This window comes from Coturnix japonica, chromosome 4 (genome assembly GCF_054131305.1).
Source record: "Coturnix japonica strain WE chromosome 4, WE-NBRP24, whole genome shotgun sequence".
In the NCBI taxonomy this organism is placed as follows: Eukaryota; Metazoa; Chordata; class Aves; order Galliformes; family Phasianidae; genus Coturnix; species Coturnix japonica.
This window is the reverse complement of record NC_140666.1, coordinates 25,026,642-25,170,820: the sequence shown is the minus strand read 5'-3', so window position 1 is coordinate 25,170,820 and position 144,179 is coordinate 25,026,642. Positions and strand designations below refer to the sequence as shown.

At 43.9% G+C, this 144,179-nt stretch overlaps 1 protein-coding gene across 2 annotated transcripts; it reads left to right on the top strand.

The window, feature by feature from the left end:
* The first annotated feature begins 61,407 nt into the window (after positions 1-61,407).
* Positions 61,408-133,983, top strand: MAMLD1 (mastermind like domain containing 1). 2 transcript variants are annotated; one of them, XM_085546388.1, is made up of 6 exons: positions 61,408-61,618; positions 65,033-65,240; positions 104,627-106,327; positions 130,168-130,314; positions 131,391-131,472; positions 131,753-133,983. In XM_085546388.1, exons 3-6 carry the CDS (start codon positions 104,747-104,749, stop codon positions 132,769-132,771), a joined length of 2,829 nt encoding a protein of 942 aa, XP_085402514.1. In that variant the 5' UTR covers positions 61,408-61,618; positions 65,033-65,240; positions 104,627-104,746; the 3' UTR covers positions 132,772-133,983. The 2 variants fall into 2 exon arrangements, with proteins under 2 accessions (XP_085402514.1, XP_015716289.2); XM_015860803.3 differs by lacking the exon at positions 65,033-65,240.
* The last annotated feature ends 10,196 nt before the right edge of the window (positions 133,984-144,179 follow it).

The window sequence follows — 144,179 nt, the reverse complement described above, 5'->3', positions numbered from 1 at the left end:
GACAAACACAAAAGGTGAATATCTATGGGACGGAATTGTTCCTCCCTTGGATATCCGAACAAAAGATTACGTACCTCCTGTATATGGGGGAGAGAAAAAAAGAGGCATCTGGAATTTAAGTCAAAGGGCTGTACCAAGTCAAGTGGTTGGAGAGAACAGGGGCACATTATTAAATCAATTCACTGCAAAATGGACAGGACCATTCTCACAAGTCTTGTCTCGTTTATTGTCTTCACGGCATAGTGAAGGCATGGAGTTACTAAAATTCACCCTTTGGTTAAATGCACTTTTTATTTAACGTGTGTTATTTTTTTATAAAATGTGAAGGTATTGTTTTGAATAATTCAGTGTAGTCTGCATGCTTTGTGCTCCTTCATAGCACTCTGACAGAGAGTGAGAGAGAGATTAGTAAACATGACCCCAGAAGACCTCTGTAAGTGCCTGTCTAGCATAACTTATTGGCTTCACTTTCTCTGCTCTGAGGATCGTTAGATGTGCTGGATATATTACATATGAGTTTTGCTATTGCTTATCTTCACAAAGTCTGCATCTCTCTGGTTTTTATTCATAGATATGAAACTCAGCCTCTGTCAGTTAAAGCATACTCCCAGAAACTTGTTCTATCCCCCGAAGAGGAAAAAAAACAATGACTTCAGAGATTATATAATTTGAACTTGAATTGAAAAACCCCATTATCATAAATGTTGTTTTTGTAGTTCCTCATAAGAATAAAAAACAATTCCAGTAAGAAGCCGAATGATATGCTGGTGTTTTAATCAGCGATAAAGTTCTGCTGCTACAGAAGTAAGAAAACACATACAGAATGTTTTGTTCGCTTGGAGGATTTCTTGTTGATCTCCACTGTATATTTGTACAAAAGATCTCGGGGGATTTCTCATGTTACTACCCTGAATACACAGCAACACGATTGCACAGGGGAAGTGCTGGTAATAACAGTGTGCTCTTAAACAGCATATTCATCTACTCTGACTAGTGCAAAAATTGAAGCCAGCTTTGAAAGACAGGGTGGGTTGTTGCTTTTTTTTTTTCCCTCTTTGCAATAGTTTTACAAATGAAATCACAATACTCCCTGAAATTACCGGTGCACTTGACTCCACAATCAATTTACTCCATTTTCAATAGAGACTTTGACAAGAATGATTTGTTTATGCTGTCACATGAATCAGACTCAGTAAATTAGACCTGTCGGAGTTACTTTTTCTGCACAATACAGTTTGCTTTATTTTTGACACCTGTGCAGTTGGAAGATCTATTGTAAACAGTGTGAAAACTTCAGCATCATAAGGTAAGCTATCTTCCTCTAGATCTTATTCCTCATGTCAAAAACACATCTCAGAGGCCCAAAGGAGTATTTTGTTTTTGTCTCATTTGGAATTTGAGAAATAATAATAATAACAGTCATTATTATTATTATGTTATTTCACATTTGGATTTTGATCATACTGCCTGTGTGTACCAACAGGCATATGGAAGAAAAGTAATTGTAATGATGATTTCTTGTGGTAACAGAACACTATTTCAGCTGGTTTTGGAAATCAGGGATAACTTGTGGTATTCAAGTCACTATTAAGTAAAAGGAAAAAGATGTTAAAAAGTGGGCTGACTGTTCTATGCTAGAGGGACTACAAAAGTTTTATGTGCATGTCAAGTTGCGTCAGCTTAACTTGCATTTTTTGTACAAGATTCTGTTTGTGTTCCTTCTGAATTGCTAGGGAAACTTTCAGTTTCGTTAAACTGACGAATGAGTTAAACCACTTTAAACCATAACAGAAGTATTGCCACTTTCAGTGAGGTAGCTCAATTGTTTTATGTAACAGGCTTTGCTTAATCTGGAGCAGTACTCTTATGTAGACAGGCCCTTCGCATTCATTAAAGCAATGGAGTCACATCTGCTTATACAAAGCCTGAATTTTCCCCTTAAAAAGTATTCCGAATAACGGAAGCGGAAATAAAGAAAAAAAGAAAAAGAAAAAAAAAAGAGAGAAGAAATTATTGAGATGCACTGAAGTTAATAGTGGCTAAAGAAAAAGAAGACATATCGCAGATGATCAGAGTGATCTGCTACTAATTGTTAAATTCAGCTCAGTGTTCCCTAGCTCTGATTCAACCCACCTAATGGCTTTTCAATTTGGATGTTCTGCTAGAAAGTAAAACACTCAGTGCTTAACAGACCTTCATGATGGAGTTCATTTGATCAAGGCAGGCCCAATTTATAGCCTCTTCTCCCTAGAGTCTATTTACTTTTCTAGGATTATGATTTGCTGTTGTAATATTGGGATGTCAACAAAAGAAGCCAAAGACAAATGTTATTGATTGATGGTATCCTCCTTTTCTCCAAGAGGAGTGCTTTATCAACATCATAAAGAGCCTTATCCTATCCAAAAGCAGGGAGATTTCTGTGGCCATGAAAAAAAGGGAGGGTTTTCTTTCATTAACATTGTAAGCAGTTTTGTAATCAGACATATTTCTTCTGTATCTGAGCAAATCCTGCTGCTTAATTTAAGAGTCTATTTATTTCAACTCGTGCTCTAAATCCAGAAAGTGAAGAGTGAATATAGGATTTTATTAAAGAAAGTAGGTTTTACATCAACAGCAATTCAAGAATGGGGATTGCTCTTGCAGTTTTCCCTTTCCCCCTCCAATCTACAGTTCTGAATATTCTGGGATTTTATTATTATTATTATTATTGTTGTTGTTGTTGTTGTTTTGAAAATAAATATTTTAATTGAATAGTCCTTAGTATTTTATAGGCTTTAGAGGCAGAAATCTGTCTATGTAACTGGTAAAGTGTCTTGCAAAGCATAGCTTGTGTAAGTTGTTTTTATTTCAGTGAATAAACTCACTTACCTCCTTGAGGCAGGAATACTTACGCAGGCTCCAAGAATATTTAAAAGACTTAGCTTTTACTGGTGGTGTTTTTTAACTCACACCACTCTGCTTCCTTTTCTGTCATTTAATTAAAATCTGCATGGATCTGACCTCAGCACCGAGAGAGGCCAGACCTGGCCGGCTCCTGCCAGTGTGACCTGCATGTGCCGGAGCAGTTCCAGCCGCTAGGAATGAGGGTCACTTGCGTCAGTTAAGCTTTGCAAGATTAAGCCCTTCTCTCAGGACACAGAGTGCTGTCAGTTTTGCTGCCTCAGAAAATGCTCAATGTCTTTTGGAAGACCAGACAGGCAGGGCCCCTGCAGCTCCCACCCAGCACAGCTCGAGCCACAGGCACTGGACATGTTCCCGAATTGTTCTCCTCAGTGGCCCTTGGACCCCACACAGAACTTTCCTGTGCCTGGTGGCCTGTCACAGGAGTGCTGCTGCACTGCCCAGCTCAGCCAGTGCCGCTCAGAAAATACTGTTAACACAGGTTGTGCTGGGGGTCTGAGCTTGAGATCATTGCTCAGACACACATCCTGCAGTGTCTGAGGTTTCCCAGCTTACCTGGCCTCAAACTGTGGACACACTGCTGGAGATTCCAGGTTATCGATACCAGGATCAGTCTTTCTCCCTTCACTCCACTCAGGTAATTTTCTCCCCACTTGCTGATCCCATCCCAAAGCATTTCCTTTAACTCCAGGACACATCCCTTCCCCATCTCTGACTGTCAGTTCTTGCCTGCCTCAGCATTGCTAGCCACACCAGGAATCCTACTTCTCTACTACCAGACAGTTCCTTGAGTTTCTTTCTGGAACTCCAGCAGATATACAGCAGCAAGGACCAAGGGGAAGTGTTTCCCTCTGACACAAGCCCTGCTATCTTCATCACACGTGCTCTTTCCCAGCTCTCCACCCACAGGCAACCCAAATAAATTGAACTGCTGTCTGCGTGCTTTCTGCGTCCAATCAAAGGCAGCACGATGATTGTGTCTAGGCTAATATACGTGCATTATGGGTCTGATACTTCTGTTCATTTATGACTACCTGCTTTCCTACAGTTGCATTTAATTTATAAGGTGCAAGAACCTGGTGCAGAAGTATTTTTCCTGCAGATGATACAGCCTCAAACACTACTAGGAAGGCATTGTATAGAACAGGCTTTAAGATACTGTAGCTGTGAACACTTGGTGAGAAAGTGATCCGTGCTTGTGTGGCTTTCCGTGGTTTCAGGTAGGAAAGACTGCCAGTACTCAGTGTTCTTACATGTGGGTACTGAGGCTGGCACGGCCACCAGGGTACCAGATACCTGCCACAGGAACAAACCCTCTTGTTGGTTATTGTTGTTGGGGATATGTTGTGTGCTAACGGATGGTAGAGAGCACTTTTGGGGCAGTCTAGCTCCAAATGTCTTGTTGAGTCTACTCAGCTGGTACCAGTCAGTTTACTCCCCACAAAGACTGAAGAATCAAAAGTTGAGAGGGTTTTCACGTGACGATCTAGTGTGGAAGCACTGCTCAGTCAAAGTTTGTGCAGCAACTGCATCTTACAGACTTCTGACTCCTTTATATTCTTTGCTGATTCATACTGTCATTTGCTGAGGGAGTTCACCAGTAGATTCAAGTCATATCCTAATGCAGCTAGAAGATACACCTGTTTTAGGAAAGATAAAGACAGCTAAGTGGTCTTGTTGGTCCTTCTTCCAGCATTTCAGTGCAAAGAGAGAGAAATGTTCCTTCCTTGCCAGCTGAGAGAGGTGCTGAGCCCTTCTTGTGAGGCTGTTAGCATCTTCCCTGAAGGCTGTGACAGCTGGGTATCTGGCAGAATTCAATCCAGAGTTAAACTTGGAGCACAAGGTTTGGAAGCTGCAGGTTTGTGCATGGCTGCAGCTGCTGTTGGGTGGCCCATGGAGAGAAGGGGCATGGTTTGGTTGGATTGGGGTAGTACAGAGAGCAATGAACACACACGCTGGGATGGGATTTAAGGCTTCAAACCAATTAGATTTTTAATTGTTTCTTTTTTTTCTTCTGTTTGTTAGCAGTTGTGATTAACTACCCTAGGCCAGTTGATAGTTAAGACACATATCCATGTAGGGACACCATATTCCTGCTGGGTTTGGAAATCCGTTATGAAAATGAGACCTGAATTCTTTCTGACATACCTTCAGTGTACAAAGACTGCAGCAACCAGAAAAAAAGAGAATCGAGTTTGTTTACTGCCACAAATTTTAGGGCAAATTGAGAATGTTTATTTTCTAAACACATTCCACTGTAATCTTGGAACGATGGCGTTTTTCCTTTACAAATAGCAGTCTCAATATCCTCTGCCTCACAAGTGTTTGATCTCACCACAGTTGATGTTTAGCCATGGTAACACTGCAGATCTTTTTTTCACGCCTGTTGCTTTTCTGCCCCCCACCCTCCGAGACTGATTGATTTGGAAACTCTCCAAGCTCTCTCAGCAGTGGTGTCAAATTCACTCTGTTCTCTCCACACCTGACCTATTCTGGATTTCTTTAAGTGCTAAAACTAGCAAAGGCCCAGCTGTGGGGAAGAAAAGTCAGGAATCTCATTGCAGGTTATCCCTGTGCTGTAAAGGTACCTAATGGGGAGCAGTGTTTAAACAGACCTGTAACAGATTCTGTTAAAAAGGAAATTGCCAGTCAGGTTTCTTTTAGTATCAGATTGTGTGTAAGAAAGAGAAGAAAATACATGTAGGCATTTCTAGAGCAGCGGTACCTACTTAGAAACTACACGTACACACTACAAACACTCTGATTGCGTCCATCTATTTATATACCCCTTTACCCACGCAGCAATAAAAGCGACTCTACCTCATATTCTTTAAAACTTTCATGTATGCAGTGCAGTTCAATCTGATATCTCATGTAATAATCAAACCAATCCCCACGCTAATAGCTACACACATCTGTGCGTCTGCTCTGCGCATACCTGACCTCTGGGAAATGGGCTCTGGGCTGGAGCTGGATGTACTCAGGCTGAGAATACAATGAGTTTAAATGGAATAAAATAATTTGTCACTGTTTTGTTATGATTGAATATATGTGTTTAGAATGAAATTTAATTTAAATCCAATTTGTAACATCTCTGTGGGTGGGACAAAGGAAAAAAACCCAGAGGATGTATTAACTGGATACTGTACTGTGAATGTAATGGGACTTCTGAGTTTAATGTTCAATTAAAAAGCCCTGCATGTTCTTATTACCGTTTACTGGAGTGGGTTTGGAAGAGATTTATGTTACAAAAAAAAACCTACTCAACCCTTTTTTGTCACTGACTTGTGCACAGTCTTTACCTGGAGCAGTTAAGCCATCTGTTACTCTTGAAAGTAAGTTTCAGTCTCTGAGGTTTCTAGAGATAAAAAGAGCATTTTTATCTAGACAGTTGCCTGAGTGTCATGTGTGGTTTTTCCTTCAGAATGTCATGTTTTTTTTTTCCTTCAGAAAATGAAGATGAATTTGTACAAGTGGCTGCTGTGGTCTGATGTGAACCAGTGGAACAAACCTCCAGGAGCTAGCAAGGCTGGCATGCCCAGCCCCAGTCCCTCCAGGAAATGGTGAATAGCAGTAGGAAAAGCAGCTTGCTCCCACTATATGCCGTGATTTGTTGCTGGACACCTGGCTGCTGGGGTCCAGCCTTCTAGGTAGGGCCCCCCCCTTGTAGGAGTCACGATTGCTCTGTGGGTTCTTTTCTGTAATTACAGTTCTTGGAGAGGTATATAAGTATGTACCTATAATAGGCCCTGCAAAGACAGATGTATTTATTATAGACCCTTCAACTATGTGCAAATAATTACTTTGTTGCTTATGCAATATGTTCTTTCATTTACATGTTATTTAACTACTATTAAGTAAGGACATATTACAAGCTCTCAAAACAGATACGTCCCTTATTGGGTAATTAATACTAATCTCGCAAACAAATTAACAACACAGAGACAGTAACAGCTACCTTAGGAGCTGTTACAGTCCATCTTGTAAATCCTTTCTTAGTGCATAGATTAGTTCACACTTCTTTGGAGACACAAGAAGCAATGGTGTTGATTCCAAGCCGAGGGCCAAGTCTGCAGGGATCCCTTCCCCTCCAGGATTGGGAAGTTTCTGAATACAGCTCTGACAGTACATTGGAAGGGTGAGAGACACAAAAACCTGCAACTTGGATCCACTTCAGTGCTCTCCATAGCATTTAGTTGGCATCCAGAATAAGGAAACCAAGCCTTTAAAGTTCACTTGAAAAAGTCGATAAAAATCAGAAGCCCTTTAAAAACCTCATTTACTAAAGAAAACAACTGTTATTCAAGATGATTTGTTTTTTGGAAATAAATAATAGTAAAATTCTCAAAGATCTTCAAGCATGGTGCTTTCATGGAGATATAAACATGCTTACAGATAGTAACTTCCAGAAATGGTTTCCATATCATCTGTGCTAACCAAAACAACTGTAAACATGATTTTACTGTAATAACTTCTGCAGTTGAGGTAATCTCATATATATTTATTTAAATGGCTTTTAAAATTACTTTTATTCCTAGATACCAGGACCTAACTTCTTTATCTTCCTTCTGAATATTTATCCAGGGCTGTCCCCAAGAACTACAATAACCTTCCTACTAGCATTGCCTGTGCTTGTGCCAACACACCTCACTGAGCATGTGGTGTTACCTGCTGTATATACCTGCATTACATTTCCAAGGAAATCAGGAACAATTCTGGGTGCAAAGAGGACTGTTTTGAGTACAGACCATACTGGTAGTTTTAAGTCTCAATTAATTAAAAAACAAACAAACAAACAAACAAAAAACCCAGACTTTAATCACAAAAATCAAAGGTAGAGTAGAAGGGCATTTTAATGAATTGATATTAAATGGATTTCAAAGGTAACCCTGGTCCACATTTAAAGATGTGTAAAAGCCCAAGCCACAGTGAACCCAGAACCACTTCCTGAGATCTGGTAATGCAAGGTTAGTTTAAGTACTATGATAAACATATTTTTGGTCCTGTTTGGTTGGAAACTTAGCTTTCCACGTACTTGCCAGAACAAGAAACAGAATCATACATTGATTGACTATATACAGCATCTTCTAACATAGTCTGTCTAGAAAACCAGCATTCCTTCAGTTTTCATACTATATCCTTTTTATTTGCACTGTCAAATTAGTGTCTGTAGTGGAACAAAAGGAGATGTGCTGTAGATTGTCCAACTTTCATTATATTGGTACCCAATGGTGCAGGGGTGGATTTCAGTTCATCATGGGAGGGTTACTGTAATTGTCTTAGAGTTTCATTAGCTGTCAGTCCTCCCCTCTGTCTGACATGCCAACACCCAGAGACAGGCTGCTAATTTCTTGTTTAAAGCAGTTGCAGTCTCTAGAGGTTGAAAAGGTACACAAGTGCCTTCCTCTTATGCTAACACACCTGACAAGAGCTGAGTGCTCTCACCTCCCATAGAAATCTGACATCAATAGGTGCTGTGGGTGCTCAGGGCTATCAAGTGGCCCCATTAAGGACAGAGACCTCAGTGCTTCAGGTGGGTTGGGCTTGGGGGGTCTTGGTGCCCTTCTCTAGCTCTGCCTTTGGCATTGTTAATGACCTCAACTCTTTGAGGTCATTGTTAATGACCCTTACTCTGCCCATTCCTCTTTTTTGATCTCAAAATGGAGCCTGAAGGTTACTGTACCTAAAAGGTCTGTGGTGAAGATTAGTCTACGAATATTGGTAATGTGTTAGGGTATTACAGCAAAGGTTATTCTTTTGGATAATAAATAGTTATATTTGGATCTTTATGCTGTTCATATTGAATTTTCACATTGCATCTATCCTAACTTCGCATAAGGATGAAGTGTAGGTCCAACATGGCCCATATTCTGACTTCCTTAAGGCATAGTCCCAATGTGCAGTGTGGGGACACATCTGCCCTGCAGCTGCAAGATCAGGTTGCATGCTAGATCTCCAGGACATGCAACATAGTCTGTCCTCTCCTGAAATCTGTTTTTCTCAAGTAGGTTGGAGGCACCTTTGAAGCTTTGTTATTTCAGGCCTTGAAGGGTCCAGAGCAGACCTTGGAGTGACTCTGTGAAGGCTGTGTGATTTTGCCTACACAGCTGCTTTTGGCAGCAACACGATAAGTAACAGCCTGTGGCATCATCGCACCCTCCCACACTGGGGATGACTAGAATGCACAGTTGTCTTCCTTGTTTCCTAAACTAGCCCTCGGATCCTGCACAGATAGCAGACAAGCATATGGATCTCTCACAGTGCTAAAGGGAGGAAATCCTGAGAAATGCTACAAACTTGACCAGATTTGCAAGTGAACCTCAGCTCTCAGGATCTGGTCAGCTCTTTCATTAAAATATGATGTATGCAGCCATTTTGCATTTAAAGTAGAATTCTGATTTTTTATTTATTTATTTTTTTAATATGGATGGCACCAGTCAAAAATATTTTCTGAGCACACAGATATTTATCTAGTCTTAACTGTGATTGCCTTTTGCAGTTTTGGATCTGTTATTTTTAGCTCTCCCTTTCTACAGCAGGACCTTTTGGCATCTATGTGGAACAGGAGCAGGGTCCTGATTTAGCACAGCTCCATGACACTGACATTGTATAACTGAAGGAAGGAAATAGCTCCCTTGGTATGTACTTTCCCTGTAAGCAGCATAGGGATGTTTGTTGCTATTAATTGAGGAGTAGATGCTGTAAGAAGTTGCAGAGTACTGTAGCTCTCCAACAGAGGACAAAGGCACAGAGGCTCCAAGGGAAACAGGCAACCTTTCTAATTCTCGTAATGCTTACTCTTTGCTTCCAAGATGAGCAAAGCAGTAAATATCAAGCAAAGGATGTTGATTTGTATGCACAGCTATTGTCAGAATGAAATTCAGTTCAGACCCCAGTGACTCTTGCCAGCCCTTGTTATGGCTGTAGAGACCTGAATGCCGAGAAAGTAAATAATACTTGCAATGCAACTTCAAATCCAGGCTACCCATCAGATTGTAAATCCAGGCAGACATTCTCCTTTCCAGAAGGCACTCTGGAGGATGGGAATTTTCCACACGAGGGGTGAGGCAGCAGGGAGCAGGACCTGCTCATGGGGGGAGCCATACCAGCAGCCCCGAGATGCTGCTGGCATCCTGTTTGTTTCAAAGTAACAAAAACCCACAGCAGAGCACAACAAAATGAGAACTGTGTGTCAGGGCATAGATACCAGTCTGTCCATTAATAAAACAATAAATGAAATTAATAATTTATCAGTGGATGTTTTTGCTTATTGGGGGTTTGGGGTTTTTTTGTTGTTTTTTTGTTTTTGTTTTTGTTTTTGAGGTTGTGGGTTTTTTTGCAGCACTGGATGTTTCCACTCAGACTGAACTGGAGTGAAATTACTTCTATTGCTGATAAAACATATTCAGACGAGTGGCATACTTTCCCCACAAAGCTAACTGCAATCCCAATTAACACTTCTCAAAACTGAATTTATTTTTTTCCCCTTACTTCCTAATGAGGTTTTTCCCTCCCTGCTGTCTTGATACAAAGCTTTATGCCGTATGAGTGTGTTCATATGGTGCTTGAGTGCGTTATCTGACCTTGATTGGTGTTTTGGGAGCCAGTTAAATAGATTACATAGAGGTTACCTTGACAACTGTCTTTGCTGATTTAGCAATGCAGTTCATTCTTGGGCACAAGACTCTCAGCAACTGTGGAATTCCACTGACTTCATATTAATCATTAACACAATGTTCTGGGGAGGCTCTGTCGAGCCAGCAATAAGGACTGTATTGAAATTATTTTTTTTACTGGGTAAATGTTATAGACCAGAAGATGTTTACAGTATGAAATGTTGTTCACAGTCATAAAATGAAAATATATGTTCCTGTTTATTTTTTCTCTCTCTTCCAGTTTCAACAATAATATTGGAATAATAAATCTCCTATCATGTCTGATGGGAAAAGATGGTCTTTTAAATGAAACTCTTTCCTTAATGCTGATCTTATACCGTACCTTCTTTCAGGTCTGTGCTGTAACCTCGCAGGCATGACAGATAGTTAAATTCAGTGTGCAAAAGCTTTGGAGCTCGGAATGTGATCTCTATTAACTTCGTGGAATTGCTTCTGATCTACATTAGCGCTACATATCGATCAGAATCTGGCCCTTCTTAGAATGTGTTTGAAGCAAAAGATACCCATTTGCTTTTTCAAATGTGTTGTTTAAAAATTTAAACTTGTTTACAATGTACTTGAACATTAAAGCCATTATGTAGACAGAGCTTTGGGCTTTGGGCTTTGTCTTCTAGGCTTTTTACTTCTAAGTGCCACGCTCAGCCAGAATTTTGCAGGAGACCGTCAGGATTCTGGAGCTGCTTTCTGCAAGAGTCTGGAAAACCTTGTGGAAATCAGAAGTTTTTTATGAATTAAATATGAAAATGAATAATGTAGTCAGACGAAGGCCACCAAGTTATTTCTTCTGATAGGAAACTGTGCATCACCTAGCTCCACGTGCATGCTCCCCGTTTTCCATTTGCTGTGTTGTACTGCAAATCCAAGTAGTTTGAGGGTTGAAAATGCCTATGTGTCACACAAAATATCATGCAATAGGTCAATGAAGAATGTGCCTGGTGTTTATTTCACATGAGGGTGATAACTGGATGGAGTTTATGAGAACACATACTATTTAAATATTTTTGGTAACACTATTGCGTAATGAAATGCTAAACTTTTTGTTTAAATGCAGTCATTAAGATTAAGAGTCAGTTCATTACAAGCAGGATAATCTGAAAGCAGGTGTTTGATGTTTCCAAACTCAGAAAAAGGGAATTAATTATGATGTCTTCAGCTCCTGTTCTTGAACTTAGCATTTGCCCAATATGAGAAATATTTTCTTTTGACTGAAATTATACTGAAGATTAATTTTCCCCAGATTCATTCTTTTTGCAGCTCTTTCAGACTCTCACAGCTGGATGCTGGGCCAGCACTGAGGGCAGGAGCTCTGTCTGCTGCTCACACCACTGTGCTGGGCAAGACTCCGAGTGACCATGCAGCTTGTAGTCACCGCAGCAACTGAGGACTGTTTTTAGGTGCTTTCTGATTTATAAATAACTACTGCTTCTCTTTCTAGCAGCATCTGCAATTGGGCACAGCCAGGGTATTATCACAGGCTGTCTGATCAGGAGGGATCTTTCACTCACTTCAAAACAGAGGAGTCAAGGAGGCATCACTATCTAACCCAGCAGAGTCTTTCTCAGAGGCAGGTAGGCACTGTATTCTGTAAATGGTTCAGTGAGACATAACAGTTACTGTTGTATTCCTGATGTAGTGTCCCTACTGCCTTGGCATGCTGACAACATTCAAAACCACATCAGTGGATGTGGATACATCAGTGGAAGAAACACTTGAAACTGTTGTGTGGCTGAGTTACTGTATCTTGGTACCAGTCTTACTTGTTCCCTCCAGAGGAGCTCTTCTGCACGCCAAACGTAGGATTTTGGAGCATAAAAATATCCAGGTCTGTGGCTGGAGCCTAATTTTGGATAAGCACCAAAGTATCCCCAAGGCAATATAGTTGCTTATTTATTTATTTATCTATTTATTTATTTATTTATTTATGGTACAAGGAGGATCAGCCTGAGTCTGAAGTATGTTGATGGGGTTTGCAGGAGGATTTTCAGGATACTCAAATTCTTCACAGCAATTGCGAGTTGAATTGCTTAAGGACTGCTTACGGAAAGCGACAAAACTTTGTTACTAGAGATTTTAATCTGCCACTTTAAAATGTTTCCAGAATATTTTCTGGGGCGTTTCACAATTGGCAGAACTGATTTGTTTTGGAGACCTGTTACCTTGCAAGAATTCTGAAGTAACACACTTGGGACCTCTGATCTTAAGTTGTGGGGTACATTTGAGACTTTCTTGATGCCATTTCTCTTTTTCACTTCTAATATCTGAATTTGAATATTGAGCACACAGGTGCCCTGCTGCCAGCCACCTGATTGTGCAGCGTTGCAGTATTGTTTCTCCTAAGAAGAACTGAGCAGTACAGTAGGTTCTCATGTTCTCACAAGTTGTCAAAATACCAGTGCTGAAGTTATGCAAAGAGTTGCATAAGGCATTCTCCAGACTGATGAAGCAAGTGCGTCTAGAACCCATTAATTCTTTTCCCAGCCAATCTTTCTGTGATATAACGGCATGGTTCCTAATGGTCTTTGGATGGGAACAGAAGGCATGTTTAGATGCAGCTACCGAAGGCTGTGCTAACTTATGTTTGCAGACTGTCAAGCAATAGCTTTGGATCAGGGGATTTCAAAAGTTACCTTTGCACCCTCTGTTTTGAGCTGTGGTGTTCATTTTTGCACCATATCCCAGACCATACTGGGGCAGATGACTGCAGCAGTAATTCACTGCACTACTTTTCTCTGCACACCAATGAATAGAAACCATCTTGTATCTTTTAGCGTTTTGCTCTTTTGAAATAAGTCCAGAATTTGGGATTTGTACAGTATTTTTCTGGGAGGAGACCCACTGCAAACTTCTGCTGTTATAAATGTTTTTCTAGAGATCTTTGATGTAAAAAGATAATTCCACCTATATCTTATCATTCAGTATAAGGGTAAAGTTGTCTACAGACTGTGTAGGGAGATGAGTGCTCCAGCTCCTTCATACTGAAGTGAGATATACATGCCTAATTCCCTACATGTTGCCTGAAGGGTCTCCCCTGAATGTTACCAAGTCATGTAATTAGCACTGCTGCATCCCCCCAAAGAGTCTGCAGTTCTATTTTCTGACCATTTGGAGGCCACCATTTCAAACCCAGACTGGCCTCAGTGTTAGAAGCCAAGAACAGGACGCAAGAACACTTGGCTATGAGTCTGAATGGCAAAGGTTTTGCTGAAGAAAGACAAAGTACCAACTTGGAATAAAGAATGATTTTTCTGTCTTCTCTGTTTTTTTAATAATTTTTTTTTTTCTTTTTTTACTTGGGGGCTGTAGATAAAGTAGGAAGAATTGTCCTCTTAGGTCAAGGTTGAAGACTTTGTAATGCAGAACAACAAAGCTTGACTGCGATCATCTACAGAGCACCTGCCCTGAGGACAAACAAACAGTTCACTTTTTAGTGCTTTTAAGTGTGCTGTGTTGACTTTTATGAACAAAATACTCTTTTGAACCTTATAGAAAAGAAAAAATGGAAACCTTAAGAACAAAAAAATTATATTTTGTATCCTGTGATGGATTTTCTGTTTAACAGAAGCTGCAGCAGGCAGATCAAACTGATCACAATCAAGCATGTTATTAAGCACATGGCTAGATCCAAGGCAAAACTGATTTCCCAGTTTCTTCCCACCTCACTCTTGCACTTTATTTTACCATCCATGCAATCCTGGAGCTGCCCTGAACTATGGTCAGTGCAGGAAACACACCATTAAGAGATTAAGCCCTTGCAGTCCTTGTTTCCCCCTTTAAGGACTCCAAGTTTTAACCTACCCATTAGCTCTCAGCTTGTCTTTTTGCTCAGGGTATACCTGTTATTGCTGAAAACTCATCCACTGATCCTTTAGGCATGGATAACATCTACAAACTGTGTTTGTAGTTTGGCTTTATTTTTTCTGAATTGACTAAAAAAGACCAGTGTTAGCAATCTAATTCTCTCGTGCTTGGTTTCCCTGTAGCAAGGTGATATTCTGAGAAGAAGGATCACTACTCTGCAATATATTTTCAGTGTACTCCAGAACTTCCCAGCAGCTCCTGTTCTTGCAGCTTAAACAATCCCATTTTTATACTCTGCTCTTCCATTGCCTTCTCTGAGCTATCCAGACCTGCCTAACAAACACAATGCACATCTCACAAGCTGCCTGCTGATCATCCCACTGATACACATGCAAGTCTTTGTCCCAGCTTTCTGGATTCAGTCTGTTGTTGAAATGTTGAGATGGTGAGACACCTGGACAAGTCCCACATGATTTGTGTTTTGTGTATGATATGCTCTCCAGCCTCTGCCAAAACATTTTTGGGAACAGTTCTTCAAGGAAAGATGGGATGATTGTGCAGGGGACAATCAACCTAATTCATATAATATTAAGCATAGGTACTAAGCCATGCATTGTTGAAATACAAACAAAAAGAGAGGGAATGTAAATCTCGCAGGTTTCCATCAGGATGCTGACAGCTGAATCCAGCAAGCATGTCCTATGGGTTCTTACCAGCTATAGCCAGGTTCTGTCTTCATACCCCTGGAAGTCCCTTACAAAATGATCGTTTATTTACGCAGTCTCACAGATTGGATCTTGTGATTATTTCAAGACTTATTTTAGAATTCTCTTTGATACATTTATATGCAAAGAAAATGTGTGGTTTTGATTCTCCTCTTGGTTCTGTTTTCTCTAGATTCAAAGCCCCAGTTCCCACTTCGTGATGAATCCAAGTTCAGCTTCACTTCTGTTAGCACCACAGAGAAATCTCAGACAAGACAGATGCCTGCAGCCAAAAGAAGCCTTAAATTGAACACCTAAAAATAGAATCCTACTGAATTTATAAATATTTTTGCAAATCAACCTTTTATAACTACCCTCCTTTTGTAACTGTGGTAGTTAGCATTGAAATCCAAGTATATTTCAGCAAAAGAGAAAGCTGACCAAGCAGCCCAAGAAATTCTGCAGAGTTCTGCAAATTGCAGGAGGCCCAGGGAAGGAAATCACTGCATGCCAATTTCTTCCTACTGATTTCTATTGTCTCATATGTTGTATTAGCAATTCGTTGTGGAGCACTGTATCTTTCACACAATTCTTACCTAGCTAATAGCCTGATTATATTTTATGACTTTGTATTCTCATTCAACATAACTTACTCTCAAGTTAGAAAACATGATTGTCCCCAGAGAAACATCCAGCCCTTTGTTCTCTTTGTTCACAAATTAATTTAAAGAAGAATCAACTAGAAGTGTAGAAAGCTTCTATTAGATCTGCTAAGATCTCTTCCTATTCAGATTTGATTTCTGTTACTGGAGGCTACTCTTGATATTTATGTGGGATGAAATATTGTTCATCCCCTTAACAAAGAAATAGTTGCTTCCATTCACTACTTCCATGAACCTCAGACAGTGTTTACATAGCATGTATTCAAAACATGCCAGCTCTTTCTTACCATCCTGTACTCTCTCTGGCCGTGGGCTGGGTTCCTATTTCATTCAAATTGTTCTGTATATCTGAAGTTTCTTTTATATCTGTCTCTGTGCAACTGTTTCCCAAATTGCCTAATTAAATATGATTACAAAGAGGAAGAAGTGGAGAAAGAGGAAGAGCTGCAGATTTCCCTTGCAGAATTTCTTCCCTTGAAGAATTTCCTTCAGCTCGTCTTCCAAAGACATGCTCCACTCTCCCTTTCCCCTGTTCTACTTTCGTGGGAGGTCACTGCTGTCTACTTTGTCTTCTAGGGTTGGTCTGCACTTCCACGGCTCTGCTGTGGAGCTCAGACCAACAGTCTTCTTGACAAGGATGATTTTTTTCTATCACTATCATGGTCTGATAGAGATAGGACATGGGGGAACTGTTTTAAACTGAAGGAGTGGAGAATTAAGTTAGATGTTAGCCTCTGGCACAGGCTCCCTAGAGAGTTGTGGATGTCCTATCGCTGGAGGCATTCAAGCCTGAGCTGGATGGGTTCCTGGGCATCCAGATCTAGGCACAGCTCATGGCACACGGCTGGAAGTAGATGATCTTTGAGGTCCCCTCCAACCTAAGCCATTCTATGATTCTGGGACTCTATGAAGTTCTGCATCTAAAAACTATGCTATTGTTTGTATTGATGATAGTGCTTCTCTAATTACATAAGCCATCCAGAAAAGGATTTATTTTGCTGCTAGAATTTGTGGCAGCACAGGAAATCTCCTTTCTAAGCTATTCTGGCAAAATGCTGCCTATGTAATTCTTTGTAGGGTAAAAAGATAACTACTGGTATATCTGTTTTGAGCCAGCTGAATTCTTTCTATTGGACCACTGTGAATTTCGATGGAATCCTAACTTGGGTCATAGCAAAGATGCAAAGAGGAAGGAAAGAGGCATCACTGTGGTACTTAAATCCCAGTCAGGGCAGACAAAAGGCCCTAGTAGATCTCAACGGGGATCTAAGTAACTCAGATATACATATCAGACATTGCCAGGGAGAGTGAACTCCATAGTGTAACTTTGTAGAACCACACATTAAAATCATCATGGACAAGACATACATATTAGCTATATCTCTTGTGTTTTTGCATTCCCTTGAATATATAGAACCAGATGCACAGCTGGTTTAGATTAATGCCAATGCACCAATCTATACCAGCTGACAACCTGATTCACCAAGTGCTATTTATTAATATTTTATTTTATCATTGCCATAGAAATTATGTTGATATACAGGTCAATTCAATCCTGCTGACGTAGCCTCAACGTTTTTTTGTTTGTTTTTTGTGGTGGGAGGTTTTTTTTCCATCTCCCAGGAGCATCTCATTTACAGCTCTATTTTTTGTTAATGTTTATTTAATAAGATCAGCACACTGACAGTCTCATAAGCTTGTTACTTTATGTATCTCTCAATTTCTTCAGCTTTATTAATCATCCTGGTACTTGAAGTTGCTAGCATGAAAAATGCATTGTAAGAATAAATAATCATTATTATCAAAGTGCTTTCATAAAAATGATCTGCAGGATTAGATCCTTATTAGAGCAGCATTATTAGTCATGATTATTATTATTATTACATATTTATTAGCAGTACCAAGATAGTGCGGCTTAACATCCACTTTCAGAATTATCTTTACCAACGTCAGTTAAACATAGAGGTTTCATATTTCAGTAGATTTAGTAGTTCAAGACAAGGGAGTGGGATTACAGTTAACATTATTTGTTCTGCTCAGTATCTGCAAAGAGCTGACAATGTACTTGGTGCTGTACACAGCAAAACTTGCTATCTGAAACTCGTGCTTTAAGAAAAGGAAAGGAGATAGTTGCATTAGAACAGGTCTTTATTCCTTAATTCTGGAATCTGTGAGTTCCATGATGTTTATGGCTCTGCTACTTCCTGTGTTGATTGAATTTTGTGCTTTGTAATTTGTTTAATCTTTCCCCGACTATACTGATGTACATGAACTATGCTACGTTAATTAACCTTCACAAAACATTTTGAGGTACAACTACCAGGTAAGAATGAAAGATTTATAACATATCTGAGAAGAAGCTCTACTTAACTGGATTGCCATATTGTATGGTAGTGTGTCTCTCATGTGTGCATTGCCTGTTTGGTTAGTGTAACTGTGAGGTGAGATGAAGGGCAGATTATGTACAGCACACTTCTCTTTTCTCTTTCATCTGCTATAATATTACTATTCCTTCCCTTTGATGCTATAACCCAACTAAGCTTCAAGAGACATAGGGATGAGAAAAGATGGACAAATAAAATATTGCTATAGCAGGTCATGAGACGGTGCTGTTATACGAAGTCTTCCAAGTTCCTTTTACATCTTTTTACCATAATAATTTTACCTCACTGCCTTTCCTGTTTATGTCACACCTCATATTTAGTATCCCAAGCTTCTGGGAGCACCTTCTTGGTGAACAGGGTGCAGTACAAAAAGGGATCCAACCTTGTAGCATTCACCAGCATTCAGGCCGCTGAATGGCTGGCTCTTCTGCAAGCTGCTGTCCTCATTCCGGTCTAGATTCTTGTCATTAGAATGCCATGGGGAGCTGGCTGTATTAAGGACATAATGACTCTTCCTCTAAAAGCACCAGACCCTTCCTGAGCTCAGTGGCCTTTTGGGGTATGCAAGGAATGCAACAGCAGGCTGCCAAGAGTGGCGGCTCCTCAGCTGAGCAGTGTGAACTTTCTGCTTGGCTACCCTATTTAAAATGGGTGCCAGCAGAGCAGTAGATTAGCATCTGATGTTAGTTAGATAAAAACTCTGCACTTAAGTGATACAGTAGCAAAGTGATTTTTGTAAATCTCTGGAATTAATAACTACAGCTATTTGAGACGAGGAACAGTATCATTCATACTGAAAAATATTCACTTCCCTCCCACTGGGGAAGCCTGTGTAGGTGTGGAGCTGTAGTCTGGGAAATTAAAAAATGCAAATTAAAAAATGCAAATGTAAAAGAGAGGCATTGCTCGCTGCAGTGCTCTAAGGGTTTTCTTGAATAGCAGCAAATTAAAGAAATGCTATGTAATCAAAGTTTATATCAAGCCTATGAAAGAAAATCACCATTATCTCTAAATATAGTGATAGTACTCTCTACTCTTGATCTCTTACATTGTGTACACATTACCGGTGAATTACAAAGATACTGTATTAGATTTCCAATAAGTTCTTGAAGAAAATGCACATTGCCTTTTATATACATCATTTTATTCTGTTGTACTAAAATATTATGATTAGGACAAAAAGGTAGTTGGGTTCTTTTCCTTTCAAGCCAGCTCAATCAAATTTCTTCATTCTGTTTCCCTTTTCTACTCAGTACCAGTGAGGATTTTGTAACAACAGCTGCTCACCACTGATGTTATTATAGTTCAATCACAGGCTGCATTGACTGTGTGTAAGTTTAGGTGGTAGATACATTCTGTCTTTCACATCTCCTCTCAATGTATCCCTACATAACCCCGTAGGGATGCTTTTTTTCAGCTTTTCATCCAAAGATCTGTGGTCCATTTACAACATTTTACACAAAACGTGAACATGGGCCTCTGAAGGGAAGTAACTGCATGTGCATATGTTCTCTGTTCAGCATTTCAAGATAATAACAATGTATTTTGAGAAGGAATGCTTGTAAGGTAGGTGATATGGTTCTATGCTATCCCTATCCATAGCAGATGAATATATAATAGAATAACAAGTTTAAAATGTTTTCCAAATTCTATGTTGATGATCAGAAACAGAAATTGGCATTCCTTGTAATCTTCATCCCACTGTCTTAAACAGACTTTGCAGATGGAAAATAGAAGCACCCTGGGCAACGTCCAGTGGCTTAGCAGCTCAGGGAGCAGGCAATGTGGCTGAGAAAAAGGAGAAACAGCCAAATGGTACATCCTAGCAACATGCAGGTAACCTGTGGGTCTCCAAGGTGATATGTAACTGGGTTAGAGAGAGATGAGATCACCGCCAACTAAAATGGAAAATAAGCTATGATGGAAGCTCATTCATTTGATTTGTAATTACAAGAAGCCTTACTTCCTCAAATAGAACCCAGGATCTGTTGGGCACAGCTAAGAGCAGAGACACAGCCATAAACCACGTAGCTAGGAATTTCACAAAAGTCAAATTCGTACCATCTAAGTCTCAGTTTCCATACTGGAAGGAACCTGTATGGCTGTGTGTTGTGATGATTTTGCAAATTGCACTAATTTTTGTGATCCTTGGTCATTTCTCTTTGCCAGAAAAGGTGGTGGGGCTGAGCTTTGTGCATGACTGTCTCTAGTGTCCTGCAGAGATTTCTTTCCTCAGATGCCTCGGTGGAAGCTTGTGACCACAGTGAGCTGCAGAGTCTTGAGGCTGTGAAAAGCAGAGCAAAGTAGAAGAAGCAGATGTTTGTAAAAGCCGTACAGCCCCTTCACAAATGCTTCTGATCACTGAATTCAGTTTCAGTGAATCATTTCATAAATCAGCTGAAGATGTGTGCAGGCTGAGCATTACAAGCAAATAAAGTGCAGGTTTGTGGATTTGGTGCATTGAGCAAATGAAGACTTCAGCAGAATCTCTAGGTAACTGAAGAAAGTAGGCCAAGCATGCCCAGGTAGATAGCCAATGAATAAAATATTTTCTTAGGCCCTGATTTTAATTAAAATAAAGCATAACTACCCCATTGTGACACCACTAGAGTTACAATTCTTTCTTCATTTATTTAATCAGACCAAGTAGATAAATCAGCAAACAGAGCTTACAAAGTCTCCTATATTAAGAGATGAAGCTCGGATAGCCTTAAACAAATAAAAAGTTAATAAAACCAGAATTAATAAATTCCCCCAAATACCTCTATGGATAAAAAATACTAAAGGGTTTTGAGAGCAGCTATTAACAATAATTGTAAACAATTTCTAGTTTAATAATATAATGTAGTATATGCTACTCATTCTTAATCATTAGACAGTGAATTTTCAAATAAAATCTGGCTCAGATTGAGATATCCCGCAGTGGATGAAAGTTGATGTTTCCAGCAGTTGCTTTCACCATGACGTGGTGAGGTGAGAAAAGATTCCACCAGGGCACAAGAGCTATATCTTACATTTCAGGGCCTGTCCATTGCTCTTGGGCTATCTGGCATGGGGACAAAAACAGAACTGCATTTCGGGTGCAAAACACTCACTGATAGGACAATGAAAGTCACTTATTCTGTGACCTTTACTACCTTTACTACCTGTGAGTGGCAGACAGACGAACCTCACTAATTCCAAGTTGAATACTGCAACCGTGGCTCACAATTACTGTTTTATGTTATTCACATATGTACTTACCGCACTTTCCTAACCAGCCCAGCTCTGCTGCCTGAACAGCGGGCTATTAGGAAGGAACTTAAGACACATTTCCATGAGCAACATTCCAAGTACCTCATGGTACAACATGTGAAATTCATGTCTGCCTCTCCTTTGACCATTTTATATTAAATTGAGGTGGCTGCTCAGATTTTAAGATCATTAGTGTCTCTCTGTGTTGTCCATTTAGCAGCCTTGAAAATCTTCCAAATTGTCTGCCTTCAGCTGCTTAGAAGATTCCATTACTCTTCAAGGCAAATACCATCATAAATGCTGCCACAGCACCAGAAGTGCTCAAAGGATCTTTGTTCAGATCACACAACATTATCAGAGTGCTTGAAAAGGGGCACTTGTATTCTATACCTAATTTAATACACTTTTAATGTAACTGGCATCAGGGAAAGGTGATGAATTTTTCAAGGTCTTAAAAAAATCAAATATATCTTTTCTACCATATTCTCCTAGTCTCTTGCAAAGGGCAGCTAGAGTCAATATTGGCTACTTTATATCCTTTAAAGCTGATTATAAAGTTACTGGAGTCATTTTCATCTTGATGGGGAAACCTGAGCAAAACTAGGTGCCAGGCTAGCCATTTTCAGACAGGCTAAATCCTGTCCTGACGTCACTGGAATTACCCATCTGTTTCCTGTATTTTAGTGCCTTGTTGATTTGAGGACCACCTGGCTCATGTTTCTTACTAAAAGTGATGTGCTGAAGCACATCAGCAGGTGTCGAAGGAAGCTTGGAGCACTTATTTTGTGAAAAGATTGAAGGACTTCTACCTCTGAAGCTGTAAATCTTGTAACTACCAAGCAGAGAAATCAATAATATTTTGCAAAGTCAAATTGCTCACAAAAGAACTGTGGGTGGTGTCAGTGCAGATGAAAAGATATTTACTGGAAAGTACAGAGAAATGTAAGTATTTCATAGAATCATAGAATCACAAGGTTGGAAAGGACCTACAAGATCATCTAGTTCAACTGTCCTCTCTTTACCATACCTACAGAAAACCACTAAACCATATCTCCTAGCTCCCTGGGCAGCCATTCCAGTGCCTGACCACTCTCTAAGAGAAAAAGTTTCTTCTTATGTCCAGTCTAAATTTCATCTGATACAACTTGTGGCCATTTCCTTGGGTCCTGTTTGTTGCCTGGGAGAAGAGGCCAAACCCCTCCTCATCACAACCTCCCTTCAGGAAGTTGTAGAGTGCAATGGGGTTTCCCCTGAACCTCCTCTTCTCCAGGCTAAACAATCCCAGCTGCCTGAGCCGTTCCTCATAAGACTTGTGCTCCAGATCACTCAGCAGATTCGTTGCCCTTCTTTGGACACGTTCCAGAGCTTCAGTGTATTTCTTGTAGTGGGATAGACAGGATAGAGCGTCTCAAAAATGTGACAAACATCTCTGGCAAGAAATAAACAAGGAAATGCTACTGAAGTGGCCAATCAAAGGAGAAAGTGGGAATACATGTCTAAAACCAAATGAAGCAGGGCCATAATAATAATGAAATAATCAACTGCAAGCAGTGGCTAGAATTGGACTACTGTCTATAACCTTTTCCTTCCAACACAGATTGAAATCTTTCCAAATATCAATTAATCCCTAATCTACCATGCATTTCTTAGTTGCTTCCTGTTCATTATTAATGGACTGGTCACCCTGAGATGAAGGTAGGAAGTAAAAGCAATTAAATTCCTCTCCCACCCCTGCAGATACAATTGACCTAGAGGATTCAGCTACAAGTAAAAATTAAAAATCTCCAAGAAAGAATAAACATGCCCTTCTTGCTCGAGTCAGACTGTATCATTTCAGAGGCAGCATGGGAGAGCAACAGCCAACTCCCTTTATATAAAATATCAGATTCTAAGATCCAGGGTTGATCAAGGAAAAGAGCAGGTGCCCACTCTTGCTGATTTTTCTTGGTGTTGTTCTGTAGCTGAATGAATACTTTGAGCCAGAACTCCAGACACTGATTCTTTTTTCAGTGTAGAAAAGAAAACCCCATCTGTCTCTTGAGAGGTATTGATCCCATTTGAATTCGAGGAAACAGTTTTAACCTCATGTTTTTGTGCAGGCTGACAGCCACAGAGTTCAGTGAGGCTTCTGACTGTATAATGCAGTTACCTCTGGCCTGAGAGGGATACAGTCATCCTAGCCTGCAATTATCGTACAGACCCGTCAACGAGGATAACAAGGAGAGCTCTGTGCCTGATGTTTACACTCTAACAAGATTCATGTTTGTTTCTATGATGCTGTAATGCTGAGGTGAAATTCTGTGCCTTATGACCTGATCAGCATCATCTATGATAATGCATGAAGGTAAAACTGGCATCTATCCAAATGATCCCAGTTATCCCTCAGCTTAGGAAAACTCTCTCTTCTGCTTAGGAATAGTCTTAAGAAAAGCAAAAGGTTAGTGAAGATTCCGTTGCCAGACTCAGGGTGTAAGGGAAGAAGGGAAATGCTGTCAGGGCCTAGATAACACAGGGAAGAAAGGGAAAAGAGTGTGATATTGTGTTACTGATGAAGAGGATCTGTTCTGAGGGTCTCTGAGGCACTTGATTATACCCCTCCTGTATGGGACTGGAAGTGTTATCTCAGCATTTCTTCTCTATTCCTTCCTTGGTCTTTGAGGGCCAGAAAAAACCACAGGAGGACACCAGTCCAGGTAGCGAGAAGGATGGGGTGGCAGTGAGAACAGAGGCTATCAGAAACAGAACTGGTGGCACTGCAGAGAACCAGAGCATAATTTTGCTGGTGACAATAAAGGTTTTAATAACATCAGTATAAACTTCCCTGAATCTGTGCTGGTCCCAGATGGGTCTAACACATGCAGTCCTTGACCTTCTTTGGCTGGGTTTAGAAATGAGCATCCAACAGCTTTGCACAGTGCTGAGTACTGCACAGGAGCCTGCAGTCTGCATGTAAAGGAAAGGTTCAAGTATGATGGATGTGGAATTTAAGAAAGGCAGACATAGAAACTTAAAAGCTAGGAAGAGCAAGGCCTTGGGGTGGTCATGGTACTCTCACATGGAAATTGTCACAGAGAGTAGGAGACCAAAATCCAAAGTGAAAGCTCCAGGGAGGGGAGATGTGGAGGAGCTGGGTGGAGGAGTGGAGACACAATTGCAGCACACAGTGCTTCGGTGAGCTACTGGCCACCCACTCTGTCATATTTATGTCTCTCTTAACAGTTTGTACCTACTGGAAAAAGAAATTTTGAGTGATCAACTTCAGCATACCTTTTCTCATTTCATTTACATGTATGTATTCTGAATACTTTGTGATGAATACTTCGTGATATCAAGGGCAAGCTTCTATGAACAAATTAGTTTCTGCTTAAAACATCAATTAATTGGCCTCATTTTGTGGTTCTTCATTAGAATATTCAGAAAGCGCTTAGGGGATATCCAGTGGACACTGCAATCAGCAAGGCAGCCAGGGCTCTCCTTCACATGAAATCCTGATGCAGGCAAGAGAACTCCAGGAACAGACATGAGAGCTGACTCATGCTCAGCCAGCGAGCTGGACTCACAGAGGAGCACAGCTTAGTATGACTGGAATGGGAAACAGGAGGTGTTTGTTTTGCATTATAATGAAGACTGGCATTGGAAACACGGAGTACAGAAAGCTGGACTAACAGCTAAGGCTGAAGTAACCATCAAACCACAGGCGGGATGCAAATTGGTGTTGTCATTAAAGACTCAAATGAAATGATATCAAGTACCAAAAAAACTATGCGCACATGGGAACAACACTGAAGTAAAAATGAAGAAAAGTGTGAGCTCTGGCTGATTCTGTCCCTTTTAATGAGACCCTTGTGCCTGTTCTTTATGACAGCATAAATTAAGGAGAGATCATCAACTTTAACTTTCCATATGATTGTCAGACCAAATTTCTAAAGCAATTTTTTTTTTCATTTAGATATTTTAAAGGAATGAAAAAGACAGAAATTATATTTTAGTCATTTGCCCAAATGCCTTTTTTTCCTCAAAAGTCAAAGCTGTTTAATGTTTAAGAATCCTTTTTATGAGTATAAAATACTACACTTTACTCTTCGATAATTAAAAGCTGATTTTATTAATATTAGCAAAAAATGTCCTTGCAGACAGGCTGAACTTTTACACTACAACTCAAAGCCCAGATGATTATGGCTCATCTGTAAAGTTTTAAACTCTTGAAAAACAAGGTTTGTCAGAGAAGCACTGACACAGTCTTAACTTCGGCCATGTGAATGGAGCCACTGTAATATTGTTTGGAAACAGTGTTCTGAAAGGGAATCTTTTATGAAAAGAGATGCCAGCTGTTCACTTTGGAAACATTTAGTTCATTGGCTCGTGATAAAACTGGCTGTGGAAGATATTATTCTGAAACAACAACTTCTTAATTTCATTACAACCTGAAATCACTGAGAAAGACACGACAGCTCCCATGAGCTGTGAGAAAGGACTGTCATCGTTTCTTTTGCTTGTATTGCTTTTAAAGTAATACACACATTTCCTTAGAACAATTCAGGCTGGACAGGTCCTCAGAAAGTCATCTGGTGCTTCCCACTCATAGCAGGAGATAAGACGTGATATGCCATTCTTACTACATTTTTGGAACAAAGAGCTTCTTTCTATTAAGAAAAAGAGAGAGAGAGCAAAAGAAAGAGGCTTCAGAAAGTTTGCTTTCTGAAAACAGCTTTTGCTTTTTGCAGTACTTTACCAAGCAAGAGCCACTTTCTTTATTCACCTCACAGCATCCTCATGCCCCAGGATTAACAAAGGCATAGAGGGGTACAACTCTATGTGCATCTAGCTGCACCCGACCAGGATGATCTGACGCTGTATCCAATACATCTTATCTTATACTTTATATACCCTATATCCTATTATAGATCACATTTTAATAGTGTAATATTCCTGGTTATGCAGGGAGGTATCCAGCAGTACTTCTGCTTTCCTGGGTTGTTTTACTTTAACATACAGTGCAGTGCTAATACATGGATGACTGCACCCTCATTCGTTGATGCTACATCTTTTTGTCCTTGAATAGTGCAGGATGAACTTCTTGTACTGGCCAGCGCTGCTATTATTGACTACAGTCTCTATCCTTTGCCATGTCATTGAACTTCCATCACCATTGGCTTCATTAGCAATTATTGTTTTGGTAAAAAAAAAAAAAAAAAAAAAAAAAAGGAAAAAAAAAAAAGAAAATCTTACATCACACATTATGGGATGACCCGAGGCCGTTATAGAACTGAGTGTTCCCATAAGGATAATCCAGCCACAATATATCAAAGCACTGAGAAAATATCCTTTGTCTCAGGTCATGTAACCAATGTGGCTGTTAAATGTTTTAAAAGCAGTTATATAACTGGCATTTAAAATGTTTTATTGAATACCCTTACTGCTACTGTAACTAAGGTGACCTTTAACAGAGTAAAACACGTTGCACCTTAAAATGGGATTTGATTAAAAATATCAAATGTCATAACATGCTTGTGGCTGTACGTGCACCATCTTGTCATACCAACCACAGAAGTAGATGCACTAGCTTTGACTTTTGAATGCTATTTTCAGCCTAAACCTACAGCCAGGTTACTTTAAAAGCAACAGTTATTACCGACTTTTCAACATTCCACACAGTATTTAACATATGAACACTTTAATATTGGCATTTTCTTGAACAGGTGATATACCTTAGGATGGCCAGAGAGCACCTGATCAGGGGAGAGCTGGTTGATCAGAGGATTCTCACCAGTTTCTTTTCTCTTCCCATGCCACTATTATATCTTTCCAAGAAATGATAATTAAAAACAAACAAATAAAACAAACAAACAAACAGTTCAGATATTCAAACACTCTCCCTACCACAAACTCCACCCCCAGTGCATGTGAAAATAACTAACCCATATTGAACAAGCAGGATGGACAAGATTCCTGTTGGGTCCTAGATTATCTGGAGCAGCATTCAGGATCACAGGGGTGAGTTTGTTATCAGAGAAAAAGGAAATTTGTTGATAAAGTGAATGTATTCATAAGTGAACTGAACATACAGTTTGGAAAAATCCATCCACAAACACTGGAAGAATGCTAGTGTCAAGAAAGAGTGGATAGCTTACGAAGCTTCATGCTGAAGAAATAGGCTAGATAACTTTACTGCTTCTATTAATGCTTTCAAAATGCTTGCTATACTCATCTCTACCCACCACAAACCTACAGCCACAAACTTGTAAATTCCCTGCAAGTCTACTAGTTGAACATTCAGTGGATTAATTTAGTAACAGCTTCAGCAAATAAGAACACAGAGAGGTCCTGCAGAAAGGGAAAGGTCTTGAGGCTGACTGCTTGCTGCTGCTTTGGAAAGAGGCTGCATATCTCTACCAGTGGGAGAAAGACTGTGTGAGAAAGGTCTCTCAGGATGGAAGCCGTCCAGAGAACTGGAGGAATCTGACAGAGAAAAGATGAAGAATATGAGGTAAGGAATAAGGAATATGAGGTACTGGAAGCTGTTTTAAGAGAGAAATTATGCTTTGTCTTTCCCATTGTTTATGTGAGGGGCTGGCGTTTGGCTGTGACAACCCTCAGAGGTCAAATGGGTGAGAGCAATCTGATGGTTTTGCTACTGAAAAGCTGGTATGCTTTGATAGGGGCTGATCTTTGGAGCTATGAGGAGCCTTATGGTAAAGCTTCCAGACTGCAGGAAGTTAAGAGTTCTACTAAACATACAATTGTGGTGCTACTGAGATCAGAGAAGGTTCTAGTGAGGGATGACAGCTTTGGAAGCCATGACCAGCCTGCTTACTGCGAAGAAGAAAGGTTGGGGAAGATGTAAATAAGCCTGACAGCTCTGAACAGTCAGAACTGATCAGCATTTGTCCTTGGACAAACCAGGACTTGTCTGCCAAAGAGCTTGATTTTTCCCAAGTGAGAACAATGAGATCACACATCCAAAAAAATTATTTGTAGAGAGGAATATTGTAGTCTGACCAAAAGGAAAAGGTGAATGCAGATAGCACAGACAAAGCACGTGCTTGAAACTAATGTCTGTGAGCAAGAAGAAATAGGAAGAGAACTGGAGAAATGGAACAAGTGGAAGCAATTATATCCCAGAATAAACAGCTGCAGAGCTGCTGGATAAAATAGTAGGCATAAAGGTGGTGGCCTCTACACGCTGCTGAGGCACTGGGCCACAGTGGAGATATCAGTCAGATGATAGTGCATTACTTGTAGCAATACCTTTTTGATCATAAATGGTAGTAATGACAAAACAGGAGCAAAAGAGATCTAAGAAAAGTCACCATGGAGCTGGGGAACCCGTAGACTTCCCATGAAACTTCTTCTAAAAGAAAAACATGAAATCATCCAGGGAACGGTAAATCCCAGTAACTGTTCGTACACTGAACTTCACTCTCTGATGTGCAGTTCAATCCCCCTCCACTACAGGGCCCTGGGGTGGAGCTGGCAATTAATCTACAATTGCCTGGGAGGGAGCAGGTCACAGCTGAAGGGGCTCTGTGGATTATAAATTTAGCAAGCAAAATGGGAAGTCAGAGCCCTAGTAATAAAGGAAGTGCCAATAGTTAAAGCTATAATCATCAGGACTCTAGGGCAGATAATCAACACCTATATGGCAATTTTCAATTCAATAAATAAAGCTAACCGAGTTGCCTAACAACGCCATTGAGCTGCAATTTCAACTGGCAGCATTATGTAACTGTGACAACCAGACGAAGCGGAAAAAAAAAGTGAAAGAGAAATGCATATATATTTCCAGCCTTAGTTACTGAAGTAGTCAGGGAGGGAATGGATCTCCGTGCTTGAAAGCTGCAGAGAAAGCAAACTACAGTCCATTTCAGGTACTCCTCTTCAACAATCGCAGGAACTGCACAATAAATGAGAATAAGACAAAGGCACTCTCTTTCCTGCCTGTGAATGTGGCACCAGAACTGTATTCTTTCCATTCTTGAGCTAATGCAGTCCAAGTACATTTAAAGAACCTGGAGGCATGGCTAGCTTAGGCTCCAGCCACCAGTGTGGAATTTTGCACTGCAGCATTCACATGCCCAAATTTACCATAGCAACCTCCACATCACATTTAATACACAGAGACATCCCTCCTCTTGCCTGTTTAAAGAGCCCTTGTTAAGTGGTTTTGCTGTATTTTAGATGCCAAGATGTCGGTAAGATTGATGGAAGGGCGCACAATCAAACCTGCAACGAGAGCCTAGCATCTAGCTCATTATATAAAAGAATTAGCAAGGCAGTTCTTTTGACATGACAGTCCATTATGGCAGCTGTCAGTCATACCTTAGCATATGCTTTTTTTGTCTTCTTCAGTGATTTTATTTTATTTTTTTAAGAAAAAAGGTTGTTCCATTTCTGTTCGTCATTAAGGCAGAGTGTATTGTTTTGTGTGCGTGCATGGTAGATGATGCAGATCCAGTTGGGCTGTGCTCTCTCTACAGTAATCACTGGGTGAACAAAATATCGTGTATACATGTGTAATTCTGGCTGGGGTGGCTCTTTGTCCCAACTGCACAGAAGGTTGAATCTGCTATTTCTTCTCATCCTTCTAATGCATTTGGTTGTTTCATATGCGGTAGTGATGTCTAGACGATTTGATGCGTTTGCTCCCTGTGGAAATCCCACCCAGAAGGATAGTTACATTTATTTGTTCCCTTTTCAGGAGAGGAAAGAAAGAGTTCGTACTGTATTTAGTTATAGTGGCAGTTATATCAGAATAATATTTGTACCTCTACTACTTTTCAGTAGAAGTACTTCCATGTACTGAACAGAATTGAAATAAAAAAGGCTGGAAAGTGACTTGATGTTGTACTGTGGCATAGGTAGGGAAATAGAGGCATGGGGAAATTGGAAGGACAAACTGCATCTGAAAAATAAAGAAGCAAAGCCATGTCTTGACTGTTGGGCTCATCTGAGAGATGGTAACAGCCACAATGCACACAAGGGAGCCTGGGAAGCTAATACATTAACCAGCAATGCATTTGCAGATAATGAATGTGAGTTGAGGTAGAATTGTGTTTTCAGGTCATTATCAAGAGAAAAAAAAAACCATTTGTATTACAAGACAACTCCTGTAGCTACATCTGTGTTCAGTTCACACAAGTATATGACACAGTGTAGCTGAGACAAGGTGTACAGTTTTCTAGATGTATTTTTGGTTCAGCCCATAGATAAGCTGGAAAAAGAAAAAAGCTTCATTGCTGCACGTCCATCTTTCTGCAGATTTGTAGGGGTTTTCATTTGCTTGTTTATTTCCTTGGAATTCTCTCTTCTCACCATGTACAATGAGGTTCTTTGTGGTAACATAAAAAAAAACTAAAAACAACTACTGCCACAAAGCTGTACCGATGGCAAGTAGGAAGCATGTCTATCCTATGGAACTGATGGACCTCCAGTAGAAGGCTGGCTCCTTGGGAGCAGCAGGTTTCAACGTAGTAGATTGTTCAGTTGTTGCTTTTATTAGTATAAGTAGAAATTGGGGTGGCATTTGAAGATTGAAGGATTCAGTGAGGAGTAAATAACTGTTTCCTGAGAAGTTCTTTATAATGTTCTCCAGTTTTCTCCCCTCTCTCCTGGACAAAATCATAACCATTGTCCCTGGTCTTTTTATACATGTGGATTGAGTACTGCTGGCTTTGTGAGTATTGCTCAGATGTGCAGTAGTGTGCAGGTGTTTGCTTCTGACCTTTCTAACATTCTTTTCCATTAAGGATAAATAAATGATATCCTGAAATATCAAACATGAGTCTATTCACCTTATCCTTGCTTACTGCAGGTTTGGTTTCCCCTCCTGTGCTAACATTTGATAGTTCCTTAAATAAATAATTATTCTTTCTGGGGGAAAAAAAGATATATACAAACAGTGATAAAACTTCAAGGATACTTCCTTCTACACTTTCATCTTAAGCCAGCTATGTGTTGACTCCTTTCTTGATCTGATCTGCAATGAAATCAATGGGAAGTATACTATTAAATTCATTTGGCTTCAAATCAGATGCTGCCACCAAAAACCGTAATATAAGCAGTCTGGTCTTTGTGATATCTTCCATAGTGGCACAGTGTGGTCCCAATCCTGCAGCTGTATTCTGGGAAAGTCCCTGTTGATTTCAATGAGAGCTCGCTTTAACTAAAGATTACACTATCAGTTAATGGGAAGAAATGAGCATACGCTGCCCTCCTTATTAGATCCTCCAGTCGGGCCACTTTTGATAGGCTTCTATAAAGTGATTTTCTATGCCAGTCTGTGCTTACATCAGCTCCTGCTCAGTTAGTTCCTCAATTCTTCACTTAACAAACCAGCCTGACACTGCAGGTGAAAAATTCTGAAATGTTTTAATTAACTACCTTGCACACCATTTGATTTATATCTTCTGAGATGTTTCAGAAATCCTGAACTGCTTCATTCTATCACTGCCATCAAACAAAACTCAAACATATCAAACAGGCTTCTGTAAGAGCACAGGCACTGGATTTATACTGGAAAGTTTCTGTTGTGTCGCTGTAAGAAATTGGTTCATGTGGTTCATTATAACTGGGAGATTTCACTGGTAACTTATCTCATGCTGCACAGGTCTAGAAATTATGGGGCAGATCTTATAGGTCTGGCTTGGACAACACTCCTATTGATCTCAGTACTTTTAGTTCTGGGCTCATCTTGAATTCTAGAGAATGAATAAAAAGATTAATGGGAAGAGCAAAAAATCCACCTGGGGGATTTTAAACCCATCATTTTTCAGGTTATACAAGAACTTGCATTTCAATGGGCTGACAGTACACAGAGGCAATCAGAACTCTCTCAGTTGTACAATGAAATAATTACTGAATTGCTCTGGCCATACTGGCAGAGCTCAGTTTGATGGGTCAGTGTTGTGTACCTACTGTTAAAAAAAACAGTCAGCACAGCAATTTCTGAGGCACTGAGCATGCTACATGCTATGGCATCCTATCTCCAGCCCTTCCTTCCCCCAGCAGCACCTGGGGGATGCAATCTGACTGTGAGGAAGCAGTTTCCTCTCAAAGGGCTGACCTGTGTTAAGCAGGGACAAGCTATTAGCTTGGAGAAGACAGGTTTATTCGTATGTATTAACCTCAGGATTACTTGTGTGCAGGGTTTGATACCAGGCTTCTGAAAAATGGAAAATGTAGGATGTACAATAAGAGAAAGACATTGATGTCTGTCACGGCCAGTGGAAGCCTTTTCCCCCTCTCTTTTCAATCCAGCCCAAATAGCAATAACACAGTCTTAGTGAAAAGGTAAAAGATAAAGTTCTCCTGTAATAACTTGCCTCCACAATATAAAGCATCATGACCCTTATAAGGGGATGAAAGAGTAACAATTTCACCAGTATTGCAGCAAAACCAAAGTGTACATTTGTGAAATCCAGGATCTGAACATGACTTAGTCTGTAAGGAATGAGTTTTAAATTTCTTACACATCGTCAGAAATAGTAGTTACAGAGAAATCTTTAATAAACAGCAAAAAGCTGCTGAGGGAAAAAAGAAGTGTGTTTTTTCTTTTAGTGTGGGGCTACAAAACAGGTGTCTCTGCACAATTATGAGTATCATTGTTCTGAAGTATTAATCTGTGGGTATTTTCCCATATATTAAGCACAGAGCTCTGTTGTGTCTTTACATAGTTTCTGAACAGAATCCAATTTAAATAGTTAAAATCCATTTACTGGTAACGTTCCTCACAAACACTACACCATTGGGACTATTTGTCTTCCTGAACTTGTGCAAGTGCTCTGTGCATTAGCAGTTTAATCAGATTTGTTAATGAATAATGTTTCACTAGCAAAGTAGAACTTACGTGCATTAAACTCTTGATTGTGGAGGTGCCACAAGTGCAGAAGGAAAGGCAGCACACACTGAAGAACCCCAGCCAGGCTCCCACTACCCCTTGCTCCTTCATGCAATACTAACCAGTCAGGTACCAGTTTCAGATGTGCCCACTGCTCACCTGTTTTCTCCCACTCCTCTGAGCAGCTGAAGGCAGCAGGGGTGAAAAGGTGACTTATTTTTTCCTTTTGGCACAGGGCAGAGTACAGGCAAGTTGACTCCTGCACATAACAACTTAACCCTGTAGGTGCAGTTCCTATATTTCTGATCACCAGGATGTTTTCCCTCTGGTGTCTTTGGAGGTTAACTTTCACTCTTTAGCTCAGTATTATAAGAAAATAACAACAACAACAACAAAATAAAATCGAAGCTTATGATAGGTATGCAGTTAATATATATAATAATATATATAATATAATTATAGTTATTCAGCTTTGAGCAGGTTTAGCCTGATACTTCTTCAAGTCTAGTTGTTACTTTTATCTTGAAGGTTCATTTATGTATTTTCATGACTGGACTCCTTTTATTAGTCAGAACATACACAGGCTGGCATCCCTGTTCTATTAACTGGGCAGACCTTCTGCTGAAGCACCAGCAAGGTTTTACACCCTGACTAATGATAACACACAGTCCAGTGTATGAAATTTATCATGTAATTGTAATGTACAACAGGACAAAGGTAGGAAGAGAGGTTTTGTTTTTATCTGAAGTACTGGAAAACCCCATTTCTCATTTTCTTACCACATTTTTGGTTTTCGGTGCCTTTGAAATGATTATCTAAGACATGGATTTGATCTATGTCATAGAAAACTGTGCACCATGTTTTTATTTTAAGGGACTGGAAGTACGTATGAACTTGACTTCTATTGCTTGATTCCTGGAGTTTGTTGGGCAATTTTGCTGTCATTTTTCTAAATGCAAACCAGAAAACCTAGTGTGTTTTTGATTGCTTCAAATTTAGACACTTGTTCAGGAATTTATCAAGTAATAGGAAATCATATCCTGAATCCAGATGTTAGTGATCGATTCCTGCCTCGCTTTGGCTGGTAAAGCACTTCAGTCATTTTTTAATGATTTCTGTCACCCTCCACTGCAATTTCCCATGCAGGGAAGGCTAGCATGGCCTCACACTGAGTTACCTGAAAGTGCCTTCTTTATGCCATTCCTTTTTCACATTGGAGCTTGTAACTCTTGTTGAGTGGCTAGTAATCAGACTGCGGAGAAGCAGGAAATGTGGGTCCGTAGGCTGTACCTGCACGGTGCACTGCTGTTGGGCCCCACAGCATGAGGGGCTACAAACCCCACTAGGCTGGGGCAGCCATCACCCATTGGAATCACCTGCAGCCGCCCAACTGGCTCCGTGCTCTCCATCCACCACGGTGGCACCTCAGACAGACCAGCTGTGGTGAAGCAGAGATCCAGGGCAGGCTACCAGGACCCTCCCCACAGTGCCCCTCAGCCATGCTGTGCCCCCGGCAGGGATGGCAGTGAGTGGCAGCTCTGCTGCTGCCCCAGCTTGACCACAAACCCTCTGCACACCACCTCCTCATCCTGCCCTCCTGTTGGCAGTGGCCCAGGTGAGGCAGTGCCAGCAGCCAGGCCTCCTGGCAGCAGCACAAGGTGCTTATTCAGGCCGCCACTGCGAGAAGTGTTCCCCTCCACCTGCGTTAGCCCACTTGCTCCTGCCCTTTCCCGGCTGATACTGGGCACTGCCCTGCTCGAGTGGTGCTAATTTGGGAGCAGGGTGCTGGCATGCGAGCCTGGGTCTCTGAAACAAACCTGTCTGGTTTTTCTGTTTTTCTTTTCCCCTTTTAAAAAGAATAAAAACTCATGCTTTGTGCTCTCCTGCATTCCCCACGCAGTTCTGGATCAGTGCAAGCAATGGCTCAGCAGTAACACCGCTGCATCCTGGCAGGGCTGGAGCCCACCCCCCGCAGCCCACCCAGCTGGCCGCTGTCCCCACACGGAGGTGACGAGGAGTTCTCGGTTGTGCAATGGAGCTGCAGCCACAGTGTGCGCCTGGGGCTGACGCGGTAACAATGTGCACAGTGAGAGAGTCGGGGCAGCGGGCCAGCCCTGCTAGGGTCAAACGCACGGAGCAGACGTCACTGCTACTTACTGCTCTTCTGCTACAGCCTTCAGTTCCTTCCTGTTTGTTTTTTGTTTTGGGGGTTGTTTTTGTTGGTTTTTTTTTTACTCTTTGTGGTGAATGCAAGCTGAATGCTCTGTTTCATCCCTTGCAGGACAGGGCACACCCAGCGAGAGGCAGAAAGTTCATCCCGGCTCCAGCCAAGCTCACAGTCTTCATGGGGTTACTGTCAGCAGTAGCTGGTGGAGCTCGTTTCAGCAGGGAAAAAAGACGAGCAAAACTTAGAGAAGGGGCAGAGCCAAATCTGTCAGCTCTGTCCAGAGCAGAGCTAGGTAAAACTGCTCTTACTTCAGCTTCTTCATCCCATTTTTCCCAGAGGAAAGGCATAAAGAAAACAGACTGTGATGGCAAACCTGATATTGTATCACTCTGGCACTGCATTTCAGCTGTCAGGTGCTACCAGAAGAACAGAAATCGCTGAAAGTAATGTGTATGTGACTATGAATCCTTCCTTTGAATACATGGGAGGAACATCCTGGTATCTCCACCTGATTCTGAAGCTAACCTTCTTCTGCTCAGAGGTTTCTATGGAAGTTTATATGGCTGCTCTTCCTAATTGCTGAAAGGCTTTTATTTAGCAGCCTCCACTGTGTCAGATTCTTTCTGTCTTCTCCCTTCCAAGTGCACTATATGCTTTCAAGACTGCAGAGCACTCCCTGCCCCAAGAAACACCACAGCTTGCCCTGTGGGGTTATTCCCCTCCAGCCCCTGGCAGAGACGAATACTTCAGAACGTTGCTAAACCAACACCATTTTTCTGCAGGCTCCCTCCATCAATCCAGCAGGCTTGGAGGAACAGTTGCTCCATCTCTGGATGAAGATAACTTCTGACATCATGTAATGTTTTATAAATAATCGAGGCAGGTTTTTCAGGAGGGGAGGCACACTACCCATTATTAAGTCCACAAGCAGTCAGCTCTGTCTGGGTTTAATCAGGCATTTAGAAACTCTGAAGTTTTACGTCAGAACTTGGATTTCACCTTTTCAGTAGATGCAGGACATTCTTAACAGTTTGGTGTGATTATTAGCACAGTCACATCCACACCAAAATTACATGATTACATTTCTTAGTTATGTGAGTGCAACTAGATACTAGATAGTGCAACACTATCACTCTACCACGTACCACACTCCTGGGGTAGTTCTGGTATCCCTGTAAGCACAGTCCCAGTTCCTTCCTGGACATGGATATTCAGCAAGGTGGCAAACTGTGGTGCCAAGGTACAAAGTGCATATGAAGAACAGGGCAGCTCATCAGCACAGCTGGTACCATAGCCAAGAGAATGTACAAATCATGTTTCAACGTGGACTGAACTGTATATGCAGTAGAGAGAAAAATCCCAAGCCAGTGAGAATACTGTTAAATAAACAAAGTTGTATTTACTTCTTTGACTCAAGAAAATGTAGTGACTAAAATACTGAGGGAGATCAAAGTGACAATGAAATAAGTAAAACCATAATAATCGGTGAGCCTAGCTTCCCTCCTACTAAGTAGTCAAATGGGGCAAAGCAAAACAAGTTCTTGAGCTCTATGGTAATCACAATTGAAATAACTAGCTTCGGAGCACGCAAGAGGGGAAGCTATTCTTAGCCATGCCTTAGCTACTGTAGGTGAGCTGGCTAGAGAGGGAGCTGCAGCCAACACAGCTGTGAGTGTGGTGTGTGGAGCTGTACTTGTTTGAAACCAAAGCTGCTTCTTTTATTGAGAAGGCATGAAAACATCTGAGGAGGAACCAACTATTTTAGAATACTTTAGGAAATGGGCAAATTAGATCTGGCTGATAATGATAACTGAAATAATGAACATAAGACAAAAATTGCATCAGGGAATTCTCAGACATCTTTCATCATGACAGAACCAAAAGCCATGCAAGATATGGAAAGTGATATGGAAAGAGATTTTTCTTTCAAGATAAGGAAAGATCCTTCTTGTTTTGGCAAAGTGTTCCCAGTCAGAGGAGCAGGAGGCTCAGCTGCAGAGCAGGTTCTTGCTTGCACAAGACTGAGGGAAGTTGCTCAGACCTTGTACTCACAAGTATTTTTTTCAGCTCGTGTGTAATGTGTAAAAGAAAATATTACTGAGACCTTACTAGTACTCAATAAAGGACAATCAAATGCTCAGAAACAGGTCATGAGCTTATCTACAGTGATATTAACTAGGATAAAAACCTTAAGAGATTTAAATACTTATGATTCACATCATATATAAGCACTGACTGATGAGAGTGAAGGAAATATTTCCCTTTAGGGCAGGCTTTTCCATAATTAACCATTACAGGCACACTTCTTCTGGACCAGGATATCAGACTACAGAGAGCTGAGTGATTCAGGGTGCATCTTCCTGCAAGGTGATGCCTGTGGCTGGCAGTCCCAGCTCACAGCCTACAGCTAACACAGAGTCCAGTTTTGTTTTCCATCACACAGTATGCTTTGTTTTCCCTCACTTATTTCTTTATCCCCATTTAAAGCCCCTTCCCAAGTAACCTAGATGAAAAACTTCCAGTCGTTGGGAATATTGATCTGGTGTTAACCTGTAAATAGACAGTAGCATACACAAGCACTCCTTGATGGTATATACATCTGTTGTTATTGAAGGACATACTGTGGGGTATGATGTACTGAGAAATTCCTTGGTACTGTCTCTGGCCTGCTTTGGGCAGAACCTTGCTTCAACCAGCTGGTGACACTTGGAGAAGCTCTATGCATTCTGACTGAGGGAAGCCAACATTCACAGCAGTAACATGATCTATAACAAATCTCCTGTATCACAAAGGCATTAAAAGTTAAAATCAACTCCTTGTTCTGTTGACAGACCTTTATGGGCCTCCCACTGGAAATCCAGAAGTTTACAGTTAAAATGGAAATACTTTTGTCAGTATTTTCCTTGACTAGAGGCTAAAATTGAGTACAGTGAGCAACCATGATGCAATAAAGAGGCTTCAGGAAAGAAAAGAGCATGAGATGTGTATGTTATAGATGTAAATATCACTGGCAGAGCTGTGCTGCAGAATAAATTGAAAAGCTTATAATGGGTTTCTGTCAAGAGGTTGCATAATAGTTAGAAAGGCAATACACAGTTCAAATTCACAGTTCAAGTCTAGAAATGGCAGCAGATGGAAAAGTATCGATTCATATTAGTGACAGTAGAAAAATAAAGGAAATAATTGAGCTACTTCAGCTGGTTTCATGCTAAAAGAACAGTGCTCCTTTTACAGGTGCTCCTTGCTACTGGGTGTCAGGGTGACAGCTGTAGAGATGCCTGTATATCAACCACTGATTTGCATCTTTGAGCTCTGAGGGCCAGATAAGTTAATTGTAATATCTATCAGTGCTGAATATGTTGAATCTGTATTCAGCTAGAGCAACTGAAAGCAGAGTCATGTCTTAATGGGAACAACATAAATAAAATTCTCCAATGCTGAGAAGGGAAAAATGTCAAAGATGTAACTGTAATCCCTATATGCTGATCAGTCTATACAAACTGACCCTGGATGACTTAAATGATCATGAGATCACTTCAGTTTACACTGCTGGAATGAATTTTTCATGAAATGGAGAATCACTGGAGCATAGCGTCCCAAATACCCCTTTGTTCCCATTTAAAATCCTTAATGAGATTGGAAAGGCGCAGAAATCACTTCCACTTGGTTTTATCCCCTTACTGGGTTTGTTTCTGGTCATTTAGAGCAAAACATTTCTTCCTTTGTGCCACTTTGTGCAGGATATGGTTTATATAGGTAAATTATATTTAATATATAATATATATTATATAGCTAAATTATATAGGATGTGTAAGATGCCTCTTTGGGGTCTGCATGTGGACTGAATGGATTGGAAGAGTTCCCCATGGGTCCTTGACTGCCAGTCACCTGATTCTGTTCCCTTTTGCCCAGGCAGCCAGGTTCCTCCCTGTGAAGTCAGGACAGCTGATGGTGGACTGCTGGATCTCCCCCTGAGGCTAACAAGGGAGAATAGACAGAGATCAGATGTGGGAATGTACCCTACATCTTCCTGCAGAACCAATGGCATGAGGATGGGACAGCATCTAACATGCCAAGGAGCTGTCAGCATAATGAACCTCTGGCTCTTTCAGTTCCTGTTCACTCCCTTCATGTCTCGCCTATATTTCATGAGCAGAAATGCCAAGCTGAAGCAGACAGGTTCTAGTTTAGCTGCATCTCCTGTGTGGTATTGTGCTGGTTCAGGAAGTTTGAATAGGGTTCACCTTGAATACAGTGTCTCTTGCAAATGTAGCTGTGCTGATAGGTGTACCTGAACAAGGCCTTATGCAACTCAGCCCTGGACCAATAAAGGTTTTGTAAATTAGGATTAGAACTTTAAATCTGATTCAGAAATTACTCTGGAGCCAGCTAAGGCTGTGAATCCTGTTACACAGGCCACGTATTTTCATCAGCCTTTTTGGCACTCTCACCAATAAGATGTTAACTTCTCCAGCTGAATTTACACTAGCATTAAGGTAGCTTTCTGGAAGAAATAGCTATGCATCCCACTGGCTGAGCCAGCTCAGAAGGCATTGTTTGTATTGCTTCAGGAAGACCTGGTGTGCCTGGTACTGGGAGCACTGCTGACAGGCACACAGCTGACATAGCCCACAACCCCTTCTACTTGTCCATCTGCCCCCATGAGAGACAATGTAAAACAACAAAAATGACTGCACTTTCTGAAGGAACCTAGCCCTCTTTGTAAAGGAGCACTAATGTTGGCTGCTGCAAGAGCAGATGGGATTTGTAGGACCCCCCAAGCTCCATCTGTTCACAATAGACTTGATGAGCCCAAGATCCAGGGCACAGCTGAACGCAATGGTTAGCCCAGCACTGTCAGCTGGAGGTGCAGCACAAATGGGTCAGAGCAGAAGGATTAGAAAGCAGAAGGTAAAAGCTTCTTTCTGGAAGATGACAGAAAACACTTTTTACTGCTGCTGAAATATGCATGTGGTAACAGCAAAAGTCTAGCAAGGCCTCAATCTGACTCACTGTCCCTGAACAGCCTCCATTTACCTTCTAAGTTACCTATAGCTGTGGTATGCTTAACAAATCAGCTTGCTGACAGCAGCCTGCAACCTTTTACTTAGTGGGTGGAGTTGGCACAGCAGCGTTTGTAACCTCAGAAGCTTGAATAACCCAGTTTCTAAAATCATCGTACTCGCCAGCCTGTGCAAAGAACATATAATTAGAGCAGCCTCGACTATTTCTATTGAAGCAGTTTTTGCAGCTTCTTGTTAGTTCTGATAACAGGAATGTTGCTGTTTCTGTGCTAATTGCTCTAACAATCTTCTGAGGGCTCAGCCCTGCAGTTTGTACGTACAGTTCCTGCTGAGCACACTGCTCTTATAAGTAAGGGACTACCAGCATAGGCAAAAGCAGGGTGCAGCGCTGGCTGATAGTCTGTAAGGGGTTTTGTTTGTTTTGTTTTTGTTTTGTTTTTATTAAAAGATAGAAGAGACATTATCTCTTGTTACTGATATGCTTTGTGACTGTAATCTGTTCAGTAAATATCTTTGCTTCCATGAGTATCTCCACAGCTCACCTCTGCCTGTCTCCATGAGTTCAGCTGTGACCTTCAGGAGCAAGCAGTCGTTCTCTACTGGGGGAGGGAGAAGTGCCCTTGGGTAAAAAATGATGAGTGCATCTACGATGTCATCCCATTGCTGATTAACTCGCTGTTTCATATGAGGAGAAAATGCTAAAGCTTCCTTCATGCTATACTACTTGGGCAGGTTTAAGATTCCCCATGATGGGAGAGCTTATGCCTCGGTTAGCTGTTGCTCCCTGGTATTTCCACTTCTGGAGCAGCAGGGCACAGCTCACCTCTCCACAACATAAGCCCCTATAACTGCTCAGCCTTGGCTGAGACTGCGCTTGCAAGCAAACTTCTTTGCTCAGCTGCATTATTATCATTGTAATCTCAAGCTACAGCTGTGCATGCGCTGAAGACAAATCAACCACGCATCCCAAAATACCCGAGGAGTTCATCAGAGCTTTCCACACAAAAACACAAAGCTTCCCCACCAGTGGGTGGGGTCAGGCTAATTTATTAGCAAGGCATGATCTTGCTATGTGACACAGGTTAGAGCAGTGTGTTAGAAATACTTCAACAAAAAACTTTATCAGTTGCTCTCTCTGGGGAATTCATCTGATATGTTGCAATCATCTGGATATTTCAACAGTTTCAATAGACTTGCATCAAAATCATTTTGCCATCATCTTGACATAGTAATGTAGTCTCCAGTGATTGCAGTGACATTATTTTGCCATCATCTTGATATCTGTTACAGCATTGTGGTCCCCATGCTCTGGCATTGCTGAGTGCTTTGCCTCATTATATTATTTTCATAAGCTTGCTCTGAGATTAGTAGAGAGGAGCTGTGGTTTTCATAACTAGTTACACGCACAGGGAGAATTCCCTGAAATCAGAACAGATATTTCAAGTGCACTGATCAGCTATTTTAAGAATACTCCAAATTCTTAACATTTTTCCTTTAAATGACCAAAATGCTTAATTCATACAAAACTGCTAGAAAAAATGTTCTCTTAGGAGGTAAAAGATGTTTTACTGAGAATTTGGCAAGGGTACTGAAAACTGGTTCCAAATTATGCTTTTGATCATCATTCCAGCAGTGAAAGCAACCAAAACTTGCTTAATCTTTCTGAGGTGTGCACTGGAAGAAACACCAGATCACAAACAGAAGAACACTGTGGCTATTTCAGGCTGCAAGAAGCAGTGATGCCTACATTTGTGGCCCACCTTATTCTAAATAAGCCTAATTCTCTACTTTATCATTTTAAGTCTTGATCACATTCACAAGCATATGACAAATATCTTCAAAGGCACAGATCATTTCAGAGGTGGATACTCTTGTTAAATTGATGGATATGGGGAAAAGCTTGAGTTTCAGCTTAGTGTGGCCAGATTTAGATAGATCCATATTGAATTAATTCTTTCTTTGTGATTGCGACAAACTCAGGTTCTACAATGGGATTGCATATGTGACTATGAAGCACGGACTTGGAAAGTACTTGCAGAGTACATAAGTACTGGCAAAAGCTAGATGTAAAGATTCCTACTGACTTCAGTGGCTTTAAAATGGCATCAGTAGATTTAGTTCTGGGATTAGAGCTTCTACTTGTTAATATTTGTAGAAACAGGTGCATCAGTCAGTGCAGAGTGGTACCGTCAAACCCGTAAGCAATGGATTTTGAAATTGAAATATGGAAAGCACTGTACTGTGTTTCAGCTCTGCAAACAGTGGGAAAAACTACAATGCTGACGTCATTGGTTGAGGTGGGACCTGATACTAAATGGGCTGCTTTATTTATTTATTTATCTATCTATTTATTTATTTATTTATGTTGCAATGGGCATTACCCTATTCAAAAGCACACACACAGCAGGAGTTTTAAAGCTTTAGCTTTTAAAGTACTTATGTTGTACGACATTCCAGCACCAATGCTTGCAGTATTGTCTCTTGGTTGGTTGCCCTTTCATTTCTCTTCAATTACAGTTCCCTTGAAAGCTTGATAGAAAAAAATGCAGAAGAATAACACAAGGCATTATTCTAGGCTTTCGGTGGTGGTAGAATTCACTATAGCAGATGTTCAAGAAGTGACTGAACTATGGCTTCCCTCAGAAGCTGTTCTAACAAAATACCACCAACAAAACTCACAGACTTAGTTAACGTGCAATTGTGACAAGTCTTAGGATGATAGGGAATCTCTTTTTTGTTCAAAACCAGAATTATCTCATAGTTCTGTAAGCTATATTAAATATCCATTAGTCCAAAAATGAGACTGAAATCAGGCCATTCATACATAGACATCTGCTGAGCTTGCAAATGAATAAAACTTTGTGTTTCTCTCCTACATTCAGTGGGTTGGCAAACAAATAATTATTTTCTGTTTCTGTTTTGCTCATACAGAGTGAACAGATCTGGGTGCAAATACACACGGCAGTAAATCTCCCATTGTCTCTAAGCAGAGCTGTGTCTGGTTCCATCTATATGCAAGTTGTTAAGTCTGGTGGGAAAAAAAAATTGCTGCCCAGTAACCTTGTTAGCATGCCAACAGCCATAACTGCAGGCTATTTTATGGTGCATGCTGAAAAACTATTTGTGCTAGGGAAAATGTTCCTGACAGAAGCAGCCACCATCCCCAGGATGAGGAACCGGGCACGTCCCTTAGCAATTTCTCTGTTAGTGGAAGGAGCAGCTTATCTTCCTAAGGCAGCCAAGGGAAGTCTGAGCCACTATCAGGGGAACGGACGGACAGCTGTGACTGCAAGCCGAGTGGGAGGAGAGAGAGAATAGGACTTTTCTCTTCTCTGTAGAGTGTGGGAAGGGAGTCAGATAAAATGAAAACGGAGTCGGTGTCAAAATGAGAGTGTTTAATTAAGAAGCAGCAGCAGTGGAGTGAGCAGGGGCAGGAAAACAGCTGGGACTGTTCAACCTCAAGAGGAGAAAGCTCCCAGGTGACCTGAGAGCAGCCTTTCAATATCTAAATGGGAGCTACAGGAAAGAAGGGGACAGACTCTTCAGCAAGGTCTGTGGTGATCAGACAAGGGGAAGTGGCTTCAAGTTTAACGAGGGTAGATTTAGGTTAGATATGAGGAAAAAGTCTTTTACAGTGAGGGTGGTAAGGCACTGGAACAAACTGCAAAGTGATGCCCCATCCCTGGAGACTTTCAAGGCAAAGCTGGATCAAGCCCTGGACAACCTGATGGAGCTGTGCATGTCTCTGTGCATTGCAGGGGAACTGGACTAGATGGCCTTCCAACTCTAAGTATTCTACGATTCTCTGAAAAGTGAGGGACAGAAAATCACACAGTAGAGGAGCACTGGGGAGAAAGTGACCAAGTCAAAAAGCTCCAGGGTCTCCTAATTCTGTGTTTTTTGTAATGAGTAGCATTACCTCTGGGAAAGAGCCCATGCAGTACTGCTGCAGCCATGTGGGCAGGAGCTGTGGGAGGAATGTCCCTGGAGGGTTTAGGCTGGCCCTTGGTAAGGGAGTGGGGAACCTGGTGGCAAGGATGTGGCTTTGGGAGGGGCAGAGAGGCTCTGCCCTAGGAACACTTCTAAGACTTTAAAACAAGTGAATAGTCCTTAGTTCTTAGCAGAGGTAGGGCCCCTTTTCCCCAGAGGCAGGGAATGGCTTTTGTGAACCTACAAACTGAACCTGGTGAGATGAGGTGGGTGAGGAACGAAGGGGAAGAGGCCCTTGCTCTGGGGCCTCGGGGCTGAAGCACAGCACAAAACATTTGAAATGCTTCTGCAAGGCTCTGTGTGCATCTTCCATTTTACAACAATAAATGTAGTTGCTCTTAATTTATGGTAGAATTCGCAGAGCTGGCAGATCACCAGCGTTGTTTCTTCTCTCCTTGGATTAACCCAGCCAGCACGCTCTGCATTTCCCTGAGCTGCTTCTGCCAGTGTTGTTGTTTTGAATCCTGCAGCTCCAGCTAAGTCAATCAATCACCACAATCAGTGCTGGCATTGAGACACAAAATAACATGGGGAGGGGGAGGGAGGAGGGAGAAGAAAGAAACAAAAACACAGCAAAGGGCTGGGTGGCACTGTGAAATCAAGAGCAGACACATCGTGCCAGTGGCTGCATCAGCTGGTGGTTCCCTGCTGTGTGTGTGTATGCATGCACATGTGCTGTGGCTTTTTCTTTACTTCAACAAGTTGGAGAAACTTGGCCCGGTACACTAGAAAAATATTAATTTGAAACAACAAAATATTTAATGCATCCTCTGCTTCTTAAATCCAGTTCAGGCTAGAGCAGAATGGGGGAAGGATTTGTGATTAAATAGATTAGTTTGATGTATTTGTAATGCATATTTTATTAACATGCAGCTAAGTGTTATTCAATGAAAAAAAAATGTGCACAAAAAAACCACCTCCTTTACAACAGCCACCCTAGGAACTGTACCTATGCTTGTACAGGAGAGGCGTGCAAGAAAGCTTGCATGGTTTTCCATGCCAGCAGACAAACTATGCCTTTTGATCTCCTCAAATTTTATTATTATCACATCAATGTCAACTGCACTGCATGAATTCAGATGCATTAACCTTCTCATTTATTGGCAGCCCTGGCTCTCTGCTGCACTGCAGCTACAGTGGACAGAGACAGAGTGAAGATAGTCTGAGGCTGTAGTGCATGGTGGAAACATCAGTATCTTTGAGACGGTGGATGTAGTGATCAAGACTCTAGAGGCAATTCTTAAGGGAAAATGAAACAACTGTCATTCAGTGTGTTCTGAACACTCTACTTTGAGCACAGACTCCCTGTGGACCACACAGACAATCCCAAGCAGGGCCAGGAAGCACAGTGGGTAGGATGAGGTCCGTGTGAGGCTGTAACCTGGGCTTCAGCCTTTCTGGTCTTAATGACAGAACTGGGCACTTTCTGCATCACACTGAAACGAATGCTTAGCAAGCATGTGGAGCACGGGTTTACCCTTCTCTCAGCATGTCTCCCTGTGGAGCTGAGCTTTGTGTCGAGCACAGCCACTCACCATCTGCAGAAGCCACTCTGGGTTGAGTGTGCTGCTCAGTGCCTCAGCATCAGTGGATAAACCTGCAGGCAGCTGTGCTGCAACTTAGCAGGAGAGAAGGCTGCCAGCTCGAGGCCCGAGCTCAGAAAAGCAATGAAACATATGCACAGGAACATAAATATATGCAGGAGGTATTGCCGCTAGGCTCAAGGTAAAGCACCTGCTTAGCATGCTGCTGGGATTGTGACATGGGCAGGGTAGGGGCTGCCGGGCTCTGTGTCATGCTGGCAGCCAGGCAGACTGTGGTTTCAGCACAGTGAACTTTCCTTCAGAGGGGGACAGAGGAGGGAGAAGACCTAGCAAAGTGACTTGGGTTTGGAGGAGTCACCCATGTCCATCTGAAACTTTAAAAGCATGATTTTGGACAGGTGAACTTTTGGCATGCTCTTGAAAGCCTGCACAGAGGTATGCTCTTCTGCTTCCCCAGGCATTCTGTTTCTGTGCTTAACTAGCCGTGTTACTACCAAGTGTTTCCTAATGTTTAACCTAAATTTCCTGTGCTGCTGTTTAACCCAGTATTTCTTACCCTATCCACAGTGAATAATGAAATTTATTTATTTGATTGCTTGTTTATTCCTTTCCTCTTTATGTGCACATGCATTACCTGTGCCTTTTCTGCTGAATGAGAACCTTCTTCCAAGTCTTCCCCAAGCTTGTGTTTGTGGGGGCTCTGGCTGTTCTCTGATAGTCCTTTTTTTCTCAGTCCACATCATTTTTCATTCTTCTTTTCCTTTTTTATAAGCTGAAACATGTTGCCCCAAACTGAGTATGCAGTTCTAGCTGTCATAATCACACTGTATTCTGAGCAAACATCCTCAGAACAACTCACTGTCGCCTGTGCAGCCCTCAGTTTTGCTGTAGCAGAAAGCAACTCAGTGTTCAAGCAAATAAGGTTGTAGTAGAAGCACTTCACAGAAGCAAATCCAGGACATACGCCTGCAGAATTGCACTTCACAACATCCATCCGGTTTAACAGAGAATTTTGTAGGTTGAGGAAGGCCACACTCTTCCTAGTTTGCATATGACCATGTTCACGAGGAGGACGATATGGGAAAGCTTTAATAAAGTTGTGATTTATCTACTGTTTTCCCCCGTCCCCACTGAAGGAAATTGAATTGGTTTAACAAATCTGTGTTTTTGACAAAGCCATGCTAGCTGTTACTCATCTCCTTGTTATTTCCTGAGTGGTTACAAATAATTTGATTGTTTCCGTATTTTTCCAAAAACTGACCTTCACTCACAGCACTTTAATTCCCCATTACAGACTTTTCCCTTGCTTTAAGGAGAGGCACTATGTGCCAGTTTCCTGTTTTCTGTATATTCACCCATGTTCCACAAGCTCTCCGATCTTGCTTCAAACAGTCCATAGGATACCCTAGGATGAATTGTATCTGACCTAGGCAATTTGAGAGATCTAATTTATCTAAGTACTATTTAATCTGTTCTTTCCCTGTTTTCACTTGTGTTTCTACCCCTTTGCCTCTTGTGCTGTTTCCTGCCTGATCTCATTTGACCTTTTTAGTAAAGATTACAGCAAAAAAGCATTAAGCACTCAGCCGTTCCAGCATCACCTGTCAATAACTTTCCCTGTCTGCTGAATAGCAGGCCAACACTCTCCTCACCTTCTTCTTATTATGAAATATAGTTGCAGAATGCTTTCTCATTATCCTTCCTGCACCTTGCTAGATACAGTCCCTGCTCTTGCTTGACCTCCCTGGTTTGGGCCCTACATTCTCACTGCTTTCATCCTCTTCCTCAGCAATCCAACCTAGGCTCAGCTTTCCACGTGCTCCTGGTGTTTGAGGTCTACGAGAAGTCTGTGATTTAGCTGAGGTGGTTTCTTACAGCACTTCTTTGCAGTTGTGCTTTTAATAGAACTATTTTAAAGAACTGTCAACTCTCTGAACTTGTTCCCCATGAGATATTACTTACCAGTTCTGAGTTTATTTAAGCTGGATTTCTTCAAGTCTGTTCTCTGTATTTTGCTTTCTGGGAGCCATGAGTTTTCTCATTCCATGATGGCTATTGCCCAGTTTGCTTTCTATTTTATCTCCAAGCTTCTCTTTTAAAATCTAGAGCAAGGACTTTCCAGGCTGCTTTCCAGGCATCAGAGTGTTTGCATCCTGTGATACTCTGCGCCCTGGCTGCTATCTCCATTCCCTCACATCCATGTCCCTCCACCATCTTCAAGCCCTGAGTGCTGCATGTATGATTCATCTTGTGTGCTCCACAAGAAGTAGCTCAGTCCATCTGTTCTCTGTGGCTTTGTTCTAGACACCCCTCACCCCCATCATGGCAGCACCTGCCTTCCTCCTCTCTGTTATTACTAGGAAGGGATTTTCAGCTGGTTCATTTCTTTCCTCATTTCCCACTGAGGAGCAGCGCAGTTTTACCCCTTTTTCCCCTGAACAAACTATGCTACTTATATTAGTATTCTAGTCATTTGAATTATCCCAACAAGTCTCTCATGCCAATTCATCATTTTGATCACATAGTGAAGCTTCCAAGTCCTCCTGTTTATTCCCTGTATTTATTGCATAAGTTCTTGTGATTGCTTTTTGGAACTGCACCCAGCATGTGTCGGGAGTACCTCTGTGAAGTCAGTGGGTCATGTTTTGCTGCCGTTTACATGAATGTCAGTCCAACATGATTCAGATTGACTTGCAAGAGGGAGAAGGAAGATTTCAGCCCGTACAAATGAATTGTGAGTGAAACAGGTCTCATCCAGGAGGATTAAGCATGTCTGTCTAATTGCTAGATGTGTTATACTGTATGTAATCAGTGTAATGGCCATAAAATGGTTGCCACACCCAGAATATTTCATCACCGAGCTTTCTGAATCCTGTAATTGTCCTTCCCTTGTTACTGTGCTCCCATTAATAAGGTGCAGGGTTTTACATAACTTGAAAAAAATAGGGAAAAATATAGAAGTGAGAAATGTAGCTGAGATGTGCATGAAATCAGAATGTACCAAGTAATTCGTGCTACAGTCAAGCAGCAGAATGTGGGGTAGAAAAAGTCAGCATTTGAGGTTTTATTACATTTTGCTTTGTGATGACTGGCTTCAAGCCCACACATTTCTTGAATACACAATAGGGAGTTGGGCAAGACTGCAGAAATAAATTTTATTAACACACAATCACTGCAGCACCAGACAGAATAATCTCCTTTAGTCTCCTCTAGCTGGCAGAGTCCTCTTTGTACCAGGTCAAGTCAATTAGCAGTATAATGTACGACAGGTTTTATTTAAAAAGGCTTTAATTAAAGTTTTGTTACAAAGCTCATACAAACTAACAATCTGTCTTTGAGGGATACGTATTATCTAGAAATTGATTTTAACTTAAATACTAATTTATAGACTGTCCCCTTTAATAAGTGTAATTCCTTGGAAGATATTAAGGTCCTCCTGCCCCAAATAAATTCGGATCCTGATTCAGCAAAACACATAATTACTAAGAACTTCAATGAGGCTACTCACGCTCTGAAAGCTAAAGGTGTGCTCGAGCACTTTACTGAACTGGGACCTCGCTGTACAGCAACTGCACGCATTGTTCAGTCATGTCTTTACTGAGAAAGATGTTTTGAAGACATCGCTAATTCTTTTAAGCACAGACCATTAAAGATGGGAGCGTACCCTTCTGCAAGATGGAGATGACTTTTCAATAGTTCTGGCATACTCTTATTTCCTAATTTCTTGTTCCTAAACACAGTGATTTGTGTGTTACCTGTGTATTTATTTACCCCTCAAAATATGGATGCCACTAATTCTTCTGTTTTCCTCCATTGGAAAGCCAAGGTTTGTTCTGCAGCAAAACATTAGGAGTAGCAAGTTTGTCTTGCCCTCCTTGTTTGTCTGAATATTTGGAAAACCAAACTATAATTCAAATATCTATTTTTCCCCTTTATGCTGAGATGAGGCAGGGAAGAAAGGTGTGCATTTGAAATATACATAGGAAGGGGCAGGCAGCAGGAACAGGAGATGAGTGAATTCAGAAAACCTAATGAGAAGAATCTGTTGAGCAAAGAGATTCTGTGGCACGAGACCTGCACTGTCACGGATGTTACTGAGGCCTGTGACACTGCAAGCTGCTCAGGCTATTTCACTGAGATGGCCTTGTTTCAGCAGAGCTGTTGGGTGGGGATGCCTGGCCCTAGGAAACATCACAGGCTGTCTCTCATCTAGAAGAACAGGCTTGCTCCTGTAAAACTTAATCAGGCTTTGAACTTATGTGTGCAATGGAGGAGCATATGAAAGGGAATAGTCTGCAGAAATCGTGGGCTGTCTGAAAGATTCACAACCCAACTCTTTCTTGCATGTTAAACGTATGCTGGCCATGCCTTGTTTTACAAAAATGGAGAGTGCCCATGGTTTGTTGCACAAGCCCTGGCACACCCCCGATGTGGGGCCAGAACAGACAACCAGCTCTACGGTGTGCAGCCAGAGCTCCCAGCTGAGCTCACCAGGCCAAGAGATGTCTGGCCCTTGCTATTAACACCAATCAGTGAAAATATTTGTATTTCTTGTTGGCCAGTCAGCAAGCGTGTTTGTGGATGTTACACTGTTTGCTTTTTGACTTGCCACTTAACAAGTGCATGTCTGTGTGACCCCATTATTCACAGATTGAGGGAGTCTCAAGTATTTAAGGAATTAATTCCTACTTCCTGGCTCTCTGTGTACACACATAAGTGTGGGGCTGGTGTGGTGGGACAGGTGTGCAAGAGCCTTGTACATGCGAGCACCGATGACCACTGGTTTGAATATGGGTGGAATTTTGGTGATCTTGTGTGAGACCAGGAGCTGCTCTCAGCGTCCCTGTGGGTCCCCTCTGACTCAGGATATTCCATGGTTCCAGGGACCATGAGGCTGTGGCGTGGCAGTGATGGAAGCCCCATGCTGGGGCTGGGCTGCAGTGCAAGCCTCTGCCTGGCGTTGATGCTGGGTGTGTGGGCACACAGATCACTCTTAGGGTGCTATGGTCAGCACAAAGACACTTGAATGTTTAAAACCCTCATGGTTTTAAAAGCACAATTGGGTCTGGAGCCAAATAGATCAGCACAGTGAGAGTTCAAGCCCCGTAAAGCAGAACAAACCAGGTCTCCATGCACAAGATCCTGATGCATTCATCCACTTTTATCCACCCTTTCCTTCCCTCCCCTCCAGAAACGGTCTCACCCAATTTTACTGTAATGGAAAATAGGAACCAGACTACACATGGACTCCTCTAACAATCCAGATAGGACCCACAGAGCTTCTCACCAGTTTTGCTTCACCTGATCCAACCGCCCACGTGGGTTAAAACACAAACAGCACCAATGCTGAAAGGAAAAGAGCAGCAGAAGTGATAGTTGCAACAAGAATTCCAATATCTGCGTTTGAATTCAGCTAGCACCCACTATCCTTTTAACATTTGGAGTGATCTTCCTCTGGAAAAAAAATAAATTAAGGTCAACACACAAACTTCCTCTGCTTCCTGGAATTCTTACATATTTTCACTATGATAACATGATTTGTGTGTGTGCAAATGCAAGGGGAGAGGCGGCCGGGAGCTGGCGGAGAGCCCCCTCCCCCCAGTCCTGGGAGAATGCCTGAAGCATGAGCTCAGCTGCTGGGCTCGGTGCATGGTGCCGTGCACTTCCACAAGCAAATCCACAGTGACACGAAGAAAAGAAGATCTGGGGCCCTTGCCTCTGGAGTGCTTGGTGTCAGCCAGGCAGCTCCTAAATAAAGGGCTGTTTATTTGCTGAACTGCCAAATTGTTACCCTTGGAGGGGGGTGGGTAGCAAAAAGGAGAGAGGTCCCAGGTTTTTCTTTGGTACATACACAAAAATGTGTTTTCTTCTGTTTGTTTTCTCTGAGAGAAGCCCAGGTCTCCGGGTTTCTGTTTCTCCCTCCTCCTCCCTCATCTGTTAATGTCCTTGAAAAAAAAAAGTGGTCAACAATTAGCCATTAGTTAAGTCCTTTACAGGTTTAAAACAAGCAACTGATGGGAGCATAGGAAGAGGCATTTTGCACAAAGCACGTCTGTATGACATGGTGAGCTTCCTAGAAACTAGAAATTTAAATGATTTGCATATGGCCACCTAAATATTTAATGGTTTTGCAGTTTAGGAAAGCAGGCTGAAAGCTGTGATGCACAGCAGTCCATGATCCTGTCCATCTCTGCTGGCGCTGGTGGGCCTGACCTGATGTTCTGAGGGCCCGAGCCCGGTGTTTTGGCCCCACTGAACCTGTGGCCACTGTCTGGTGCATGAACTGCGTGCAGCTGGGGCTGTGTGTGCCTTCCTGGAGCCACTTAGGTCCTGTGAACCTCAACCTGGCCCTGCTGTTCCCTCACAAAGAAGCTCCATGCTGGCACTGCCTTGGGTCCCAGGGGAGGGCTCCCACGGCTCCCACCCCCAACCATGGCCGACTCTCCTTACTCTCCCAAACTCAGATTTCTGCAAGCACGCAGGGCTGAATGCACATTCAGAAGGAACAAAACTGTGAGACACTTTCAAACACGCAGATGCACAGAATGCTTCTAGATGGCTGCAGGCAGCAGCAGGGCTCGCAGTTCGGAGGTGTGTCCAGTTATACAGCATGGGACCGAGCATTCTGACGGGGCTGCTTTTGAACAGCAGTAAAATATTAACCAAGCTGAGAAGTTAAATAAAAAGAAGCAACTCTTCCCAGAGGAACTGTAGCATTCTCTCTTCTTCACATTCTTTTGAGCTCATTCATTCCTTTGAGCTGCAATAACAAGCCAACTATTTGTATATGGTGAGACTTGTAATGGAGAAGAGAAGGAAATTCCCTTGGAAGAAAAATTCTGCCTTGCTGCACTTTTTGCAGCATTCACTGTGCTCCTTTCCTCAGCCACAGATGGACTTCTTCCCAAAGTCATGGCAGAGACCAGCTCTTTGGCCCAGTGCCCTGCTCAGGTCTCCCAAACAACAGCGTTTTCAGAGCCCTCCCAGCACTCCTCCAAGGCCAGGGCCGAGGAGGGCAGTAGCCCTGGGACTTCTTAGTATCATATGCAGGTTGGTTTTTCTGGTCCAGCCTTGGTCACCCCCAAATTCCTGTTGACACTCATGGGAGCTGCAGGTACTTGAAAACCTCTCACTTCATTCATCATTCAGCTGCAGCTCTGTCTGGACAGGAAGACAGTAACCTTTAAAGAGCAACACTTCACAACCATTAAGCAAATAATATTTCATGCATTTGTATCACGGTTGGCTCCAAAGCCAACCCTGGCAAGTGTCTGGGGGTTTCTCTAGAGAGTCATTTTGTCTATTTATACTGCTGATCTGTTTAAGGTGTTTAAGGTGTTTCCCTGATCCTTCTTCATTAGGGGTAATTGAAATAGTTTAGAAGCCCGGTCGTTGTTTGGCTGAGTCTTCCCACTAACAAGCCGCTGATTACTCACAAGATATGGGGCAGGGGAGAAGTTTATTACAATTTTCTAGCACTCAGAACATCTTTGCAGTGGCTCTCAGGCTACTGATCACATTTTTATAAGCAGCTGTGGATTCAGATCTTGCCAAAATGCAGAAAGCCTGCTGTATCCCACAACATCCTTCTCTGCTACAGTTTCACAGGTGACTTAGGCACCAATGTCTTTTGCACAGGACACACTCTTGTGGAAGAAATTCCCTCCAGTTGCCTCCCAGGGAGACTCTGTGTGGCCTCAGGAGCCAATGCTCCCTGCAGGCTTTGAGCAGATCCATGGCCTTGCTGCACCAGGAAGTTTCCCTCCACCACCACAGCGAGACAGAGCTTACCATCTGCCTGGGGCAGGCCCGCAGCTCAGCCATGCCCATTAGAAGAGATGCCTCCCAAACGTGTATTCCTGGTTCCCAGAGCGACTCTGGGATGCTAACCATGCCTCTCTTTGGGCTGGTGAAAAGCTACCACGAGGCAATGTGGTCACAGGGTGTCACATACCAGCACAATGAGCATAATGTGCATTGCTAACTAAATGATCAGGGACACTTGAATTCTCATCTCAGAAAAATCTCTCTTTGTTTTGTTTTTTTTTTTTTACTCCTCAATACTAAAAAGACATGGGTGAATTGCCATTCAGCTCTCCTTGCTTTGCCAGGACATAATTTGCCTTGCTTCCCTCATATACACTGCACCCAAAATGGTACCTGTTTCCCTGGCCTGCAGGCTGTGTGGGCAGTTCTACCCTAGGACAGTGGATGAGCTGATCAGGCTGTATAGGCAGAATTGAGATGGCTGTCAACCAAGGATCAATTATTTTAACACTGAAGATGCTCTGAAGATTTTACAGAAAGAAATGCGATAATTGGAAATTGTACCCACTATGTTTGTATCACAGCAGATCTGGCATCATCTCTGTATCACAGATGAGCCCCAACAGAGAAAACTGCTCTTACCTCCATGCTGCTAGGTTTCATTGTTATTGATTTCAATTCATCTGTCTTGAAAATACTCTCCCATAGCCCCTATAGAAACTGTGATAAATGTTCATACCAGCACCTTACAAAAAGCCTCCAAAATAATGTGAATTCCTGGCGAATCTCAAGTGTGATTTCTTTCATCCTTGGACCGGCTCTCCAAAAGCCTCAGTCTCGTTGCACCACAGATTGTATTATTGCTTATTGTGATAAGCATTCAGAGGGCTGTGTTCCCTGTAGAAGCGGTATGGCTACTGCACACAGGAAAGGGAGTACCACCCTTTGGCTAGCACACTAGGGCACCCTGTCCTACAGGTGCTTCAAATCCACCCAATTCAACTCAGTGTTGATTCTGTTCTCTGTCATAGTTACTGCTATTCTCCTCTCTCTAATAATGGAAGAATGCCACTGGCTTCAAAAGTGATTCCTAAGGACTTATCAAAGAATATTTGTTCAACTAAGAGAAGAATGAAGTCCTACATATATGTTAATACATCCCCACTGACACAGAGTGGCTTTTTTGTTGTTTTCCTCTGTCTGGAACATGAGCAATTTATAGTCTGCTGCAGCATCTAATTAGTGGATCTGATCCTTAAACTGAAGCAGTAGAAGCTCATGATTTCAAATCCCAAATTTCCAGGAAAAAAAAAAAAAAAAAAAAAAAAAAAAAAAAAAAAAAAAGGCTTCACCAAAAACTCAGGATATGGAGAATTACATTTAAATGCCAAAGTTGGATATAGACAGAAAATAAGGGAGTGATATGAAGCAGTTGAGTGTCTGTTGGTTCAGATTCGCATAGCGAAGGTAAACTGCCTTCAACATGGATATGTGGGAAGAACTTGGCCTCATCTAGCTCCGTCTTTGGTACTAGCCAAGATAAAAATACAGCAGGATTACCAGGATCAAGAAAATAGCATATGGTGCTACCACAGAATGTAATACAGTTTAGAAAACCATTATTTTTCTCTTTTTGCACAGTTCCTCATTAAACTAGATGCCATTCATTCCCTGCCTGGACTTACCCCATGTTTTTCCCATGAAAAGAAGGGACACGCTTGAATTAATTGAACTGTCAAGTGTTTTGTTCAAATAGCTGTGGCAGAAATAACTTTTAGTAGCCAGGTGAGATAGCCCCTTTCCTGCAGCAGTGACCATGCGTTGCTGCTGTCAGCCCCTGGCACTGATTCAGGATCCCTCTGCTCTCAGCATTCACGTGCCATGGGAAGCTGTGGCGCTTCCCATCCTCTCTCCCTCTCTCCTTTCCTTTTCCTGCAGGAGCAAGATGATGTCTTTGTAATTTGGGAAAACAAATTGTTTTCAATTACTTTCAGAAGAGCTAGTGTGCTTAGAAGGAATGTGAAGGTAAGCCTGCTGGAAGCTGCCACTGGGCTCAGAGCCGTACCTCTTGCTGTCCTGACCTGCACAGGTTCAGCACTGTGCGTAGGTTGCTCCCCTTCCCACTGTTCCCATCTTAATCCATGTGCTCTATGCAAAAATGTAGTCCCGTTGAATCTGTCGTTTCTTCCACTGCTGTCAGCCCTGAAGGTTCTGTATTTTAGTAAATAGATAATTCATTGTGACATGTGCATGACAAGAGAAAAGTGATGGTAAAGAAGAGATTTCTGTTTTGGAGAAAAACATACAAACAAAAACATGCTGTGAACATTGAGAAGGGCTTATACCAAAGGCAGCACACAGCACAAGCGTCAGCGTCTTTCACCAGATCCCACAAATGCCGTAGTACTTCCAGAAGCAGCCAATGACAGCCATCACGGCACCACAATGGGCTCTCCCATTGCTCCCAGAGCCCCCATCAGTGGTCAGGGAGCACAGGACAGCTGCACAGGGCAGCGTGGCACAGCCAGGCAGCAGGGTAGGCAGAGCCATCCCCAACCCAGAGAGCTTCCTTGGGGATGGGAGCTGGGTTTAGACATGAAGGCACAACTGAAGGACTGGGAGGAAGGTTGAGTGGGAGGGCCAAACAGAAGAAGGGTGCAGCCAGGTGCGATGAATGGGCAGGAGGACATCAGGCTTCAGCTGAGAGGGCGCTTGTGCCCAGACTCCCAGTGCAGAAAGAGCACAGATCTTCCAAGTGCTGGCAATTCAGCCGTCACACTTGCCTGTAATGAAGTGTGAGTTACTGTCCCCACCAGCCCTTTGCACTTGCGTGTTGTGTGACTTGCCCATGACGGATCTGCACCTCAACAGAGTTAAGGTCCAACTTGCTGCTTTGTGTACAGGACAAGTCGCAGAAGTCTGAGGCTGGAACTACCTCCCAATTTAAATCTCGTGAGCCCTTTTCTTTAGGGGGAATGCAATTTCTCAGGACAGTGCTTTCTTATGCATTTTCAAAACAAAACGTAAAATTCTGGATGGGAGCCAGAGCTGCTGCAGAGATTGTATTGGGCACAGAACCCTGACTTAAAAGCTGATCTGCGTTCCTGCACTGAAGGGGAGGAGAGCTTTATTTTTTTGGCTCAAGAAACCTGACACCAGTTAAGACAACACACTTCTTACACAAGGCTGCAGCCGCTAGCAAACGGATGCATATTCATATGACAGGATATGCTCGGTAGCCCCGGGAAACCAAGATTTGAAATCAATAATTTCTAGTAAATCACAAACTGACATTGGCAACATCCTAGTCTGGCTGAGTATCGTGTCATTACAGGCACTTCTCTTTAATAAACTGAACATGGGATGTTACATGCATTGGTTTTGCATTTTCTTGGCAACGGCATAAAAGTATAATTTCTGTGCTTGATCCAAGGGATCTCTGACAAAGGGAAAGGGGCAACATTTGCTTCTGTGGGTTTTATGGTTTTAAATCTCAGGGCCAATTCTGCCATCAGGTAGTTTATGAATATTCATGTAGATTGTTTTGAGTTGAGGAATATCTAACTTTGCCATGTATCTGGCATGGAAAGAATAGTTGACAGTCACGAAACAGAGACTACTTTAAAATCTAGCAGCAGCTCTAGTGAAGAGAGGATCTTTCTGGGAATGAAAAGGAAAATTAAGGAAGAAAGGTGAATATTTGTTTCCTGAGGGAAGGAAAATTATATGATTCTGTCTTCTAAAAACAATGAATATAGAACAATTTTTGCAGATTTAGATATTTAAATCAACTGGAGTCAGTTGCATCAGGTATGGACCAGAATCTCCTTTTCTGTTCACTTCATTAGGAGCTGAGTGCGACCCCTATGTCCCTGATCACTGCACATGCATATGAGCTGTGTGATCTAGCAGTTAGGCAACAGTGAATCTAGAATTACTGCTACACATTTTTCATATTATTGCATCCTTTTGGTGATGGCTTGCTTTCAGACGGGTACTGGAGTCACAGAGGTGCCCCACTGCACAGTCCCATTACTAATATGGAAACCTGTCAAATGCCACCTGTCCACATTTGCTCATCAGACCAGTACCGCCAGCCCCTGCTAGGCATGTGGGATGTGTGCACAGATCAGAGACTGGGAAACGCCATCAATTAGCAAAAGTTTTTGATCTATTGTTGCTGTCATATTATTTTCACTTGTATCCGCTTCTATCTGTATCTTATTAGCTGAGAGAGAAATGAGATGACGGTGAGTCCTGTACAAAGAATATTTTGACCTTGAAGAAGGCACACGGGGTATTTGATATTTACCTAGCACTGCTTCCTACCCTCCATCCTGGTGGTGATCTGCACTCCAAGTGCATTGTGACTTTGTATGGCCCAAGAGTAAGCAAAGATGCAGGGAGTCAGGACACTACAGAGCTAAACCTGCAGGCCAGAGTTCACACCAGTGAAAACGAAAGGCCTGGATGACATCAGCAGACTTATGTTTACCCAAGAAGATCTTGGGTAGTGAGTTGTCAGTACGGCTGTAGGATTTTGCCTCATGAAAGCAAGTCACACCAGTGCCGATGTGCAGACATATATCTGCGTACTTACCTAAGCACTCAAGTAATCCCTTCCATTTCTGAGAGTCATACACAATGTTAAGCATGTGTTTAAGTGTGTTTTTGACCTATGCAAACAATTGATTTCTGTATTTAAAGCATAAGTTCAAAGCAGATCAGTTTGGAACAAGCATTTGGCAAGCCAGCAGACATTAACAGCATGGCTTTAACCTATACTTCAATACGAGCTGATATTTGATGCTGTGCAACTTATTGCAGAAGCACAGAGAAATTACCGACGGTGTTTCCAACTCATAACTGCTAAGCACAGAGATTCTGCTTAGAGCTCTGTCTATTTTTCAAGCAGGAGACAAATTCAGCACTCACTTTGATTTATATAACTTCCTAAACTAGTTCACTGACATGTTAGCATGTCAGTCCATACTTCGGTGATTTCACCCATATGTTCTTTTGTGGGCACTCATGTAAATAAGAAATTTGGCATCTACCAATGCCAAAGTTGCCATCATCAGCTGCATTCTTCTTTTGTGTCCAAATCAGTGGAAGGCCATATTGAAACTGTAGTCAACTGCTCTCAAATGAAAGATTTTATTACTTATGGTCCTGCTTATATTCAGCCTAATAATTACCTTTACTCTGGAATGGAGCAAATCTAATTCGTACATAGAATCATACAATCTTGGAATCTTTTGAGTTGGAGGAGGTCAGCAGGATCACCGAGTCCAACTCCTGACACCACACAGCACCACCTCACTTATCTCCCTTGAATTTTGCCTCTCATTCTCACATGCTAAGTCTTTGTATTTGGGGCAGAATTAGGACAATCTCTTGTCTCAGCTGGTGAAGAGCTGTGTATTTATCTTGCAGTTCATGCAGTTTCACTCCCCAAGAGCTGTACTTTGAGTTTTAGCTTCCAGTAAACATACACTCAAAATGTTTTTCAGACAAAGCCATTGATTTTACTCGATTGCCGGTCAAAAACATGCAAGTAGCAAGCATTGCATTGTTTCCATCCATCTGCTTTTGGATTGCTGAGAAATTCGCGAATCCTTGAGTGAATCTGTGACCAGCCCTTGCACTGCTCAGTTGCTGCTCCCTTTGGTGAACAAGACGTGTAGTGGGGCAGCCCATGCCCACTGTAATTCCCCATCTGTGCTGATTCCAGGAGTGCATTCAGGAGTCCCACAGCATGGCCACCCAGGGGCTCTGCTCTGGACCTGCTTAGCCTGCACTGCCCTGCAGGATGCAAACCTCTGCCCTCACCTTGGCCTTGTCGCAGCCCATCCCAACTGTCTTGGGGCCTCTTGCAAAGCAAGCATGGCACAGGCAATATTTAGCATCTCCACTGGGAAATAAATGTCCCCACTTGTATGAAATGAACAAAGCAAATGATGTTTTTTCTGTGAATATTAAAGCTTCAGGCTGACGAAAAGCTCCGTGTCAGTTCCATTCCCACCCAAGTGTACAGGGACTCAAATCATCTCCCACCTTCACAGGGAGGACGCAAGCCACCATCTGACAAGCAGATCCCCCAGACAACTGAATTTAGACAGCAACATGATGCACAAGCAGGTACAGCCCAGGTTCCTACAGCTGAGTAACCCCACTCATGTCGCTTCCATCTGGGGAAGCCCTTTGTCCCAGCTTCCCATGGCAAACCATGCAAATTACTGTCCTTACAACTTCTGCTGTCTGTCACGAACTTCAGGTGACTGGGAAGAGTCATGAGTGACGTGGTTTTCCAAAGCTTCCAGACAGATGATGAGTGTGTGCTGCAGGTCCTGTGTGAAAGCATGGCACAGATCAGCCACACATTCATCCTCTGCACACAGTGTGCTTGATGAGCCCAGCTTCCTCTGCCAGCAAACACAAGAATCCTGGCATCCACACCTTTATGTATGAGCTAGAGGTGTGAGCAAAGGTGCAAGCAGATGTATCCCTGCTGATGAGCTGATATTGCTGATATTTGTTAGCTCAGGGTTGTTATGAAACATGCAAAGATGGGCTTGGTCTATAACCCAAGTGCAAGTTGAAGATCACTGCTGGATGGAAATGTTTCAGGAAAGTGAGGCCAGAACCTGGTTCCAATAACCTCCATTTGGGCATAGTCAGTGGATTTTATTAAAATAAGTTCTTAACTTTGTAGGCTATAATTTTCAACTAGTTCTACTTTATGGCTGGTATAAATCAGCCATTTCATTAGCAGGGGTGCAACGTCTCCCACTTCTCATCTGCTGTCAGTGTATGGGACAGGGCTTCCAGCACCTCCAGGACAGTGGGACAGGAGGGTCAGATTTAGGAAGGTAATGAAATGATGCCAGCAATTATTCACAGGCTCACCTGCCCTCCTGACTGCCTGCAGTTTGCTGGAGAGGTGAGGGTGGGCTCTCAGCCTTCAGCTGGTGGTCTATCAGAATGAACAACCCAAGGCTGCACTGGTAACCGGTGTGTTTGCAGGCAGAGAGGTGAGTGGTTTTATGGCAGAATTCTGTTTGGATTTGGACCTGTCTCCAGAAATATGTGCACAGCACAAAGCAGGGAAATAAAACAACTCTGCTGCTTCCTTCTTGCTAACCTGGGTTCACCTGTGTGAGGTGAGTTTAACCCTTCTATGACTGTTCAGAGTGCAGAATATTGTATCGTCATGGTATGAAGAAAGGAGATCACACTTTTGCTCTTTGCACCCCGGGGTCTCTTCACAGTGATTTGTACACTAAGATTTGTGTTTCTGTGTGTGTGTGGGGGAGGGGCGGGGGGGGACGACAGGGAAATAATTCAATCCATTTACAGTGTTTTCTGGAGCCAGCCTACTTTTGCACTACATGAAACTGATGCCTTGCAAAGTAGGCTCTAAAGATGCTCAGCAGCATTTTGCATGTTAAAATGCTGTCCACAGGCTGCCGGATTTTTGCCATTATGTACATGAAAAAGAAATTTCCTTGGCTCTTTGAGGTTTCCAGCTTCTGAAGAGAGGAAAGCGCCGCTTCCCCTTTAAGCCCGGAGCGGTGTGTGTGAGAGTGTGTGTGTGAGTGTGTGTGTGTCTCCTCCTCTTTGAGTGACACAGCACTTAGATATGCCTATCAGTAACTTAAACCCCACAAACTCCACCTTCTAAGTGAGGAAGCTGTGGGTTGATGGAAATGTAGCGAGCAGATTGAGACAGACAGTGAATCATTAGCAAACTGCAACGCCAGGATGAACTTGTCTGGAACCTAAAAGGAGAAAACAGTCTTCGAGTCCTCCGCGGTGCCGGGCTTTGCTAAATACAGCCAAAGTGGATCTAAAAGCCGGTTGATCCCCACTCCAAGATGCTGCTGGTTTCCCAGCGGGTAGAAGCACCACGCATGGAGCCGCATATTCCGGTAAGCAGTGTTTGAAATCGATACGGCCGGGGAAGTCGGTGATTGTGCTGAAAGAGCTGGGCACCCCGCGGCCCGAGCCGGGCAGGCAGGGAAAGTTTTCGGGGGCGCTTTGGGGCAGTTGCCGGCGGCGGAGCGGAGCCCGAGAACTTGGCCGAGGGTTCCACCGCGCTCTGCGGGTGCTGCGGGCCCAGGGGCCGGGATGTGTCGGCGGGTAGGGCACCAAGGGGACGGTGTCACCGCCAGCAGGTCGGTGCACGGGACGGGGCCGAGCGGCGCCGGACACCGGTCGCAGCTCGAGGCGGCGTTGCGTGAACGCCGGCGGCTCGTCTGCACGGGCGGCCGGGGGTTTCTAATTTAAAGTCAGAACAGGCAAAGGAGAGTAAAGCCGTCACCGCACGGAGATTCCTCCGGGAAGGTGTCGCACGAAGGGTAAAGCGCCGGGTGCTGAGCTGCGTTTTCTTTTTTTTTTTTTTTTTTTTTTTTTTAAGAACTCCCGGTATTTGCGTTAGCAGCGGCGTTCCCGGTTCTTTTGGGAGCCTGCGGCACGCGTTATATCGTCAGGATTAGGAACAAAAGGCTCAGCAGAGCCCCGCAGCAGCCTCCGTGCTCTCCCGAACGGAGCGCGGCCGCAGGCTGGGCGCCGGCGCGGCTGCAGGGACAGCCCCAGGTGCGGGACGCGGTGCGTGCGGCTTTTCCCGGGACCGTTCGCGTGCGGAGACCCGACCGCGTGTTGCTGGTGCTGCTGGTGCCGCTGCCCTGCGCCTCCGACTGCTCCGGGTTCTCGTCCCGAGATGGAAAGCGCGACCGGGAGCGCCCGCAGGGTGCCCGAGGCGCTCCCCGACCGGGTCCGGCGGCCTCGGCTGCCCTCCGCTGCCCTCCGCCCGCCGGCACGGAGCCGGCTGACGTTCCGCCGCTATGCGACTCGGGCCTTTGCTCGGCGGGGCCGGGGCACGGAGGCTTTGTTCGGCCGCGGCCGGCGAGGGCTGTCACGGGGTGACACGCCGAGGCCCCGCGCGGAGCGGTCGCTCGGCGAAGGGCAGCGCTTCGCTTTCATTCCGGGCTTCTCCGCCGCCAGCCCGAAACAAAGCACTCCGAGGCCGCTTTTGTTTCCCGGGGGCCGGCGGCGGAGCCCCGCCGTGGGCAGGGAGCGGCGGCGGGGGCGCCGCGGAGCCACCCGCTTGGTGCTGCCCCGGCGGCCGCGTGATGGCCGCACCGCGCCCCGTCGGAAGGCGGTGGAGCCCCGGGCGGAGCGCCACGAGGCGGTCCCGAGGCGGGGGGGGAGGAGGAGGAGGGAGGAGGGAGAGTAACCTCCGCCCGCCCTCGCCGCGCAGCTCCGCTCCGCTCCGACCCACGGGCGGCACTGAACGGCTTGTTCTCTCCGCAGCTCCCGGCCGCTGGGGCGTAACACCCCGTTATATAACGCGAGTGTTCCCTCTCTCGGTTCTGTAATCCCCGGTAATACGGAACGGCCTGGGCCTGTCCCCCCCCCCGGAGCTTCCCCCTTCCCTCCCCCCTCCTCCTACGGGGCGAGCTGACGGAGAAATAAAGCCGCCGACGTGAGGCTACGCCATATGGTGCCTCCGGTGGGGGGCAGCCGGGACGGCCTTAAACCTGCCGCCCCCCCGGCCCCTGCCGCAAGCTGCCCCCCGCCCCCTCAGCCCTCCGAGCGGCGTTACCGGGTGCTGCGAGCTGGAGCAGCACGAGGAAGTTGCGCGCTGGCACCCAAAAAAGCAACGATCTGCTCCTGGCACTGACCATTTTCAGTTCTCTCTCGCTGCCATATGTTTGGAGTGGGGAGGGGGGGGGAGCAATTTGGGAAAGATGCTCTCAGCTTGGAGGGAGGAGGTGGGCTGAGGGAGAGCGATACAAGGAAATTCCATGTTAGGAAAGCATTAGCAAGGGGTGACTTCTAATGTTTTCCTGCCACTGACGTTGACAGTGACACACATGTGTGGGCTGAAATTGGAACGTCACTGAGTTTTTAAACTGAACCAGGAAATAGTCTGTTGCTCAGGGATAGAAAACAAATAGAGTGCATTGTAAGGCAGGTAACAGGCGCTCGGCTGCTCCTCTCTAGCGGGTAAAAAGCTGCTTAATGCTTAGAACCGAGCAGCCCCAATGGAATTTAGCATCTTATTTTTGGAGGTTTTGGGCTGGTTTTTGTTATGTTTTGTTTTTTATCTCGAGGTTTTCTGTCTCTGTTTTTAATCCTTTAAACTAAAACTTCACAATTGGAAAAGCAAATATGGACAGGGCTTCACTTGTAGTCCCTTGTAACTGCGTGGTTTGAACCTGCAAAGGCTCCCAGATTTTTTTAAAGCCAATGCAGTTGTTAAAGGATTTGGGGGGAGATTAGTAGTTACAGGAGACAGTTATATATATTAACTCTCTTGTATGGCCTCCTGCTCCACAGGTGGAAGCGTTTTGTGAATACAGCGTGTCACTGAACTGAGTTCTAATTTTTGCACCGATCTCATTAGTACCTTTGTAACGTAGCTTGCAGAGATTTTAAATGGGTTTAGGAGCTGTTGTGCCAGATGCCTTCTAAATGGATGCGAGACACTGCAAGAGCTCCCAACCCAGGTGCCTGTCAGCACTGCTGCCCCACCACACTGGGGTAAGGGCAGGAGGCAACCCAAGGCCAGGGGTAGCACTGAGAGGGCTCCCCCAGCCATCCCATAGGTGATGTGCTGTGCTACTCACTGGTTCCTTGTCATTTAATCGATAAATGTGCTCTGCTGCTTGTTGCTTCCATGGAAGTATCCTTAAAATAACTTTCACGAGCATGTGGCCATGAGAAGGTGAAGTAAGTTTGCAAAAGCCACCTCAAATGGACTTGCCCAAACTGGGGGTTGTCAGAACCTCTGACTAGGAGGGAAGGCAGGATCCCCAGGTTTCACTGTTCCCTAGTGCCTGCTGTTTCTGAGATGTCAGCATTTTTCAGCCTTTAGGAGAAGGCGATTATAAGTTACAATTCCCTGCTAATTGATGTGGTCCCCAAATAAAGAGAGCTAAATCAGTTTAAATGCTGCCAGCGCCTCTCCAAGGAGCCCTCTTTGTATCTGACACGTTTGCCATTTACTTCTTTAAGGAACAATTAATATTGTACACTGCTATTTTTTTCCTGTATGGGAAGAGCGTTTAAGTCACTGTGAAATCTTTCTACATGACATTCCAGTTTGACTTGGTATTAAAAAAGAAAGAAGTATTTCCAACTGAAAGAAGCAGAAGACAGAGCAAGGCTTCATGTTGAACTGTTTTATATCAATATTGATTTTATTTATTTTTTTTAAGGGAGTTTGTGTTATAAAGAGGGAGCTTTTATCCCCCTGAGCTCTTTGGCAATTATCTTCCTGCCATAAATGTTGATACGCACATAATGGATGTAACTAAAAAATCTCCTTATCCCAGCAGAAAAGGCTGACTGTTTGTTGGAGCAGAGAGAATGCTGAGAGTGTGAATAGACAAACCCATATGTCGCTGGTGAGAGAGATAAATGATGGACGAACGGGAGCTGGTTACTATGGATCAGCACAATAAACCAATTCCCATCATACACCTCTCTTAATAATATACCAGTTTCAATGCCATTGATGGGTAACCTAGGTAGCACCAGTCAACTGTAAGTTTTTCGACTGTTCTTTTATACAGCTCAAAGCAGAGTTGGGGCTGCTCTAATTTTTTTCAGATGTTGGGTACTACAGTTGTATGGGACTTCCACCCTCACTGGTAATTTAGAAGGGGAACTTTAGAAGATGGTTGTGAAGTGCCAAATGTGTGCGATACTTGTGTACTCATAATGAGTTTTGTTTTCTTTCACCCCTAAAACTAATTGCTTAAAAATATGTAAAGGGACTGTTTAGGCATTTAGTGTCGCCATCATTAGCATTGTTTCTGATTTCATGGGACTTTGGAAGGGACTGGAATATTGTTCTGCTTTACGTGAAAATAGCAAAAGCGTTTTTATTAAGAAGACGGACACACCTGCAGAATAGGCAGTGATCGATAATGTGGTTTTGACTTTCTGTGACCCATTTCAGGGCTGCCAGCAGCTCAAAGGGAAACTTTGCAGAATTCTCTGTGCTGCCATCACAGCCTCCTTCCTGTGATCTTTATTATTATTGCTAGCACTTGGCACGGAACTGACGTCTTTGTCGGTTCAAGGTTTTACTTTATATCCGTCTCTTCCACTGTCTTTCATTGTGGTTTGCTATGGCCTGGGCTGCTAAGGCTGTTCAAAATGAGCATCTCATCGACAATGAATGCAGGGCCCTGTGACTCCATCACCTCCCAGGCACCAGTTGTGCTACATGGAGTGATGCAATCAGGGAGGGGATAAGTAGCAAATGCAAATGTGCTATGAAGAGTCTTAATTCCTCTTGGGAAGCCTCCTCACTGATAATCATTTTCTTGTTTCAAATGGAAGAAAATTTGTCAATAAGTGGTTATTTGTCTTCAAGAGGCAAGTGCTCATTTTGTGCACGTTTACATGCCGGGTCCCAGAAGCTGCTGGTGGTGCTTGGCTTGGTGTGAAGCTTGGATGCTTCAGCATGTGCTCATCAGGAGGTGCAGAACACAGTGCTGCTTCTCCTGCCAGGGACCAGCACAGTGTAGTGGAACTTACCATTGGGCGACACAAAGATTTGAACCTGGCATTAAGGACCTAAGTATTGGGCCCTCGAATAGGTAAGTGGGGTTGTTTTGTCCTCCCCACCCTGCTCGCTCTTGCATGCTGAAGGAAAAGAGGCAGAAACAGCAGGATGAGGGAAGGTGACATTGTAGGCTGCATTTATAGTGGATCCTTTCCTTCTATGAGGGAACGGCTTTACCCCTAAAGGGTAAAGTGGGGGAGAGAGCTGCAGGCTTCTCCCCTCCCTGGCCCAGGCATCAGCTGGCAGGTGGCATACAATGCCAGGGCCTGTCCTTGGGGCTAGTCGTGTCCCCAGGAGAGGGATGTGGGGTTTGGGCCCGTTCCTCCCAGCGCTGCTGCTGTGATGCCATAAGGCATCAGTGCACGCTGACCTGGTTCAAGACTGCCATTCCAGCAGGGTGCTGGACTGGCTGGAATTGCTCCTTACAGGTCCATCACTGTGCTGAGGAGGGGAAAATGAGAATTCATCAATGTGTCCCATCCAGGGGCAGGCGTCACTTTGTGACTTGTTGAAATTCGCTTTGCTTTCCCCTGAAAGGGACTTGGCAGTGTTATTGATAAAGTGTTGCATAAGCACCCCATAAGGCATGTCCTAATTTGTTAATAATTGATGATCCGGGTAGTACAGAAATACCAGCACTGTTAATGCACTCCCACACTGATCTGCAATCTCAGCCATCCCCGTGTTTTGCTTTTCTAAGTGTTTTCTTCATTTGCTTTTGGTAGTTTTTTTTTGTTTTTGTTTTTGGGTTTGTTTGGTTTTTTTTTCAGTAGAGTTTTATGCTGCTGTGACTGTGGTGCCTGCCTGACTTCCTAGCTCAGGCAGGGGCAGCTGGGGCTCAGCCTGTCGCAGCCATGGTATGGATTACCTCTGCAGGGGAGGGTGTTAACTAGGTTATTGTTTCACCCCACGGCAGCACAGCTCTTGAGTGGCAGCCAGGAGGACACCAGCTTTCACACTGTCCCCTAGGAGAGGTGCAGTATATGTGTCCACAAGACAGGCTCCATGGGTGCCCCATTCCCACAGCAGGACTTCTCAGCTCTGTTCCCTGAGAGCAGGCTGCTGCTCTCATGTGGGCTTGGAAGCTGGCTGCTCCTATCCTGCTGTGGCTACAAAGGCAGGAAAAATGTTTACTTCTGTCAACACACTCAAGCAGAAATGCTTAAAGGATCTCATCAAAGGGATTGGGCTGACTCTTTGTCTCTCGCATAGTTTTGCTTGTGCAATTCTGTGGAAGTTCTTTTTCTTTCTCTCTAGAATGAAACACCATGTAGGTTTGGGACTTACAGCTACCCAGGATGTACCTGGTTACTGTTTTCAAAATAACACAGCATACGTACTCTCTTGTGGGCAATTAAATCCATTGCCTGCATCAAAATCAGAAGTAAGGTAGCTTCCTTCTTCTTCTAGTTGTGTTGTGCAATATAATGCCATTGTTCACTTTATTAACATCCAGAGGTGGATTATCCAGCAGTTAGGAGCCTGTTCTGCTGTGCGAAAGCCTCTCTTTAACGTCAAGTGGTTGATCCTGATCAGGCAGTATGCAGCCCTGCTTGCTCAGAGCCTGCATAGTGCTCATTGCAAGATTTGTGTGTTGGCATTGGCTACTGGAAGGCTTGCTCCAAATGCCAGAATTCCCCTTGTGCTCAGGATGCACTTGCCATCTCGTCTGTGCTTTGTGCAGAACTGGAGAAGACTGGCAAGCTTTCTGTCCTCTGCAGAGAGCCCAGCTATGCTAAGCTGCCTGTCTGTCAGGGATTAATTTAACCTCTAATTACTACATTTTTTTTTCACAGTTTGCTGCACATGAGCATGTTGTAACAAAAGCACAAAGAACTATGTCATTTTATTTAGCCACTACTCTGAAATTAATTTAGGGGGTATAGAGTCAGATCTAACACACTTGGTGTTAAAATAATTGTGCTGGCATTAGAATTAAAGTACATAATCTTGTTGTTTCTAATGATACAACAGTACCAGTGTAAATAGTGCTGTTAACTTGTTAGTCTTAGCCACAGTGACAGAGATGATACTTAGTTGCAGAGAAGTACCTGAAAGGATTGTATCAGCAAGAGATATCCCCCATTAACGCCCATTAACGCGTGGTTTGCACTGGATACCCAGCGACCATTTTGGGTTGGGATTAGGTGTTCAGGAATAGTTGGTTGGTATTCCCATGAAGGTCTTCCAAATTGCAACAAACAAATCTTTAAGATGGCCTGGGTTTATTCCAGCCTGGGTAATGATTTTCTTTCCTTTTTTCCTTTTTCCTGTAACATGCGGCATGTTGGGAACAGTACAAAAGGCCATATGTCCTCTTCTGTCTGCTCATACTGGTATCAGAAAGACAGTATTGCACGTTGCATCGAGAGTAGTGTCTGGTCTGGAAGGAAGGGAAGGAGTCTGGATTTGTTATGAAACATATAAAGAACTTCATCTTTTCGAGTTCTGTATTCTGTAATGTTTACAAGTAAGTGTTATTTTCATTTGGATCAGGGGATGTTTGGATTGGGAAATGCAGCCTATCTTCAGTTCAAGAGCACTTCCTTAAAAGAGCAGTTGTCATTATATGGGCCAGATCCAGCGGCTGCCTCTTTGTTCTGCCCCATGTCCATCACCTCTGAGCAGACTTATTGACACCGCTTCAAAAATGCAATTTTTCACACAGCGTTCAGTGTGTGGAGTTGTTGATTACACACTGGCAACTTGTTTCTAGTGAAAACAGAAGACGGGTGGTATTTTGTGTCATGTATTGTATGAAACGCAGCCCAACTAATTCTCCTCCAGCAAAAGCTTTTAGTGCATTTGATGGGAAATTTTCCCCAAAGATTCCCCAAGGTCAGGTAGGACACAGTTACAGAGTCAAAGCTTGTAGTCCCTTTCTCAAAAGGAGGATTAATGTGGCATCGTTACCCAGGCTCACAACAACAGTGACACGGGATTGCCAAAAGACTAATGGAACGAGATGGGTGATTGATTCTCTCTGCTGCGTTATTTCTCTGAATTCTTTCTTCAGTTCTCCCAAATTCCCAAATTATAACCAGTTGCTGTAATTATTTAAACTAACAGCTTCTGATCTACAAATAAATTGAACAGAAATGGAGATCAACAGGTGTAAGGGCCTTGGTGGTTTGGCAAAGTGGCAGCACGGTGTGGAGAGTGGTTGGGTAGCAGTGTAGGACAGGTTGCAGGTTCCTGCTCTGTGGATATGAGTCTTGAAATAACAATCTGGAGATTTCCTAAGGTAGAAGCCAAGCCTCTATAAAGCCTTTGTGAATTTCAGAACTGTTAGATATTTTTTTTTGAATGCCTACAGCCCCGCTGATCTCTGGAGGTGGAGACAATTCTTGGAGTAAACAGCTCCCAAATTCTTATGTGTCCATTGTAAAATGGGAATAGCGGTGCTTTACCTTAAGATTGCTTAGTGTGAAGGTTAACTAGATAAATATTTAGCAAAGCATGAATACTTGTAGCTAGCTGAGGTCTCTTGGGACTTTTCACATGGCTGGAAATTATATTGAAAGTAAAGGAAGTGTATCTTACCCTGAGTCCCTCCTTGCTATGAATGATAGTTTTATTTCTTTGTCTTGGCTAAGGAAGTGGATTTTTTTTTCTCCTGAAATCATGTTATGGTATCTTTATCTTACTGAAACTTCACAATTTGGAGAGAAGAAAAACAGGAGAGAGAAAATATTTAAAGACAAAAATGGCATCTACTCCCATGGACGTATCTTAACGTTTCATTTTCAGTCCCACATCTTCATAGAAGTTCTGGGCAAAGGTAAACAAATGAATCTTTTATGAAGCCATCCATCATACGCAGTTCCACTCACACGCTAGAAGCTTTTTCCCCACGCAGCTGCATTAGCTTGAGAACAATTACACAACGTGCATTTGATGTGGTTATCAGAATGGATACTGAGTGTAATTTCATTTTGCTTTGACGGGTTACTTTAAATCCTACTGGGATCTTCACGATTCCTAGTTTATATATAGAAATAGTTTCTGAATTCATCTGGTATTTCAGTAACCTGGTAGGTTATGCTGGTTGTCGGCCACTTTGAAGGACTTGACTTTTCCTGTTCTTCTAACTTACTTATTTTCTTAATTAACTCCGTTGATTTAAATAAAGTCGCACAGACTGGGAAAACCTCAAGTATATACAGCGCTGCAGTCAGAAATACAGGCAAAAGGTTTTGATCTCGGTCTGCCAAATGGTGACTCATTAAAAAGGAATTTTTGTTCCTCCCTTTTCAAAGGGTTACTCACTACCAAAGTATATTAGTATGTTAGTATATTAGTAAATATCTAGTTTTGATGCTACTGCATTGAAATGCCTGACATTGTTGGTGTACTGAGGCCAAACTCTGTAAGATGATTTGATCGCAGGCTCCATTAAGTTGTGTTTTGCTGTTTTTTCTCTATTAAAAAAAAAAAAATCTTTTGGGGAAACTTTTTTATGCTTTACCCTGTCAGTTTGAGTGTATTCTAAAGATGAAATGTGTGTGGTTTATAATAACAGAGGTCCTTTTCCATGCTTTAAGCAGTGGGTCATTCAAATTATTTTTAAACACACAGGACTATGCAAGCAGTAATTTCTATCTAATTTTGCACTGGGGAGCATTAGACAAGGACACTGGAGTTTGTCTTAATCCAAAAGTTTCCTTTTGCCTTCTACATCATGAATGTATCTTTAGTATTTTTTATTTCTCTGCATAAAACTGAAAAGAAATTGTACTACTGCAGTAATATTGTAGACTATTGAAGCCATAGTCAAAATCCAACTGAATGAGTGCATTTCCCCCCTGCCCCCCAGTTTACATACTAATCTTGACTTTCTGTACCATCTTCTTTGCCTTCCCATTCTTACCTGTTCTGCACCTTCAACGGAAGGGCACAAAGGCATATTTGACTTCTCCATCTCATCTCCTCATCTTCTGTATGGATTGATTGGTTTGAGCTTTACGTTGCATCAGGAGGATGTTTTCTTGGTTGTAGCAACACTTGTGTTTGACTTAAAGCAGAAAAGAGAGTGTGTTCACGCTTTCCATCTTTATGAGAAGTGAATCTTAGTCCCTGATCCCAGAAGGTAGATCAGCCTTAATTTCAAGTGAAAGTTGTGCATCTTCAAATAACTTCTTGTGTCAGTTGAAGTTCAGTGTTCTTGAATTCCAGAGATGTAGATGAGTAGAATCTGAAGCTGAGGGCAAGTGTGAAAGATGTAAGAGAAAATGTAGATGTGTTTCCTGATGCTTTTCTCCCCTCCCCTTTAGGGCTCCTGAAGTCTGTCAGCTGTAATGGAGTGATTTGACTACTTTGTAGTGTTAGGCTAAAAAAGTAAATCTAAGTGCCTTGGGAATGGGGGAACTGATCCAGCAATCAAAACCAAACAAGTTAATAACTGTGAAGTGTTTCTGCACACTGCTGCTGTCAAAATGCTACCCCAGTATTGCCTGGGGGCAGCCCTGACATGGGACCAGTCGGTGGGTGTGAGGATGCTCCCCATGCACTCTGCCAGCAGCTGGGTGCTATGGGGTGTGCTCTGTGTTTTGAAGGAGAAGCGTGTGTCTTCTGTCAGTTATGAATTATAAAGATCTTGAATTTTGCAGGCTAAACTGTACGTTGCTTCCCCTTCTCAATCATTCTGATGTGCCTGGAAAAGCTTGACTTAGGCAGTCCTAGTTGTCCTTGCTTTAAAATCCTTTTAGCTCTATACATCTTCTACAGATTGTTTTTTTTCCTCCTGACAGCTCTTCTCACCCTTCACCCCACCCCAAATAAATCCAACCAGATACTGAGCATTTGACTGTCCACAGAGAGAGTTTGAACTCCAATTCAGCCTCTCTGAACAGTTGCTAGCAGTCATGTGCCCAGCTATGAACAGCCTGAAGTCATTTGTCAGGACAGCGTGCAAAGAAATGTGAGCTACAGTACCAGTGTCAAGTGCTGTGGTGTAAGAAACACTTTGCTACTTGCCTGCATGGAACTGATTTTGGATGTTGTTGCTTGTGAAGATAAGACATGATCTAATTACTGGAAGTCTTATGCAAGCCAGCAGCTTTAATTTTATCATATCTGAGAGTGGCAGCAGTGGTAAGCAAGCGGTAAATGGCCGATGGTGGCTGCCTGCCAGTCCTTTTGGAGCATCTCTACTGAAGGCTGCATGTCTGTCAGATCAGGATGTAAAATGCTCACCCCTTTGCAGCCCTCAACTCATCCAGAGAACATCCCTCTGCTGGTCATCACACCAGGAGCAGCAGCAGGTTGTGGCCTTCGTGCTGGGCTCTGCCATCTGCTCCCCAAAACACAGCGAGACAAACTGTTACGCCTTGTGAGGAGCACAGGGCTTGATTAACTTAAATTACCCCCCTGTGGGGCATGTTTGCAATGCCAAGGGGATTAGGTGGCACGCATTTTAAAGAAATACATGTTCATTATAAAGAAAGGTTGTGCAATAATATCCAGTGGTCATTTCCTTTTGGACTGTGGCTCTGTGTCTGCATAGCTGCTTGTTTATGCATACTGCTGGGCCCCAACACAGAGGAGGAGCAGCTCTGCGGCTCAGACTGGCTGGGCTGGGGCAGTTGGAGCTGCTGATGGAGAGCCAGGAAGCTCACGGCCGAGCAGCAGAGAGGTCTGGGGTATGAGGAGGCCATGGTAGGGGTGAGAGCAGCAATGGCTGGGATGGGCTGGGCCCAGAGGGAGGATGAAGCCATGGGCTGGGGAAGATGCTGGGTGGGTGTCCAGGACAGGGTGAGGTATATAAAGAGGGAAAGGATGGAGATAGAGAGGGTCTCTCATGGCCATGTCCAGCATCTCCAAGTGCTTCCACTTGAACAGAAAATGTTTCCCATGTGCCAGCTCACTGTGTGCTCCCTCAGCACTGCTTTACATACATTATGTATATAATTTTATTTTGTTTATTATTGTTGTTATCTTAATTTTGCAACTGTTATTTCTTTTTGTACTATCGCTTTTGTACCTTTGCGTTGTTGTGTTTGAGGAATTAACCTCCCAGCAGTAGCACAGAGATGTGCTGGGGGGCCAGATTCAGCTGTGACCGCAGTCCCATGTCACTTTGGTTTATTTCAGTAGTAGGACTTCTGTATGTGCACACTGAGCACTGGGCAACCTGGCTGAGCAAAGCACTGCCTGCCATTCAGTGTGCCACGAGAGCAAGCACTCGCTGAGCCTGAGCTGTGCCAGCCCCAGGCCAGGAGTTACAGCATGCCTGCTCTCCTGCTTATGCTGCCCACGTTCACTGTTCCATGCTTTCACCTGGCACACCTGATTCCTGCACAGGGCAGTGATGGTTGCTGGGCTAGATATGCAGATCTTGCTTAAAGACATTAATAGCCTGGCACTCATCCCACATGGATTAGCAGCAGCACCCAGGGCATGTAAGCCTTCCATGGGCCAGCCCCCAGGGTCATCTGCATGTCCATGGTGCATCCAGGCAATGAGGGGATGAGCTGCTAGTGACCCACCTTCCCAAACGTCCTTCCCATGAAATTTGGGATCATAAGCTGGCTTTGGATTCTGTCAGCCTGAAAAGACAGTCGTATTCTCTTTTACAGCTTCTCCAAAGGAAGGAGACACAATTGAGTGTTTATGCAGGCAGGCAGGAGTGTAAAGGATTCTTTGATTCTCTTCTGACATGCAGAAAAATGAGTCACTTTGCATTTCCTTATTAGAAAAGATCTGACTTATCAGTGTGTGTGCTCAGAGGTGAATGCCTATGGGCACCCTCCTGTAGTTTCTTTCCTCCATGGCCAGGCTATAAGTGGTCTTCAGCTGGTTTGATGTAACTCATTCTGTGGCTGTCTTTTGAAATGGGAGCATCATTTTTCTTCTGATGAAAGCTGAGTAACAGGGGAATTCTTGATTAGCTTTAATTTAGCTATACTACTCCAGGAATGTATAGTTCCTGAATTGCACAAAGGCTCTTTAAAAACAAATCCTCGCGTGTACTGGAGATCCGCTTGGTAGGTGTGGTGACCAAGATTAATGTTTGCTTGATGCCTTTCATCTCCCAAGTACTTTACACAGAACAAGCATTTCATCTTCCCAAGAGATGCATGAATTGGGTGAAATAAGTTTTACCATCTGTGCTTTACTTCATTAGGCAGGGAAACTGAGGCAAGGAGATCAAAGCACCTTGCTCAGTTTCGAAGAAGGCCAGTGCTGAAACTGTAATTTCTGGTTTCTCTCTGTGTTTCTATCCTGTTGTTTCTTTTTTTCTGGGAGGAAACAGTGGGACAGGCTTTACAGTAACAAAATAACAAGGATGCTGTGAGGCACCTGGTCCCGCACCTTCCCCTTGTTGGGGTCTGGAGGTGTAGAACCCTCCTTAAGCTGATAAAATGTGTCAGTGATTGTGGTCCAGCCAGACTGGAAATACAAGTAGCATTGTGATTTCTGGATGACTTCTTGAGATGCTCCTTTGGAGGTGGACTAGAATGAGCTTGAACTACGTTACTGAATTTTAAGCATGCAGCTGTTCTCATGAATGTGGAAAAATGATTTGTATGAGTTGGATAGGGCTCCTTGCAGAGTTCAGTGCACATCTGTGCCAGAGCACCTTATGAGCACTGCTCCACAGCAGGGCTGCGACCATCCCAACTCACTTCCCAGCAGATATTTTGTCCCCAGGTTGCATGGAGGAGCGATTTCAGGCAGTGCCGAGGAATGGCTGGGAGGGGCTGAGCAATGCAGCCCTGCTCGCCTGGTGCGGCCGCTGTTCAAAACATTTAATTAGTTGTTCTGAAAAGGTGGCTCTTCTCTCTGGAGGGAGAAATGGTGTATCAGCAAAAGCTGGCCAAATTGATGTAGCAAATCAATTCTATGGTAATCCGTTTATTTAAACTTTGGTACTTAATTTTATAAGCTCTTCTCAAGTGTTCCCGTGCTCCTGTTCATTAGCCGGTATTCTTTCATGCTGTTGCTTGGAGGTTTGTGCAGCAGATAGCAAAATAGCCAGAACACGCCACTCTGAACTGCCTCTAAATGTAATTCAAGCAGGTCTGCAATAATGGTGCTAAAAGAAGAGCTATTTAGCAGCATTATTAATGGGCAAAGAGTTCAGGAAGGATTATGAAAAAGTAAATTTTTATTAAGACTGGAGGAGCTAGAAGAATGGACTGATTGCCCTGAGTCTTCTGGGCCCTCAAGCAATCAATTTCCCTTTCTAGTATTCAGTTACTTGCTAATTGTATTGATTTTTATCAAATATGTGTACAAATCAATTTTATATTTTAGTGTTGTTAAAAGCTTCCTTCCTTCCTTGCAGGCCCTGAGGCTCTGATCATTCTCCTTGACTTCTTCCTTTATTTTAATGCTTTTATCTTGGTGCATGTTTTCTTTTGGATGTGCATATTCCTCTTTAGGACTTGCTTTGGACGTCTGACCGGGTGGGGATTTTGCATGGGTGCTGTGGGTCCGAGCAAATAGGTGTCACTAGGACAAGAGCTTCACAGGCACAGTAGAACTGTCTGCTTAAGTCAGAATTGCAGGAAAGGGATGTGTTGCGTCATAGAGTGAGTGGGTACAAGCAACCGTAGTGTGTGAACCCCTGAAGAGCAGGAAGTACTGCTTGCGTAGGAGATGAATTGTGTTGCAGAAGGGCTGCAACTAGAAACAAAGACAGAGAGCGATGCTGAACCTGATGTGCTCTTATCAAATGAACACGAAAACGAATGTAACCAAAGTGCGACTCCTGAAATAACGCAGGCTGCTTCATCAGTCTGAATTCCATCGTTTCTGAAAAGTAATTCACATGCGTAGTAAAGTGGTTGCTGGAGACTTGTCTAAGCAAAGTGAGTGCATCAACCTCTGAACAAAATAAAACAGCCTTCTCCATTGTGTTTGTTTATGCCCATGGCACTTTAAATTGTTCCTGTCAAGCTTACCTGTTTTCTAGGGTAGCACACATTCGCTCGCTCTTTTTAATGCGAGTTACACAGTTTGGAGTTGGAGAGAGTATCTCTAGGTTTTGTGTAAGCCTAAGAAATTGGCTCTTGTAATTGAAATGTTTGGGTATGTGCAGGCTGGCAGGTCCTGCCTGAGAGAATTTGAACTTTCAGTGGCATGAGCAGGAGAATATGGAGGGTGCAGGCTCTGCTTTCCCACTTGCCTCTGACTGAATGTCACACTATGGACTTTATAGCACTGTGCCTTCTGCTCTTATTGCCAAGGCATCTTATTTAAAAGAACTCTTATATTCCTCGGGAGGGAATTACATGAGGAAGCACTTGGCTATATTCATGTGTCCAGTAAAAATACCATTTAAAAAGAAAAGAAAACAAAACGAAACAAAAAACAACCTAATGTAATGGAAGAGATAAAGTGTTTTCTGTTTTATGCCGATTGCTTTTGTATTTTCATTATTGCTCCAGTTTCTGTTTCTGAAGCCCTCTCTTCCTTGCACAGCAGCTCCAGCTGGGAGCCTCAATGAGAGCACAGGTCCAGCAGATTGCAGGATCTGCTCCCATAGGCCGTAGGGCAGTGGCAGGAGGAGGAGAGCCTTTTTCACCCACTTGTGCTGTGTTTGCATGGCACTGTGGAGCTGGGCTTTCTGTACTGAGAGCCCCAGCATCAGCTCACCGCAGCCCCTCCATGAGACACCCCATGGCCACAGTACTGTGTTGCCTTGCTTGGAGAAGCAGCCCATGCCAGCCATGTTGCCTCTGGCTCTGCATAATCTTGCAAACTGGGATTACGGTTTTCTCATGAGGTTTGTATAGCACCTCTTGTATGAGGAATCGCGCACTGGATGAGCTATGCGAGGGGTCATTACAGCAGAGAGAAGATAAACGTACCGGTTCTGCTGGAGGCTGTCCTCAGGCTGTTTGTTATGTGTCTCTAACACTGTCACTACATCACACACTTCCTCGATCTCCGTATTACCCTACAAGCCTGTCTAATGGGATCCTCTGTTGCTGATTCCGGCTTACCCTGACCTACTTCTTTCTTGTGTCCCAGCAAGCTGTCAGGAGCTATCAGAGCACTGGGAGCTGAAATAAACACTCACTGAGGGGAAAAGCGAGGCTGTCTCTGGTGAATTTAATTAGCTTTGTTTAACTGGCTTGTTTGCTTTGTAAATCACATCATTTTTAGTCAAATTTAAGGGATAAAAAAATCTGTAATTAAAATCAAATGATGCACAACCTTATTAAAAGTCAAGGGTTTTAGAAGTTCAGTACAGAAAGTCATTTCATTTGAAATGCATTTATGGTGCCCTCAATATTTTAGGGAAAAGGAGGCAGAATTTGAGGTGTCTTTTGGTCTGGGCATGTTTCCTCAGGGAGGTAGGATGAATTTTGTTATTAGCTGATACTTCTACTTTTCTTTGAGTTTGGAGGGGAAAGAAATAGCCACCGCATTTTGCAATTAAGACTCAAGTCCTTTCATCTGTATTGCCAGATCAGTGGATACCATTTTTGAATCCAAATAAAGATTCGTAATTGTTTCTTTCCGTCACATGGCCAAAGCTTTAGTGTATTGCCTGCATTTTGGATCAGTGCTGCTGCATGCGGCCATGGCTAGAAGCATGATGTCTCTTTGCACTTCTCTTGCTTTTCTCAGTGTTAGTACAGAAATCTCTGTGATTTTGGCCCTGTAAGACAAATGAAGCACTGACTCATCAAGCCATCACTGGGCTGAGTTTGGAAGTGCCTGTAGTGTTTTTATCAGACAGTACGTTATGTCTTTCAGGTGCTTTACTGTATTTCAGTGTGGCACATATTTCTTTTAACAATTGATGTTCTTGCTCTTGTCAGCTTAGAGTCTAATCCTCTTGCTGTTGAAAATGATAAAAGCCCCATGAATTCCTAATATTTCCTATCAAAATCTGGCTAAACTATAAAATGTCTGACCCCAACTTCAGATTTTTCTGCAGAAATAAGTTTCTTCCTTGCATCATGCATACATATTGGTAGAGCCTCCCAAGCCCTCGGCTTATAGAAATCCACCCATCCTTGTGTTAAGCTACAACATGAACAGAAAAGGATTAAAGGACCACTGGGAGAGAGATGGGTATGGATGAACTTGCAGTGTGCATAAAGGTGAACTACAGAATAAAATGACTACCCAGGAGTGTGAAAGGAATTCAGAATCTGTTTCACAAAGGCACAGTACTTCTTCCTGTCCTTTGAAAAGGGTGTAAAGTTGGTCAAGCCGTAGTATCCCACTGAGAATTACTTTGGATACGAATTCATTGAGAGTGTAATGAGCAGCCTGATGGCTTCTCAGCAGCTTACCGACTTATCTGCACTGCAAGATCACTGCAAGATTTCAAAGAAGGAGAAATACTCTTTCCTCAGAAGGAATTATGGAAGTCCCTCAGCTCTGTGGGGCTGTGTGGGACAGGATGCTCTGTGGTGTTGTTCAGAGTGGAAGTTGGTGTGGAATTTGTATCAAGTGAAACATGCTGGTTTTACAAAATACAATCAAAATAAGAATGCCCCGATGAGGGGGTAAACTAACAGCAGTCTGCTGAAGTCAGGTGAGCTGAGTTTGCTGACCTGCAGCAGCTGGGAATAAAGAAAACAGAGCTGAGGCATCCTGCTTGAAGAATTCGTGTATCTCCATCCCTGGATGGAGACCAGAAAAGTGTAAGTGCTGAAGCTCCAGAAACACTGCTTGCATTCCGTTATGTCCTGACTCTCCCTTATGGATTGAGATCTGAAGTATTTTTGGCATCTGAGCTGCATAGAGTGGGAGGAGTACAAGTACTTCTCCTGGGTCATTGCTCTAGAGAAAGTGGGTGAGATGGATGCTGCGGAGCTTTTATCTTGTGCACAGAGCAGACCTGTTGGGTAAAGGGTTGTCCCTGAAACAGGGGAGATCTTTACAGTCTGACTCATTGTGGAGAGAAAGAAATAATGAAATATCTGAGTGCCTCCTGGGAGCAGCAAGATGCCTGAAGAGGGACAGGTCCCTGGCTGACTAGGGGCTGCTGAGTGAGGCTGGGAGCAGGGCCTGAAGAGAAGGGACTGCTGTGGGACAGAGGGAGTGCAGTGTGTTTGGTGCAGGATCGGTAGCTGCACCCCGTCATCTCCACCATAACACTACAGTCCTCACATTCATCTCCCCAGCCTCTGCGTGGGGGAAGCACCCTGTCCTCTGTGGGCATGTCTCTGTGGGGGAAACCATGAGCAGTCTACCTCGGTGCTGGGAAAGCACCTGGCATGTCTGGGGCACCGCTGCAAGCTGAATAATAACCACTTAATGCCAAGCTCCTCACATTTGGCTGAGGTTGTTTTGTTAAATGATGCTTTGCTTAGAGGACACAGAAAGGGGCAAATGTTCAGTAAGACTGGAGTCGTTTAAGTTAAATCAACCTCCTCCTACTCACTATTGACATATCAAGAGAACCAATGAGGCGTGTTTAATTACATGTGCACTGAGTTTACAATTAGTCTGCAGACAGTGATTTTTTTATTATTATTATTTCTTCTGACCTGCAAAGAAAGGTTTGATCCCGTAAGAAGTCTTATTAGCTGTAGTAAGAGCGGGCTTGGGTCAGGGTGTTGTTTGTTGTTGTACATTTTAAATGTAAGTGGAATGTTTTTATCTTCTAGGTCAAATGATTCAATCTGATGCTCTGGTGTTACATGGTTTAGCAATCCTTCTGTTCCCCTTCGGCTTGTAATCAGTGACAAAAGTATGGCTTCTTGCTTGATAAATGGGTTAACAGTATTCACAAGGCGGGTAATAGAAATCCATATTAATAGGTGGAAATTGGCTCTTGATACCAGGCAGGAGAGTCTAATGAAAGTATTATTGTTTTAGCTTCCAGCTCCTTTGGAAGCTGAAAAACTAAATGCCTGTATTACATTCTTATTACCTATTTATCACACCATATAGCTGAGTGGATGTTTATTAAATTACATTTGTGTTTAATGCCTGTTTGTATACTTTACACTGAACGTGTTCTCAAAGGAAATTTTCTGGAAGTGTTTCAGAAATGCACGACTATTTTCCCATTCTTTTTTTATAGTGTAAAACCATTGTAGCCAACTGTCACTATACAATTGGCTTGGAAATTGAATTGTTTCCTGCTAAGCTGTAAGAACCAGCTAGACCTACTCTACTTAATTTAGGAAATAAATATTTAAAAAGCTGAAAAACAGGGTGTTCTTGGGTAGGAATGATTCCATTCTAGTCTTTAACAATATTGGTGATCCCAAGAGTTGGGCTTACCTAGTTTCAGCTTTAATTTAGCATTAAATTGCTTCGTCAGGGATTTTACATATGACCTTCTGTGTGTTTGTGAGTCTTTTGAGAATATTTAAAATAGTACTGAATACCATCAAAGATAAGAAATTAGGATCCTGTTTATTAATCTGCCTACTTATAGTGCTTCTTCAACACTGTGTTCTTGTTTTCTTCGTAAGTGTTGCTTTCAATTTATTCTATCTGGATGAAAAGAAAAAACAGCAAAACCCACAAAGAAACTTCACACAGCTGTGTCCTGAGGAGGGTCTCAAGGGCTTTCCTGCGAGTTCTACGAGATAAATAAATAAATAAATAAATAAATAGTGGAGGGAGGCTTGGGTTTTTCTCCACCTGTGTGAGCCACAGCTTGTCCCCGTGGCAGAGCACCGTGCCCACACAGCCCAGTGTGGCTTGGGTCACACTGTGAGTCAGGTGAGGACCGTAGCTGGTGGCCAAGGGCTGCTGCTGGCATCTTTGCCTTGCCACAGAGCTGCACCACTTCCTGTGCTGGCCAGCACGTTGCAGCTGTACCATCCTGTGCCCAGACAGCAGAAGAGACAGATGTTTGTCTCCTCTGGAAGCTGCATTTGCTGCTCCTGAGCTGCAGGGGCCTGTAGCTGGACATTGGTGCCAATTTATTTAAGTGCTTCCAGACAGGAGGTTTGACTCCCACTCTTGTGTTAGGAAGCGTCCGTAAGGAGCAAAAGTTTGATAGCCCAACCATAGGTGGGGCTTGGTGCAGGGGCTGCTGCAAGGAAGCAGCCAGCAGGACCGGGCTGCACGCTCTGCACTCACATGGGGAAGACCAAATCTGCTTCTCAAGGGTTTGGGCTTTTACTACAATTTTGCTGCCACCGCTCTTCAAAGAGTAAATTTTTATCTTCGGTGGGTCCTGAAACATGCAGACAGTGTGTGTGCTTTCAGCTTACAGTAACTGAAAAAGATCTGTGTAAAGCAGTGTCATGTTCTGCTCCCTTAATGCTGTTCTACATCATGCATATCACAAAACAATTCAAAACACCACTGCAATCATGCTACCAATTCATTTTTTGAATGGTAGGTGGGAGAAGCGATAAATCAGTCTCTTGGACTATGGGAAGTAGTATTTTGAGTTAATTTTAGCAGGCTTATTGGGTTTCCACGTTTCAGCTGTCTTGCATTAACAAGCTGCTATTAACATTTTAAGAGCCACTGCAAACATTCCTTGGGTTTTATGTGTGTATATATAAGAATATGTATATACAATTAAAGATAATAGATCTGTTTATATAGAGGGAAACTCTACCTCTGTTAAGCATTTTGGGTGTCATGGGATTAGGCTCTTTAAACTGTTATTCTTTCAGTTTTAATACTCATAATTTACTTTTCAGTACTTGCACCTCTGCCTTACGTTTCCGTTCCCTCAGTTTCTTAAAGCCTGTGCAGGCTAATTGGTTGCACTGATTCTTATGGCTGGTCTCTAATAGCTTGCATTCTTTTGGTTTCTCATATCTAGATTAATGCTTCAGTATGTTTACTGTAAGCACTGCATGGAATGATCTTTCTCTTTTCTGTACTCCATCAAAACATGCTGCAGCTCCTTGCTGGACTCATACATTGTAACACCTTTAAATTATGGATCCATTTGAGTCAAAATACCTCTTCAAAAAAGGGCATACAGTACTTATGTAAGTGCTCAATGAAATCCTTTTTTGTTGTTTGTTTGTTATGTGCAGTGTGACAATACAGCAGAATTTATAGCACTGGAAGTCAGCTAAAAGATTTGCACTTTTCCAACACGCCTTCATCTCTTGTCTTATACCAGGAGCTTGTGATTGACTGTGTTAATTTTTTGGTTTAATGAGGTCCTTTAAGACAAGATCTTGCAAGTCAGTGTTCGGGGAAGTCTCTGATAAGAGTCTGCCCTTTCTAATGTCATTTATATTACTCCTCAACAGTTTGTGCATACTTGAGTTATGTAGATTTGGATCAAAAGTCAACACAAAATACATAGTATGTGTTAGAGATCTTGTCAACCCTACACATAACTTGAAAGCAGTGAGTGGGACTGCAACCAAAAGCAAAACCACTTCAGGTTTCAAATGTATCTGGACTGGGAATGCTCAAGGAAGCATATTTTTGAAGCCCACATTGCCTGATAAGCCATGCTGATGCATAGCTCAGGGCCTGAGGAAAAGTTCAGCAACTGCTCTGCCCCATGGCATGGGGAGAGAGAAACTTGCGCACTGAGCCTTTCTGCTGCAAGGGTTTGTCAGCAGCGTATTGATTGCACAGGTCAGCGGTGAGGGGTCACAGCTCTGCTGCGTCGGCAGATAGAGACAGAGGAATGGCATGCTGAGGTCACATTGGGGAGGAATTCAGTCACGCCGAAGAAAACATTTTTAAGGCTTTATTTACTGAAACGGGGCTGTGAGGTATTGAGCTCGCACGTTTACAAGCCTTCAGTGGAAGATTAGGAAACCTTACTCCCAGCTTTCACTGGGATTTTACCCCCTTGTTTCACAACGTTTTTAGAGCTGAACAATTTTTAGCTTATCACTGCAGCGCCTTACGCCTGCTTTTGTTTCTCACAAAGCATGACAAAGATTTTTCTTTCTGCAAAGAAAAATTAGTATTGCATGGTGGAAGAGAGATTTAGCAAACCTGCAAAGGCAGAATCTAAATGCTGCAGAAATCAGGAGGAATCGGGTCTGAATGAGGTAATTACACTGATTATCAGTTGGTATATGCTGTGGTTTAGACAGGCTGTGTAAAAAAACACTTATTCTTTTCATTTACATCATTAGGAACCAATTAAAGCTATTCTTACACTTTTAAATGTTCTTACATGTATGGTTTAAGTTCACATTTTTTAACTCACCCGATGCACTTTTTTATTGTTATTATTTTGTTTGTTTGTTAGGGGAGAGAGGGGAGTTGTGCAGATAAGGCATTAAGTTGCTGGCTAGCCAATGTCCTGAGCTGGGAGCTGCAGTACCTGCCAGTTAGCATAATATTTTCTCTAATGCAAAGTCATGTTCCAGACTTTGTCTGTCACCAGATTCCAGTTCAGGCAGGGAAGTGGTGACCAACTACTTCAGTGCAGGGAGCTCACCCTAAGACAGGGACAGCAAGTGGAGAGGCACCTCTGCTGTCCCTTGAGGATGAGGATGGCAAAGAACATGCTTGTTTGCTTCCTCAGGTTTGGCATAAAGGCAATGAAAGAAGATTTGCATTTAGGGAAGACATGAAAAAAGATTTGTATGCTGAAGACAAGGTTTCTTTGACTGATGATTTTAATATTGCCACTTATTCCAAGCTTCTAAACTCCAAAATTACATTCTTTTTTTTAAAGAGAGAAGTTCGTGTCTCTTTCTGCAGTAACTTAAAGCCCCTGAGTTTATGATTAGGGTAGATTTTTTAATATTTTGATATTAAAACTAATAAATCGTGTCTGTTTGATCTTCCAAGACTGTTCAGGTAGTCTGTTCCCCACAACAGCCATCCTTCATGCAAAGCTCTTTGTGAACACCAACCTTTGTGTTTTCACACAGCTCGGTGCAGATGCTGAAGGCTGCTCTAAAGAAGCTGTAGAGCTTATCCAAGCATTGCTCTGTCCATGCTCACCTCCAAAGCCTGTGTCTGTGAGTGGGAGGAGGACGATGGTCTTCTCCCCAGCCAGGACTGCAAAGCAGGATGAGGCTGCTGGAGATGGTGGGTGCTGTGGGGAAGGGGCTGGGGGCTTGTAGTTGCAATTAGAAGGTATGGAGCAGGCAGCCTTGGTCAGGGCACAGCCAGCACACCAGCCTGGAAAGCTCAGGAGCTGCAGTTCTTTCTTATTTTGTTATTGCATGGTCTGAAAATGTGAAGTGAAGCCTGGGGAGCAAAGTCCTACAAGTCACATCCCAGTACTTTCCAGCACTGTGCTCAGAGCACCATGACCATGTTTCCTGGTGCGTGCACTTTGCTGGTGGAGAATCAGCGGTTTGTCTGCAGAACTCCTTTCTCCTTTTCGTTCCTTTCTGAAGTTTTCAATTGCAGCCCAGACAGGCCGGGGGGCCAGGGGGGCAGGCTGGAAGGATGGAGCTGCTCATGAAAAGAAAGCTGCTGAATGGGCAGATTGTGTTGGGTTGTTGTGTGGTGGTTTGTTTTTTGTTTTTTTTTTTTTGTGGGTGGGTTTTGTGTTCCCGACTCTGTTCATCAAGGGAAGGTACAGTAGGAGCACTGTTGGGGCTCCAGGGTTTCTGGGCAAGCCAACAGCTCTCTGCTCCTCCTGCTGCTCCTGGTGCTCACGACTTGTGGGCACGTGCCGTCCCCCTCCTCTGAGCCCTAGAGAAATCTGCTTGCTGCTGTTTCTGGTTGGTAACCGCTGTGCTCAGCCACTGCTCCAAATGCAACCCTGCGCTGCACCCTGCTAAGGCCTGCTTTTAGTGGCCTGCATTTCCAGCTCCTGTGCCTAAGTCACATTGAGTGCTATAGCTGCCAAGCTGTGGGGAGGGGCAGGAAGGTGAGGTGTGTATGTCCAGAGGAAAAATCCTAGTTAAGGAAGTCCTGTTGATTTGGAACCCTTGAAATGAGAATTCTTCATCTGATGTGACTGCTTTTTTTCTGACTCCGAGCTGTGGCAGTGAAACACTGAAATGCTCATCGGGAGGGGGGAGGGGGGATTGGAAGTGGGAAGAACAGGGCTGCAGTTTTTGTGTGCATTGAAATAATAGTTAAAAAAAGAAGGGAGGTTTGCAGCACTGCTGCAAGTTTTCTGGCTGTTCATCTGAGTGTGAAGTGCTGTGCCATCTCTCCACCTCCAAGGTAGGAAAAACAGTTAGCAGGAGCCTCAGCAAACACAATGGCTCTATCTTGCTCTATTATGCCACAAAGGAGTGGCTTGCTTAATCTCCGAAATTAATAGAGCAGAGAGGAAACGGCTCTTAAAGAGATGTGTGTCTGCTTCCTTCCTGTTCATAGAACCAGGAGCCTGGGGCTGTGAGGTAATGTCATTTCACATAACTAGAGGGCTCTTCTTATAAAGGACAATTACAGTAAGTGTAGTGAGTCTGGAATTTTTGACTTTTCAGTGTATTTTTTCCTGCCTCAGTGGTGGGGATTTTTGCTTCAAGTCTCACGTATGATTTTAGTGAGGGTTGATGCTGTGACAGAGTTTGTCCCACATTAGATTTTCAGGAGATTCTGTATATTTTTTTCCTGCCTCTTGGTGTATTGGTGGCATCAGAGGGAAGCCAGCCTACTGCCCTGTTCCCTGCCATGCTTAGTACAGTAGTTGAAACTCATTTGGAGTCGTTGTCCTAAGAGAATGTCAGTTCAGCCAGAATTAACCATAGTCTAATAGAACAGCTTCTTTTTCACACTGAGTTGGCCCTTTAGAGCAGTGTGTTACTCTTGGTGTGAAGCCAGATTGACTGATAAGCAGCAAACTAGATTTTCCTGCACATGGTCATGGCTGCTCACATCCATCCTAACATTTTCAGCTTTAGGAAGACTTAGCACATAGAACAGTAAACCCCACCTGGCCATTGTTGCTCCAGAGAGGAGAAAAGAGAAAAGTGTGGCTTGCAAAGAAGGCTTCTACACTTTTAAATTGCTTTAGGGAGAAAAATAGGAAGACGTAGAACAGATACAGCAGGGACCAGGGTTCCTGGGTGCTGCTGCTTCCATTCTGTTTGATTTGGGATCAGGAGATGATGCTCAGTGCCCTTCAGGAGCCATCTTTAGTTAGACAGGTGAAGCTTTGCTCTGCTTAATTTTCTTAATCATTTTTGTGTGCAACATTACACAGCAGATCTAATGCTGCATTTTAAACTGCTGTCTGGAATAGCATAACATAATGCAGCCATGTTGTGTACCTTCTTAAAAAGAGAGGATGCAAGAAATGTTTGTTTGAGTCACAATCAGAGGGAATAAGCAATATAATGACCATCCGTAACATACAAACCAGTTTGTTCCCTGCTAGCAGCGTGATGTACTTTGCGTATGAACAATAGTGAGTTGCTTTGCAGATAATGTGTTTTTGATATAAAGATTATCAGTGCTGCCACCTTTCTTCCCTTGCTTATTATTGGGCTCACCGCAGCAAATTTGCAGAGCTTCAAGTGCTTTTTTCAGCTTTCATCCAGCTGTGTTATTTGTAATGAATGCTGCAAGCTGGAGAAATGAAGAAGTTTAAATATAGGGCAGTTGTGCATCTATCCACAGTTAACGAGGTATCTAATTTCTCTGCAGATTCAATGCAGCTTTACCACAGTCTTGGCTGTAGCTTCAATTATGCTGTAGTATTTTTTATTTGTTTCTGTACCTTTGCTATTATCTTCATGTGTTAAGCTCCAGCTAGTTCGGATTTTCTCAGTCTGGAAGGTGAGATAAAGATCTGGCTTTGTACTGATTCTGCTCAGCACCCGCTAGAACAGGACAGCAGCATTTACCTCTGCAACAGCACTGGGGGTCCTGACCAGGCCGCATGAATTCAGTGGGGGCAGTACCAGTTCCCAATGCTCTAGATGCATTTCCAGAGCAGTGAGCAGCACTGACCATCTGTCAGCAGGGCAGTTCAGCGCTGTATATCTGTAATTCATCCCCATCCTGTTCCTGGCAGGACTCCTTGGTGCCATGCAACCCTTCACAGCCCTGGGCTCCTGCACATTACCCAGGCAGGACCTGCTGCAGCTCCTGCTTTCTAATGCAGCTAGGAAAGCCCCGAACTATCACATTAGCACCCTACACCAGATTGCCTTGCCAAATGTTGATAGAGCTTAACTTGAGAGTTATTGCAAGGGGTTTTTTTTCAATGGGAAACATCCATATTTTTTTTCCTGTTTTGGGGCAGATATGTAGCACCATGCAGTTGTGACCCTGTCTGTCTTGCATGGAGTTACTGTGATTCATACAGTGCTGAATGAAAGTAAATGGCAGCACAGCACAAGGCAGGATTGCTACAGTTTAAAATAGGAAAATGGCACAATGAAGTTCTCAGGCAAAATGCCAATGTGAAATTAGCATTTAACCTCCCCCTTAGTGTTTGCCTGTTAATTGGGTGTCACCGTCTATATCAGCATAGTTTTTAAAGGCTGTTGCAGCAATTACAATGTGATTGAAATGCATTGCGTAAAATTATAATATCCACCAATGTTTTCTCTTAGTGGGGGCTTATATCTTCCAGCCCACAGCTGGAAATGGTATTATTTTACTTGCTCTATAATAGACTTCCAGACGCATACAGAGCCCTCAGATTTGAAAGAATGTGTCTACAAAGTGAAATAATGAGCATATGCTAGGTGTCGGGTTATAAGCCTATTTAAAAGACAAGAAAATGCTGGGGGGATAGGTGAGAACGGAAGGAATTGGAAGGCTTGTACTTATATCATCCTCCACCTTCAGTTAGGACTTCTCTAACCAGACCAGGCTTACCTTTCATGAGGCCTGGTCCAAGCATCCTGGAGCAGCTTGGATAGTGAGGGTTTTCTTCACATCCTTTCTTTGGACTTTTTTGACTAAACTTCACAGTGGTGTGTTTCATAAGTTCTTCTGTCAAGTTTCCCCTTCTGGCTGTTCTCCCAATATACACCTGACCCCAAACAGCTCCCTTCTGCAATACCATGTGGGTCTGGGCTCCAGTGTATGCAGGGCAGCATGGTCCTTGCGCACCACTTCCCACTCCCTGCTGTGCATGCATCCCTCTGGGGGCCTTTTTGCCATGGGGGCCCTTCTGGCTGTGTGTGAGCCCCAGCTACACCAGCCCCATCTTGCTATCCACTGGTAGGCAGCACGGTGCTCTAGGGTGGCTGCAACTCGCTGCGAGGCTCTGGGGTCCTGTCCTGTGCTGTGCACCATGGCAGCACCAGAAGGTGGACAATTTGCATTTTAATAACTTCCTCATTATGTATTTGTCTGATCTTGTCAATATTTTGCATTTTTTAAATTTTGCTGACTGCAGCCGTCGTGGGCTATCAAGTCAATAATTAGATTGCCTGATTTTAAACACCTCTGTTATAAATCAGAGCAGCCCATTTCTACAGCCCAGTGCTTTGTCAGCAAAGCAGCTGTCCTATATAAGGAAGGCAAAAGATTTGAGAAAGCATTATGTGCTGTGATTTAGTGTTAGGAATTCTTTGATGAACATACTTACAGTGGTGGTTATTGGGGATGGGGCTGATCCTTCATCTCAGGAGGCAGCATCATGTTGCCTGTCAGGTGAGTGTGGCTTTTCCAGCACTGAGTTAGGATTGACGCAGACTTTACCTTGAGTTTCTTCCACCTGTCTCATGAGGCTTTTTGTTTCATCTAAAGCTTTGAGCTAATAGCAAACACATTAAATGTAAATGGCACCTTTAGGGCCCCCTCTGAATCTCCCAACACCGCTTGCACTGTGGTTGATGCTAGGTTTATCTTAATGCTTCGAGCTTTGGAATTACAAATGTTTGTGTTAGACACAGAGTCTCTTGTTTCTAGCACAGTTATTTGTGTCACATGTAGGTTCTGAAACAGGTCAGATACCATGAATGCAGAATACATACTCTCTGTACACACAGGTATGAAGAGGGTGAGAAAAAGCAGTAGTATCATTACAACAAATGCAGCAATTGTTTTGTTCTCAGAAGAGTTTAACTGAATAGATAGGCAGAGAAACACCTGAAATCAGCAGAAAAGTTTACAGATGTTTCTGCAGTCCAAGCTCAAGTATAAAACTGAGCAGAGGTCATTCTGAATAGACAATAGTGCAAAGACAGCAGCAAAAATTTATTTCAGAGAGGGAAAAGCCAAATCCTGCTTTTATTTTAAAAACATCTCTGATATGCACTGAGATACCCACAGAGAAATGTGTTTGATGCAAGGGGCTGTGGAGGGTCTTGGCTTGAGATCTGCAGCTGGCATCATGAGGTAGCTAAATGGGTCCTGGAGTATGTCTGCATGGAGCAGCAAGTGTGCTCAGTAAAAGGCAAGTTTTGGTCCTTTACACATGCATCAGGAACCAAAGGAAGGTTGCATGCAGATGTTTTGGAGAGGGAGGCAAACAAGCATGAGAGCTTGCATTATTTGTCTTACTGTAAATAGCTTTTTGTTAAGCATGGAAAGACAGCAGCTCTTCCTGGGATTGTTTGCAGTTCTCATGTGACTGTTGGTTCAGCTCGTTAATGGACCGGGCTTCTATTAAAAGTATTTGGTTATTTGGCAGGGATGTACTTCAGAAGCCAGGACCATATTATTGCTGCTGAGGTCTGCTGTCACTTTCTCATGTGGAGAAAAACAGAAACATGTTTTTAAGAGACACCAAAACTTCTTCCTTATTCTTGGATTGCCATTACTGCTGTGCACACGCTATGAGCAGGCAAACAGAGAAATTAGCTCTTTCCCTCCCTCCTGCTCAGCCCAAGTCCTCGTGGAGATTTTAGAAACACAAATTGAAAGCTCTTGATTTCGAAAGTTAAGCTCTTGCCCTGCGGTTCAGTTTCACGTCCCGTGTTAGAAATGCCATATCACAAAGGAGCAAAGATTGTTTTCAGGGAGTTGCTCGTACTGGCACTTCTGGCTTAGTGTCTGTCTTATTAGAGAATAGATTTGTCTTGCAGAAATAAGGAAACGCTGTGCAAAGGAACATGCATTGTGCTGCTGGGAAAAAAAACTTCCGTAAATGCAAAGTGCACCCCGACATAACCCTGTTTCTCCCATGTACTGCCTTGGCACCTCATTAAACTGTAGCACAGCTCATTGAAGTGAGTTCAGTGTTATGGCTTTAGTGTTGTGACCAAAGCAAGCACAACCTGGATTCTGCAAAAATCAGCAGCAGCAGTGGTGTGGCGAAGACACTGGATGATTGTGGCCTATAAATTCAATACTAGTATAATAAGGGGTGTTTTCTTGGCAGTGAATAGAAAGCACATAAAGGTAAGGCAGTTAATATAAAAAGGAAGATCCAGGAAGGAAGAGATTGTTTTCATTGGAGGACTGATAAATTGTGTTAAATTTTTCCTTTAAAGTTATTTGGCATTTATCTTCCCTTGTTCTTATGTAATTAATGAGAAAGCAAAGCAGGAAAACTGTACTTCAGCTTAAAATGTTTAAGAGGAAGACAGATTAACAGAGAAATGCATGTTGTATCAGACATTACCTCCTTACTCGTTATGCTGTCTTCTGTGCTTGGATGAAGTAAATATAAAATGCTAGAGAAGTGCTGCTTTCCATCTGCTGTCTCAATGGCTGTGCAAAGAAGCAAGGTGAAGGGCTCTGATCTTTTTTTCTGCCTTTGATTTTTTAGTGGAAGCAAAACTAAGATGACCGTGAAAGAGAGAAATAGAAAAGCTGAAACCTGGCTGGTATGTTTACTCATAATAGGCCTTGTTTTGTGCATCATCACCTGTTGTGTCTGCACAGAGCTTCAGGAATATCAGTTCTGAGCATAGGCACAGGGAGAGTACAAGATAGCTTGAGGTTTTTAATTTTCTGTGGACCTTAGAAAATCAGCAGTTGAAAACATGCATTTTCTTTCAGATGCAACTATAGATAAGCATGAAACAGGGTGCCAGCCTCCTTCATAAAAAGAAATAATAAAAAATTAGGTGATGTATTTGGCTTTTTATTTGCACTTGGCCCCATATCAGCCTCCAGTGTTTGTGTAAGAAAGGCTGTACAAGTGCAAGGTCAGGAGTTGGTGTGCTGCTCAGATGTGGCATGGAGCGAAGGGGAAGAGCTGCTGTGAAATGTAAAGTTGACATTTCCTGCCTGTTTCCTATATCGCGCCTGGCAGACCTAGTGAGTGAAGCCGAGGGAAGCACACATGGTTTTTCTGCAGTCCCAACAGGCAGCCTCAGTAGGAAGTTGGCTCGTTTTGAAGAACTGGAGCCTTCTCCCCAAGGCAGCTGCATGAGATGGTTGAGGTGTGCAGGGCTATGCCATGAGCCAGGGGGTGGCAGTGGCCGTGGGCACAAGAGGTGACTGCTAAAAAGCTAGGTCAGGCTTCCCATGTTGAAACTGAGAAGGGAAGCTGGCTCTCCATTAGGAACTCGGGAATGTGAGGCTTATGAAATGCATAACAATGCTTAATGATGCATGCTGGAAATATTGTTGAGGGCCCAAACTAAGCTGGCAGGAGCTTTGCAGAGTGAGTGAGATGGAGGCAGGAGGTTATGGCCATGGCAGGCACTTGGAAGTAATCAAGTTAGTCCATTTGAAGAAGCTTCCCCTGATCTGCATTCCCTGCTACAAAGCAGTACTTGACAGTCTCTGTGTCACCACAGAATGGAATGGTTACCTGCAGCTAGTGGCTGATTTGCTTGAATCTACATTACCTTTGCAGTCAAGCAGTGCCTCTCAGCTGGAGCTGAGTAGCTTCTGTCTGCAAGCTGTCATCTCTTAGTGTCACCTTCCCATGCCTAATACATCCACATTCACCAGCATGACTGAGCTGAGGAGACCTCCTCCTGGTGCAGCCCAGCCAGAAGTTGCTGGAAAGCTTCCAGGCCCAATGTGTGCAGCATCCCATGGTGGTCCAGCTGTGCCACCTATGGGGAAATGGCAGCACATTGCTCACCCACAGCAAGGAGCCCGAGAGGTATCTCAGTGCAGCCCTGGCTTTGGGATGGCCAAGCCATCAGCTGGGAGCACAGCCAGAAGTGATGGAATGATCTCAGGCAGCTCTCTGGACACAAAGGGATACTGGCCCCTCAACTGGGATGAGGCTCCTGCAATTCCCATAAGGATTTTAGACTTGAAGCTGGACACAACACTGCTTACTGTGGTTTTTGTGACAGGTCAGGGCACTTCTGGTAAATCCAAGCATTTGTTCTCAGTTTACAAGGCCCTTGCATCTCCCCAGCAGTGCTCAGCACAACTATCCAACTTAACAGTTGTTTCCTGATCGTTGCAGCGGTTACATCCCCACCAGACCATGTAACTGTAACTGAAAGAGGAAGTTTCTTCCATTCTTTCAACAAGAGCAGAGTTACTGGCACTCTAGCTCGGCATTTAGGAAGATTTTACCATTCCTTCAGGTTTTCAGAGCTTGTTGTGAATGCTCTTATGCAGCCTGCCAGGCCTGTGAGTCACAACCAGCTGCTTCCCCTGCAGGTCATGTTCTCCCTGCCCCTTCCCAAGAAGACCTCAGGAGCATCTCCACACACACGTATGCAGGTGGCTCAAGCCTTTTTGGGAGAAATAGCTGTATTCTTGACAAACTGGTGGATTTGATGACAGCTGGGATAAATGAATGTGGAAAAACAGTACAAGCATTTTACCTTCATCACTTTCCAGCATCAGTGGAGAAGTATATTCTTGGGCTTGAAAACTTTCAGGGGAAGTAGTGTAATTCTTGTGGGCAAACTGAAATGTCATAACTAAAAGACAACAACAGTTTTTTCATCCTAAACTAGGTAAGAAAAAGCAGAGTTTTGTTTTGTAGACCTAACGCATACTAAGAGCTGCTGCCTGTCTGCTGCTGCCTGTGCATCTCAGCTTTGCTCTGGTGCTGCTGCAGAGCCCAAGGTTTGCACACCTCCCATACTCATGGCTGTACCCATGATAGGGCATAGGAAGCTAATGAACATCATTTATTTGCTTGTGAAGAATCTTACTAATGGTGTTTGATAACCTGTAGAAATGGAAAAGGAGTTTAGATGGGGAGGTGAGGAGCCCATTTGCAAGACAGTCACAAGGTCTCAGGTTGTCTAAGGTTTTACAAGTTGTCACATCTCCTTGAAATTAAATCAGAACCAAACACCTTGTTCTCCTGGGCTCATCTGCAAACCCCAGCTAGGTCACTTAATGAAAAGCAAAAAGAAAAGCTTCTCTGCGTAGTTCCCTTCCCTTCACCATTAGCAGGATGTGTGGGATTCCGTAAGTACTTCCTCTGCCAATCAATATACTGAGGGCCATTGTCTCTGTATGCAGCTCCAGCTCTGTGTGGAAAGCATTTCAGATCTGGAGTCTCAAAGATCAATCATCCGATGAACACAGCTCTTCCCATGATGAGTGCTTTCTCTCCCTGTGGTAAAAGTAGTTTGGAAACAGCTCATCCAGTATGACTGTAAAATGTTTCCTCTGCACTCAGACTTGAGCCAGCTGCTATGGTTGCACACTGGAACTTGCAATGCTGTAGCCATTACCAAAAATACCCCTAGAGAATGAAAGAACAAGCCTGGGGCCAACCCAGGTCCTCTTGGAGGCTCACACAAGACAGTCAGATTACAGTCAGTAAGTTTCAAGTTCTTTTTTCTTCTCTGCTGTGCATCTTCATAGAGTTTTACAAAGAGACTGCAACCACATGAAGCATTCCAGAATGGAGCAGCGTGCTTCATTCTGTGTGTTCAAAACTACCTCTTCTGTTATGACAGATAACTTCAGGCTGGCTACAAAATCTGTAACAGGGATTGGTAACCCTCCAGGATGATACTTGGCACTCAAGAGCTAACACATGTTTTTGTTTCGTGAGCATGAGTCTAATAAAATGGCTCACTGGTTTAAGATGCCTCTGAAAGCAAGAAACAGTTGGATGTAGAAATCACAATGATTTGGCAAGTTCAATTATTAACTTCTCTTGCAGGGTTAAACTTTGACCAGAAATTTGCCGTGAACCCACGGGCACATCCTGCTAGGAAACAACATGGAGAAATCCTTCACTGTCCTCTTTGATTTATCTGTGCAGAACGCAGTCGGAGTATAGAGCTTTATTATTCCCCTGAGGAAGTCATGGCAGCCTCATCCCTTCTGCTGAGCTGAATGCTCTCACGTTTGCGTGTTTTAATCCTTTGATACAGTTCTGCCCTGCTCGAGACAGTACATCTGAGGAAAATCTGGCTGGTCCTGTACTGGCCTGTTGTATAGACTGCTTTCACCACGTTTCAGGAGAAAATTGAATGTGATGAGAAGCCTGAGCTATGTTAGCTATGCAGTGTCCTGTGGGATTGTTTTTGAACACAGCAGCTAAAGATAGAAGTGCACCACAGAGATGCTAAAAATACTGTCCAACTCTACGGTGGTTGTTTAGCATTTGGAGTGCTATAGTTGGCCTTACACAGACAAAGGGAAGATGCAGTTTTGCAATTTGAATATGCAAATGAAATCCTGATCTTGCAAATGTGCAGTCAGATGCTCGAATCTAAAAAGACTGCTTATATTCCCAAAGTTAAGCATTGGCAAGATTGAGAGTTTAATCAGTTAAATACGATGTCATCAGAAGTAGTAGTGTGATTGTGGCACCATGCGGAAACATCAGTTCAAAAGAAGAAAAATACTCTTAGCAGGAGTAAGATCAGATTTTTACATTCCACATGTTGACAGAACCGTGTTGTCCGATAAATCATCTCTTACCAGCAGCAGGCTGCAAACTGTTCCTTCTTTACAATTTATATGCATGATATAGTAAACATTGTTTTAATATCAGTGGGAACACATGCTATGCTTCATAGCTTTCAACCGTGTGACCTTTAAAGTCAGGACAAAGGCTTGGAAATGAGAGTTTACATAAAACTGGGAAGCACAGGGAGCTTAAAAGGCTGTGTAATTCACTTCTGTAGCAAGAACACCATTTTCTCTAACACTGTTAGCACAAGTCAACATTTATGTTGTCAATTTGCAGTGATGAATGTGTGATTAACATTACATCTAGGACAGAGGGGAGCTGGTATCTAAAACAAGTTGAGAGGTTCTGTGGTTAAAACCTGAGTGACTGAAGCATTGCACTTTTTTCTGGAAGCAATTCCTCCAAATCCTGTGTATTTTTAATTTACTCCTTTAGTTAATAAAAGAGCAAAGAATGCAATCCCATCCCTACTGAAGTCAATGTCCTAAAATATTTATATCATTGAGGCCTGTTTTTCAACAGCTTCACACAGCGTGATGGCTTCAGGGGTGGGGCGATGATCTGCCTTTGGTTTCATTTCTTTAGGAATGCTGGTTTGCAAAAATCCTTTAAGGATCCACGGGTCAGATACCATTCAAGGAGTGTGTGCTGTAGGACCCAGAGCTCCAGGGCCAGAGCCTGCTCACTTCTCCAGGGTGGAAGCCTACAAATAACATCTTGCTAAACGACTGTATTCCTGTTCCACATAATGCATGATGAGGAAGGTGGAGCTTCTGTGCAGAGAAGGATGGAGGTTTTCAAAGGAAGTATTCAGAGACAGATGTTCACGACCAGACTCTTTTGCTTTACAAATCATTCCTGCTTCTGGCTGTATCAGGCTTTCTGCACCCAGGTTCAGTGGAACGTTTGCTAGATTCGTGATCATTCTTACTTTAACTGAAGCTTGTTTTGATGGGCCTGTATTAATGTCCTGCTGATGGTTTCATGTATTGGAGTGCAGAGGAATATTGAGGTGGAGCAAAGGCATAGGGTGAAGGGTAGGCAAAGAGCCGTTCCAAAGGTTTCCTTAAGCTGCCCATTTTTTCCATCTTTCTTAGAGTTGTGTTCCTGTTTCTGATGCCAGAAACAGAAGTAGGAAAAACTTCAAAGTTCTCTTTTAAATGTTTTGTCCCCCACTGAGTTTAATGAAGAGCTCTGGATGCAGTAACACATTGCTTTCCAATACAGAAAGCAAGCAGAAGACTATTTAGCAGACTGATGTGAGGCCACCCGGCATTAGCATTCAGGTAGAGCCATGCAGGTAAGGTTGGAGCTGTTATTCATTGGGGGGGAGTAAGTGTGTAAGTATAAGTACTTAATCAGTTGAAACATAGCCTTTCTTTTTTCTTATTTTTTTTTTTTATTGAATTCCTGTTGTTTCTTATTGCTCTGAGAACTTGAGAGCTTTTTGGCCCCAAGTTTGACCTAACTGAAGGCTTTGCCTCCAGGCTGTTAATTCCCCACCTGTACCTTCTGACAAAATGGAACCCATAGTCTGATAGAAATGCAGGAATAAATCTTCTGAGACTTGATCAGGTATTGTAATATCTGGCAGAAAAAAAAAAAATAGTTGAACTGGGTTTTATTTGGTTATCTGGTAAATGATAAACCTAGCCCCTGATATATATATAAGGTATGCAATCTATTTCCTATACATAACTCCTGTTATTGCATAACTGTGACAGTGTCACAGGCTGGAAGAGAAGAAAAAAAAGTAGGTTTCAAATCCCAGAAGACTCAAGTAGCAAAACCTTCACTTCTGGCTCAGTAGAGAGGATCTGAATTCTGGAGTATAGCTGTTTCAGTGAGATTAATGTAGTCTACAAAATTACTGCAAAGTGTTCCATAGGACTTTGAAATTAATGGACTATAAAAAAAGATATAAAACAATACTGCTGGTATTAAAATGAAGGTAAGATGAGGTAATTCTGATGGAGAGACGCTGAGTCTAAGATTGATCTTGATTTACAGCCAGATATGAAAGAAACACTCTTGTACTACATCTTAAAACCTGAAAGGTAGGGAACTTCTGTCTTCAGCTGTCTCGTTAATAGCACTTGTCATTACACGGAATGTGGAAGCAACAGCCAGACAATATGCGTGGCATAGTTGCTGCAGGTCTTCAGATGACTAATTAAGAGGCATCTGCACCAAGATTGCCTGCTAGCAGCACAACACAGTAGCAAGCAGTAGTCCTGTTCTTCCAGATCCATTGTCAATAGGAATTTTTCCCTTGGAAAAATTTTCATTTCTAACGATGCCATTCATTCTGAAAGCAGGTGAATTGTTAAGGAAAGATGAGGTAGAAAGATGCTGAACGTTTGTTTTGGTAGGGCAGATCTCTGTTGGTGCCTCTGAAATGAGATTGGTTCTGTCTGACCTGAAAAGTAGCAAAGATAATGTCTACAATATATGTTACTTGGTTGCTTCAGCCCAGCTGGATTGCATGGAATGAAGAAACGGGTATATTCTTGGCTGTGTACTTTTTTTCCCTCTTGGAGCTGATCTTCCATCAGTATCTTCATTTTGATATTAAAGATGATACCTGAAATTTTAGACAAGGGTAACTGGAAAAGCCCCGCTCACGAACCTGCTGCTGTGCATCCCGTAAGACATTCCAGCTTCCAGCAGGATGTGGATTAGCTATATTTCTGTCCTTATGAGCTTAACTGCATCCACAAAAATCATTATGAGAAAATCGTATTTGTAGCATTTCCTTCCCTTTATTTATTTATTTATTTTTTAAAAGATTCATAAAAAATGTAATACGTAATGCTCTTGGTAATCCAGGTTGAATTTCCTGTTAGTATCTGCGGTTTAAGCTTATTGTAAGATCGCATCTTTCTGGTTTTGTATAGTCATGATGTTTTGGATGTTTGTGCTTATGAGCCAAATCATGCAGTTCTAAGTATTTGCAGCCAAGATTGCTTCTTAGGCTGTGTGGCTGGTTAAGTGGGGAAGGAGGCAAAAGAGGAGGAAAGTAACAGATCAGCAGTCCTTTAAAAGTTCACATGTGTTAAGTAGTAGCAGTTTCTTTCTTGCTCTTTGAATGCAGTTTGGGGTTCCTTCAAAGACGTGTGCTGATTTATTGAATAAAATGAGGAATCACAACTAGTGGTGATGGTCATAGGGAAAGGGTCACAGCAAGCTTCTGCTAAGTGACCCGGGGTTGGCTGTGCTGATGAGAGATGAGAGCTGTACATGTGAAGCAGCATTTGTATAGGATAAGCAGTCTATGTTAATAAAATTGTTTTAAAGATGGCAAATTTCATATTGCCACTGTAAAATATATACTGGAGAGAAACTCCAGTTCCAGGTAATCTAGGTAATTCATACAAGCTAACCAATAACCAGTGTGCTTTCACGGTTAAAATGATGGCTTACCCCCCGGTTCCTCTTCCTACATCCTCCCCTCCAATTGCGTATTTTAATGAGTATGATGAATAGGAGGAAATCCACCCCTTTGTATTTTCCCTGTTCATAATCCTTCCTCCACTACCACAGCTCGATGGGAATGGATCTGCCACCTTTCCAGCATGCAAATACCATGCAGACCCAAACGAAGACCTTTGTCTCATACTCCTTAACCGAGGAGTTGGGTTATGAGTACTTTTAAGCCTAGTGAAACACTTCTTCGGCAGCTTGAAATCACATTCTGATCTCTTCCTTGACATTGTGAAATGACAGCTTTAAGTCCATCCATGCTCAAATCACTAAAAATCAGAAGGGTCAACCTGCCTAAAGCAGTAGGAAAAATTAGGTTTTAGTTTATGTTTAATCTTAGCATGGGGAAAGTGACTACTAGTTTTGATTGCTTGAGCCCCCTTGCATTCTCCTTGTAGCCTGGGATGTGAAAGCATACTTCTTGTTCCTGGTAGTCAGGGACTGCTTCAGCTACTCACTGTATGCCTCAGCAGGAGGCATTTCTTTTTGGATTCAGATATGTAACGCAAGCTTCTGTTATCAAATGACAGCTAGCTTGCACAAATGAGAATCTGCAGATGAGCTAAATGCACTTAATGCAGAGGCAGGTTCTGCTGTTGTTAAATGGGATCTTTGCCCGCAAGCATTTGTGTTTTGTTGATCATCTGCAAGCCAGCCTGCTACTGAAAACATCATGTCTGATAGTTCAAGAAGCGCTGCAAGTAACTGCATTTAAGAGGTAATGTTATATCAGATACACTTTGCAGCTTTCAAACACTGGGATTCTCACCTTTTTTTTCACAATCTGTCCACAAAAATTAGCAGGTCATTGGAATCCGTATAGATTGCGAAGCAGCTTGCAATATAGAGCACAAACCTTTCACACTGTGTATTCAGGCACAGGAGAAAAAAAATCGTGACATTTTCATGTTTCATATGGAAAATTGCCAGTTTCATTTTTTCATTACATGACTGTTTTTGTCAGGGCAGATAGAAACATTTTGGGCTGATGGGCAGATAGCTCTCGCTGAAGCTTGTTGAAGCCACAGAGACTGAAGTCTTGATGGCTGAATGCTGCAAACAGTTTGCCTCTGGCAAATACATGCTTCTAGTTTTGGAAGTGTCGAGTGTTTGAAAGAGACAGAGAGTGAAAGGTTCTCTGGTCAGCTCGGTTGAGCAAAGCTCAGATTTTATACTACGCAGAGGGAAAAAACAATCTGCAGCAGATCCTGAAAAACAGGAGAGTTGGAGACCCAGCCTGCCATGGAGTCTCAAGGGGATGCTGGAATTTGCAGGCTGATGTGTTAAAGCTGAAGCTCTTCCACTCTTCTCAGGCTGCTGCATTATTCAGCCCTTCCACCAAAAATTAACTGTGCTCTCTCACAATACTTTACCTAACCTTCAGTGTTGGTGACCTTGATTCCCCGGGTTTCTGAGGCACCAGGGTCTTGCTCTGAAAAGCTTTGAGAAAGGCTGACAGAGAACACTAGCAAGAACCAGTGGCTTGGGAGAGACTGAAATATTCCCCATCTGCTCCTTCTCCTACAATCATTTCTCTTTCCTTTAATCAAACCAGTAGGAGAGCCAACACCTGGGCTTTTCCAGGAGTTACAAGGGTCTGGTGACTCCTGGTGAAAGAAGGCTATCTGACTCCCATTCTGGAAGTCCCAGACTGTTTTATCTCACGCTCTGAAGTCAAGAGGGTTGCCAGCGATGATGGCACGTGCAGGGAGTCAAGGGAGCTGGACAAGATGCTGGAAGAGAGCACTTCACAAGCTCTACAGAGGTGGTTTCAAAATGGTGGTGTCTCATAGGGCTTGGTTCTTGCATGAAGGTGCGTGTGGGTGTGGGAATCGCTGCTGTAGGTTGGATCACTCAGTGGCAATGAGTGGGATGAGGTGGCTGCAGATCAATAATCAGCACCCTGCGGTTGCTCTAAATCAAGGCTTGAATCTCTGACAGGCTGCAGAAGCCAGAGGGAAGCACAGAAATATCTCACCAAACATTTTTCTTCTCTTGTTTCTGCTTTACACTGTCCTAAATAGAAATCTGCAGTTACATTCAGCTTATATTTGGTGGAAGGGGGACAGAAGCTGCACAGATCCTCACAGTGGGTGGTGGGGGCTCCTCCCTGCCAGCCAGGGTGCAGGAAAAGGCCCAAGAGCCAGAGCAGAGCAAGTGTGGACTGGCAGTAAGGCCATGGGGCAGGCTGGGTCATCAAGCTGATGTGGTAACCAAAGAGTTCTCGAGTTAAAGGAAGAATGAAAGTGCAGTGGTGGCAAGGCAGTGAGCCAGACTGGAGAAGCTCGCGCAGCATGTTATTAAAATCCAATGGCACCACCACAGCGTGCATCTATTGACAATTTGATCTCTCTGCTTCAGCTCTCATCACTTGCAGCCGTTGCTGAGAAATAGTAGGTCTGTAGAGGCCAGCACCACCGCCTGTGTTTGGGAAGCAGCAGGCAAGGGGAAAAGTGATGGGCCCCAGCCTGCAGCCCTCAGCCCCCAGCCCAGTGCCTGCAGAGCACTCTGCCCACGCGCATGGGGACTGCTGCCCTGTGCAGAGCTGGTGTGTGATAAATGAGATGTTTGCAACCACAGCTGTGGAGCTGCCGGGGAAGGAGCAGTGTAAACAGTTATTATTTATTCTTGTTACACTACCATTAAGAACCAGCAGTGTGACTCGTTTGGAACTTGGGCCTTTCCCAGAAGCACGCCTGTTCATTCTGAAAGCATAGCAGTGCGGGGATCACGGCACACTCACTTCTAAAAGCAAACCAATCAGATGTTGCCCGCATTAGAGGGCTTGCCTTTGTTTCCTAAGTATTCCCCCAAAAGAAGCTAGCACCTGCATGCTAATGCTGTGCAATGGATTTTGACAAGGTCACAGAGTGCCTGTTTGTTGCTTATCTGCTCGGTCTTAGTTTGCAGATGTGAATGGGGTTTTCCCATATGTGGCTGTACAGCTCCCAGCCAGCTTAAGAGTGTATGTTATGTGTTTATATCGTATCTATATTCTCTTACCAGAATTCATTTTGGAAGGAGGCTGTCCAACATACAGCCGGGAGAGAAAGGGAAAGAGCATATGCTGTTTCTCTCTTCATTTCTGCTGATTTTGTCAAATAGCATAACCCCACTCAAAAGAAAGGGATAAAGAATGGGTATAAATCAGCTCCGTTCTCTGAGAATCCAGGACCAAACAAGGGAAGTGTGGAGTTCAGAGGGAGCTGGGGCGATGTGCTGGCTCCATCAGACCACTGCAGTGCAGGGTGCAGTGTGGGAGGAACAGTCACGTGTGTCTGACCTAGGAATATTTCAGCCTGTCCACCCTGAGGAGAGAATTCTGTCTGTCTCTAATAATTCATATTTAAGTGCCTAGTGAAATACTGTTGTCTAGTTTTTCCATTTGTGATCTGCTTGAAGCAGAGGGCTGATGATACTCAGTCATCCCTTCCACCCAAAATGACTCTGTCATTTGTTTAGTCCACTTTAAGAATGGTATCTTTATCAAGCTTGTGGCTGTAGACAAATGTATCTTAACCAAATACAATATGTATTTGGTAACAAATACAAAGTATCTTAACCAATACAATACCAAATACTATGACATTTTGCTGAGTTGAACCTGCTGAAGCTGGAGGAAAATGGTCTTCTGGACTTCATGGTTCTCGTGTAAATATCCACCTGGGAAACAGGAACCTTGCTTTTCAAGAGAACTTAACACTCAGCTCACATCTTCCAGCCTGGAGTATTTAAAAATCCTGTCCTGCTTTTGGAATACTTGCGCTTCTGAACACCATGGCTTTATTTTACCTATAGTTGTAGTCTTGGGGAAATGGGCTTTCACATTACTCCCCAGTGCAACAATTAGACAATACTTTTTAAGTGTTTAGAAAGCCCAAATTTCTCCCTGGTAGCTCAGAGCACAGGAATGTCCTGTGGCAGGGATGTACATGCCAGCATGTCAGCTGGCCAAGTGTGGGAGATCCCCCAGCACTGCCTGCCGCAAGGTTCCCAGTATGCAACTTGGGAATGTGCAGTGTTTATTTTGGATGTGTGAAGCCTGTGTAAAGATTCCCTATACATGTCTGGCTTTAAATATATATAGTTATGCTCTACCAACGTGTTTCAGCCTACACAGGGCAGCATCTGTTGAAACATGTACCTCTGGCTTAGTTTTGTCAAAGAAAATGAAGGAAAACAATTTCATCCGTCATTAGACCAACACTTGGGAGAAGGTTTAGGCCTTGTTCCATTTCCTGAAGCTATGCAAATTTTGGCCTCATCAGCCCAGAGAAATAATCCAGTACCTGGTGCTTCAGCCGTCTCTGGCAGCAATGTAAGAACAGTCTCTTGCAGTCTTGCAGTCAGGGTCAAACCACGCACAGCACAGCTGACTGAAGAGAGCTGCCAGGCATGCAGGACACCAAAAGCAGCACTCTGTTCCATACTGGCTCCAACTCACTTGTGGTTTCTGGGTGCAGCCCAGGGTAAAGCAGTGCAACTGGAGGCCATAGAAGAAAATCAGTGTTTGCTCGAGTTAAGGAGTAGCTCTTAGGTGGTGGGTGAAAAATACCTGTGCAAAAAGGTCTCTTTGCCTCAATGCCACTCAGAACTGCTGTGTGGCAGGTGAATTCCTCCCAAATCCTGAGCAGCAGCTCACCATAGCATACAAAACTGTATTACCATCTGCCAGCACCCTGTTCCTCATGTACGACTAACTTGTATCCTCTCACTCACCTCCAAATACCCATGTAAGCTGGGCATTAATATGTAGGAAAGTATCGGTGTAGCCTGATCACATATTGGCCCAAACTTACAATCTTTTCTCTGCCCACCAATTTAGAAACAAATGATGTGAGAGTACTTATGCGTATACAGTAAGCCACTGGGAAACTGCTCCAAGTTCCCAGCTCAGAACAGCCCCAGTTTGTGGTCATTTATATGTGAATCCATGGAAGATGGGCTGAATTTCAGGATGGCCATTGGCCATTTGTACATTCCAGAAGCAGCTGTACTATGTTCCCATATTGCACCCTTCAGCCTTGCATGCCCTGTGATGACTGTCCTGTGTTAATAACTGTATTGAGCACCAAAGTGTGTGTTTGTGTAGTGATGCCTAGACACGGGTGAGATGTGTGTAATATTTTGTGCAAAATTCAGAAGCCAGCCGTACCCACTGCCACCTTAAAGTGGATGTGACTACACTCGCAATAGGTGGTGGGGCTCTTCTAACATGGGCTGGTATTATGAGTAGATAGGATTTTTTTCCTGGTATGAGGTGACTAGCAATGCTTTGAATGGTACTTCAGGGCTGGGAGAGGTTTTACTGTGAGCTGGCTTAGAGGAGCAGTGACTCTCTATGGCTTCTCTATTGCTGACAAGATACTTTTCTAAACGCCACCTCCCTCTACTATTACACAAGAACAGTAGGCTTATTTCCCTTAACTTGAAGCAGCAATGTTAATGTTTGATTAATCCTATGACATACAGGTCAAAGTTGTTAAAAATGAAAGCCACAGATGATTATATTTGGAGGAGATGAGTCTTTTGTACTGAATTTGTATTAGAGACATTATTTTTAGTTTCAGTTTCTTTCTAAGTGTAATGGAGTCGGTTTGTTTTTCCTCCAAAACTTGTGGATTTCCCACTATACCATTTCTTAAAGATGAAGATATTTCCATCACGGTGTTTTGAAAATATTTCAGTTTTTACAAGTTACATCCTAATGTGAATGAAGCCCATGCTGCCAGAGACTCAGGAGAACAAACTAAAGATTTTAGCTGTTATTTACTGTTAAGAAAATCTGAACTATCTGTGATTGAAAAAAAAAAAAAGCTTGAAAGCTGAAAGTCTGATTAGATGGGTAATGTTTGTTTGTTTTAGTTTATTTACAAAGCATGGCAGTTATTTCAGAAGCTCTGCCCATAAAGAATGTAAAACAACATAGTTGTCTCAGGTCTGAATTTAATCTGAGTTACTGGCAGAAGGTTGCTAAATTCAGTCCAAGGTTTCATTCAGTTCTGCCATTGTTTTGACCTAAAAAAATGTTACCATGAAAATGCTGCCATGATTGTTGTGCAGGGAGTATAATGTCTTCATTGAGATGATACCAGAAGTGATTTTAAAAACTTCTGCTGCAATTCAGATGACCAGCAGTGTGTTACATCCTTAACACCTGTCTTAAGGCCAGCATGTGAGACCGAGCCTTTGTCTGACTGTAACTCTTCTGATTTCAGTGAAGTCACACCCACTTAAATCCTGATTGAATTTGTCTCACGTGATTGAGTTTTTAATTGTGTGATTTAATTTTCAGTATCTCCAACCCAGTGTTGGAGCTTTAGAGCACGTTAGAGTAAGGTCAGTAACCATTTTGTTCCATTTTTACTTTCCCAGTTACAGGGAGCCATTAAACGAAAACTGGAAGATGATAGCTCTCCTGCCTCCAGTGGTGTGCCTGATGTCATTTTCCCAAGTGACAGTAAAAGACTTTGTCTCGATGATGTAACCCTTTCCATGGGCCAAGGTACCAATCCCAATGTGGCGTGTCCAGAAATGCAAAGTTCTCCATTCTCCACCAGTCACAGCACTTCTTCCATGGGAGTCACAGGTCATTCCGTGCTCTTGGAAAACAATCACATGAATGGCAGTGGCATCAGCTCCCCATTTTCTGTGCCACCCAACACGGAAATAAATCAGAAGGGGTCAATAGGAGGGCAGGGTAACAGCATTGTCCACTATGATGAGAAAGGAAACAGCTTACAGTCTGTGGACCAAGAGCTGCAGGATCTATTGGAAGAGCTGACAAAGATGCCTGATCCTTCTCCCAATGATCTGGATCTGGAGAAGATTCTGGGCAGCAAGGCTGAAGAGCCACTCGGGCTAAGTCATTCTCAACCAAGCATAAGTACCACTCCAAAGTCCTCCCCGCAGACTTCCCACTTGGACAACCATGTTGCTAACAAAGACTTTTCCCCAGGCTGCAATCCAACCAGTGGAGGATCTCCTCAGATGAGGCCATCGTCTGCTGGAGCTAACTTCCAGGTTCCTCCCTCAAACAAACCTGCTGCTTCACCCATCTCTACAGCAGCTCAGAGCAAGAACCAGCCACCACCCATGCTTCCAGTACCCTTACCCAACATACCTGGCTCCAACTGGCATGCTCAGCAGCTAAAGCAGCTGGCAGCTAGCAAGCAGGTGTCTACTACAAAGCAACAAGTACAGGCTCCTAGCTGGCCATCTATGTCTCCTCCTGGTCTTTCTCCTCCTTATAGGGCAGGATCATCCCCACACCATCAGCCCTTCAGTCCTCAAAATGTTATGGTATCTGGAATGCCTGCTAATAATTTACCGGGAAACAACATCCAGAGTCCTCAAAACACTCTGCTTTCAAGCATGGCTTCCAGCAACACCCCCTCCAATGGCCCCTCTCCACCCTACGGGTCTGAGAAGCTTTCCAGTCCAGCTCTGAACCAGCAGCCCTTCAGCCCACAGAGCTCCATGCTGCCTGCCCTGACAGCAGCCAGCTTACCAGCCAGCAATATTAAGAGTCCACAAAACAACTTGGTTGCCAACATGGCTTCCACAAATACTGGACCTTCTCCACCGTACAGGCCAGAGAAGCTGTCAAGCCCAGCTCTGCATCAGCAGCCCTTCAGTCCGCAAGGTACATTAATCTCTAATATCACTCCCAACAACAATCCCACAAGTATGCAGAACTCACTTTTTAAATCAATGACTACAAGCCAGTCCAAAAATATGAACATAATTATGCAACAGCCATCTGCTAGCTTACAGCCAGGTCTGGTGAATGAGAACCCTGTTAGCCAAGACCAATTTTCTTTCAACAACACCAAGCCACTATCTCACTTTGCCTCGGAGTCAGCTACTACAAAGATGTCACCCCTGACAGCAGGACAAGGGCAGCAGTCGCTCATTCACTATCTCCAGCAGCAGCAGCAGCAGCCTCCAGCAGCCCAGCAGTCCCAGCAGGCTAACAATAGCCAGTTCCTCCAGCAGCAGTTCCGACAGCTGATGCAGCCACATCGGATGCAGAGACACATGCAGCCTGCCACACTGCCATCTCAAAACAGACAGGTGAGCGTGCTGCTTCTTTCTAACCGGGATTACATGCAAATGTTGAGTTACGTATTTTCTTCTTTTTGCTTTCGTTTGTGTTTCAAATGTGGCATCGTTAAACTTCGGGGGTGTTTACGGTGTATGCATGGACAACATCCTGGAGTTATTAGAAGTAACTTTGTTCATTTCTTCAGTTGAAATGTACTTTAATTCTGTTGTGCGCTGTCACTTCTAGCCCAGTGGAGAATTATGTGCTATGAGGCAAAACCCACTTCTCACTACTGAAATAAGTTAGTTTTAAATGTACAGACTGTGTGCTTGGGTACATTGTAAGCTGTAGGGATGTTCCCGTAATTTGTTTTCCATCTTATTTTTTTTGTGGCAGTTCTTTCCCCCCCACCCCCCCTAATGCCCTTGACTGATTTCATCTCTGTGTTATGTTTCTGAGGCCAGAAAAGATTGGGGGAGGGAGGGTGAGAAGTGAAGTTAAAATATGACTCCTTGGTGGACAGCAGGTCAAACAGTACAGCATCTGAATAGCTAAGAAGCAGACTTGAAATACCTGTTACCAGCATTTGCCAGAAGCAATGCCCTGCTTTGGATGAGGGCCATTCCCCACCCTTTGCTAAGCTGTGATACCAACTGAGCTGGTAAACACAAGAATGTGACTGGCAAGATTGAGAAGCAGCTTTGTTTCTCTCCAGCAACCTTCTCCCTGAGACCCAGGGAGAGGTGAAAAGCACTATCTACTACTACCCCAAATAGAGAGGTTTGCTGTGTGTTTCAGAGCAAGGAAGGGTTTGGAGACTCAGTCTGAGAGCTCAGGTATGAGCAATAAATGGGTATCTTTTCTTTAGGAAGAATAATGGTAGGACACAGATGGAACCTTGCCACCAAAGCCAGCTTCTATGAGGCAGAACCAGCACTTTGGTGTCAGAATCCTTAGCCCAGCTGCATGCTGTCCTACCTCCTAGGAGTTCAGCTCTTCTAGAGAGGCATTTCTTCAGTGTGGATGGCTTAGTGTGAAACTTTTTTGTGACAGCATTGAAAAATAAGCGGATAGCTATAAACATCATCATTGTAGTGGTAAATTAACAAAGTGCATTTCCATCGTGCCTCTCTGAGATCGACCCAAAGTTGTGTAAGCAGTGAATCTCTTTAATTGTCCCAAACCAGCATTCTTCAAACAGCTTTCCCACTGCTCTGCCTGTGCTGCATTTCCAGGTGCTTCTCACTGTCAGAGAGGTACCATCATCTGGTGCCTATCAGCAACTATCAAGGACAGTTAAGACAGTGATTACAGGCAATGAGCATCTTATGATTTCAGACTAGTTAGGTAAGATCCTGGTTGGTACCTCCCTCATTTTACAAGTGAGACTGGTGCACTAATTATGCACCAGATGACAGTGCTTTGGTTTTTAGTGTGCTAAGCCACCTAAGAAGGATGGTGTATGTTCAGGAGCTGAATACTTTGCTGGGTTTTGATGATTTTGCTGCAAATCTCATAGGAGAATGTGGAATCCTAGTGCTGAATTAAAAGTAAATGGCAAAAAAATGGATTTTTTTGAGTGAAAGAAGGACAGAAAATTGAAAAGTATTTGAGATGTGAAACCTTAAAATTCCGGGTTAGTTGCTGTTCTTTTCATGAGAACTAAAGCAAAGGCTCCACATCCCAGATGCTGGCTTCCTCCTGGTGCCTCCCAGCTGCAGCGTGTGGAACGTAATGGTGTATCTCTTCAATGTAATCAGTCTGCATCCCAGAGCCTGGGTTGCCTGGACAAGTGGCAGATCTGATAACGTGTGATCTTTTCACGTCTGAAGCGCTATGTCTTTATCGCTGAATGCTGACAGATATTGATTTAGGCACCAACAGTTTGCGTTGTGTGATATTTCAAAGCCTGGTGGTACTCACACTGCGCCGGTGGATATGCTCAAGTTTTCATTATACTCGTGTACTACTAGTGCTTGCTGAGTGAAATTACACTCAAAAGGTCTGGACTCATAAATCCACAATATAAAGGTGGTATTCAGTGCCAGAGAGTCTCCTGCTGCTTTCTGGGATGCAGCTCAGCCCCCTGACTTTCTGTTGGCTGGCTCTGGGTGTGTGAAGGCAGCATCTGCCCAGGCAGGTTGAATAGTTGGGCATCTCCCTCATTTTATGTCTAAATACAGCTTGTACTTGCAGATCGTCTCTTTTGGCATGTCAGAAATACTGGGCCCAATTGTGCCTTCAGCTACGCTGGTATGACATCCCTGAGTTCAGAAGGGCTGTTCTCTTGTTCCAAATGATATATGAATAGAAACAGTCCCTCGTGAGTGGAAAGAGGAGTTCTCCTGCTTGTAGGTAGAAGAGCTGGAGATCTCTACATTTAAATTCGGGCTGCAATAAAAGAAACCTTTAGGAGGCTGTGAGTTTTCCAAGCCCAAGTCTGTCTGAGTTAGTTTCAGAGCCCTGGGAAGGGGGCTGCATTGCCCACTGCTCCATAACACACTTTTTCAGACAAGACTCGATGGAAGGGTTTGTTTTGCTGGGGGGACATGGCTAATAAATAGCTATTGTTTGGGTGTGACACATTGTGCATTTCTGAGCTGCATTTGCTCTGCGGGAACCAAGTGCGCTATTCTTAGAGCCCTCCACATTTCTGCTGACATCCAGATAGTTGTATACTGGGCTCTCAGTGGAGGGTATATTTGTTTCAGCTCCGTTGCCAAAAATTATGGAAAAGGAAAAAAATATAGCGGAAGAAGCAGAGAGAAAAATCATATCACTTGCAATATAAATAGCTGTATTTACTGTATGCTGACTGTATATGAGATATTGAAGAATGTGATGAAGATTATTTTGTTTTTTAAAGAACTCTGTAAAGGACTGAGCAGTGTTTGTTTCAGTGTGGTAAGAGAAGCAATAGAGTATCTGAGTTGGTGGAGTAAATCACAGGCTGCAGAAGCACCAAAACCCCCCAGCTTCATTAAACATGCTAGGAGGAAAAAAGTGAACCAAAAAATCTTGCTTCTGTGCGTGAGCTCTCTAAAAATAGAAACAAATCTGCAGAAGAAGTGCACTGTTACAAAGAGCAAAGTGACCCAGAGCTTAGATGTTAAAGGTTAAATAAATATAATGGAATACAATGTTCAGCTTTTATTAATGTAAAAATAGCAGCGTACATTCAGTTGCGGTGTATGTACAGGGAAAACAGTCATATTTTAGTGGGGATTTCTGAGATGTTGTAAATTTTCCTAACACACAAAACAAGCTGTGATATCACGTATTATTAATAAGACTGGAATCCCAGATTTCATCTGCAGTTTCGGTCTTTCCCCTGTCCTGCTCCCTTCCCCTTCCCTTTTGTCTTTAAGTATCACACTGATCTTTAAAGCCACCATGAATGAAGTTCTGCTCGGTCTTTCCTTCTGATCTTACCTTTTTCCATCCTTCTCTTGTTTCTTCTCCTTTGTTTTTCCTCTTCTTTCTCCTTTTCCTTCTCTTTTCTCTGGAAAGACTTTGTATTTTTTTAATATATTTTTTTAACTAACGCTGCGGGGAAGAAAAACAGATTTGATTTCAAAGGGCAGTGATAGCACAATACCGGAGCAAAGCCTTGGAGGGAGTAAAGAGCTTTTGAAGGCAGAGGAGCAAGCCCTTCAGCTAATTAAGTGCCTTTGACTGGATGAATAAAGGAAGCCGGTGATGAATCTGGATTGCAGCAAGCAAGCAGTGAGGCTGAGCCTGGAGTTTGACCCCTCTGCCTATGTAAAAGCATCTTAAATGGTCATTTCTGAATTTATATTTAGCAGTGCTGTTGCAAAAGTGTTGGTATTTTTTGCTCTAACCCAAAGATTCCCCTTCCCAGAGGAGCCCTACAGAGGGTATTGCACAGCCAACTCCTCCCTGCCCCCATCACTAAGTCACATTGGATAGCTCTTGGAAAGTAAGGAGGAGGCTTTTGGAAAGACGTGGGGTGTTGGCCAGCCATGCCAATAGTAGCCTTGTATTTTCAGAACTGCAGAAGACGAGATAAAAAAAATCAGGTCTGATCTTCTTACCCTACTGCTCTTCTGTGTTATTTGGTTAAATTGCATGTGTCCTTCTGTGTTAGGCTGCCTTATTTCATGTCATTTCACTGCTGTAGCTGAGCCTTGCTTTCTACGCCTTAGTTTTCACAGTACTTCAGTGCGCAATCAAGTTGCTTCTGGCACCTCTGCCCAATGCAAAGGGAGTTTCTCCCAGTTAGCCCTCAATTAGCTCCCAGCAACTAACTGGGGGCATTGCCTGCAGGACCACTAAGTGCTGGGTGTGTGCAGGCTGACCTGGCAGCCACCCTTGTTTTGGTGGAGAAGGAAAAGAGAAGCGCTTAATGCACCGTGAATGTGCAGATGGAAGTGGGACATCCCAGAGAAACGTAGGACAGATCACTGAATGGCAACTGGACAGGCTGCTTTTATAGTCTGTTCTCATGCCCAGGACATGCAATTTCTGCCCCACTTGTGGAAGATTCATTTGTTCATTGTCTGTATTTTTGCAGTTTGTGGGGCTCAGCTCCAGCTCAAAGCAGCCTGGCATTCAGGAAATGTGCTCACCTCCCCAAATCCATGCCCTTCTCACTCTCTCAAATTTGCTGCCTAAATTAACAGTTAATTTTAGTACTTTTTTGTGGGGATATTGTGAAAGCATTGGTTGTACCTCCCTTTTGGGATGAGGGCAGAAGGTTTCTATCCAGTATTGTCACACTGAAGTCTAAAATTGCATCGACACTTCCAAAGCTGAAGTACTGAGGGCACCAGTGGCTAATTAATGATTGGAATGAAAAGCAAGCAGATGAATCAGGCAGCCTTCGGAGGGCAATAAATCAGGTGGTGCCGCCGGGTGGCGGGGCAGGGTGACGAGAGCTGCCCACTGCATCCTGCTCAGCCATTCCTGCCCTGCTGCAGTGAGTGCTGCATGCGCAATAAAAGCACAGACATGTTTTGTTTCAGATGCGATACCTAGAAATAACTTTCCTGGTAAAATGAACTCAGTCTCTTTTTCTCTGGGCGTTTTGGAGAAATTTCAGTGTGTGGGTGGGGGAAACAAAGCAGTGGCTGTAAACAGGAACTGATATTGTCTCCGTGTCTGAATGGGGAGAGAAACTGAACTGGCTTCCTCGGTTCCCTCGTACATCTGCGAGTCTGGAAACACTGGGGTGATTCACAGTTTGCTGATTAATATAGGAGCAAGCAAAATAGGGTGAATTAGCGGCCATTAGAGAGATGCTCTGTATGGCAAATGTCCCCCTAGAACAAATGATGTTTCACGAAGATTGCTTAGAGGAAGAGGTAATGGGTCTTAAATACAAATTAGAATCAGTCTCGTCAAAGCTGTTAACATTAAGGTTTGAAAGCCAAACGCTATTACAAGCTGTCTTCAGAAACTCTGGCCGTTTAGGAAGTGTATCAGTCTGCTGTGTCGGCGCTGCAATATTTCTGTCTCAAGTACTTTGGACTATTTCAAGCAGCCTGCACAAATAATTGATAGAAACTCACAGTCAGAACGGAGCAGCTCTTCTTAGGTCTTTGAAGGCTAATCACAGTTACATGTAGATTTTTAGGTTAAATCTTTTACAGAGTATCTAAAGGCAAAAATCATATCAGTCCGTAATTCTTAAAAGCTCTTCTGTCAATTAACAAAAAGTAATCCTGTGTTACAGTTTAACCCTTTGCATATGGGAATGTGAAAAGAACAAGATAGGAAATACATTACTGCAACATAAGTAGTGTTCTCTGTCTGACCGGCATAATGATTTAGCAGTTCTCCTTGTAGTAATGAAAATGAGATGCCTTAAATCAGCATCAGACAGATGCAGATTTGAATGCAGATTCTGGACAACCTGTGCTGAGGTATTTTTCCCCACTGGAGAGTTGTTAAGAACCCACTGAAGGAGGGGGAGAGCCGTGTGAAGCAGATGGGGCAGCACGATATCCTGGTCTGACACGGTACATGAACGGCTTGATGTTGTAAAGACTCAAACACACACACCTAAATTTACACAGCGGGAGGTCATCCCAGGATGACTGCAGGATTATTTCTGAGAGCAAAGTGAATCATGTATGCACGTCTTTGTATGCTCAGCAAAGATCAGAGGTGGAAGAAGAGAATGCCGCAAAGGGCAAAGTAATCACTGGCAGTGGCAGCTTAGTTCTGCCACTGAAGAAAGGAGCTGGAAGCTTTGGTGCCCCACACCTGCCTTAGTTCAAGCTCACATTTGAATAATTCTTGGCTCTCTGTCTTTTTGAGGATTGTACCAGCATTCTGTAAATGTCCAGCCTTCAAAGAAGTTGAAGTTGGTTATTTGCAGCCCTCCAGGCTTTGGTTTTCCAGTTGCGGGCAGCAGGAGGAAGAGCTGCCCCTTGCAGGAAGACAAGCTGCCCCTCCACAGGGCACAGCATAACAAAGGGAAAGGAGGGGGAAAATCTGACCTGGGTTTGGTTCCCCTCTTTTTCTTTCGTGGCTGTGGGCTGCTACTGTGAATGTTTCTTTCCCACCCAGAAAGATGAAGACATACTATCCTGGGGTAACAGTAGTACGTTACCCTGTCATAAACCAATTTCTCTCACTGCTTTAAGACTCAGAGCTTTTGGAAGCTTCTCTCTGCCTAATGAATTTGTTTAATATTTCCTTTACTCTCTGGCATTATTAAGTATAAACTGTTACTCTACTGGATTGAAGTGTGGTTTACAAGGCACTCACACTGGGATGGTCTGTTTTCCCTTACAGTTGCTTCAAAGGACGTGCTTAAACAATGAATGAATGGTACCAGTGGTACTTATTTCAGACAGCCCCCCTTTTCTCCTCCTTTCCTGCAGCAGCACTTCTGCTTTCTGCGTAGAAATGCAGTGCTTAGCAGCACAGATGCAGAGAGAGGGTAAGCCACTTTTTCTCCTTTCCCTCTCCTCCCAAGAGGTATCCTGTGACTTCCTCTATTAGCCCATTAATCGCTGCAGCTCAAAATTCAGCCTGATCAAAGGAGCAGAACCAAGTTGAAAAGTGCACATTCTGGCAATTGACTTCACTGTTTATAGGTTCCCCGCTGAGCTCATTTAGAGCCGGGATGAAGCTGTTCTCCTGCAGGTCTGCTCCTTGGCTTGGCAGTAGCTCCGCACTGGGTGCCACACTGGGATCCCTGTGTCCCGCAGCACCCATACAGAGGCTGAGTGCCCTCCTGGTGGCTTGGTGCAAGGCCTGCACTTGGCTTTAGGTTGTGCTTCAGCTGCAGGAAAAGCCAAGAGCCTGCTAGCTGAAGGTGCCCGCAGTAAATAGTGATGATTCGGTGTTTTGCAATGCACGCGTCAGGTTTCTGTCTCTTGCAGCTGTCCTTCCTGGGTCGCGAGTGGGAAGGAAAGCATTAAAAAACACACAGGGGAAATTTGTAAACAACGTGAAATTTCTTGTAAAAGTTTTCTTTACGATGTGATGACTCACTTAAGGAATACAGTTGTTTTTAAAGCCTATTTATACATGCAGCTAGAAACCCGTGCTGTTTTCTGTCATTAACAGTCTTGTTGGTTCTTGTTTGCTGAAAGCAAAAATGCAGGCTGCCCATACCTGTGCTGCTCTCTGCAGATTAACATCTGATTTTGCAATCCGTATGCCTCTCAAATTCCAGTCGATGTAGACGGGAGTTACGGGTTCTCCAGGAATATGGTGTGGGGCTCCTGATATCGTCAGCTGCGATTCTGTGGTTCCCAAAAGCGTGCTCATATTTCTTAGGGCGAGATTCACTCGATGTGTAGGTTCTTATCTCATTAAAGTGAGTTATCGTTGCTGAGATGTGAATGGCATTCTATTATCAGAAAATATTATGTATTTAATGGTTTAAGAGTACGTAAGGTCAGCAGGAACGCAGAACCGCTGATAACATCACCATGGGCAGTGTGATGGCCCTGAAAAAGGAGTAAATCTTTCTTTTAGTGATAAAAAAAAGGAGCTAGACGTGTCGCCGTTTTCCCATGGTTCTGGACTTTATCTAAAACCTCCAGTGTGTTCACTTATGCTGTGTTTTCCATTTGTGAAAACAAATAGAAAGCATTTAACAAGAGACCTTTCTTTTATTATTAAGAAAAAGATTATGACAGTGAAGGGAAGAAGTGGGCAACCCATTTCATGCTCAGTTCAGTCTTTGAATTTTTTTCCTACCTATATAGATATTTGTTTTCTTATCCATTTATATATATATGAGAGGAAAAAAAGAGTTTAGAGAGGACTATGGCCTTCATCATAGACTCTGTAAGGAATAAGATTAGAAAGGACAGCCTGACTTGGGTGACTGCATGCTAGTTGTGGCAGTCTGTAGCACTGCCAAACTAAATGGAAACAGTTAGCCAGAATAAGGAATTAAAGTAATCCCTTATATTAGGAGCCTGAAAATGAGACAACCTTCTGCATATGCCCTGTGTGTGTTTCTAACCCAGTTGGGATGTTTCTCCCTACCTTTGCTGTGCAGAAAACAACAAACAGCCCAGCTCTGGGAAACTGGAGCACAGGCTTGCAAATATTGCAGGCTTTAAATGCGTTGTATTTTTAACAGTAGTTTGTGATTGGAATGACAGGAAGGAAATGAGCAGAAAACATCCTAGTTTATCTCTATATAAAATCTTGCTTGTGAAAGATAGAGTTACCACAATAATGATCAGCCACTAATTGATTCACTGTGCTATGAGACAATTGCTGAGCAGAGGAGCCCAGGGTCATTTTCATGCTCGAACTCTGCTGTGGTTTGTTGCTGAGGAGGGGCAGGAGAGGGTTATAAAGCAGCCGCCACCACTTTCAGCCCTGCTTTTTTCAGGGAAAAAGAAAAAACAAAAAAAAAAAAACCACCAAAAAACAACAACAAAAAAAGACACCACTGGCCAAGATCTCTTTCCTTTGGAAATTGTGGCTGGGAGGGGCCCCTGGGGCTTGTGAGACAAAGTGGGCAGGCAGACAGTCCCTTTCTTGCATCGTAGGCAGCAGGCAGCCCACGGAAGTGAGGCACTAGGCCGAGTTGGATGACGCGCCGCGCTGGGCTGGGCGGCAGCATTGGCCGCAATGGGTTTGCAGCTGTTGGTTTCTTCCCTTCTCCCTCTCCTATCCTCCCTCCTCCTGCCTGACCCCACGCAGCTCCAGTACTAAGGACTTCTGCCTGCCGTTGGGGGATGCACCAGAGCTGGCCTCACTCACTGCTGCAGCCTCTTCCCTTGTCTGAACACCCTCAGCAAATAGGGAGAGAAAGGAAAGCATTAAGGAAAATAAGACTCTTCAGCTTAACCTGGTCATCTGTTGCTTCCTTCTGGGTTTGCTGTGACACGTGTTTGTGAGCACTGCCTTTCCCTTAGTGCTCTTTCAGGGTATTGCAGTCGTGAGGCATCCAGTGGGACTGAGAAGGAAGGAACCTTCTGGAGAGAAGGACAGTGCAGAGCTGCGACCTCTCCGCAGGTTGGCAGCAAGTTACAGGCAGCCTGCGGGTCTCACTGTGGTGGTGGTCTCACCTGTGAAGCACCTGACAGCAAAGTGTGCTTGACCCAGCTGTACCCAGCAAAGTACTCTGAGCCTTGCAGAGTGTGCAGGTTCCCAGGCACTCAGGCTTTCAGATTTGCATCCATCTCGTAACCCAAAACTGCCTCAACCTCATGTTTGTGAGGGACACGGAGAATTTAACTGCTTTCACTCCTAGATTTTAAAACATAAAGATGTGTCTCGGTGCCTTAGCCAGGAGATGCCCACCAGCTGCAGCTCACCTGCTCTGCAGTGCGGGGCACTGCTGCTCAGCCAGCCTTCCTGCCTCTCTTCACCTCCAGCAGCAATGTCAAGCTAACCCAATTCTGCAGCTGGTATCAAGTGCCAGAGGCGAGCTGTGTAGATGTCTCTTTAATTCCTGCGCTTGTACAATTTCGTGTATATTTTTCCTCCAGTTCCAGTGACTCACAGAGTCCTTGGGGCGGAGGCAGGGGGAGAACAAGAAGGCTGTAACCCAGGTCTAATGTACTCATCTGCTCAAGCCAGTTGTCAATGAGCCTTTTCTCTTTCTGTCCGCAAAGATATTGCCTCTCAGGAGCCTCTTTGGCCTCCCAGTTATAATTACGTCACCAGCAGTTTTGCTCTTGTCTGTCCCCTGAGGCCGGCTGCCCCTCCTCTGCCGGGTGCCATGCCTCGGGACTGCCAGCACAGCGTGGGATGGCAGCAGCTGCACAGCCCCACACCACCACAGCACACCGCATGCCATCGTGTCTGCCACTTGTGTTCCATGATGTCTTTCGTGGCATGAAACAGAAGCAGAACGGGCATCGGAGCAGGTTTTTTGGCACGTTTCTTTATCGGCATGTAACGGGCGCCTTATTGAGGGGTGGGGGGCATTGCTCCTGGAAGGGACAGCAGCAACCAGATGCTGTGGTGGTCAGGGGGATTTGTGTCTGTATGAAATAGATTTAGAAGTAAGGTGCGGTAGCATATAAGTGACTTTTATTTTCTCATCTGTTCAGCGAGCAGCCTGCAATAGCTCTGCCAGGTAGATTTGAATTAAAACCAGCTCCACAGGCAGCAAAGGTTCTTGAGCCTCGTTGCTGAGACCGGAAATCCATTGTGGCATCCCAATTAGTGCTGGTGAAATCAGAAACCTCCTTCAGTGTCGATAGGAATCTTGCAAATGAGAATATAACCTGTTAATCCTGAATTTGAACAAGAATGGTTATGCGACCCCAGGACAAGTCCAAGATGCACCATATCCATGTGCCCCTGTGCCAGCAGGAGCTGCTCATATGCTCATATGTTGTGGCACCTCCTGTGTGCAGCCCTGCTTTGTGCCAGGTCTTTGGGGCTGGAGGAGGAGGTGATGCAGAGTGAGGCTGGGCAGTCTGCATGGACTAAGACTGACACTGGGACCTCTGCTTTAGTGCTGTAGGATGGGCTCACAGCGGTCCTTGTGCTGCTGCCAAAGAATGGAAGTCTGGGATGGCTATCCATGCTGATGCAGTCCCATAATAGTGCCTTTAATTGTGTGTAACAGTAGGTTCTGTTTTGTCCTATGCTAATAATGAATTCCAGGGTATAAATAACTCTGCAATTAAAACAAAATGCCTAACGACTTATCATTTGACACCTATGCTGGACCTATGGTCTGCTGGAGCCTTGTCTGCGTGAGAGCTCCGCTCCTGCCTTGAATATGGTATAATTGTTTTACAAAGAACACATGGATACTCTGGTCATTAAGAAATGCCAGCTGGAATGTGCAGTAGCACCAGGGAGCAGAGAACAACTAGAAAAGCTTGTGCTGAGGCTGCAGAGAGCTCTCACTTGAGAAGCAAAGCCACAGTTTGTTTGACTACTTCCATAGCCAGGCATGTGTGGCACATGGGAAGATGGGAGTTCTGCACATCCAGGAGAGCCTGCTGCGCCCAGAGCTGCTCCGTGGGCACAGCAGAGGCTGCTGAGATCCAGACTGAGGGCAGAAGTGTGGGTTGGCACTGGTTCAGGAGCTGTGAGACGTGGATTCTGTGATAGGCTGGAGTCAGGAGCTCCAAACAGGGCTTTTTGGAGGGTGACTTGCCCCAGACACACTGTGTGGAGGTGCAGTGGGGAGCTGCTCTATCAGTGTGCCTGGGCTTGGCACTGCCTGCTGTGTGGGCCGTCCCTTTGCATTTCTGGAAGCAGCAGCCGTGGCCATTCAATGCACAAAAGGCCATGCTGCTGGAAATCATACGGATACCTGAAATAGCTGAGTTCTGCCTTAGGAAACATGTTCACTTCTGTCCTGTTTTTCCAGCGTGGTGGCTGGGAAGCACTTACCTTTGATGGTGCTCCTCCACCTCCCCTGCCTTGAGCAGCACCTGCTGGGGGACAGGCACTTTCCAAGAGTAATACTGGCTGACTCCTGCTCTAAGTAATGATATGTTTATCTGCAGTATATGGAAGCAGGAGATGTCTTGAGGTGGTAGTTATCTGGAGAGTGGTAAACAAAAGCAGGTAAGATTGGAACTCAAACTGTGAGAAGGCTTGTTTGACTCTGAAGAAAACAACTGTGAAACCAAATAACAGTCTTCAAAAAAAATCTGCTGTCGTGTGCCAAAATCTGCATTATTTGTACAGGGAGCTCTAAGCATCTTTTAACCAGGAGGTGAGGAAAAGGAGCTCATTGTCTGCTCCTTGTTTTCATACTAGGTAGATGTGAATCAGGAATCCTGATGTTGCTGAATCTTTCCCAGAAAAAGGAATTTATTTCACATTCACTCAGAGGAAAGCTTCCAAAGAGGTTGTACCTAGATTCTCTGTAAGAAGTGCTCTTAAGGTTTCCAAGAGTTCATGCAGGCTTCTCTGTAGCCTGCTTATATCAGAGGAGCAGCATCCGGATGCACTGTTCTTCCAGCTCTAAAGAAGCCACTTGTACTACAGTACAATCAGAATTGTTTCAGTTGGAAGGGACCTTTAAAGGCCATCTGGTTCAACTCCCCTGTAACGAGCAGGGACACCCACAGCTCTATGAGATGCTCATTGCCCAGCTCTTAGCCTGTCCTCACAGGGAGGTGTTCCATCCCTTGCATTATTTTTGTGGCCCTCCTCTGGATGCAGCACTCCAGGTGAGGTCTCACAGCACAGAGCTGAGGGGCAGATCCCCTCCCTCGCCCTTCTGGCCACGCTGCTTTGGATGCACCCAGGATCCGGTTGGCTTTCTGGGCTGCAAGGGCACAGTGCTGGCTTCCATCCAGCTGACATCCACCAGCCACCCCCAAGTCCCTTTCAGCAGGGCTGTGCTCCATCCTTACACCCCCCGGACTGCCCTGATAGTGCAGGTGCCAGACCTTGAAATTAGCTTTGTTGAACCTCACGAGGTTCTCCTGGGCTCACAGCTTAGCCTGTCTGGGTCTCTCTGGATGGCACCCCTTCCCTTGGGCATGTTAGCTGCACCACACAGCTCAGGATCATCTGCAGACTTGCTGAGTGGGCACTCAGTCCCACTGTCATTCAACTCCATCTGGACACTGAGCCATTGACCACCACTCTCTGCATATGATCTCACAACCAGTTCCTCATCCACTGAACAGTCCACCCATCAAATCCGTATCTTTCCAGTTTGGAGAAAAGGATGTTGTGGGGCACCACGTCAGAGTCCTGACTGAAGTCCAGATAGGTTACATCAGTAGCTCTTCTTTTGTCCACTGACACAGTTACACCATCATAAAAATCAATGAGGTTGGTCAGGCAGGACATGCCACTGGTGAAGTTGTTCTGATTATCCCATATCACCTCCCCCTCTTCAATGAGCTTTAGCACTGCTCCCAGGAGGATCTGCTCTATGATCTTCCCCAGCACGCAGGTGATACTGATAGGTCAGTAGTTCCCTGGGTCATCTTTTCTACCCTTCTTAAAAGTGAGAGTCCAATCACTGGGGACTTCACTGGCCACCGTGAGTTTTCATATATCATCAAGAGTGGCTTAGTGACTGTGTGAGCCAACGCTCACAGGATTCTGGGATGCATCTCACTGGGACCCTCTGTCTGGAGACAGAGAAGATTATTTCCATCAAGAAATGAATGGAGATGTCAGCAGTGACAATAAGGATCTTACAGGTTCAGAACTGACATAGAACCAGGAATTTGGCAATCTGCTGACTTCAGCAGGACACCTGCTGACAGTCTGAGCACTTCTGCTTGAGGACCTCAGTGAGGATGTGAGAAGTACCAGGTCAAAAACTGAAACCTTGGTCTGAAAGTGGAGCTGTTATTTAGGTCTGACAGCGTGTACTTCTTTGGTTCCATGGAGTGGTTGGAGCTGCTCCTGGAGGGCAGCGGGAGGACTGATTTAATGCTGCATGTCTTTTCTCCTTTACTCTGAACTCTTAATTATGCCGGCATTTCACTGCAGATTAGCAGTGAGTGCGGTGCCGATCTGGAGCCCCTGGGGTGCAGCAGGCACACAGCCCTCGTTGTGCTGGCCCTGCTGCTCACTCACAGGAGCGCGCTCCTCAAGGACACACACACGCCATTACGGTGCGAGGAGACTCTGTTTGCTTTTTTATTCCTCTTTTACATTCTCCCTCCCCACCCCCCGCTTCTTCTTCTTTTGTGTAGTCATTGCAAAACAGGAACAAATGAGTGTGTCACTTTAAACCATGGAACCACTTAGTCCGTAAAGACAGATTTGGTGTCTTTGTGCTGGCAGTCAGGGGCCAGCGCAGCACTCCATAGTGATCCCAGTGTTCTTCCCTGCCCCTCACCCCCCCCTTGCTCCCCACCCCCTCTGCAGCCTCGCTCTGTGTTTGCCTGCCTCTGTTTTTGTGGTTGGGAACCAGCAGAAGAATGGAATGGATTTAATGATTTGTTGGCTGCAGTGCCGGCATGATTAAGTCAATAAAGCTGCAAGCTGAAAACAGACAGTGTAGTTACAGTATATGACTTTAACCTTGTTAATGCATGTTTATGTCCTCCTGCCCACTGTATAGCTGTACATTGCATAAAGGAGATCTGACCAATCTTTAACCCATTAAATAATTCATAAAGTGAGAGCAGACATCAGCTACTTGCAGAGCGGATCAGTAACCATGGGGTCAGCAATAACTTTGGCTCCCTGGACCATATCCAGCGTGTTTAAACTCTGGTGATGTCACCAGGCAAGCTTCTAACCTTAATCATTTGGATGTGAACAAAGGGAAGTTAACTGTTGACATGCAGTGTCTCTGCAGAGGAAATGCTCATGAGCACCCTGCAGTGTCGGGGCATGGGCCAGCCCCAGCCTTCTCCTGTCTTTTGTGTGCTTCCCTGTTGCCTCACAGCAGAGCCCTGCTGGGCCAGCTGCTATGTGTGCATCTCCTAAACTCTTTTTCTCTTACGTGACCAAAACATGCAGAATTACAGGGAGATGGTGGCGGACGTGAGAAGAGGGTGTTTGTAGAGACCTGAGTGTCTTTTCCATCATGGATGAATTTTGATTTGAAAGCATCTCCTGCATGTTAAGTGATAGAGAATGGTCTGTGACAGGGCTGGAGGCAGGCAGAGGTTGAAAGTGTGGGACTGGGCATAGCGCAAAGTGGGACTGTTCTCACTGAGGTGAAAGCTCTCTCCATGCCATAGCAAGCTGTGCCCATGGCCATTGCAGCACTACTCCCAAGGCACATAAGGGGTGAGCTGTGGGGCTGCAGGGATGAGCCATGGTCTGTGGCTGGTCACGCTCTGCTGAGCTGCACTGCCAGGTCAGAGGCCCCAGGGGACCATTACGCGTTGGTGTGGTTTAGTGCTGTTCTGAGGTGCAGCTGGTTGGGGCTGGTTGTCCAGGGGGTGGACATATAGAGGACATGACAAAATCTTGTTTGCAAAGTGAACCAGACAAGGCACTTAACAGGGAGATGGCAGAGTGCAGCTCGGACCACAGCATGGCGTGGAACCCAGCCCTTGTGACCCCGTTAGGGGAGAAACATTCATTCATTTTGGGGGAAGCTGAGACAGAGAGAAATGAAGCAACCCGTCTGCAGGCACCTGAAAGAGCTGCATATGGTGGAACTGGAAACCAAACCTGGTCATGCGAGTCCTGCTCTATAGGGCCAGTTTTTTTCCTGTGACTAAGCCATGAAGCAAACTCACCTTTCAAGATCATCTCCTTTAGGGGTGGCTTGGGAGTGCACCTTTAATGATCGCATTTTCTGCATCTCCTTCTGACAAATTGCTTGTTCACAGCCTCATGAGCCAACCACTGCTGTCAGTCCAAAGGGAAGTTTGCATGTGCAAGGAAAGTCATCACTGGCTCACGTGCCTCGGTGCACATTGTGTGTGCAGGTGTGCCTGCAGGCAGACCTCTGGGATGTGCACATCTGTCTGAGTGGGGCTGCTGGGCCTCACAGAGGCACAGAGTAAAGGCTGCCACACCATTACTGAGGAGCCAGATGGCTGCATGCTGCAGAGCGTATCTCTGAATCCACTCTGTAAGCCCAGCGGTGAATTTTCCAGGTGCCCAAAGTGTGCTGGGGACACTGCTGCTGCAGTTCTGCAGCCAGGGGCTGGGCCAAGGTGGACCCCTGACCGCCACTGGTTAGTCCTCAGTCCCTCAGTTATCCCCTGTCACTTTATGATTGTACTCATAAAAAACACTCAGACTAATTTACCTGGCTATTTTGGGGGGAGGGTTTGGTTTCACTGTCATCTGGAGCAGCAAGAAGGTGCTCCTGAATTTCTGGTGTGTCAGATTTGACATGAGGGGAAGTTCCATGTCCTGTTCATGTTTGGTTTTAGCTTGCAACTCGGTGTGATGCATCTGAAAGTCATTTCTTGTCGGTCTCTTGATTTCACTGAACATGCCTGCAACCACCTAGTAATGTTTTACCCTCTGCAGGGTGCACAGCAGCCGTCATTGTCGCTCACTGACTGCTGGGTTTTTTCTGCTTGATGCAAAGCAGAGTCTCCCAAGCGTATGCTAATGCTGAGTGTAGGGGGGGGGCAACTTCTGACCCATCGCTAATACCCTACAAGTCATATGAAGCTATCAAGGATCCTTGAGCTGGAGTTCAAAATGCCTGCGTTATCAGCAAATAAACACTATTAATTGCCTCTAATACGTTGCGCAATGGTTAAATGACAAGATCCTTATTAATATGCACGCATATCAACCTTTTCAGTGCGTGTGAGGGGGAGTATGAAGTGGTAAAATTATTTAAAATTAGTGGGGAATATTTACAGGAAGGCATAAAGAACTGTCAGTTGAGGAAAGCGGCATTTTATGTTCTTGTCCCAGCTGACCTTGTTCCAAGGACAAATGGGAGCCTGATGAAATGAAGCTGCAGATGGCTAGTGAGCTCAACTCTGTAATAATGAAATGACACAAGGAAAAAAATGAGACATCTACAGTTTGTAAATACAATCTGAATGGAGGGGGGGGAAAGGAATTTTTAAGGGGAGATGGAGCCGACTTGGTTACAGCAGTTCAGTTTCGGGTATTTTAATAATAATTTCCATTTAAAAAAATAATGGTAGCACTCCTTGTTCTCCGTACTCAAGGTCACCCCGTGTATGTTTCTGTTTTCATGTGATTTTAAATCCCTATTCCCGGTTTATTTGTGCCCGCTGTTTCAGCTTACTGCTTCTGGGTGGATTTTGTTTGCTAAGTTGCAGGGTAACTTTTAGTACTTAATTGGGCGGCTGCTCCAGTACAACCATTTCAGAGGTTTGAATGGTTTCATCTGTTGGGAAGGACCGAGTACCAAAAAGCAATGTGATGATGTGATGCTTTGTGCAGGTTTGCAAGCAGAATGCTTTGCCAAGGTGTCAGGCAGCCGGGCAGGGCACAGCAGCTGCCCCTGCAGGTTGAACTGGTGGAGAGAATTCTGGGAACTTCAGCTCTGAGGAATGAAGTGATTCAGTGCCTTGTGTGACCCAGACCAATGCACAGCATCTCATAGTGCTTCTTGGAAGTGGGCTTGTGAAGGACTCGCTTGTATCATTAGAAATCAGCAAATATCTCAAGTTTTCCAGACTTGGACTTTGTTAGAGTGAAATCTTCCCTGTTGTTTGGTGGGATATTCCTGTTCTCTCTCTAGTCCTTGAATTCCCCATTCAGCCGTTGCATTTCTCCCAGCGGGTGCTGAGCTAAGCCAGCTCCTTTTGCATTTCAGTGACACCTCTGTTAGAGAGCGAGCCTTGACAGAGCGCCGTGGTGACTCGAGTCAAACCACTTTACAGACACAAGATGCTGTAGTTTGTCATTGCAGCTTGTGCAACCTTGTAGAGACAGGCAGAAGGACTGCCAGCCAAAATTGGGTGAGATAAATACAGTTTTAGATTATCTCCTTGAATTTATAGGCAAGCTGCCCTCTATGAGAACGAGAGCATGGTGTCAGGGGTTGGAGAATCATGATAGCTGTACAAGCCAAATAGAAATATTTTGGTCTTTGCAGATCGTTCAATTTTGTGTCCTGGCTATGTGTTATATAGACACATACAAAGCCCCTGTCTCCGTATCTCCGGGTCTCTATGCCTAAAACCAACAGTTGGTCTGGGCCAAAGGGTCTGTGTGCAGGGGGTGCTGGAGGCCCACCCTGCACTGCCAAGGAGCTGTGTGTGCTCTGTGCAACCACTCTGCAACCTGTGTCGTGCCTCAGGCTCCTGTTTGCTGTGCTGCCTGTGACTCGGTGGCGCTGGCTGGGGCGTTGCAGTGCTTGATTTCACCTCGCATGCTCCAGTGTGCATTTCCATCTAAGAGAAAAATGCAGCTGCAGTAATTCACTCAGGATTATTCTTTTTGATACTGTGATCACCGTTCTTGTTCAATGGTATGTTCTGCTGAATGAAACCAGCTCTGAAAATGACGGTATTTGCACAGGAGTTTTAACTAATTTGTTTTATTTTAAGAAGGGAAACGGACTCAGTTTCCATCCTACTTCTGAGTGTGCTTTGACAGGCACTTTGGGTACTCTGGTACCCAAAGGTTTTGTAGGCTTTATTCAGTTTTTAGCAGCATAAAGAGCAGGATTCCTGAAGGGAGAAGCTTCTGGTGCAACTGCCAACCAAGTATGGAGGTCTTCTCTGTCCTGGGAGCAGAGGAGGGTGGCCTTTCAAGGAAGCTCTGTGTGCTTCCTTGTGAATGAGCAGAAGGAAAAGCTTAAAGGAATTTTCTTTTTAAAACAAAGCCATATACTCATGGGTCACTTATGGCCTTCAAACAAAGTCTTTTCCTGATTGACAGCCCCAGGATAGTCTTAGAAACCTGAGTCTGCTAGTATTTCACATGCTTGTGTATCAAGGAGATGGGTGAAAGACAGGTAGAAAAGGATCTGCTGGGCTACACAGCTTGTTTTATCTGTGTCCATACATTTTGTTAAAACAAACAAGCAAACAAAAAGCTTTGGAGCATTTTTGAACGGAAAGGCTCAGTTTTATCTTGAAAAGCATCTCCGAACCATGGGCAGAATAGAGGGGAAAAGAAAAAGCTTCCAAAGAGCAAACAGAGTGTTTTGTTAAAGACAGGCGGTGGGAGCAAGAAGCATATAGAGCCCTGAGGACAGGGGGAAGCAAAAGGTAGCATCTCACAGACACTGTGCTGCCTAGTGTGTGACGTGGTTATCCTGCTCAACCTGAACTTTGTTAGCATTGTTTGTGTGCCTTGGCCAGAGAGATTCGCAGTGTGAGTGTGTAGCTGGTGGGGGCAGTGTCCTCCTTGGTGTGGGTGGCATCATGGCTTGCTGTGGAGCTACACCAGGTCTTTAGACACCCAAGAGTCTATTTATGGCTTCACCATGGACCAAGACAGTTTACTTGGCAGTATTTGTACAGTGCTTGCACCTAGTGGTCGTAGTTGTGGCCTCAGGAGAGAAACCCTGCTGTGGGCACAAGCGATGGAGCCTGAAACTGGTAGTTGCATTTCCTCAGCAGCATACAGAACTCTCCATACATAACAGATGTTCTTAAAATACAGAACAAAACTCAGTGAATGAAACTTCACCCCACCCTTAGAGAGTATCTGCCCCTGCAGTGAGTGCAGATCCACTGAAAGGATTATTTACTATTTATTTTTATTATTATTATTACTATTATTTATTTATATTTTATTTTACTTTTTTTTTTTCCTTGTGTTGTTTTGGTAAATGCTTCAAGTTAAAGTTATTTTTGGTTCCAAAAAATCCAATAGCAGAAAGTAGTTTTTCCATTCCTCTTACAGCCAACATCTACCCCGAGCTACCCATTCCCTTTTGTCTTCTTTTATTCTGCAGCGCTGTGACTCTTTTCAACAATCCTTCTGCTTTAAGATATGTAATTACTAGAGTCAGCTGGATTCCCCATTTAAAGTGGAGGGTATCTTTCTCGGATCAGTAATGCCTTTTGAAATGGAAGAAACTTTTTAAATGCAGCTACTGTATGAATCTTTTATCAGATGCATTTCCGTTCCCGCACTGCTGGTAACACTTTCATATGGGAAGTACAGTTCTTCACCTACTCTGCAAATATCTCCTGAAATTCACCAAGCCGAGTGTCTCTCGGTAACCTTGCTATGACCTGCTTATCTGTTAGAACCACAAAGAATTCCTTCTCTAATTAGTCCATCTGTTAACTATTGAAATTCATGGCTTATTTTTATTGTCTGGGTCTGTAACATAATGCTGAGCGGTCTCACCTGGCAGCTTGTTTCTTATAAAGCACATGTGCCTCTCCAAGAGCCATTTTGGTGCAGACAGCTCTCTCTTCGACACGGGACAAATGACTCTATCTAGGAGCCTGCAATCCCCTTCATGCCCTCGCAGAAATAAATTGTACATCTCCAATTGCTCTAGGCTTAACTCAGTCCAATTTAACATGTGTGTTTCTTGGTTATGTTCTTTAGAGTTACACTGTAAGATGTAGCAGATGGGAAAATTTAATAGTGATAAATGACTTTACTGTTTTCACACAGTCTTAAAAAACAATGAACACGCTTTATTAAAGATTAGAGGGATTTTTACTTATTTGCCAAAGCGTGATTAGAGCTCTAACTCAGATCCTTAGAAAGTCTTGCTTTTAAATCCTTTTTGGACTGTTTGTTAATGGGGATTCAGAGGAATTAGGGGCCATAAATTTCTTCATTCTCACTTAAGTGAAGCCACAGAAGTGATTACCGAATGTCTAAGTAAGTGGTAGGGACCGGAGTTGATTAACTGTGTTCGCTTGGAATGGTTCGTCCTCATGCTTCCTTACGGCGGTCATGCATCTCCTGTGTAATAAGATGTGGAGGCTGGGTGGAGCAAGCCCATCAGTGGATGTCAGAAGGATGCAGTCTCACATAGCTATGCACAGTTGGTCTCAGTGGGAGCGTTTGCGCACTTTGCACTGTGTGCCTGAATGTTTTTTTGGACCAGACCCACACTTAGCACAAACTGGACACAGTTGTTCACAGATGCATTTTGCACAGATGCAGCAGTGTTCCCTTCTGTGCACACTGGGCTGTTGTGGCAGGCTGGTCTCACTGGTGTGTGCCATTGCTTTCACTGTTACCATCAGCGCCTGCAAGTACAGATGCAGACAGTGTAAGTTCCTGCAAACCTGGAGCCCGATTCTTTTCTCCTTGCTCTTGAGGTGAGTGCATGGGATAATACCAAGCTTTTGAATGTGAACTGCTGCACTGGAAAGCCCTGCGAGTGGCGTGGGAGCTCCAGCCTGCCATGTGGCAGTCCGCCTAGCAACAGAAGCACATGCTCTCAAACGCGTGGCCTCGGGCTCCAGTGCTGGGTTCCTGCCATTGGCTGGGGATTCTGCCAATCTAATGGGTTGTTACGAGTTTCTGGAGGGAAAAGTGACCAACCCTCCACCAACACCCACGTACAAACACATGTGTTTCATGGATGTGCGTATGCTCCTGCTGCCAGCCTTCCCTACTGGGACACTGGATCCCTCCTCTCTTCACTCCCCTCATGGGTTTTAAACAGGGCAGTTGGAAATACAGATGAGCTAAGTTTACGGCATGTTCGGCTTGGCCATAATATGGGAAAGTGATGTTTCATAGGGAGTGCTGAAAAGGAAAAATGCTACGAGTTCATTAACCTTTGGTACAGATAGCAGCGTCCTTTAGACTACAGCAGAGCTATTCTTAGTCAGTGTTTACGCGGTTGTTATTGTAAGGGAATACAGTAGTTCCCACTAGTGGCGAAAAGAAAGAACGTTTTATTTTTCCTTCAGATTAACCTACATGTGAACTGTAGGTGGAAAGATTTGGAATTCAGTCCTTGTGTTCCTATCCATGCTATTTTGTCCTGATTTCCCCAAAAGCAATATTTAGATGTTTAGGTTGTTTCTTTACCCGCTAATTAAGCGTTATACAACTTTGCTCTGAAAAACGCAGCAACCCATTCTCTGTATTTGCAAATGAACATTGCCGATTGTCATTATTGCTATAGGGTGCCTGCAGAAAATCCCATATAATTAAGCCGTTAAGAGCCGCAATTAGTAATGTGATTTACACTTCTTTGCCATTAATAATATAGAAAAATCAACATTATTTTCTTGATGATGTTTAGGAAGAATTAGAATGAGGTGGACATGATTAGGAAAAGAGACTTTAATGTTAATGACTTGTTAATGCAATAGCCCTGAGCTAGACATCAGAATGATTGTCCCTGCACTAAACTCGTTTGCTTCAGTAAGCACAGACCCTCTGCACGCAACAAGACAAGTTGGGAGGAAATTGGATAGATGGCAGGGATTGTGGTGGTATGAACATTTCAGTGTCTTTCATGTGCAGAGTACACAAACCGAATCCCTGCACTTTCAAATATTCCCCTAGAGGCAATCTGCATTATTCAGAGCTTAACTGTGGCTACAGAATACTGTCTGACATGAAAGCAGAATGCTGGCTTTACATGAACTTTCATATTTACATCTGTAGTAAATCATATTTACTTCTTTTACTCCCCTCCCTCTCTTTTTTTTGTGGGAGAGAGGGAGCAAAATGGGTAGGAGGGAAGGGGGAGGAGGAGAGTTGTCCAGCAGGATTGTAAGCAAAGCGCCAGTAATAAAGTCTAGTCTTATGAGGCTGCCCATGAATAGGAATGATAATGAGACCAGTGATGAGCTGCAGGTTTGTGTCTTTTAGTAAATTATCTCGCAGGCATTTACATTTCATCAATTGTGCTTTTGCATAATAGGCCGAAGTGCTACAACAAAAGGAGGTGCCATAAAAATGAGTAATTTCAGTGACCTTTTTGGTAATCTCCCTTACAAAGACTATCTGGGAAGGTACTGGGTCATTCCTCATGGTGAAGTTGCTGTGGAAAGGCACCCCGGACCCAAGGAGCCCGCCTGGTGATAAATGTCTCACAACGCTTTCTTCTGGCCACCCTGAAACATGGCTTGTATCCTGTTTTCTCCATCTAAGCATGCCTCTAATTGTCAGATGTCAAAAGGCAACAACCATTTTCTTCTTGCTTATCTCCCAATAACATTGATTCTCAAACAAAGGATGTGGGCTTCCATTCTGAAAACAAAGGAAGCATGGCCTAGCTAAGGATGCTGGATATAACATACATACTTCTCCCTGCCAATAATAACAAAACATCATAAATAATGTAGAAGCTGGATGTGAAAATGGAGAAAGGGGGATGTAGTGGTGCTGCTGTACCGGGGCATGGCACTTACAGGATCACTTGCTTTATTGTCCTTGATGAGGCCTTGACGTCTTCCCTTGTTGTTCTCTTGTATTTCCCTGACAACTGGCCAGCTTTTCAGATATTTTGCCTTCTTTTTTTTGTTGTTGTCGTTTCTTCTGCCCTTTGGAGTTGAGTCTTCACAGTGTTTTCATGTTATTTTTTTTCTCATGCCCCACAGTGCTCTTTCTTTAAAGGCAAGTCCTCAGCTGGCGGAAGCTAATACAACCATGGAACCCACAAGGAGCATTTCAGTTCAGGTCCAGCTCTTCCTGGTCTTTCCAGGTTCCTGATCTGATCATTTCCTTTTCCATTCTTCAGCCTTTGGTTTTGTGTTTTCTTTTACTGTCAGGTAGGACTTTGCCAAGTCCTACCTGATACAACTTTTCTTTCCTTATGTCTTTCAGTATAACAGTTGGGGAGCTGGTGGGAAATGTGATGCTTTACTCACATCCCTTCTGTCAGCTAGGCAGCCATGTGACTCTAGTAATCGTAGTGAATCAGCCTCATAGCCCTGGGCTACTCACAAAGAATTTTAGATTCATCTTTTGCTTCCTTCATTTCTTCTTGTGCTGACCCTTGGAAACCGGAGCAGTCACCTGACACTCACTGTCACACCACGCCATGTGGGTCCATGTGAACCCACAAGGTGTTTGGCACGGAACAGCCGAACACTGGAGAAGAGAGCATTAGCAGGGAAGAGAAAGGCTTCTGTTGTTGTCTCCCTGATGAGATTAATTTTCTTTTTTTCATCTTTCTTGGCAGGATCAGAATCCTGGACTTGTTGCCAGACTTCAGGAGCCGGGCTCTGTCCCAAGTGGAGGCTCTGTGCCGGCATCAGCCACGGTGAATGGGTACACAATGAGGAACCATTTACTGAAGCAGCAAATAATGAAACGACAGATGATGCAGGTACAGTGCTGAGTGCTTCTGTGGGTTCCTGTGTCATCTACCTCACTGGGAAGGACAGGACTAACTGGAATGAGAAAATCACCAGTCAGCAAACACTGAGGAGTGACCTAGGAATTGCAGGGTTGAGTCAGACTAGGGCTGTGGTGTATCCAGACTGTTACGCCTAAGAGAGGCCAGGGCCAAGAGCTGCTCAGCAAGCCTGAGTTCAGCTCTACCCATTCATGTGTGAGGAAAGAATTCAGTCACCTCTGTATCACTGCTGTTGTCTTGGCCAGCCTCAGAGCTGAGAGGAGAGATACTGAAAAGAGAGTCTTGAAGAATGAGCCAGCCCCAGGAGAGATGTCCTTGTCTTTCTCTTTGGTTATTCATGGATCTCCCAGAGTAGATGGTAAACACATTTCTACTGGACTTGACTGGTCTTTTGGGGTACAGAAGTCCCAGTGTAAGGCTGGAAACATGCTGTGTGAAGGAATAAGGGTCAGGGAAGCTCACAGGGACCTGAGTGAGGCAGCACCAAGCTTGCATCTCTGGCTTTCTGAGCTGGGTTTGTGGCAAGCAGGCTCATTTCTTTGCAAAATTCCCTTCCAAAAACAACTGTACCTCATTGTCATCAGTTGGCTTCTAGCTTACCTGTGCTGCTCTGGCACAACAGGAGTTCAGCAAGGCCTCAGCTTGCACTGTCCATGGGAAGTTCCCTGAGTCTCAGCTGCTGTCCACAGCAGGGACACGGGTGTGGTGGTGGGCTCTCTGGCAGCACCATACTTCACTCATGAACTGGTGAACATGGGGGTCTGTGTGTTTTTCCAGCTCCCCCTTGGCCTTGGGCTGTCTGCACAGCATCTACTACAGTCTGCAATTCCAAATACTGGGCTGTGGTAAAGACACCTCTGCAAGAAGGGGGCATGTGAGCAATAAAGATCTGCACTGAAATGAACAGTTTGGGCTGAGTCTCATCAGAAGGATGTGTGTGTACTGGAAAGGTTGTTAGTGATGACAATGGCTGCACTTCGAATGTCTGCTGCCATTTCTGTTTGCCAAGAAAATGCAACTTGACTGTTATTCCCCTTGTTTTCCAGGAAAAGCAGAGACAAAACATGCTGGGAGTAACATCTGAGCAGAGGAATTTGTTTGCAGCTCAACAGATGAATCAGTTTCAAGGTAAGGGGGGAAGTGGCGTGCTTTGCAAAGCTTCAAGGAGCCAGTGCCTAGGATCTGATTAAATACTCTATGTTTAATCATTCTCCACATTTTCCATAGAAGTATTTCCTGTTTTATTATATATCATGAGATTTGCCCACATCCTTACTGCTTCAGTAATAACTTGTTACAAAGCACACAGAGCCCAGGTAGTAGAAGCTAAGTACGGAGAAGCAGCCTTTAGGGGTGTGCTGTTTTGGGGATGAAAGTGCACTCAGCTAATGTGTCTCTCTGTGTGCAGCTGTGCAGCAACCCATTCCCGCTGACTGCAGCCAGCCGATGCCAGCCCCTCCGCCCAACCACCACATGCTGCCCTCGAACCCAGCCATGCTCCAGAACACTTTGGGTGCCAGCATTACCCCAGTCACTGCCAGCCAGAGCAGTGGAACGATGGTGATGATTCCACACAACCCTGGCAAACAGCAGGCGGTTTTTCCACCTAATTCCGACTTTAACATCCCGCTGCGGCCGAGCCAGAACTCACTGGCCATGAACTCAGGGTGCCAAACCGTACACAACCATGCAGCAGTGCAGCCAGGCATGCCGATGGCTGGCTTTAGTTCTGGCTCCTTGGTGAATCACTCAGCAGCTCAGCAGCACTTGAGACAGCCGAGTGTGCCAAGAATCCCCAACGTCTATCCCAACTCCTCTGCCCAGATGTGGACGTCGACTGCGGTGCCAAGAATGCCAAATCAAAGCCAAATGGATACCAGCATGCAGCAGTTCTCCAGTAATGCTCTTTTCTCCAAACAGAACGTGCGACCAAATGCATCGGGTCAGCAGTTCTCCCAGCAGGCTGTAGTGCCGCCTAATCAGATCGCTCCCGGAGTCCAGGTCAGACAGATGCAAAAACTGAGCATGGGACAGTCTGGCCAGGGCTTGAGCTCAATGAGTAATCAGAACTTGAGACACAATTTAACCAGGGGACCGCTGCCAGCTATGAATGTTATGAAATCAATGCCGCAGGGAGTGTCCAGCTTTAACCAGCTCAATCCCCCCGCAGGCCTCGGCCCGCCAAGCTACCCCAGTGCGGGGCAGCCGCCTGACGCCTTCAGCAGGATGAGCGCAGCTGCCGAGCTGCCGCAGTATGACTTTGTGCCCCAGCACAGCAGCTCCGTCCTGCCCGCTAACTGCAGTGACACTGACTTCCTTGACTCGCTCATGAAGAGCAGCAGCAGCAACGATGAAGAGTGGTTGAACAATCTGACAATGATAGATGACATTTTGGGACAGCACGCTCAGAGCTCCGGACACGTGTAGCTTAGAGGGAAGCGACTGCGTTGTAAATACATGTGACTTCTCAATGCGGCAGGTGGCCCGTGAAAGCCGCCACTTCTTTCAATACAGAATGAATAGACTCAGCCAATTCTTTGCCCGCATTGAAGTTTAGTGTTGGCAGTTTTTCATATCAGTGTATATATTTGAATATTTTGTAAATTATGTTTTCCTAAACCTTAAATGTAGAAGTATTTATACTTCTTTGCTGGTCTGTTTGTAAATAAATCTATAGCATAACTTCTGGTTTTATTATAGGGATTTCATTATACCTTGTTATAAATATGCAAATAACATTGTTAGTTTCAGTAATACTGTGTATTACAGCATAAAATACTTATGTTTTTGACATAACTTAACACATGAACTAGGGGTGTCGTTGCAACCAGACTATGCAGAAACCAAGAGTGGCATTTGTTCTCCCACATCAAGAGAAAAGACCGAAAAGCCACATGAAAAAAAACCAATACATGTGAAAGGAACTGCTGATTGACTCATAGCTCAATCCTGCAGCCCAGGAGCGGTGCGTGGGTCCACATGGGGACCCCAGCACAGTCAGGGACCTGCCGGCAGGGATCTGTTGCAGGATCAGGGGAAGTCCTCCCCCTGGTACACTCCAGTGTGCTGACTTGACACTGACAGTGCATCTCCCTCTGTCCTGCAGTGAGGATGCGCTTGTGATGTTGTGGCTGTTGACAAGGCATGTGTGTGTGTGTGTGTGTGTGCGTGTGTGTGTGTATGTGTGTGTCTGTGCACCGGCCAGCTGAGGGATGGCACATGGTGATGAGGGTTAGGCGATGATGCCGGTCTGACATTGCCAAGGTTCCCTGGCCGCTGTGTCCTTTGGTTCTGGTTTGCGCACCTCTGCCATGTATTTTTGTAGTGTACAGGTGATTTGTTCCTGGTTTTAAGGCTTTTCATAATTTCTGTTTTAATGTGAGACTTTTTTTTCCAGGGGAAAAGTCTATAAACACGAATAGTTAATTTTTGATGTTTTTCTGTCAGCTACTATTGTCCTATGTATATTTAAGAGTCTGTTTATAAAAGATTCGCTGTACTGTAAACTTCAAATGTTCATACTTTGCGTAATCATATTTTAATAGTCACATCATACTTCGCAATACATTTGTAATATAACGTCAGCTTCAAGCACAGAATGTTTTTTTCTTCATACCATAATAAACTGCTGGGGGAAAATTGTGTATATTTTATGTGCTCATTTCTTAGCTACGACGTTCTGTACCTGCCAATATTGGAATTAATTTGATTTGCCCCGGATGCTATGCCGTCAATTTAGTTATGTGCACAAATGTGTGTGCTTTAACAACCTTAAAAGAATGTGTAGATAGCATCTATGTCTAGAATTGCCTCATCTAATAGAAGTCAGTCAGGGCTGGAAGTCAGGCAGGAGTACACCGCTCATCTGCTCCCAAACAGCCTGGTCCCACAAATGGTGCTGGTGTGTGTGAAAGCAGGGCCAGGGATGGGAGAAGCCATTTTTTCAAGCAAAAGAAATTGGCCCCACCAAACAATTGCCCAAATTAGGCTATAAAGCCAGTGAGGCTATGAATGAGAAAGAAATGCCTGCCTGCTTGCAGACAGCAGCGAGGGGATGAATGCCTCTGAATAAGTCTGTGATGGGGACAAAGGTGAGTTTGTTTGGCGATGGAACTTGGCAGCACTTCAGCAACTTTTCTGCTGAGAGCCATGCCCTGCTCTGCACGTGGGGCTGGTGCCAGAACAGCAGGCAGGGGGATGGGAGGACTGCTGCCCACAGGCATTTCTTTAGGATAGTAATAAATATAACAAAACCAGCCTATTTTCATTCCTCATTTTGTTTTTGGCAGTGAACCTTTCAGTTGTGCAGAGCTTGGGTAACATACGCTGGGTGGGAACGTCTTCTGAAGCCAACTCTTTCCCACTGGGTTTATGAACAACTGTTTATCTTGTACGTGAGTTGTGCACCCACTTGTTTGCACTCTGTTTTTTGTCTGGTGTTGGAGCTGACAGCTCCTCTGCTCTCCATCTCAGGCCCTCATGTCTCAGCAGGGTGCTGTGAGGAGTCACGGCTGTGCCACTCTCGGCAGGTAAGTGCTATGTGTGATTATCTCCATGGTGTCTCTGCGGGTGGTGAATCTCCTATGTACCTTATAGGACTGGCCCATGACCTCAATGGCATGTGCCCTGCCTGGGCTTCTCTTCTCCTGTGTGAGCTGTGGCCGTGGGTGGGCCGAGTGCCTTGATGTGCAGGCTGACCGTGGGGAGCCTCAGCAGCTGCAGCACAAGCCCTGCACCTCTGATCCACAGCAGGCAATAACAGGCAATGACGCCATCACAGTGAGTTGTCTGCTTTATCCTGCAAAAAAGTATCTTTGAAAACTGCCATCCCCTTTTCTTCTCTTGTTCAAGTTGTGAAAATGCCCAAAGTCTGGTCCTTCCTTTGCTTCCATGGTCCATATCACTAAGGCCAGTAGGTGCAACAGTGAGGCAGTAAGGCAGAGCACAGCTGGGAGCACACGTCAGCTCAGCCTGCAGCCGAGGCCCACTGCATTTGCTGCTGTGGAAGCATAGAACGGGTTTAGATTTCTAAAATAGTTACAGGAATGAAGCATCCAATGTTGAAAGGTGTCATTTATTTCCCAAACAAGTTGCGTCACCAGACTGCCCTCATAATTACAGCCATGAAAACAGAGGCAAAAAGCTGTAAGCTTTTTCCTCTTGGGCTCTAACATAACATCAAATACCTATAAAGGCCAGAATTTCCACAGTCTCGAGCTCACTGAGAGCTCATTTGTCTGAAAGGTTAGTGGCACAGGTAAGTCAGACTTTACAATTCTGTACTTAATATGGAAAGAAATCTCCTTGTGGATTGTATTAATCTAAGCCAGCCCATTTTTTACAAAGGCAAAATAGGAAAACACACTCATCCCTATAAAAAGAAGCACCCAGAGAACTCCTAGGAACAGATGCCCATCAGGCAATTTCCCTGGGCAACCCAGCCCTGACTTATGCAGAACCTGAGCCGTGCTGCACAGCGGCTCTCCAGGATTGATTGCACGTCTTGCTTAAGAAGCTTTTAACAAAGGAAGCTGTGCTGATGCTGAAGTGTAAGGTCAAGTTCTCCTCTTGTGTAGGATGTTGTAAATCAGGAGGCACTCCATTGCCTGCAGCAGGGCAACCCCTGATTTACACCAGTCCTGGAGCTGGGGCGAGCACCTGGCAGGGGCTGGCACTCACTGATGGTGCCGCAGATGTGCCCATGCACGGTGGAGAGAGCCCTGGAGCGGTGCCCAGCACAGGGAAGGCAAGGACGGGGAGGCACAGACTGCTGTGCATGCTGTGCAGGTGGCACAGCCCCACAGGGACACTTGTTCTTGCCACATCTACCCACCCCCCTGTGTGAGCTGAGCTCAGGTTTTGGTGCTTAACAGCAACTTAATGCCCACTTCAACTTCTGTTCCCTGCTCCACATATGCAGCAAATTTGAGAAATATACAGATGAGTCTGAAAGAGGGCAGTATATTTTAAATATCAATAAGGGTCTCTCTGAGGCGAGGTAAAACCCAAGTACCAGTTGGCAGCTGCAGGAGTTATGGAGAACTGAAAGCTCTTTCTGGTCAAGAGGCCTCCTGTGTACAATCCTGAGCAGAGCCAGGGAAAGGCACCTGACTGAAGATACCTTCCTTGAACCAGGAGAGCTGTAGTTGATCACAGACATTTGCCTTGCTCCCTCCCTGCTCATTCGATGGGTCTTGTAGCACAGCTCAGAACAAGTATGCTATTTTATGCACGTCTTAATCCATTTCCCACTATGTAGCAGGTCTGGGACTGGCTTTCATCCCTGCTCTGCCCAAGGCAGCCAATTACCTAGCACAGGTTTGTGTTGCTCGTGTACCCTCTGTGGGGCCAACAGTACATGGTCGCATGTGTGGTGAGGACATGAAGCCACACTTCTTTGCTTTTCTGTACTCAAGAAGTAAAAGCAATTGGATTTTTGTTTTATTCTGGAGGTTGACATGGTGGTGTCTGGATTGCATCACAGCTGTGCATCAATTCAAATAACCAGAGCTGCAGTAGCAATGCTTCCTAAAGGGCTCTGTGCTGTGTGGCACAGCCCTGCTGCCAGCTTCATGTGTGTCACAGCCTGAGAGTAGGGAGGATCTCCTGGGCTGAGTGCTTCCCTTACCTTCTGTCCTTATCAAGGTGAATGATGCTGCAACTAGATGTCTGAGATTTAAGTAATTTGTGGGAAGGAAAAGGGGAATGGAAAGGGAAAGGGGAAGAGGAAGGGAAGGGTTTCATGTCCCAGCCATGCTGCCTTTGATGAATGGCAGGGACAGACAAGATGGGCCAGCAGGTGGGTGGGGGGTGAGGCAGCCTATTTTCACTCCCTCAGGGCAAATCAGCTGTGATATCTCTTATTTATTTATTTATCTGTCTGTCTATTTTGCTACTCTCGTGCTATGCTTGACTCCATCCAACTGCAGAAACACACTTTGTTTCCAGTTCACACACTGCTCCTTGTCAGCCCTGCCTGCTTTGTATGGCAGCAGAGGAAACTGAATTAATCCACAGACCAAGACCTGTGCTCCCTTCCTCTTCTCAGCCCATAAATTCTTATTCCCTCTCACCTATTTGCTGGCTGCACTGTTTGTCTAGGCGGATCCCATTAACCCCCTATTTAAGTCCCACAGTCTTTTATAAATATAGATATTTTCCTGTGCCCTTTCAGAGAGATTATGATGTCCACTTAGCAGTGGGGGACTGTGAAGCACAAAAGGCTAAGGACTCAAATCCCAAAGACGTTTAAGTATCTAATGAGGCAGACAGACACCGGCAGGATTTTTCATGTGTAGTTAAGCAGAACCGGTAGCCATGTCTTGCAGCCAGTGGTCTGTATCCTGTATCACCCTCGGCTGCTCTGTGCACGTCTGGACTTTGTTTCACAGCATGGAGAGAATTAGCTGGTTGTTTCAGTACAGCCTGTAGAAGCCAAAATCAGACCATGAGTCAGGTTCCTTGGTGTCTTCATTTTCCAACCTCAAAGCCAGTTGGCTCATGCTGGCTGGGAAGAGCGTGCAGCCCGACAGGTAGACAGTGGAGGGTGAGCCATTGGTTTCCCTGACCTCCTGCACAAGTTCTTCTCTTTGCTCATCGCCTGGCTTCCAGCAGCCTGGGATGTGGCACATCTCTCCCTTCCAGAGCAACGTGGGCGTAAGCTAAAGCCTGAGTGTTTCATTCCTCTTGGCCAATATTCCTGCCAACAGTCTCTCTGAAAGTACCACCTCTGTGTCTTGCAGAGTGAATGCTGTCTTATTTCTGCTTCAAAGCTACAGATCTCTGCTAAAGTTTTTGGTTTATGATTTTCCATGAGATGCCCCTTTGTATGCCTACACTTCCAGCCACTATAACGTGCTAATCCGCTTGTAGATCTACCAACACAGGTGTACTCTTTGCCAGCACTATCTAGTTCATAGGGAAACGTAAATACTTCATATTTACCTGATGCTTCAGCTTGCAGGCATCTCCATAACTGACTGGTTTAGAAGCTCAAATGCCTGATACCTCTTGAGCTCCTTACGGATGGCTAATGTTCCCAAGAGTTTAGAAAGACACCATCTGCAATCATGCTTGGCCTTGCATAAAATCAGACAGGGAGGCTCTTTTCATCTTATTGCACCTTGAGCTCTGATCCCAGAATAATGTTTTCATTTTAATTGCCTGTCAGTTGGTAATTTTACTCCTGGTGTCAGCATCCACAATAAGCTTGAAAATTGTTTTGCCTCTGGCTGTGGCTGTAGTGATAGCTGTAGTACCTCTTGTCCATATCCTCAAACATAAGCTGTAAGCTATTCTACAGAACAAATATATTCTCTATGTGTTTTATGCAGTGGCCAATACAGTGAGACCCTGGTCTCTAGATGCTACCATAGTGCCACTAATAAATAATAACTCGGCACAAAGATTAAGACTTCCACACAGAGACTTTCTGATTTGGTACATTAATTTCTTATTCTTTTCATGCTGTGAATGTAAGCTGTAGCTGGAGATACAAAGTGCTGTGAAGATTACTGTAAGTACTCTGATCTTCTGAACCTTGAATGGAGGTCGCTGTTGTATAATAAATTGCATTAAAATATAAATGAAAAGAAATCATGTACAATTTTTCCACCAAGAATTATTCACAAGAAGCTTCATGGAAGAAATGACTGTGTTAACTCCAATAAAAGCCATTATTTCTTTCAGGTGGCTGCTTGAAGCTTTGCTAATTGCCTGCAGCAACCTATATCAGAATCAGATGTGATTTATCAAGGCTTCCAAAGACCACACTTGTCTCAGCGATTTTGTTTCACTTGTTAGAACAAGTGAAGGCATTCTGCTTCACAATAAAATTATTTTCTCCTTTGCATCAAAGTGTACAGATGGGGCAGCTAAGCTGATCCACAGCAACACAGCTCTTTAGGTATCACAGGAATTATACTTGTTCCCATGGAAGTTAACAGGAAAACCTTTACTGCCCTAGCAGCTGTCAGAGCAGATTATCTGAGGCCTTAATGCACCATCTAAAAAGGTAAGTGCCAAACTTGGGGCCCTTCCCGTTGCTTAATGGCCTCAGAGTTTACTGATGTTGCCCATTATACAGCCTGACCTACTGGTTAGCACTCCAGCCATGCTTAGTTATGCTGAGTATTCCTGGGGAGGGGTGATGGTACTTAGCTGAGCTGAATATTTTGAGGAAGATTTTGGTAATTTACACACTTGAGGTTGAGTAAAGTATATTAGTTTCTTAATGCTTTCACTCTGCAATTATCTCCTGCTTATATAGATATGAATAAGCACAACCGCATAAGTGGAACAGCTCTGTCTGGTGGGCTGTAGCTACCGCTCACACAAGGATTCCTGCTAACACCTTGAGTGCCAGATTGTTTTTAACCCTGCCAATAAGTGGCAATTTCCTCTAACAATGGGAAAGAAAATTGCAGCAGAAAGCCCATTTCTCCTCACCCACTGTGATACATTTAGGCAAACTGACTATGGTTGAGGGTTTTCTTTTTTATTGTAAAGAATAACACTTAAGAATAACAAGATCAGATCCATTTTCCTTACAAAGCATAGCTGGGGAAAACTTGAATTAAACTGTTATCAGTTCAGCATGAGTTTTTGGAGAAGCCAAAAGAAACCACTCCTGTTGATGATGTGATATAAAATACTTCCATGAAAATCAAGCAAAAATATAGTCTGATCTAAATAAATACATGTTTCTATAGAGGAAGAAGGGCTTTCCCATTGTGCATCTTTGCACAGGCTCCCTGCTGAGCCCTGTGAACTCAGGATTCTTTGCTGTATAGCCACCGCTGCCTGGGATTTGGCTGAATTTTGAAGCTAACCCCTATTCTAAGGAGAATGGCTGCTGAGAGGGGCAGCACTGTGTTTATGTAATGCAAAATTATGCCGTTGTGAACAGTGAATGCTTGTGGATTCCTGACCTACCCAGACTGCCTGACCAATCTTGTCACCTTTTATGATGGTGTGGTGGCATCAGTAGAGAAAGGAAAAGTGACTGATACCATTTATCTGGAATTCTGGAAGGCCTCTGATATGGTCTTACACTACATTCTTAACCCTAAATTGGAGGGATATAAATTGAAAGAGTAGACTATTCATTGGATAGGGAATTGGCTGGATGGTCGCAGCCAGAAAGTTGTGGTCAACAGCTCTCTGTCCAGGTGACTAGTGGTATCTCCCAGGGGTCCATCTTTAGACCAGCACCCTTCAACAGGGAGGGGACTGTCCCTCTCTGCTCTGCCCTCATGAAGTCCCACATGGAGTACTGTGTCCAGGCCTGGTGCCCCCAACATAAGAGAGACAGAGCTGTTGGAGCAGGTCCAGTGTAACCTGTAACAAGTTGAGGTTCTAATTGGATGATCTTTAAGGTCCCTTCCAACCATACTATGATTCTACATCTCTATTAGCTGCTGTGACTCTTGTACTGTAAAACAGAGGCTATTTATTTATCGAGTATGGACTGAATCTGTTCTGACAGCCTATGTAGTGTTAACTGACAAACATAAAATAATGCTTAAAATAACTCTCATATGCTGAATTCTAAGGTATTCGGTGCTACTGTAGTTGAAGTTGTACATGAGTGAACCTTGTCAGGAACAGGACAGAAGGTGTGAGTCACATAACACGGAGGTTTTTTTACACTGATAAAACTGTTTGATGCAACTATGAGATAGTTTTACAAGGTATTTTAACTTTAACCACTTTGCTGCTGCTGTTTCAGCTGCCCTGCATCACTTGGATTCTTTTGGGATTTGAATGAAACCTCAGCCCTTCAGAGAAATTCAGTTCTGCACAGACCAAAGCAAAGCACTTAACAGGTATTAGCATTAGGGGTATTTCTGTTTTATGAGCTATATTTACACATTTAGCAGGTCACTTTCTATTGCAGATTACATTTAAGTGCACTGGAAGCTTATTCCTTTGTGTGCTATTTCATTTAAGAAGATTTTCTTCTATTTCTCTTAATTTGGGACAGTGTTCTAATGGTACTAAAATTAATTCTACTAATAGTTCTAGTAATTCAGTGGATATTACTAACTTCCATTCGTTTGGTTCCTTCCAACCAAATTCATTCCAGTGCTTTTAAAACCTTTTACTTACTATGCAAATTAGAGATGATATATCTGAGAATGAGTTTGCCTTCCTCTGAAATGCAGATACTTCTCAAATAAAATACACTAACTGCTTCTAATATTTGCATGAAGAAATTGAGTGATCTTTTTTTTAACCTGAGTATATGATCAACAAGTGCCTGGCATTATTTCTGTCTTTGAAGAAAGAAAATCAGCATCTTATAGAAGTCTATCTACTAGCCACAGCACAGGTGTGTGTGTGTGTGTGTATACATACATATGTACACATCTTTCAGTTGTCATGTGGTTGGATGTTAGGGGGAAGTTCTTCACTAGGAGAGTGGTTAGGCCCTGGAACAGGCTGCCCAGGGAGGTTGAGGATGCCCCGTCCTTGGAGGTGTTCAAGACCAGGTTGGACAGGGCCCTGGGCAACCTGATCTAGTAAAGGTGTATGTTTGGTGGCCCTGCCAGGCAGGGGGGTTGGAACTACATGATCCTTGAGGTCCCTTCCAACGCGGGTCATTCTGTGATTCTGTGTGATTCTGTGATGTGCCAGCATTTGGCATCAGCAGTACCGTGCATGCAAAACCTAGGTATCTGAAAACTAGCATCTGCCCGACTTCACAATAACAAGTACACACATTCAGTCGGTGCCTCTGAAAATGCTTCCCAAAACATAATTGCTATTTCCAGCCATGCAGGATCCAGAAATACAGCAGGCCTCTTATATAACTCACCTTATTGCTATTGTGAGTCAAGCAGCAAGGGGCAGATGTTTTTTAGGGTGCTTTAGGGTGTTTTATTTGGTAATGTGTTACTTGATAAAGAAATGATTAGGCTAATTGAGGGAAAAGCTAGAAAGAAATAGGTTAAAGAGGTCTTAAAGTACAGCTTAAAATAATTAAATCTGGCAGTCTTTATTTAGCAGAGACAAAAATAAACATCAAGTTAGCAAACAAAGGACAGTAAAAGGAAACAAAGGGTATAAAATGGTGCAGCAAAATAATCACTGGCGTACAATATAGATTCTAACTCATGAATGGTGGAAAATGTACATGTGTACATATGGACATAAATATATACATTTAATACTGCATTGTCTTTTATATTTTGTCACAACAACTATCACCAAGTAAAAATTTTTGCTAGGTAGATGGATATAAATCTTCCTTACTTTGACTTATGGGTTTGATTTAAAGATGAAGAATCTCCACTTCCACTTATTTTTGTCCCTCTTCTCTCTAGAATAGTGAGAAAATCTGTTAATACTATAATCAGGTATGGTTGTGCTCCCAAACTGCACACCGCAGTCATCTGTCTCATAATATCTATGTTTTCCCTGGCATCTCCATTCTGCATGAGTATTTATTATGTTTATTATTTGTTATTGCATTTACCTTAGTGCTACAAATCCCTGTTGTGGATCAGAGTAAACACAAATGATTCCTGCCCTGAAGCACTTCACAGTCAAACAAAGAAATGGGAGAAGTGCAGAATACAGACAGGAGAGGCAGCGCAAGGAATTGTGACACTGTACATTAGATATTACAAGAAAGAGAAGTTTTAAGTAATGTTTTGAAGGCAAATGATCAGTAACTCTGTGGCTGTTTGGAGGATCCATGGAAATCAAAGGCAGCAAAAAGAACACACGGAGGTAGATGTCTAAACATGTTACAGGTGGGCTGTGAAAACTGGCATCGTGAGCTGAAGTAAGACCTCAGAAGTGAATGGAAATGGCAAGCAAGGTGAAGACAGCCTATCAGGCCTTTCAAACTAAAGACACCTCAGTAAGAATCAACATGATAGAGTAGGCTGAGCCAGTGGAGAGATGAAAAGAGAGAAATAATTTGGTGAAAATGACAGACTAAGAAAAATGGCCTTTGTAGCTGCATTCTCAGTGGGTATGAGCAAGGCAAGGTTATATTTTCCAAGGCCAAAGGAAATGATATCGCAGTAACTGAGATTTGAGAAGATGGGAATTTTAGCTGTATGGACAGATTTTGACATAGTCTAAATATAAAGGAGTACAAAAAGGTCTGAGTCAAAGATGATTACATACAGGCAGATAATAGTGTAATACACTGAGTTCTTGTGGGAGAAGACACGACGCTATTTAACTATGCTGAGCTTAAAATGAAATTAAAGTTCTCAATTAACCAGTTCTTATCCAGATGGCCCAGGGATTGGGTGGAGGTTGGAGTATTTGCATGCTGTCTGGGCTGATTATGACCCAGGCACCATATGCTGCAATACAAAAGAATGAGGAACAGGCTCAGAATTGTAGAGATAGCCAAAAAAACATCCCAAAAATTAAATAACATATGCTCCTGCGGATCCAAATGGCCATCAGGTGAATCATTGGTCAGGTGACTCAGAACAGGCTTCATTCAGTTCGCACCTTACAAGCATATCTCACTATGTGGGTGTGGGACTTCTGAGGCCCTCATGGCTGCATTCAGTAGGTGAAATTACCACTTGTTGCCCTTCTTTGGACCTCCTCCAGCACCTCAATGTCCTTTCTGTACTGAGGTGCCCCAAACTGAACACAGCACTCGAGGTGAGGCCTCACCAATGCCGAGTACAGGGGCAGGATGACTTCCCTGACACAAGCCAGGATGCCATTGGCTTCTTGTCCACCTGGGCACACTGTTGGCTCATATTCAGGTGACTGTCCATCAGCACACCAACGTCCCTTTCCATCAGGCAGCTTTCCAGCCACTCCTCCCCAATCCTGTAGGGTTGCCTGGGGTTGTT

Excerpts from the sequence above, each read along its gene's own strand:
- MAMLD1 (XM_015860803.3), top strand. The coding sequence starts at position 61,565 with ATGCTGCTGGTTTCCCAGCGGGTAGAAGCACCACGCATGGAGCCGCAT. Across the intron at positions 61,619-104,626 it reads GCATGGAGCCGCATATTCCG|TTACAGGGAGCCATTAAACG; the intron begins GTAAGCAGTGTT and ends TTACTTTCCCAG. Across the intron at positions 130,315-131,390 it reads TGAAACGACAGATGATGCAG|GAAAAGCAGAGACAAAACAT; the intron begins GTACAGTGCTGA and ends CTTGTTTTCCAG.